This window comes from Hyperolius riggenbachi, chromosome 11 (genome assembly GCF_040937935.1).
Source record: "Hyperolius riggenbachi isolate aHypRig1 chromosome 11, aHypRig1.pri, whole genome shotgun sequence".
Classification (NCBI taxonomy): Eukaryota; Metazoa; Chordata; class Amphibia; order Anura; family Hyperoliidae; genus Hyperolius; species Hyperolius riggenbachi.
This window is the reverse complement of record NC_090656.1, coordinates 76,288,841-76,424,888: the sequence shown is the minus strand read 5'-3', so window position 1 is coordinate 76,424,888 and position 136,048 is coordinate 76,288,841. Positions and strand designations below refer to the sequence as shown.

Here is a 136,048-nt window from a genome sequence, read left to right as displayed (position 1 = left end):
CCTCTGGATTCTCTGCTGAGAAATTTGCGCAGGGCAAGGTTAAGAATGTATCAGTGGCTTCTGTTTTACTGGGAAGTAACACTGAGTTATCCATGGTACAGGGTGGAATTGCAGGAACTTCAATTTCACACAAAAAGAGCTCCGAATCACCTGCTGAATCAGCCAAAGGTGCTGAAGCAGGCGGGTCAGAACGCCAAATTTGCGAATTCGGAGTCACAAAAAAATCATCCAAAATCAGTTCCCACACATCAATCAATGGAGCCACAAAGTCATACTCACACACACCAGTTTTTATTAGGTTATAGGCAGACTTAATGCATGCATTCAATACCAATTCACTTTTTGCACTGTAAAATTGACAAAATGAACTTGAATCATTCTTCCATTCATTGACCAGAGCTTCCATCTCTCCTTTCTCAAATGGAGGATTCCAAGCATACTTAACAGGCAGATCATGGTTTGCAGATATGATTGTGGCAGGCACATGTATAGGGTTAATTAGCAGGTGATTGGCAGATTCCTTATTCTTAAGAATCTCCAATACCTGTAGCAAGTGTTGAACTGTAGTGTATGCAAACTTCCCTTGGTTCACAAATAAGTTGATTTGTTCAATACTCTGTAATATCTCATCATAATCATACTCAGATAATTCTTTTAAACAAAAATCTTTATTTTCCCTAGCCAGGGAGGAAAGTTCATTAGTAGTTTCATAAGTCCATTTAACTCCCCTGAAAGACAATTGCATTTCATTATCTGTTAATGGCAGAATCTCATTATAGGTCTCAGTCGCTAAGGATAACGATTCTGCAGATTGGACACGTTTCTTAGAACGTTTGCGTTTTGCCTTTGACCTTGCGGTTTTTGGTGATTTATTCAAAGCTGCAGGAAAATTATCAGTAACACTTTCTGCTTGCTGCTCATTCTTGCAAGCAATTGAAGGAGCAGCTGATTGGCCTGCTGCCAGGAGTTCATTTAGAGGAAAAGGCAATGGATCTATGCGCAACCAGTTATGGATCACAAACGCTAGAAATTCCAGTGGTCTCTCTTTCAAATCGGAATGATTGAGAACATCAAATGCCCACTGGAATAATTCCCCTTTAAACAAAATATAACTTAGTTGGAGTGCCCAGGTTGAAACAGGAGTCGCTTGGAGATCAGGATTGGTCAGGAACCTGGCACATTCAGAGAAAAACTCATTTTCTGTTTCAGAGCTAAGTTCTTCAAATTTCTTAAAGGAACAGGAACCATAATTAACAGTGTCATACTTTCTGGGAATCCCCCCCACAATGGGGATTGGTAATGGGGTTTTCATAATGTAAGGCTTGGTGGTGTATTCTCCACAGTCAGCATGCAACGCATGAGCTGGCGTGGAGGAGGTACACACACTAGCACCAGGAAACAGGCTATCCCTAGTATAGTGGAGGGGAGGACTGACTCCAATAGGAGATTGTGGCGCACAGAGCCGGTGCAGATCTGACAGCCACAAACAATGCTTTCGTTATAACGTCTCAGCGCAAAGTAGCGCTGAGCGCATAAACCAGAACTGAGGAGATCAGGACAGGTAGACAGAATGAACGCTTGCTAGCTAGCGGCTACTTAGCGACAGCAAGCGTCCAAAACCAGACAGACTGGAATGAGGCAGCCAATGCGATGCGGCGATGGCGTGCCTCACAAAGACAGGACAGGATAGTCAGAAAATAGCAGGATTAAGATAGATGAACGTAACACAGATAAATATACAATAAGTATGTTTTCCTAGCGCATTACAATTACAGCTATCAATGAAACTATTTGTAACGTCTGACTAACATATGTATATATCGGCAATGAACCGATATATGACATAAGCTGGAACACTGACTTAGACTGGAGCAATACAGGGAACAGGACTCAGAAGGATTCGCTATCTCTTCGCAGAGATGAACGCAATCCACAAACGGTAACAGAACAGGATTCAGAAGGATTCGTTATCTCTTCGCAGAGATGAACACAATCCACAAACAGTAACAGAACAGGATTCAGAAGGATTCGTTATCTCTTCGCAGAGATGAACGCAATCCACAAGCAGAACCAGGAGCAGGGTAACTACCTCAGCACGGGTGGTCACGGTACGCGCAACCTACCAAAACGTGCTGGAAGCTGACTAACTGCACACAGGATATAAACAGTTCGTGTACGTATACATCAGCGACACTGATGTATTAACGTAACACAAATACAAGGAAAATAATAAACGTGCTGGTATGCATATATATTGGCAATGAACCAATATATGATGCAAAGACCAGCAAAGTATCTTTATAACAAGAAACACGATCGGGGGCTAAAGCGACAGCAAGGCAGGCTTAAGCTGAAGCTATGAAAACCCAAGGAAACCCTGCAGAAAGCAGATCTTTATACTGAGGTCATCCAATGGGAGCAGACATGCAGATTCCCACACAGGTGAATGATAATCAGTCACAAGCTGACAGCAGGGAAAGACAGACAAAGCTATGCAACTTGCATGGAAATAGATCAGAACTGCCTGAGCTGCAGCACTACTACTTCCAGTAATAGCTGCTGCAGCAGCGATCATTACAGTACCCCCGCCTTTAAAAGCGGATTCCAGACGCTTTTCAAAACCGAAATTCCCAACAAAACAGTCTGACTGATAATTCATGATGACCGGGACAGCCCGGCAAGACCGAATTCCAGAATCAGTCCCCACAAGACTGGACCCATCAGAACCAGAACCTACAGAACCACGCCCATCAGTACCACAAGCCCCAGTGTGACACCCATCAGAACCATGATTTCCAGAAGAAAGCCCTCCGAAATTCCCTGAGCGATACCCACCGCCTTCCAGGAACCGTTCAGAAACGCCAAAGCCTTTGCAATGCCCACCGGTACTGTCTTTACCAACACAAAACCCACTGTTGAACCAGTCCAAGGTACCAGGACAGGTTTTCTCAGAGACCTCCCAGAACACCTTGAAGCTCCAAAGAGATCCCCATATGTCAGAACGCCCCTTAGGCTCACATGGAGAACTATCAAGAACCCCTATGGAACCTAGGGCAATTCCCGAGTCAGGGCCACAAGGACAAACATCAATATCAGGGCTTTCAGGGACCAGAACCATCTCTGGGCATGCAGGCAGACTGGCAACATCAGAACGTGTTCCCACTAAGGAAGCATCAGAGCACGCTAACACCTTAGACACACTTGGGCATTCTGGCACACAAAGAACATCTGGGCACACCGGCACAAGAGAAACCTCTGGGCATGTCAAGGAACTGTGAGCCTCAGGGTCAGCCAAGACAGGACCAAAACCAGGACTGGCCAAAAAAAAATCATCATGACTAAACTTCGCAACCACTGGACTTTTACACGAGAATGCTGGATCAGACTTAGATGTCGCTGATTCCAGCAAAGTCAGTAACAAATCAGATTCAGGGGCACCAACAAAACAGGACAAATCTTCTGATGTATGCACTGAACCAGATAGGGACTCCACAACTACCTCTGGACTGGACAGAGACTCATTTAATACACTGGATTGGAGCTCATGAGGCGCTGCAGAACAAGTCAGTATTGCAGCAGCCCCCACTGGACTAGGCAAAACTGAGGAATTCCCTGGACAGGAAGGGGACTCTGGAACCTCTGCCACAGCGGCCAGAGAACTAGAATCTTTCAGGATACAGGGCTGGGTTTCAGGAACACTCATCGGACCGGACTGAAATTCTGAGATTTCTATTATTTTGACCAGAGAATCAGAATTATCCATGTTACAGGGCAAGACTTCTGAAACATTCAGAGGACAGGGCTGGAGTTCCTCGGCTGTTACAACACTGGAGAGGGACTCAACAACATTGGTTAAATCAGACTGTGTACAGGGCAAGGTATCTGACACACTTGCTGACGAGGACAATATTTCAATGGCTTCTGCTTTGCTGGGCAGAAATTCATCAAGTTTTATTAGAGCAGACTGTAATTCCAAAACAGCTGCTAGACAAGTGAATATTACTGCAACACCAACTGAGGTAAGCAGTGCTTCAGCCTCCTCTGCTAGAGGGTTTAAAGTATCCAAAATACTGGGTGAAGCATAAGACTCTGCGACCACAGCTTCACTGGACAGGATCACTGAACAGTCCATATTGCAGGGCAAAACCATGGAAGCACCTGCTGGACAGCATAATGATTCTGTGACCTGAGTTTCATTGGAGAGATCTACTGCACAATTCATGGTACAGGGCAAATTTATTGGAAAATTTTCTGAACAAGGTAATAATTCTGCGATTTCAGGTTCACATAGCAGATGCTCTGAGCTATTCACGAAACTAGAGCGAGGTGTAGAAACAGGAAGATCAAGACACAATGTTTGCGCATCTGCTGGATCAGACAGGAGTTGAACTTTATTAACACAGGTAATTTCTGCAGAAGTGTTTGCAGAGACAGGCAAGATTTTTCTGGTGTCTGTTTCACTAAACAAAGAGTCATGAGTACTGGCTAGGCTGGACTCGGAAGTCAGCAGGACCTCTGGATTCTCTGCTGAGAAATTTGCGCAGGGCAAGGTTAAGAATGTATCAGTGGCTTCTGTTTTACTGGGAAGTAACACTGAGTTATCCATGGTACAGGGTGGAATTGCAGGAACTTCAATTTCACACAAAAAGAGCTCCGAATCACCTGCTGAATCAGCCAAAGGTGCTGAAGCAGGCGGGTCAGAACGCCAAATTTGCGAATTCGGAGTCACAAAAAAATCATCCAAAATCAGTTCCCACACATCAATCAATGGAGCCACAAAGTCATACTCACACACACCAGTTTTTATTAGGTTATAGGCAGACTTAATGCATGCATTCAATACCAATTCACTTTTTGCACTGTAAAATTGACAAAATGAACTTGAATCATTCTTCCATTCATTGACCAGAGCTTCCATCTCTCCTTTCTCAAATGGAGGATTCCAAGCATACTTAACAGGCAGATCATGGTTTGCAGATATGATTGTGGCAGGCACATGTATAGGGTTAATTAGCAGGTGATTGGCAGATTCCTTATTCTTAAGAATCTCCAATACCTGTAGCAAGTGTTGAACTGTAGTGTATGCAAACTTCCCTTGGTTCACAAATAAGTTGATTTGTTCAATACTCTGTAATATCTCATCATAATCATACTCAGATAATTCTTTTAAACAAAAATCTTTATTTTCCCTAGCCAGGGAGGAAAGTTCATTAGTAGTTTCATAAGTCCATTTAACTCCCCTGAAAGACAATTGCATTTCATTATCTGTTAATGGCAGAATCTCATTATAGGTCTCAGTCGCTAAGGATAACGATTCTGCAGATTGGACACGTTTCTTAGAACGTTTGCGTTTTGCCTTTGACCTTGCGGTTTTTGGTGATTTATTCAAAGCTGCAGGAAAATTATCAGTAACACTTTCTGCTTGCTGCTCATTCTTGCAAGCAATTGAAGGAGCAGCTGATTGGCCTGCTGCCAGGAGTTCATTTAGAGGAAAAGGCAATGGATCTATGCGCAACCAGTTATGGATCACAAACGCTAGAAATTCCAGTGGTCTCTCTTTCAAATCGGAATGATTGAGAACATCAAATGCCCACTGGAATAATTCCCCTTTAAACAAAATATAACTTAGTTGGAGTGCCCAGGTTGAAACAGGAGTCGCTTGGAGATCAGGATTGGTCAGGAACCTGGCACATTCAGAGAAAAACTCATTTTCTGTTTCAGAGCTAAGTTCTTCAAATTTCTTAAAGGAACAGGAACCATAATTAACAGTGTCATACTTTCTGGGAATCCCCCCCACAATGGGGATTGGTAATGGGGTTTTCATAATGTAAGGCTTGGTGGTGTATTCTCCACAGTCAGCATGCAACGCATGAGCTGGCGTGGAGGAGGTACACACACTAGCACCAGGAAACAGGCTATCCCTAGTATAGTGGAGGGGAGGACTGACTCCAATAGGAGATTGTGGCGCACAGAGCCGGTGCAGATCTGACAGCCACAAACAATGCTTTCGTTATAACGTCTCAGCGCAAAGTAGCGCTGAGCGCATAAACCAGAACTGAGGAGATCAGGACAGGTAGACAGAATGAACGCTTGCTAGCTAGCGGCTACTTAGCGACAGCAAGCGTCCAAAACCAGACAGACTGGAATGAGGCAGCCAATGCGATGCGGCGATGGCGTGCCTCACAAAGACAGGACAGGATAGTCAGAAAATAGCAGGATTAAGATAGATGAACGTAACACAGATAAATATACAATAAGTATGTTTTCCTAGCGCATTACAATTACAGCTATCAATGAAACTATTTGTAACGTCTGACTAACATATGTATATATCGGCAATGAACCGATATATGACATAAGCTGGAACACTGACTTAGACTGGAGCAATACAGGGAACAGGACTCAGAAGGATTCACTATCTCTTCGCAGAGATGAACGCAATCCACAAACGGTAACAGAACAGGATTCAGAAGGATTCGTTATCTCTTCGCAGAGATGAACGCAATCCACAAACAGTAACAGAACAGGATTCAGAAGGATTCGTTATCTCTTCGCAGAGATGAACGCAATCCACAAGCAGAACCAGGAGCAGGGTAACTACCTCAGCACGGGTGGTCACGGTACGCGCAACCTACCAAAACGTGCTGGAAGCTGACTAACTGCACACAGGATATAAACAGTTCGTGTACGTATACATCAGCGACACTGATGTATTAACGTAACACAAATACAAGGAAAATAATAAACGTGCTGGTATGCATATATATTGGCAATGAACCAATATATGATGCAAAGACCAGCAAAGTATCTTTATAACAAGAAACACGATCGGGGGCTAAAGCGACAGCAAGGCAGGCTTAAGCTGAAGCTATGAAAACCCAAGGAAACCCTGCAGGAAGCAGATCTTTATACTGAGGTCATCCAATGGGAGCAGACATGCAGATTCCCACACAGGTGAATGATAATCAGTCACAAGCTGACAGCAGGGAAAGACAGACAAAGCTATGCAACTTGCATGGAAATAGATCAGAACTGCCTGAGCTGCAGCACTACTACTTCCAGTAATAGCTGCTGCAGCAGCGATCATTACATTATTGCAATGAAACGTTTCTAATTTTTCCACTAAATTCTATATAAGTAAAACCAAAACTTTCAGGTCCCTCTCTTCTCACCATTATAATAGTATTTTCATGACAACAAAACAACTTCACTTGCAGTCTTCACCACTGGGAATAGGAGGCACAGATATACACAGCTCTGAGCATGTGCGTAGCCTGGGAGTTCTAATTGATGGGGATTTAAACTTCAGAACTCACATCTCTGCTGCAGTGAAGTCATCTTATTTTCACCTAGAAATCTGAAAGACAAGGTCTGGAGCAGGTTAAGAGAGCTGCAGCCCGGCTGGGCGCGCTCAGTGTCTCAGTATCACCTGAAGAACATTGCAAAAATCAAGCACCTCATCCCCCCAGAAGATCTGCCAACCTTAGTCCATGGCTTCATTACATCCAGATTGGACTACTGTAATGCTCTCTACGCCGGCATTTCAAAAAAGGACTTGTTCCGCCTACAGCTGATATAGAGTACTGCTGCCAGAATGTTAACCAACCAACCCCGTCACTGTCACATAACACCAGTCCTGCACTCCTTCATTGGCTACCTATAAAGTGGAGGATCCTATTCAAGATCGGCCTACTCACATTTAAATCACTACATTGGCCTCGATTCACTAAAGGGTGCTAAGTGTTAGCACCCCAGTGAAAAGGCACTTTGCATGCGCTAACATACTTTGCACGTGCTAACTAGGGTGCTAAGTAGTTAGCACATGCAAACTACTTAACACCGTAGTTAGCACATGCAAACTACTTAGCACCGTAGTTAGCACATGCAAACTACTTAGCACCGTAGTTAGCACATGCAAACTACTTAGCACCGTAGTTAGCACATGCAAACTACTTAGCACCGTAGTTAGCACATGCAAACTATTTAGCACCGTAGTTAGCACATGCAAACTGTTTAGCACTGTAGTTAGCACATGCAAACTATTTAGCACCGTAGTTAGCACATGCAAACTACTTAGCACCCTAGTTAGCACAGGCAAACTACTTAGCACCCTAGTTAGCACTAGAGATGACCCGAACCTCCGATTTTCGAAAGTTCGATTCGCGCAAACTTTCGCGAACCGCAATACACTTCAATGGGGAGGCGAACTTTGAAAACTAGAAACACTTATGCTGGCCACAAAAGTGATGGAAAAGATGTTTCAAGGGGTCTAACACCTCGAAGGGGGCATGGCAGAGTGGGATGGATGCCAAAAGTCCCGGGGAAAAATCTGGATTTGATGCAAAGCAGTGTTTTAAGGGCAGAAATCACATTGAATGCTAAATTGCAGGCCTAAAGTGCTTTAAAACATCTTGCATGTGTATACATGAATCAGGGAGTGTAATTAGAGTACTGCTTCACACTGACAGACCAAACTCACTGTGTAATGCACCGCAAACAGCTGTTTGTGTAGTGACGGCCGTGCAGGACTCGTGCGCACCATGGCCAGAGTGCAGGCCGTGGCGGTTTTCAAGCCCATGTGGTCGCCGGGCTGTGGTAGCTCAATGATAGAACAACAGTGACTGTCCAGCTGATCAAATTTGGTCTGTCCACAATGAAGCAACGGCCTTATTATCTTGAATGTGCCGCCCCCCCCCCCCTGGGCACTCATATAGCCGGCGGTCATTGCTTCATTGTGATACGTAAGCCCCTTCATCGCGGCAAGGTAATGATCACGAAGGGGGAATTGGCACATGTACATGCCTTTTGTTTTGTTGTTGCAGCTGCAGTGCAGCGAGAAAAATTAGGCAGGCCTGTACATGCACCAGAGAAAATTCAGGAATCCACCTGGAGTCCTGGACCCTGTTGGTGGTGGCGGAGAAGGCAATCAAGCAGCCTGCGGGCAGAGGTGCTGTGTGGGGAGCGACTTAGTCTTGGGGCAGGCAGTCACACGGCGTGCAGGCAGAGATGCTGTGTGTGGGGACTGACTTAGTCTTGGGGCGGGCAGTAGCCCTCCGGGATCCATGCCTCATTCATTTTGATAAAGGTGAGGTACTGAACACTTTTGTGACTTAGGCGACTTCTCTTCTCAGTGACAATGCCTCCAGCTGCACTGAACGTCCTTTCTGACAGGACGCTTAAAGGTAGGGCAAGACAGAATTTGGATGGCAAATTGTGACAGCTCTGGCCACAGGCCAAGCCTGCGCACCCAGTAGTCCATCGCTGCTCATACTGTCGATGGTTCTTTCTCTACCATTGTTAAAGAAAGCGTACGGCTGGGGAGTCAGGGCCTGGAGTTGGAGCCTGAGAAACGGCTACCACCACACATCCAAGGAAGGCAGCAGGCATGGCATGCACGTCCCAAGGTAGTGACCAAAAATAACAATACGACTTTCTAGGCCCTGCTGTATATGACACTGATCGACTTTACTACCTGTAAAGAGAATCTGTTATGGAGGGCAAGTCTCCCATCCATTAATGTGAAAGGAATGCACTGACTGCCAGGTATATTACAATGTGCAGTCACAGATACAGTGAAAGGTATGCAGTGACTGGTATTACAATACAATGTGCAGCTGTCACACAGGTGCAGCTAACAGGTATGCTCGGAGTGGTATATTACACAGCGTGCGGTCACACAGGTACTGTGAACAATTATACAATACAATACAATAACATTTGTAAAGCGCTTTTCTCCCATAGGACTCAAAGCGCAATGACTGGTATTACAAATGTGCACCTGTCACATACACACAGGTACCGGACAGGCACAGTGACAGTGCGTGCGCTCACGTAGGTAGGTGGGTGTACGGTGAACAACAGGTAGTAGGTATATGCAGTGATGGGTATTACAATGTGCACCGGTCAGACACAGACAGGTATCGGACAGGCACATTGACACTGTGTGCGCTCACGTAGGTAGGTGGGTGCACTGACTGAAGTGAACAACAGGTAGGTATATGTAGTGATGGGTATTACAATGTGCACCTATCAGTCACACACAGACAGGTACCGGACTGGCACCGTGACACTGCGTGCGCTCACGTAGGTAGGTGGGTTCATGGTGAACAACAGGTAGTAGGTATATGCAGTGATGGCTATTACAATTTGTACCTGGCACAGTAGTAATTATACCACCAAGGGACCAAAGGCCAGCTGCGACTGACTGACAGGGCTGTATATAATGCAAGTGGGACACACACACACACACACACACACACACACACACACACACACGAACAAGATTAGCTCTCAAAAGAGCTGTTGAGGGGTGTTTTATTTTTAGCAATAAGGATCAGCAAGGAGCAAGCTAACAAGCCTACAAGAGCCTAACTAAGCTTTTCATATGAGAGTCTGCAGCAGCTATCCCTTCCCTAATTAATGCAGGCACACGAGTGATTCCAATGCCTGACACTGCCTGCCTTTTATAAGGGAAGGGGGGGGGGGGGGTTGGGCTCCAGGAGGGAGTGTAGCCTAATTGGCTACAATGTGCCTGCTGACTGTGATGTGCAGTGGGTTGCAAAAGTATTCGGCCCCCTTAAAGATTTCCACATTTTGTCACATTACTGCCACAAACATGCATCAGTTTTATTGGAATTCCATGTGAAAGCCCAATACAAAGTGGTGTACATGTGAGAAGTGGATCGAAAATCATACATCATTCCAAACATTTTTTACAAATAAATAACTGCAAAGTGGGGTGTGCGTAATTATTCAGCCCCCTGAGTCAATACTTTGTAGAACCACCTTTTTCTGCAATTACAGCTGCCAGTCTTTTAGGGTATGTCTTTACCAGCTTTGCACATCTAGAGACTGAAATCCTTGCCCATTCTTCTTTGCAAAACAGCTCCAGCTCAGTCAGATTAGATGGACAGCGTTTGTGAACAGAAGTTTTCAGATCTTGCCACAGATTCTCGATTGGATTTAGTATGGACTTTGACTGGGCCATTCTAACACATAGATATGTTTTGTTTTAAACTATTCCATTGTTGCCCTGGCTTTATGTTTAGGGTCATTATCCTGCTGGAAGGTGAACCTCCGGCCCAGTCTCAAGTCTTTTGCAGACTCCAAGAGGTTTTCTTCCAAATTTGCCCTGTATTTGGCTCCATCTATCTTCCCATCAACTCTGACCAGCTTCCCTGTCCCTGCTGAAGAGATGCACCCCCCGAGCATGATGCTGCCACCACCATATTTGACAGTGGGGATGGTGTGTTCAGAGTGATGTGCAGTGTTAGTTTTCCGCCACACATAGTGTTTTGCATTTTGGCCAAAAAGTTCCATTTTGGTCTCATCTGACCCGAGCACCTTCTTCCACATGGTTGCTGTGTCCCCCACATGGCTTGTGGCAAACTGCAAACGGGACTTCTTATGCTTTCTGTTAACAATGCCTTTCTTCTTGCCACTCTTCTATAAAGGCCAACTTTGTACAGTGCATGACTAATAGTTGTCCTATGGACAGAGTCTCGCACCTGAGCTGTAGATCTCTGCAGCTCGTCCAGAGTCACCATGGGCCTCTTGACTGCATTTCTGATCAGCGCTCTCCTTGTTCGGCCTGTGAGTTTAGGTGGATGGCCTTGTCTTGGTAGGTTTACAGTTGTGCCATACTCCTTTCATTTCTGAATGATTGCTTGAAGAGTGCTCTGTGGGATATTCAAGGCTTTGGAAATCTTTTTGTAGCCTAAGCCTGCTTTAAATTTCTCAATATATTGATCCCTGACCTGTCTTGTGTGTTCTTTGGACTTCACTGTGTTGTTGCTCCCAATATTCTCTTAGACAACCTCTGAGGCCCTCGCAGAGCAGCTGTATTTGTACTGACATTAGATTACACACAGGTGCACTCTATTTAGTCATTAGCACTCATCAGGCAATGTCTATAGGCAACTGACTGCACTCAGATCAAAGAGGGCCGAATAATCATGCACACACCACTTTGCAGTTATTTATTTGTAAAAAATGTTTGGAATCATGTATGATTTTCGTTCCACTTCTCACATGTACACCACTTTGTGTTGGTCTTTCATGTGGAATTCCAATAAAATTGATTCATGTTTGTGGCAGTAATATAACAAAATGTGGAAAACTTCAAGGGGGCCGAATACTTTTGCAAGCCACTGTAGAGGGTCAAAGTTGACCCTCATGATGCACTATGGGGGCAAACCGAACTTCCGAAAAAAAAGTTCCTGGTTTGCCGCGATTGCGAACCACGGAAGTTTGCTGGGAACCGTTCGCCGGCGCACCGTTCGGGCCATCTCTAGTGCAAACTACTTACCACCCTAGTTAGCATGCTGTTAACTGCGGTGTTAAGTAGTTTGCATGTACTAAATATGGTGCTAACTAGTTTGCATGTACTAACTACGGTGCTAAGTAGTTTGCATGTGCTTACTATGGGGATCCATCTGAAAATGGCGCCTGTGAATAATGGTGCACGGTGTTGCCACTAATCCATTTGTCGCTTATCGCTATTTAACGTTAAAACCTTATCGATATTTAGCGTTAAAGTCTTATTGTTATTTAGCGTCAACACACAAAACCCTCTCTGTACCTATCCCTAACCCCTAAACCCCCCCTGGTGGTGCCTAACCCTAACCACCCCCCTGGTGATGCCTAACCCTAACCACCCCCCTGGTGGTGCCTAACCCTAACCACCCCCCTGGTGGTGCCTAACCCTAAGACCCCCCTGGTGGTGCCTAACCCTAACCACCCCCCTGGTGGTGCCTAACCCTAACCACCCCCTGGTGGTGTCTAACCCTAAGACCCCCCTGGTGATGCCTAACCCTAACCACCCCCCTGGTGGTGCCTAACCCTAACCACCCCCCTGGTGGTGCTAACCCTAACCACCCCCCTGGTGATGCCTAACCCTAACCACCCCCCTGGTGGTGCCTAACCCTAAGACCCCCCTGGTGGTGCCTAACCCTAACCACCCCCCTGGTGGTGCCTAACCCTAACCACCCCCTGGTGGTGCCTAACCCAAACCACCCCCTGGTGGTGCCTAACCCTAACCACCCCCCTGGTGGTGCCTAACCCTAACCACCCCCCTGGTGCCTAACCCTAACCACCCCCCTGGTGGTGCCTAACCCTAACCACCCCCTGGTGGTGTCTAACCCTAAGACCCCCCTGGTGATGCCTAACCCTAACCACCCCCCTGGTGGTGCATAACCCTAACCACCCCCCTGGTGGTGCCTAACCCTAACCACCCCCTGGTGGTGCCTAACCCTAACCACCCCCCTGGTGGTGCCTAACCCTAACCACCCTAACCCTAACCCTAATCCTAACCCCAGGTGGTGGCTAACCCTAATCACCCCCCTCGTGGTGCCTAACCCTAAGACTCCCCCTGGTGGTGCCTAACCCTAACCACCCCCCTGGTGGTGCCTAACCCTAACCACCCCCCTGGTGGTGCCTAACCCAAACCACCCCCTGGTGGTGCCTAACCCTAACCACCCCCCTGGTGGTGCCTAACCCTAACCACCCCCCTGGTGGTGCCTAACCCTAAGACCCCCCCTGGTGGTGCCTAACCCTAACCACCCCCCTGGTGGTGCCTAACCCTAACCACCCCCCTAGTGGTGCCTAACCCTAACCACCCCCTGGTGGTGTCTAACCCTAACCACCCCCTGGTGGTGTCTAACCTTAATCACCCCCCTGGTGGTGCCTAACCCTAAGACCCACCTGGTGGTGCCTAACCCTAAGACCCCACTGGTGGTGCCTATCCCTAAATCTCCCCTGGTGGTGCCTAACCCTCACCTTGACAGTGTTACATTAAATCCATCCACCTTTTTGCAGTTAAATAACATCTGCAGTTTGGCTTATGTAGGGCGCTATTGATAAATAACGTTACTGTGTGCCTTTTTTTCTACTTTTTTTCCTGTGCGCCATTATTATGCAGTACTATTGATAAATAGCGATAAGCGTATCTTTTTAATGCGGCACCACTTTTATGCATAGGCGCTGTGCGCCATTATTCACTGATACGTACTATGGTGCTAAGTTTGCATGTGCTAACTGTGGTGCCAAGTAGTTTGCATGTGCTAACTACGGTGCTAAGTTTGCATGTGCTAACTACGGACAGTGCTAAGTAGTTTGCATGTGCTAACTACTTAACACCCTAGTTAGCACGTGTAAAGCTTTTAGGCATGCTAACTTTATTAGCACCCTTTTGTGAATCAAGCCCATAATCTGGGCCCTGGATACATGAAAGAAATGTTGCAGCTGCGTAGCAATCCCTGCAATCTCAGATCCACAGGTTCTAATAATTTAGTCATTCCCAGAGTCCACCTGGAAACTTTTGGTCCCATAGCCTTCTGTCATGCTGCTCCAACATTATGAAACTCCTTACCTCAGCAGATCAGGACAGCTCCATCTCTGGACGTGTTTAAATGCAGACTGAAAAACCACCTGTACAGTTTGGCATTTGCAGAAATATATTTTTGTTGTGTTAATACTTCATCCTACTACCAATTACTGAATCTGAAAGTGCCTAAGTGCTTTGAGTCCTCTGGGAGTAAAGAGCTATAGAAATGTTATTGTTATTGTTTGTTATTGTTCACACCTACCTTTATACATGCAGTGGAGTAATTTGTCAGTGGTGGTGGGAGATTCGTATAAACTCTGCCTGCAACACCCAGTCACAAATATAATTACAGGCATATCCAACAAGATAACATCGGTTTAGCATAGGGACTTGAAAAGCAGGATACTGAAATCCACATCAACAGTCAACATGACTGAAGACTGCAAGCAAGTAGACAGGACTTCGAAGGGCACCAGTTTTGATCAACATTTCAGATTCTGCAAACAAGCTGAGAGAAATATTCTAGCAACTCCAGAGAGGCACCACTCGTCTATTGCAAAAATAAGAGACTTCAATCAATAACAAAGAAATAAAATACTACAACAATCTGTGCAGTTTATTGACTCAATTTTAACTCTTATGGCAAATGGGCAAGGAGTCTAGTAGAAGACACCAAAAACATGCAAAATAAGTCACCTAGTTTCCCGTAGCTAGCTATATCTAAGGCAGGGTTCAAACTTAGGCCCCATTCACACTTGCGGTTCGAGTCCGCCAGTGTCCGGGGGCCTGGGGGCCACAAAGAGACCGTACGGGTCTCTGCGGTGGCCACAAGGCGGCACAAGTTGCGGATCCGGAATGTATCAGTTCCGGCTACAATAAAGTAGCCGGAACTAGATACTTTGCAGTGCCAGAAAGGCACCGCAAGCATGGGGGATACCGGCGTGTAGTCCGGGCCCCCCAAGTGGCATAGGACCGGTGCTGGAAGCATCCGGTCCTATTGCCAGTGTGATGAGAAACATCCGTTTCTCATTGCACAGCATGGGCCGCATGTTCGGGTCAGGATCCGGCACGGGTCCGCAGCCGCACCGGGACGGACTGAAAAATAGCGCATGTTGGAAAAAAAGCCGGACCGTCCCGGAGCTGCGTTCCCAGATTGGATCCGAATCCAGACGGCACACGAGTGTGAATGGATACATTGATTAACAATGTATCCATTCACCATCCGCTGTGTACGGAGCATTCCGGGTCCGGGGAAGCCGGACCTGGAACGCTAATGTGAACCGGGCCTTACGAGGATTGCCAAGTTAAACCTGGATTTACATCAAAGAAGCCTTTAGGCACAGATGTCCTGGCACCCTAGACTATACCCTCGATGAACCTACTAACCCCCGCCGAACCACACTGCAAGTGTGCTGGCCGGCCCAACTGTCACTTATCCCTTACTTACCTTGCCCATCATAGGTAGCTACAGGTGTCCATTAGCATAAGGTAGCCAGAGGTACCCTCATAGTCAGTATTAAGTAGCTAGTGGTGGCCCCGACTGGAGGGAGACCTCATCTATGGAATGCTGAGAGCTGGGTGAGTAACCTCTCATTTATGCTTTCTTCAGAACTCTGCATATGTTAGGAGGGAGGGAGGCACTAGAGGAGGGGAGTGAGCCACCTTTCCACCATCAGGCACTAGAGATGTCGCGAACCTCTGATTTTCGGTTCGCGAACCCTGTTCGAGAACCTCTGCGAAATGTTCGGTTCGCGAACCGCAATAGACTTCAATGGGGAGGCGAACTTTGAAAATTTGAAAAAAGTCTACCAGCTGGAAAAATGATAGAAAACATGTTTCAAGGGCTCTAATACAAGAGAAAAAGTAGACAGTAAGCCAGCACCTATTCAGTAGGAGACCTTAGGCAAGTCTTCCTAACACTGCTACTGCCTATAGAGCATGCCCTAGCGGCTGCAGCTCTGGTGCTTTGAGTACGCCAGGAGAAAAGCGTGATATAAATGTTATTTGTCTTGTCTACTTTTTCTCTTGTATTGAGCATAAATAGTAAATGCTAGGCCAGCTTCAGTTAGTACTGTTGTGGTACAGCGGTTAGGGTGCTTGTCCACCACACAGTGAGACCTGGGTTTGATTCCCAGCCAATGTGAGTTGGCTTTTATGCTACAAATCCTTAAAGGGAACCTAAACGAAGAAGGATATGGATTTTTCCTTTTAAAATAATACCAGTTGCCTGAAACGCCTGCTGATCCTGTGTCTCTAATACTTTTAGCCACAGCCCCTGAACAAGCATGCAGATCAGGTGCTCTGACTGAAGTGAGACTGGATTAGCTGCATGCTTGTTTCAGGGTGTGATTCAGCCACTATTGCAGTCACAGAGATCAGCTGGACTGCCAGGCAACTGGTATTGTTTACAGGAAACATCCATATCACTCTCAGTTAAGGTTCCCTTTAAAGAGAACCCGAGGTGTGTTTAAAGAATGTTATCTGCATACAGAGGCTGGATCTGCCTATACAGCCCAGCCTCTTTTGCTATCCCAAACCCCACTAAGGTCCCCCTGCACTCTGCAATCTCTCATAAATCACAGCCGTGCTGTGAGGCTGTGTTTACATCTGTAGTGTCAGTCTCAGCTGCTCCCCGCCTCCTGCATAGCTCCGGTCTCTGCCCCGTCCCTTCCCTCCAATCAGCAGGGAGGGAAGGGATGCAGGCGGGGACTGGAGTTCTGCAGGAGGCGGGGAGAGCAGCAGACTGACACTATAGAGATAAACACAGCCAGCTCTGACAAGCTGTTTGTCAGCAGCGTGGCTGTGATTTATGAGGGATTGCAGAGTGCAGGGGGACCTTAGGGGGGTTTGGGATAGCAACAGAGGCTGTGCTGTATAGGCAGATCCAGCCTCTGTATGCAGATAATATTCTTCAAACCCACCTCGGGTTCTCTTTAAGCAACCTAATGTTTCTATTGCATTGAGCATAAATAGTAAATGCTAGGCCAGCTTCAGTTAGTACTGTTGTGGTACAGCGGTTAGGGTGCTTGCCCACTACACAGTGAGACCTGGGTTCGATTCCCAGCCAATGTGAGTTGGCTTTTATGCTACAAATCCTTAAAGGGAACCTAAATGGAGAAGGATATGGATTTTTCCTTTTAAAATAATACCAGTTGCCTGAATCGCCTGCTGATCCTGTGTCTCTAATACTTTTAGCCACAGCCCCTGAACAAGCATGCAGATCAGGTGCTCTGATTGAAGTCAGACTGGATTAGCTGCATGCTTGTTTCAGGGTTCGATTCAGCCACTATTGCAGTCACAGAGATCAGCTGGACTGCCAGGCAACTGGTATTGTTTACAGGAAACATCCATATCACTCTCAGTTAAGGTTCCCTTTAAGCAACCTAATGTTTCTATTGCATTGAGCATAAATAGTAAATGCTAGGCCAGCTTCAGTTAGTACTGTTGTGGTACAGTGGTAAGGGTGCTTGCCCACCACACAGTTAGACCTGGGTTCAATTCCCAGCTATGGTATGTAAACTTGAAATAGTATAATTCCCTGGCAGATGAGACCCTCCGGTAGGAGGAGGGGCGAGCCTCGAGCAGTGTGTTTGGCAATAATGTGACTGCTGACTGTGATGTAGAGGGTCATAGTTTTGCTCAATAGAGCATTTTGGGGCGAATCGAACTTCCGCAAAAGTTCGCCTGGTGCAGGCGAACGCAAAGCCCCAAAGTTCGCCTGGAACCGTTTGCCGGCGAACAGTTCGCTACATCTCTATCAGGCACCTTTAGGCACATGCCTACAGTGCCTTATGGTAAATTGTGCCCGGGGATTGCATGAAATTTAGCCACGTTACAATTATCGGCATATTTCAGTTTACCCATTTTAATCAATTAGCTCATTCGCATTTAATGCAATTCCCCTATGTAGGAAAAAAAACATAGAGCAATGCAGCATTTTCCACACACCCCATGTTTTATCTCCATCAAATACATTCGCTATTTTGTGTAACCGCATGTTTTGTAATAGAGATGAATGTGCATGCTGTGCAGGAAAACGATGTGCATATTGCCTGCCACATGTGTGAACCTGGCCTAACACTATTACTACTTCTGTTAAAAAGACACAGACATTAGCTGCATGAATCCTATTCCAGTATCCTCAAAAGCAGGATCTGTACTGCATGCCAGAATTAGCAGCAGCTGTATAATAGGTATCCACAGGGGCGCCTCTAGCCTTCTTGTCACTCCAGGCAAGAAATCCTGTGGCGCCCCCCTATAAAAAATAAAACAAAAATCATATACATTATAGAACACTTCACACATGATATAAGCCATCAGAGAGGGATAACTATGAAATGGGGCCCTAGGCAAGATAACACTTTGCCCTCCACTGATGGTCACCTGGCTTATTTAGTTAGATTTGGTGGGGGCTAGCAACCACCAGGCCCCTAAACTCTCTCTAGACCCTAGGCAGCTGCCTGAGTTTGCCTTGTGGATGGTCAGCATTGTATGCCATACAGCACATGCTGCCAGTATGCACCTCAAATAAATACAGCATCCACACTACAAGTTCCAATGGCAGTCACATTGCAAGATTGGATTATCAAGCAAGACATTCTTACTTTCAAAATAATTTTTCACAAACATTATGAGATATGCAAATATGTTACCACCTGTGAGGGTAGGACTGGAGTGGGTATATCATGACATTGAAGGGCTGATATGGTAAGGTGGTTTAAGGCCCAGTGCACACCGAGCGGATTTAGCAGCGATCCGCCAACCGCATCTGTCTGTGAAAACGCTTGGCTAATGTATTTCCATGGGATGGTGCACACCAGCGGTTTGAGGTTTTTAGCAAACCACAAACGTGCCTCCTGCTGCACATTTGCGGTTTGCAGAAGCGATTCTGCCTCAATGTAAAGTATAGGAAAAATGCAAACCGCTCTGAAAAACACTATATCAGAGCGGTTTTCCAGGCGTATTTGTTACAGAAGCTGTTCAGTAACAGCTTTTACTGTAACAATATTTGTAATCTGCTACACAAAAACACTCGGCATGTTTAGAAAATGTCTCTAAACATGCCTAGAATCGCTCTGAAATCTGCTTCAAAAACCGCTAGCGTTTTGAGGATCTGCTAGCGGTTTTGATGTGCACTGGGCCTAATGGTTTGATTCATAATCCATTCTGGAGATAAGCACAGTGTGTTTGTAGTGTAAGTGATACAAGAGAAGAGAAGTAGAATGGAGGGAGGGAGGGTAGTGGAGGGTCAGAATTGATGACATGGATGAGCAGATATCTATGAGTAGAATAGAGGCTCAGTTTGTACCACTACTGCATTTTAGTGCTGAGTCCTAGGCTTGAACATTGGCCAGGGCAAAATCTGCATGGAGTTTCTGTCTTCAGACACTTCAGACATTTCCTGCATCCTAAAAAACATACTAATAAGTCAACTGGTTTACCCCCAAACAATCCTATATTGAAAATATTAGACTATAACTGTGGTAGGGATTAGATTGTGAGCTCCTCTGGGGACAGTCCGTGACATGACTATGTACTCTGTAAAGTGCTTCAGGAGATGTCAGTGCTATATAAATAAATAATAATAATATGGTAGGACATTAGACTATGACTATGGTAGGGTTAGATTGTGAGCTCCTCTGAGGACAGTCAGTGACATCACTATGTACTCTCTACAGTGCTGCAGAAGATGTCAGTGCTATATAAATACATAATAATAATATGGTAGGACATTAGACTATGACTATGGTAGGATTAGATTGTGAGCTCCTCTGAGGACAGTCCGTGACATGACTATGTACTCTGTAAAGTGCTGCAGAAGATGTCAGTGCTATATAAATACATAATAATAATATGGTAGGACATTAGACTATGACTATGGTAGGATTAGATTGTGAGCTCCTCTGGGGACAGTCCGTGACATGACTATGTACTCTGTAAAGTGCTGCAGAAGATGTCAGTGCTATATAAATACATAATAATAATATGGTAGGACATTAGACTATGACTATAGTAGGATTAGATTGTGAGCTCCTCTGAGGACAGTCAGTGACATGACTATGTACTCTGTAAAGTACTGCAGAAGATGTCAGTGCTATATAAAGTACTGCAGAAGATGTCAGTGCTATATAAATACATGATAATAATATGGTAGGACATTACAGTTTGACTATGGTAGGGATGAAATTGTAAGCTCCAGTGAGCAGTCAATGACATGACTATGTACTCTGTAAAGTGCTGAAGATGTCAGTGCTACATAAATACACAATAATAGTTCCAAATGCTACTGGCTCCCCTGAAGAGTGCTCAGACTAGTGTACATAATTGTGCACATTGTTCTCCAAGTAGCAGTTGTTTGGTCAGAGAGACAGTGGGAGAGGGAGCATGAGCAGAGGGTGAGGGCGAGCAAAGTTAAGCTCCACACTCACCACAGTGACTGCAACAACACAGGAAGATGGATCCAGCGAGGTGTCCCTCATGACAAGCGTCCAGCGATTCATCTTCCTGCCAGCGGGTATGTGAGATGTCACGTGACATTACAGGACGGGCGCGAACGAGAAGTCAAGCGACCTCAGTACTTTACTTGATCCTCAGTGACGGTCACTTTTCACCACACAATGCTAAGCGATGTCACGACATCGTGTAAATGACTACTTGTCGCTCAAAAAAAAAATTGATGGACATCGGGAAAATCGTTGGAAAAATCGTGAGGTGGTACATAGCATTAGAGAGAGGGCAAACAGACAGCATTAATGGAAATACATTATTATGCCATCTTCAATTATAAGTAGTGATGGATGTAATTACACACATTGCTTACATGTCCATTATCATTGTTTGAGCTTTATATGCTGCCCTCCTATTCACTCTCTCACAATGAAAGACAAAACCTGCAACCCCCACTGTGTCCATTACACACTTCAAACACTGTCCTGTGGAATTCAGGGAGAAGTGCGGGCTGTGTAGGAAAGAGGATCAGATGATCCTACCTCTCCATAGCTAGTCATGGCGATCCTCCTGACATCTAGACATGCAGACATTCTAGCAGAGCACACAACTGTCTGCAGAGTTTACTGTTTGTTTGTTTGTTTGTCTCACTCGCTCTGCAGACTTAGTAACATTTGGGGGTAGGGCGCTGTCACCTCTGTGGAGGGGCAAAGAACAGCTATAAACCAGACACCTTCTTCTTAGGGAGTATCTATAATTCTGAACTCTGAATGATTCTTTATCTGTGACTTAGCAGAAGGCTATTTGTGAAAAGAGCAGAGTAACCAAGCAGCTCAGGGTGACCCAAGCTACTAGGAATGTATAGGGGGATAAAAGGAACCAAATGCCCTCCTACTAAAAAAACAACGCTTGGTGTAATTTGCCTTCTTAAAACAGAAGGAAATCTTTTTCTCTCCAGTCCCTTACAACGGTCTTTCAGGACAGGAATTTTTATTTCCCCTTGGACTGACAGTAATTTATTGCGCCTTCCCCATCAAAGCCGCTCCAAGCCGCTGCCTGGGTGGTCAGTAGGTAAAGGCGCCCCTGGGTATCCAGATAAGGTGAGAGGAAATCCAGGAGCCAAATTCTACAGTATCGTTTGGTTACACAGAGGGAAAGCATGGGTATTGGATACTCACAAAGGTAGGTGCAACCACTGTATTTGCATGCGGGTAAACAACCGTCCCCGCTCATCATCCAGATCCTCCGAGATCTGCTCGGTTGCTCTCTCCGATTTTTCCTCGTTGTAGGGGACTACAAATTTGGAATAATAAATATCGCCCACTGAGGAGGTGCCTAGTAACTAACGAAAAAGATTTTTGGGGAAGTGCCTAATGTGTATAAATGAGGACTCTATAGCTAAAGACGATTAAATTAGACTTCAAAAAAGGTGTCTTACCTCTTCAAATGATAGAAGTCAAAATATTGGAAAGGAATTTTATTATTAAAGGTAAAACTGTTGACAATGCATTTCATGGGTACTTGCCCACTTCCTCAGGTCAATAACACAGGATTAACCTGATTTGCAAAAGAGTGGGGCATGGGCGTCTGTATAGACGATACCAAGTTGTTAAACGTTGAGAGCCATTAGAGCTTTTTAATGTGTGTGTGCCACAGAGGTATTACACAGCGGCTGTAATAATTCTGGACATTGGAATACTTAAAGGGAGTCTGAAGTGAATTTTTAAATAAAAAAACAGTTACTCACCTAAGGAGAGGGAAGGCTCTGGGTCCTAAAGAGCCTTCCCGTTCTCCTTGCTTTAAAGGAGAACTGTAGTGAGAGGGATATGGAGGCTGCCATATTTATTTCCTTTTAAGCAATACCAGTTGCCTGGCAGCCCTGATGGTCTATTTGCCTAAAGAAGTGTCTGAATCACACCAGAAACAAGCATGCAGCTAATCTTGTCATATCTGTCTAATTTGTCAGAAACACCTGATCTGCTGCATGCTTGTTCAGGGCCTATGGCTGAAAGTATTAGAGGCAGAGGATTAGCTGAATAGCCAGGCAACTGGTATTGCTTAAAAGGAAATAAATATGGCAGCCTCCATATACCTCTCACTACAGTTCTCCTTTAAATGAAATCTAAATTAACAACAGGTATACTCCAGAGTATTTTACCTCTTGTGCACAGCTTAGAACCTTTTATGTCACTTTTCCACAAAATGGCCCTACAAATTTAGGATACAGCTCTGGACCATATGCAAATACCTTTTTCTCCTGAATTTTTTCCTAGCGGATATTTTCACACCTAACCAATAAAATGCCTTTTTAACAGGGCAGTTTCTAGGCTATTGCACCCAGGGCAACTGTGTAAAAATTGCAACCCCCCCCCCATGGACTCGTGAACCCATACTACGCCCCCAGGATAGGTAATCAGGCATGAGTGCTGCTAGTATAGGTTAGCTAGGTATAGGTGCCGCCAGTATAGGTTAGCTAGGTATAGGTGCCACCAGTATAGGTTAGCTAGGTATAGGTGCAGCCAGTATAGGTTAGCTAGGTATAGGTGCCTTCAGTATAGGTAGCTAGGCATAGGTGCAGTTAGTATAGGTAAAGTTAGTATAGGTAGCTAGGTATAGGTGCAGCTAGTATGGGTTAGCTAGGTATGGGTGCAGTTAGTATAAGTAGCTCAGTTAGGTGCCTTTGTAACCCTCTAAAAGACAGTATTGTAATGTGGGAGTGTAATGTACATGTGCAATGTAAAATTAGCATGTTAAGTGAACTGTTCCTTTAAAAGGGGTATTGTGAAGTAGGAATGTAATTTGCCTTTATTCTGTGAAATTGACATACCGTGTGCACTGCTCCTTTAACAACAGTATTGTGGAATCAAAACGACGCACAGAGAGAGACCGGGCGCAAGGGGTGAGCCTGGGGTGCCTGGCACCTGGGTGCAAGATTTTCTCTGGTGCCTATGGGAGTGGTTAAATTAACCGTGCCCAACCACATAACCACACCCATGTCCTGCCTAATCACACCCATGTCCCCCGTTTAGGTAGTGAGAGACAGGGACCCCCGTTCAGGCAGTGAGAGACAGGGACCCCAGTTTAGGTAGTAAGTGACAAGGACCCCCGTTTAGGCAGTGAGAGACAGGGACCCCCGTTTATGTAGTGAGTGACAGGAACCCCAGTTTAGGTAGTGAGTGACAGGGACCCCCGTTTAGGTAGTGAGTGACAGGGACCCCAGTTTAGGTAGTGAGTGACAGGGACCCCCCTTTAGGTAGTGAGTGACAGGGACCCCCTTTAGGTAGTGAGTGATACGGACCCCCTTTAGGTAGTGAGTGATACGGACCCCCTTTAGGTAGTAAGTGACAGGGACCCCGTTTAGCTAGTGAGTGACAGGGACCCCGTTTAGCTAGTGAGTGACAGGGACCCCGTTTAGGCAGTGAGTGACAGGGAGCCCCGTTTAGGCAGTGAGTGACAGGGAGCCCCGTTTAGGCAGTGAGTGACAGGGAGCCCTGTTTAGGCAGTGAGTGACAGGGACTCCCTTTAGTTAGTGAGTGACAGGGACCCCCTTTAGGTAGTGAGTGACAGGGACCCCTTTAGCTAGTGAGTGACAGGGACCCCGTTTAGGCAGTGAGTGACAGGGAGCCCCGTTTAGGCAGTGAGTGACAGGGAGCCCCGTTTAGGCAGTGAGTGACAGGGAGCCCTGTTTAGGCAGTGAGTGACAGGGACTCCCTTTAGTTAGTGAGTGACAGGGACCCCCTTTAGGTAGTGAGTGACAGGGACCCCTTTAGGTAGTGAGTGACAGGGACCCCGTTTAGGTAGTGAGTGACAGGGACCCTCCCTCTAGCCGCCACTCCCCCCTCACCTTGCAGCCACCAGCAGCAGCCCAGCGTCAGACCTCAGGATCAGCGGGCGACCCGACCAGTAAGAGCGGGCACCAGACGCACCCGCTCTATATGAGGAAGTGATGTCACTTCCGCATATCAGTGCGGTGTGCTAGGTCCTAGCGCCCGCACTATTGGTCGCCGCCTGATCGAGGTCTGACGTCCTAGAGGGAGAGGGGAGCGGCGGCTAGAGTGGGGGAGCGGCGGCCAGATAGGGGTGAGCAGCGGCCAGGCGGCGCCTCTCAGAGAGAGGCGCCTGGGCGCAATGCACCCGCAGCACCCGCCCAGGCACCTGCAGCACCCCCTGCCGGCACTCAGATACACAGGGTGGGGAACCTTCTAGAAAGGGGGAGGAGGGACAGAGAAGAGGCAGAGGCAGCGTGGCAGAGGCTGAGGGAACTGATTGATACCAGTTCACCTCACAGATTTTCAGTAAGTCAGGAGGCGGCGGTGAGGGAGGAAGGAGGCCAGTGATAGCAGCCGCACACAGCTACCCCATGAGGCAAAGAGGGGGCCCGGCGGCAGCATCCAGACCACCAGCAGGGGGGGGGGGGCAGCAGTGACAGAGCCCAGGCAGTGACCGGAGACCGTGTTAAAAATACAGCAGGCAAGATCCAGGCGAGCACAGGAGGAAAGAGACCCTGTCAGGCCAGATGAGTATAGGCCTTGCACCAGCATAAGCCACAAATGTGTTCAGTAAGAGCCAGCGTTCAGTGGAGGTTTTCTGAAGATAGAGACAGTTAACCCAAGTTACTGAAGGGCATGTTCTGATGAAAGTGGTGTGACTAAAATCTGCCCGTCTGATAAAGCCTTAAAGAGATAGTGACATTGTGATGATAATCAGTTTATTAATGCAAGATAGTGCTGCCCTGCCAGATAACAGAGACTGTAACTAAGTACATTAAAGGAATACTGTAGGGGGGTCGGGGGAAAATGAGTTGAACTTACCCGGGGCTTCTAATGGTCCCCCGCAGACATCCTGTGCCCGCACAGCCACTCACCGATGCTCCGGCCCTTCCTCCTCACTTCTTGAATTTCAGACTTTAATGTCTGAAAACCACTGTGCCTGCGTTGCTGTGTTCTCGCTCCTGCTGATGTCATCAGGAGCGTACTGCGCAGACACAGACCATACTGTGCCTGCGCAGGATCGATCATCAGGAGCGTGGATCGATTCCCGCTCGTCCCCGCAGGCAGTTCTTTATCAGCCGCTCGTTTCTTCCATTTTCCGCCCGCGAAGATCGAGCGCGGTGATCAGACAGGTTGAATAATATCAATCGAGCCATCAGCAGCTCGATTAATAACAACTATCGCGCCGTGTATGCCCAGCATAAGAGATACAGTATTTTGAGTATTGCAGTATATAGAGTAAAAGTCTGAGAGATCTTCTGAGTAAAGTGAACATTAATTTAGATACCAAATTGCCAACCAAAGAACTGTTGAAATTGCTTCAGTACCATAGTAAAGAGAGTCATGAGTCCCCTAAGGTTTTGCTGAGCAATATAGCTTGGACTTGGCAACAAGGACTGAGACTGTATAGGAACTGAATTGCTCAGTAAACCTGTCCCTACCCAAGCCCCTATACCTTTTTTTGCACCAGCAAGCAAGAATATACTATAAATAATTTTGACTGTACTTTTTCACCCAGAAAAGTTATATAAACCAGAAAATGAAAAATGATCTCCTAGGAGAAAAAAGTTACATGAATAAGGGGCAAGGGGCCATCTGCAATTAACCTTTTCTCCTGAGTTTACTCCTAGAGGAAACTTTTTCATCTTTTCTTTTAAATAATTTTTCAGCAATTTGAAATTTAAAGAGTACTAAAAAGCAGGTGAGAAAGTACATCAACACTAATTTCAATAGTTTCTTGCTTGCTGGTGGCTTAAAAGGCATTTTATTGACAAGTTATGAAAATATCACCTAAGAGAAAACAAAGGAGAAAAAGTGAATTGCAAAAGTGAGATGCAATTCACTATTTCTCCTGAGTTTTCTCCTGAAGAGGTAAGACACCTCTTTTTTAAGTCTAATTTTTATCGTCTTTAGCTATAGAGAACACAGAGTCCTCATTTATACACATTGGGCTCCTCCCCCCAAAAAAATCTATTTTAGAATTAGCAGCAGGCTGCCTGGTGCCACCAACTAACCAGGGGAGGGGGGTGGAAGTCCTGCCAGGCCAGTCAGTTACATAGGCTGATAAGCAAAGAGAAGCCTCACCATAAGCTGCTTGGGTATTCTGATGTACTGGTCCAAGTCCTAACCCATAGAACAATATCATTCCCTGCAGGGGCGTAACTAGAAACCACTGGGCCCCCCTGCGAAACTTTGGATGGGGCCCTCACCCACCTTTTAACCACACACACACGCACGCACGCACGCACGCACACACACACACCCCACACACGCACACACACTGTACACACGCTGTACACACACACACACACACACACACACACACACACAAAAAAAACAGGCAGGCATTCTCCAGTGGCGTTCCTACCATAGGGCGGCATGGGGCGCCCCGCACCGGGTGTCGGGTGCCCCAGGGGGTGTCACCAAGGCCTCCCACAGAGGCCTGGGCACTATGCAGGCAGGACAGGAGGGGGAAGCAACCCGGAAAGGAGGGGTGGCGGGGAAAGCGGCGGGGAGGGGGGCCGGACCCCCCACCTCCCTCACCTGGGTCCCCTCCTTCTGGCGCTTCCCCCTCCTAATTAGCAGCAGCTTGATGAGCGGGCAGGAGCGGGCCTTACTCACCTACTTCCTGCGTTCCAGGCGATGGCGCATAGCGTCATCGTCACCTGACGCTGGTCTCCACCTTCTCCACCGCCCACTGTGCTTCCTGATTTGCGGAAGCACAGTGAGCGACAGAGAGACCAGCGTCACGTGAGGATAACGTTATGCGCCATCGCCTGGAGCAGGTGAGTAAGTCCTCCCCGCCAGTGGCGTACCTAGGGCATTTGACACCCGGTGCTGGGTATTAAAAAGACACCCCCCCCCCCCCCCCATAAAAAAACCAAAAAACAGCAAATGTGGCATGCTAAACGTGACACGGCGGGTAATGCCAGGTGTAGGCTCGCTCCCCCCCCTAAAGTTGTCCTTAGTATAGTATAGTGGCACCAGTATAGCTAACAAAAAATGGGTGCGGCTATAACATGCGGCGCGCATTGCGCGCCGCGGCGAAAAATGGGCGTGGCCATGACCGGATGAGGGCAGAGCTAACTAATTTAAAGTGAACCCGGGATAAGAGTGATATGGAGGCTGCCATATTCATTTCCTTTTAAACAATAGGCAGCCCTGCTGATCTATTTGGCTGCAGTAGTGAACTGAATTACACCAGAAACAAGCCATGCAGCTAATCTTGTCAGTTCTGACAATATTGTCAGAAACCCCTGACCTGCTGCATGCTTATTCAGGGTCTATGGTTGAAAGAATTAGATGCAGAGGACCAGCACAGCAGCCAGGCAGCTGGTATTGCTTAAAAGGAGATAAATATTGCAGCCCAATATTATTCTCACCTCGGGTTCCCCTTAAAAGTGCAACACAAAGACAGTGGGCCTTTCCCCAGAAAATTCACATAATTGTTCAGGTTTTCTCAAGAAAATACACGTAATGTGAACAGATTTGACCAGAAAATAGTTCAATCATGTCGGCAGATTTGCCCAAAAAACACGTTCAATCATGTCGGCAGATTTGCCCAAAAAACACGTTCAATCATGTCGGCAGATTTGCCCAAAAAACACGTTCAATCATGTCGGCAGATTTGCCCAAAAAACACGTTCCATCATGTCGGCAGATTTGCCCAGAAAATACATGCAATCATGTCGGCAGATTTGCCCAGAAAATACATGCAATCATGTCGGCAGATTTGCCCAGAAAATACATGCAATCATGTCGGCAGATTTGCCCTGAAAATACATGCAATCATGTCGGCAGATTTGCCCAGAAAATACATGCAATCATGTCGGCAGATTTGCCCAGAAAATACATGCAATCATGTCGGCAGATTTGCCCAGAAAATACATGCAATCATGTCGGCAGATTTGCCCAGAAAATACATGCAATCATGTCGGCAGATTTGCCCAGAAAATACATGCAATCATGTTGGCAGATTTGCCCAGAAAATATATGCAATCATGTGGCCAACCTGGCCAGAAAACACTTCAATCATGTAGCAGACCTGGCCAGAACAGTCGATACACCTGCTAATATAAATTAAATAAAAGTTTACTCACCTGAAGCAGCAGCAGACCTCCTGTCCCGGCCTCCGTCCGGCGCGCAGCTCTCACGATCCTCTGCAGCCAGCCAGCAACTGAAACTCCCGCGCTGAGAGCAGGGCTACGGGAAAATGGCGCTCGAAGCCCTGCATTGCAGACTCCGTCTCCAGAGCAGGGCTTCGGACGCCATTTTACTGTAGCCCTGCTCTGCCGCTGTTGGAGCTGCGGGCTGCTGCTGTCAGTGAACTGACACAGCGTCTATTAGACGCCGAATAGCAGTTCACGCTGGGGGTGCTTCAGCACCCAAACCACCCCCCTGGCACCGCCACTGCCCCAGTATAGCTAGTATAGTTGCCCCAGTATAGCATAGTGGCCCCAGTATAGTTTAGTGTAGCATAGTGGCCCCAGTGTAGCATAGTGGCCCCAGTGTAGCATAGGTGCCCCCAGTGTAGCATAGGTGCCCCCAGTGTAGCATAGGTGCCCCCAGTGTAGCATAGGTGCCCCCAGTGTAGCATAGGTGCCCCCAGTGTAGCATAGGTGCCCCCAGTGTAGCATAGGTGCCCCCAGTGTAGCATAGTGGCCCCCAGTGTAGCATAGTGGCCCCCAGTGTAGCATAGTGGCCCCCAGTGTAGCATAGTGGCCCCCAGTGTAGCATAGTGGCCCCCAGTGTAGCATAGTGGCCCCCAGTGTAGCATAGTGGCCCCCAGTGTAGCATAGTGGCCCCCAGTGGAGCATAGTGGCCCCCAGTGGAGCATAGTGGCCCCCAGTGTAGCATAGTGGCCCCCAGTGTAGCATAGTGGCCCCCAGTGTAGCATAGTGGCCCCCAGTGTAGCATAGTGGCCCCCGGTGTAGCATAGTGGCCCCCGGTGTAGCATAGTGGCCCCCGGTGTAGCATAGTGGCCCCCGGTGTAGCATAGTGGCCCCCGGTGTACACATAGTGGCCCCCGGTGTAGCATAGTGGCCCCCGGTGTAGCATAGTGGCCCCCGGTGTAGCATAGGTGCCCCCGGTGTAGCATAGGTGCCCCCCGGTGTAGCATAGTGGCCCCCGGTGTAGCATAGTGGCCCCCGGTGTAGCCAAGGTGCCCCCGGTATGAGGGAAGCTTGGAAGGTGGGGTGGCGGGGTCCCCTCCTTCCGGCGCTTCCCCCTCCTAATTAGCAGCAGCCAGCAGCTTAGCGAAGCGGGCGGGGAGGACTTACTCACCTGCTCCAGGCGATGGCGCATAACGTTATCCTCACGTGACGCTGGTCTCTCTGTCGCTCACTGTGCTTCCGCAAATCAGGAAGCACAGTGGGCGGTGGAGAAGGTGGAGACCAGCGTCAGGTGACGATGACGCTATGCGCCATCGCCTGGAACGCAGGAAGTAGGTGAGTAAGGCCCGCTCCTGCCCGCTCATCAAGCTGCTGCTAATTAGGAGGGGGAAGCGCCAGAAGGAGGGGACCCAGGTGAGGGAGGTGGGGGGTCCGGCCCCCCTCCCCGCCGCTTTCCCCGCCACCCCTCCTTTCCGGGTTGCTTCCCCCTCCTGTCCTGCCTGCATAGTGCCCAGGCCTCTGTGGGAGGCCTTGGTGACACCCCCTGGGGCACCCGACACCCGGTGCGGGGCGCCCCATGCCGCCCTATGGTAGGAACGCCACTGCTCCCCGCCCGCTTCGCTAAGCTGCTGGCTGCTGCTAATTAGGAGGGGGAAGCGCCGGAAGGAGGGGACCCCGCCACCCCACCTTCCAAGCTTCCCTCATACCGGGGGCACCTTGGCTACACCGGGGGCCACTATGCTACACCGGGGGCCACTATGCTACACCGGGGGGCACCTATGCTACACCGGGGGCACCTATGCTACACCGGGGGCCACTATGCTACACCGGGGGCCACTATGCTACACCGGGGGCCACTATGTGTACACCGGGGGCCACTATGCTACACCGGGGGCCACTATGCTACACCGGGGGCCACTATGCTACACCGGGGGCCACTATGCTACACCGGGGGCCACTATGCTACACTGGGGGCCACTATGCTACACTGGGGGCCACTATGCTACACTGGGGGCCACTATGCTACACTGGGGGCCACTATGCTCCACTGGGGGCCACTATGCTCCACTGGGGGCCACTATGCTACACTGGGGGCCACTATGCTACACTGGGGGCCACTATGCTACACTGGGGGCCACTATGCTACACTGGGGGCCACTATGCTACACTGGGGGCCACTATGCTACACTGGGGGCCACTATGCTACACTGGGGGCCACTATGCTACACTGGGGGCACCTATGCTACACTGGGGGCACCTATGCTACACTGGGGGCACCTATGCTACACTGGGGGCACCTATGCTACACTGGGGGCACCTATGCTACACTGGGGGCACCTATGCTACACTGGGGCCACTATGCTACACTGGGGCCACTATGCTACACTAAACTATACTGGGGCCACTATGCTATACTGGGGCAACTATACTAGCTATACTGGGGCAGTGGCGGTGCCAGGGGGGTGGTTTGGGTGCTGAAGCACCCCCAGCGTGAACTGCTATTCGGCGTCTAATAGACGCTGTGTCAGTTCACTGACAGCAGCAGCCCGCAGCTCCAACAGCGGCAGAGCAGGGCTACAGTAAAATGGCGTCCGAAGCCCTGCTCTGGAGACGGAGTCTGCAATGCAGGGCTTCGAGCGCCATTTTCCCGTAGCCCTGCTCTCAGCGCGGGAGTTTCAGTTGCTGGCTGGCTGCAGAGGATCGTGAGAGCTGCGCGCCGGACGGAGGCCGGGACAGGAGGTCTGCTGCTGCTTCAGGTGAGTAAACTTTTATTTAATTTATATTAGCAGGTGTATCGACTGTTCTGGCCAGGTCTGCTACATGATTGAAGTGTTTTCTGGCCAGGTTGGCCACATGATTGCATATATTTTCTGGGCAAATCTGCCAACATGATTGCATGTATTTTCTGGGCAAATCTGCCGACATGATTGCATGTATTTTCTGGGCAAATCTGCCGACATGATTGCATGTATTTTCTGGGCAAATCTGCCGACATGATTGCATGTATTTTCTGGGCAAATCTGCCGACATGATTGCATGTATTTTCTGGGCAAATCTGCCGACATGATTGCATGTATTTTCAGGGCAAATCTGCCGACATGATTGCATGTATTTTCTGGGCAAATCTGCCGACATGATTGCATGTATTTTCTGGGCAAATCTGCCGACATGATTGCATGTATTTTCTGGGCAAATCTGCCGACATGATGGAACGTGTTTTTTGGGCAAATCTGCCGACATGATTGAACGTGTTTTTTGGGCAAATCTGCCGACATGATTGAACGTGTTTTTTGGGCAAATCTGCCGACATGATTGAACGTGTTTTTTGGGCAAATCTGCCGACATGATTGAACTATTTTCTGGTCAAATCTGTTCACATTACGTGTATTTTCTTGAGAAAACCTGAACAATTATGTGAATTTTCTGGGGAAAGGCCCACTGTCTTTGTGTTGCACTTTTAAGGGGAACCCGAGGTGAGAATAATATTGGGCTGCAATATTTATCTCCTTTTAAGCAATACCAGCTGCCTGGCTGCTGTGCTGGTCCTCTGCATCTAATTCTTTCAACCATAGACCCTGAATAAGCATGCAGCAGGTCAGGGGTTTCTGACAATATTGTCAGAACTGACAAGATTAGCTGCATGGCTTGTTTCTGGTGTAATTCAGTTCACTACTGCAGCCAAATAGATCAGCAGGGCTGCCTATTGTTTAAAAGGAAATGAATATGGCAGCCTCCATATCACTCTTATCCCGGGTTCACTTTAAATTAGTTAGCTCTGCCCTCATCCGGTCATGGCCACGCCCATTTTTCGCCGCGGCGCGCAATGCGCGCCGCATGTTATAGCCGCACCCATTTTTTGTTAGCTATACTGGTGCCACTATACTATACTAAGGACAACTTTAGGGGGGGGAGCGAGCCTACACCTGGCATTACCCGCCGTGTCACGTTTAGCATGCCACATTTGCTGTTTTTTGGTTTTTTTATGGGGGGGGGGGGGGGGTGTCTTTTTAATACCCAGCACCGGGTGTCAAATGCCCTAGGTACGCCACTGGCATTCTCCACTCCAAACAGAAATCCCCACAAAACAGAGATCAGGCAGCCCTTTCCAGAAATCCCCTCCACACTCACAGAAAGCAGGCAGGCATTCCCCACCCCCACCCCAAACAGAAATTCCCACAAAACAGAGATCAGGCAGCTCCCCCCCCCCCCCCAAAGTGGAAATTACACAGGCACCCCATGACCCCACCCTTCCCTGTACCAATAAAACATACCAACAACAGGCACCAGACCCCGCCTCCCCCCTCTACATCACAGTCAGCAGGCACATTGTAGCCAATCAGGCTACACTCCTTCCGGGAGCCACTCCCCCCCCCTTATAAAAGGCAGACATCGCCAGCCATTTTACTCACTCGTGTGCCTGCAGTAAATAGAGAAGGGTCAGCTGCTGCAGACTCTCTCATAGGGAAAGCTTAGTTAGGCTCTTGTAGGCTTCTTAGCTTGCTCCTTGCTGATTCTGATTGCTAAAATAGCACCCCACAACAGCTCTTTTGAGAGCTAATCTTGTTCTTGTGATCTATTTTTTTTCTGTGTGTCTCACCGACACTAGTGTTGCATAGACAGCCTTGATAATTCATACTTTGTGTTGCACTGCCAGGCCCAGCACTTCAGTGACTACTCAGGTGCACATTACCCATCACTGCATATACCTACCTATTGTTCACTGTGCACCCACCCACCTAAGTGAGCGCACGCAGTGTCACTGTGCCTGTCCGCTACCTGTCTGTGTGTGACAGGTGCACATTGTAATACCCATTACTTACTGCATATACCTACCTACCTGTTGTTCATAGTGCACCCACCTACCTACGTGAGCTGAGCGCATGCAGTGTCACTGTGCCTGTCCACTACCTGTCTGTGTGTGACAAGTGCACATTGTAAGACCCATTACTGCATATACCTAGCTACCTACCTGTTGTTCACAGTGCACCCACCTACCTACGTGAGTTGAGCGCACGCAGTGTCACTGTGCCTGTCCGCTACCTGTCTGTGTCTGACAGGTGCACATTGTAATACCCATTACTGCATTTATCTACCTGTTGTGTTCAGTGCACTCACCTACCTACGTGAGTCCACGCAGTGTGATATACCACTCTGTGCATACCTGTTAACTGCACCGGTGTGACTGCATATTGTATTAGTCAAGTCAGTGCATACCTTTCACTTCATCCCACCCAATATGGACAAAACAAAAGGCAGAGGCAGGCCACCTGGCAGGTCTGTTGGAGGTCACGCTGTCGTGATTTCGTGCGGCCCCCGACCAAAGTACAGTGCCATCAACCCCCAATATTGTCAGGACACAGTTGGAACTATGTCCTGACAACTATTTAACACAGAACACCTCATTGTCCTCAGCTTCCGCACGGAAGCGTGACATATCTTCCTCCTCCTGCTCTGATTCTGGCACCCCACTTAACACTCAGCCGGCAGCCATCACCAAAGTGCCATCATCACAGGACTCAATTTTTGTATGTGTCTGCCTCAGATGAGAACAATGCCATCTGTACTCTCTGCCACCAAAAATTGAGCCGTGGAAAGACCAAGACCCGCGTAGGGACAACTACCTTACAAAGGCACATGATTACAAAGCACAAACTGCAATGGGATGACCACCTGAGGAAAAGCAGCACACAAAAGCAAAGCCACATATGGCAGTGGAAGATACCAGACCGCAATGATTTCTCAAAAAAGGTGAGACCTAAACTGTACCGTGATGTTGAAAGGCAAGTGGTGACATCTCTGGCACACAGCGTTTGGTCAAGGGTCCATCTGACCACGGATGCCTGGTCTGCAAAGCACGCTCAGGACTGCCCGAAGACTAAGTCAGTCCCCACACACAGCATCTCTGCCTGCACGCTGTGTGACTGCCTGCCCCAAGACTAAGTCGGTCCCCACACAGCATCTCTGCCTGCAGGCTGCTTGACTGCCTTCTCCGCCACCACCAACAGGGTCCAGGACTCCAGGCAGATTCCTGCATTTTTAAGGCCACTCTCACCATGGTGCGCACCAGTCCAGCACGGCCGTCACTACGCAAACAGCTATTTGTGGTGCGTTACACAGTGAGTTTGGTGTGTCAGTGTGAAGCAGTACTCTAATTACACTCCCGGATTGATGTATACACATGCAAGACGTTTTAAAGCACTTTAGGCCTCCAGTTTAGCATTCATTGTGATTTCTGCCCTTAAAACGCTGCTTTGCATCAAATTCAGATTTTTCCCCTGGACTTTTGGCGTCTATCCCACTCCGCCATGCCCCCCTCCAGTTGTTAGACCCCTTGAAACATCTTTTCCATCACTTTTCTGGCCAGCATAAATGTTTCTAGTTTTCAAAGTTCGCATCCCTATTGAAGTCTATTGTGGTACGTGAAAGTTCGCGCAAACCAAACTTTTTTTTAGAGGATCGCATTCGAGGTTCGCAAACCGAAAATCTCTACCCCTGCGTGTATCTTGGGGTCCATGAAAACCCTGCAAATCCACACCCTCTGTTCAGTTTGTATAAGCAGATTCCCCAGACCACGGATCAGTTTTTGAAGTGGGTGAAGACGGCCGCTATTTTTAACATTTGGTCCGGGCCCCAAAATGGAGCCACGGATACGGTTATAAATCAAATGTGAACTGAGCCTAACACAGTCCCTGGGATTAACTATCTGCAAATTGAACTTCTAAATCACCCTGATACATCATCTGACTGAATACATTAGTATAGCAAGGCTAGTAAGATTACAACAGAAGCGGATCTGGGGGGGGGGGGGGGGGTGGCAGAAGGGTCTCCTGCCCCAGGCGCAGTTTGTTGAATTGTTAAAAAGGTGGCAAAATTTGGATGGGGAATGGCAGTTTAGGCGCCAAAACCTGATCTTTAGGCACCAAAACCTGACCTTTAGGCGCCAAAACTGAATGGGGAATGGCAGTTTAGGCGCCAAAACCTGACCTTTAGGCACCAAAACATGACCTTGCCCCAGGCGCAAATTGGTCTAGATCCGTCACTGAACAGAAGAGCTTGAATATGACACGTGCTGGAGTCCATCAAGTCTGCAAGTAACATGAAGAAAAAGCTGCAAGCAAGCTACTAAGGTTATTCAAACACATTTAAAGAAGACTTGCAGCAACCAGGAGAAGTGGCATATGAAGAATGAAGATGAGATTCCTGGAGATGAACATTGAAAACTCTTTGCAACTTACAGAACACATTTAAAGGACAACTGAAGAGAGAAATATATGGAGGCTGCCATATTAATTTTCTCATATACAATACCAGTTGCCTGACAGTCCTGCTGGTCTATTAGGATGCAGTAGTGTCTGAATAATGCCTGAAACAAGCATGAAGCTAATCTTTCAGATCTGGCAATAATGTCAGAAATGCCTGATCTACTGCATGCTTGTTCAGGGTCTATGGCTAAAAGTATTCGAGGCAGAGGATTAGCAGGATAGCCAGGCAACTGGTATTGCTTAAAAGGAAATAAATATGGCAGCCTCCATATTTTTCTCGCTTCAGTTGCCCTTTAAATCTACTCCAAACTGTGCATTTAGTGATTCATTTCTTGCACTTAGGGCAAATAGGTAAAGGGTCACTTCAAATATCATTGCACTCATTAGTCCCATATACACGATTGATGAGAGTGATTGGACAGCACTATAAACTCATATATGAAATAAAGGCGCTATGAAATTTGGGTGCCCAGGAATAGCCGATAGTAGAATATTGGTAACATTTGCCGATATTCAGGGGGTTTTTAGGCATAGGCAGGACAGGCCACTGCCTGGAGTGCCATTGGTCCTGGGGGGCACCATGCCCCTGATTAAGCCCCGCCCCTGGACTTAGCCCCACCCCTCAAATGAAGCCATGCCTCCCAAGCAAAGCCACACCCCCACTGGTGTTTGTACCTCTTTCTGTCCCCTTGTGCCTCCTTCTGTCTCCTTTTGTTTAACACTAACCCTTCTTCCTAATGCCTAACACTATCCCACCCCTGCTAGTGCTAACACTAACCAATAGCCGATTTCCTAAAATTTAATGTTAGAAATGCTTGGCTACTATCAGGCGCCCAACTCACTGCCTTGGCGCTGTATAGCCACAATTTACATTGTGGTATATTATGTGGCTGTCGAGATGGGCACCATAATACCTGCTTCATCCTCATGACTATGTACAGACAAAGAATGCTATACCATTGCATGCTTTCAGATCCAATTCCTCAGAGTGTAATTATTTTTTTATTTGTATACATGATTGATTTATACAGAACATTCAGAGACCATTTCAACAATACTCTCTATGATCTGCTGTGATCAGAGCGGGTTCTAGACTTTTTGCCGCCTGAGGCAAACTAGTGAAGATGCTGCTCCACCCCACCCCCTGCCCAAGGTAGTGTAATTGCCCACAGTGTAGATAGCCTGAAGGGGGTAGCAGGCAGGAAGGGGGGCAGCGGGCACAGCAGCAGCCTCCCTCACCTTGGTCCCTCCCGTCCGCTCTCCCCCTGCAGCTATTACCGCAGTCAGTGTATCAGTAGGCAGCCAGCGAGCAAGCAATGACTCACCTCCTTCTGCGATCCAGTGTGCGTTCCACCCTCGTCACTTCCTGCAGTGCCGGCCACTGTACAGTGGGCGGCATTGCAGGAAGTGACGAGAGGTGGAACGCGGAAGGTGAGTCATCGCTTCCCTGTCGGCTGTCTGCTAATGCACTGACTGCTGTGCCCAATGCCCCCCTTCCTGCCTGCTACCCCCTCCAGCTCGGCACCCTTCCCACCCACGGCCAGACGGGCACCGCCCCCACCACTTCCACCGCTTGAGGAACCCGCCTCACCCCGCCTCATGGGTGGCCCGGGGCTGGCTGTGATCCAGGCAAGGGTTGTCAGCCAACGTTTGTCATGGAAAAGTACACATCCATGGGTTCATATAAAGCCATTTTTTGTGTATCATAAATAAGCCCTGGTTAAAGAGGAGCTGTAGTGAAAATAACGTAATGATTTTTTTTCCTTTACAATATCCATTTATACATTATTTAGTCAGTATTTGCCCATTGTAAAATCTCTCCTCTCCCCTATTTACATTCTGAAATGTATCACAGGTGGTGACACCTTTAGTCAGGTACAGCTCTGCAGAATGTTTGCTTCTGAGAATTCTGAAGCTAGTGAAAATAATGCCTGTTCTCCCAGAATGCTCTGGGAGGAGAACGCCACATAGCTAAACAGCCTAGGCTAAGTAATCACTGGAAGGGTGGGGCTACACACTAATATACAGCAATATAGATATAGGAAGAATTTCTGATACTGAAACCAGGAAAATTACTATAAAAATGGATATCCTGAATAATTTACTGCATTCTACCAAATGTCACTGCAGTGCCTCTTTATAGGGGAACATCAGCCTAAACAAACATACTGTCATCAAGTTACATTAGTTATGTTAATTAGAATAGAGAGAGGTAATATAATTTTTTACCCACCCTGTTTTAAAAGAACAGGCAAATGTTTGTGATTCATGGGGGCTGCTATCTTTGTCATGGGGGCAGCCATCTTTTTGGTTGAAAGGAGGTGAAAAGGAGCATGAGACACAGTTCCAACTGTCCTGTGTCCTGATCACCTCTCCCAGCTGCACACCCTAGGCTTCAAATGTCAAATTCAAAATGTAAAAAAAAAAAAATTGAACCACAACAGCAGAATGAGAACAAAAAAAAATCAGAAATCCCATCATGCTTTGCACAGCATCAGGGGAAAAAAAGCCCGGGCAGTATTCTTCTGTGCAGCTAAAAATGAGGCTTGTATAAGAGAAGCAAAGTTCTGATGCTGTGAAACTGTTAAAGAAACACAAAGCCTTTTCAATGCTGCTGAGTCGATTTTTAGTCCGGAGGTTCACTTTAATTTTCAACCATTTCCTGTTGTCATCAGCCCAGTTTTACCTTTCAAACAAAACAAGAAATGTGCTTTACTGATCATGTGGGCAATGGCTCCGGTCTTACTCCATGCTTCATGAATGAGCTCATTGATTTATTATGTTATTCGGAAGTTGCACATTATTGTGCAATGTAAGTAATGATATATATGTAAATAGAGTGTGAAAAAAATACAATAGCAGGTGTTACTACAAGTCTTCTATCACTGCCACTGAGCGTCACACGAAGAGAATCTGTCAATCAAACTCATGGTGTAAACAAAGCCAGACAACATGACTAATGCTTTATTTTTTCTGAACAGTAGACATTGTGAGTTCTCAACACCTGGCTGGTACATGCAGCACGGGCGCTATTTGCGATGAGCTCACCGGCTACTTGTAATTCCCAGTTCATTGTAATAAGCAGTGCGGACAAAGCTAACATAGGGCCCCTGTGCAGAATAAATGGGTGCCCCATGCAAGTGACCATGGTCATTACAGATCGTGGGTGGATCCAAGTAATGTTGATACCATAAAAGTACATGAATCTAGTGGTGGTAATACCAAAAAGAACCAGAAGATCCACATACACCACAACACTCAACTGAATAATAGTATAATGATACAATCTTTATTCATACAAAAATACATACAAAAACAATTAAAAACCATATGCCAGGGAATAGCGCTCCAACAATAAATGTGACATACTGTACAGGTACAAAGTGTCAAGCTCGAGCAGGCCTTGAAGAAGCCGCACGGTAGCGGCAAATCGTGAAAGCAACTCTTAGGACACGCCTCCTCTCCTCGGCAAGCTCTGTCCTTTTCTCAGAATATTGGCATATGGGCCAATATTCCTGACAATAATGAGGTAAAATTCTATGAAAACCAATACAGCTTCAAGTAGGACTGAAGGATAGAGTATGAATACACCAGCGGGGCACTGGCAGACTGTCAGTAAACAATCTAATCTCCGTGGTTTTCTGTTTGGAAAGTAGAACAGATACATCTTCCTGAGGCTAAAACGTTCTTGACAAAAGTCCAAGGTAGTTTCTGCATTATAGGTGGGGATGAATGTTGCATAATAACATTATTGCTCTTCTATAACAGTTAATACACACTAGTCTGTGGATTACACTTTGTACTTGTTCTTTTATTGCATTACTCTTGAGCAGTGAATCTGTGAACCTGTTGGGTTTAGGGAACTGAAAGCAGTCCAAACAAAACTTTATTTGAGTGTAATGAGTCAGTTTTCTTGTCCTCAGTTCAGTGTTACAGCGGACCTGAACTCAGAACTTCCTCTCTGCTCTAAAAGATAAGCAACAGCATAATGACCTTTAAAGAAAAAAACATTTCTTTGTTACAGCTGATACAAATCCTGCAATAAATCTGCAGTATGTCTGCTTCCTGCTTTCATGGAAGCAGACTTAAGATTAAAATCCTATGTTTACAAATTAGCTGCTCTACCAAGACAACCAACTGACATAGCTGAGGTGAGGGATCAAATGACAGTTGGGAGTAGTCACAGATTGGGGGGATTAGACAGGCTAAACTCTCTAAATTCATACAGGGTGCATTTCTCTATGTTTTCCTTCTGTCCTGTGCAAGAATTCCAGTCCACTTTAAAGTCAGACTCCGGACACAGTAAAGCCTCATACTAGGACTGTTGACCTTGACCGGCAGGGATTGGGATTGGACTGCTCGGGCGACAGTGTGGGGCTGCACAAGCTAGTGATGCGCTCTGTTGCTATGCAGGGGGGGGGGGGGAGAGGGCTGAAGAAGGAGTGTCACAGTGCAGGCGGTGTGAGTGAGGGGAACAATGTCCTCAGCCAGCACTTGGCCAAGTCGATACCCCAGGTGGTTCACTCACCGATGTGCTAACTGCTAATGGGAATCTTGGTAATTATCAGCCACCACGGCTGAGTATAATCTAGCCTGTGTACAACAAGGCAACAAGAAAGAGCCACCATTCTTTGATAATCAAATTTCTGTATCAGGTTTAAAAACAAATAGATATTTTCAGTTAAGGCCTGTAAACATGCTCAACAAAACTGCCTGATTGTCATCCGAATTTAGTCCGTTTTAGACTGTTGGGCGACAATCAGACATGTGTATGCATGCAAACTACTTGACGAGCGACTGATAACAGGCGACTGCGCTCGATCCAACTGTCGGATCTGTGTTGGCCTACGGTCACCTGATATTGTGCAGATGGTCCGTGTGTACAAGTCATTTGAATGACTGTTAAACGACTTGTACTTGTTTTCAATGTGTAGTCCGTCCTTACACTATCATACGCAGTATGTAAATGGGTTAGTCGTTTATCCGTCTGGACGTGTGGACATACAAGTTGTGCGGTACGTCAGGTCGTTCTGTTCATCGTGTCTTGCTGGTGGTCGTTTGCACGTTGTGCACTTGTTGAGCATGTGTATGTAGCTTTAGGGCCAATCAGAGAGATTGGTATGTCCAAGCCAGACATCTTACACTTTATACACAAAAAAAACACACGATTGGTTCGCACGATGGCCAAGGGCCCCGGATCTCTCTCACTGGCCGGGGCCCCAAGGCCAACATGCGATACCTGGAGGGGAGTGCAGGTGGGTCTGGACCTCTCACACCCAGGCTCTGGACCTCTCACATCCAGAAAACCCACCAACACTGCCTCCATACTGAATGCTAAATCCAACACACACAAGCAATAGAACACAGCAGTACATGCATCCAGCTACATTTGAAATTGGTCAGCAGGTGCTCGTCAGCCAATCAGGATGCACTGTCATACATCCTTTACCTGCCATACCACATCTAGCAGCCATTAGCATTCAGGTGGAAGGCTTCAGTTGGACGCCATCGCAAGATTGCGTCGCTAGCAGGACCGCCCCGTGCAGGCATCCCTCCCACAGGGGTCCCTCCCTAACACTTTATACACAAGCTAGACAGTTGTCGCTCATAGGTGAAAATGTATAGTTTGTACAGGTCACAACGGGGGTAAGAGGTGCCCAATAGTGGATAATACTGAGTGAAAAACAACAAAAATAGAAAAAGGAGGTGGCTTACCTCAATAACGACACATTTAATATGGACAGGCAACGCGTTTCGTGGGTCTGCGACCGGGGGGGGGGGGTATTTGAATGGGTGGGAATCACTTGTGTGCTGAGCTGTGCAGCCCTGCAGCGAGGCCTTAAAGGTGCAGTGGCCCTTTTTGTGAAAAATGGCATGGTCTTTAGGGGGGTTTAAGCGTGTGTGGTCCTTAAGAGGTTAATCTTCCATTACATCAGCATTTGAAAATGAGCAAAACAATAATGTAGAGATTGCACATAACATTTATTAAGGTATAATCATTTTTAGTAGGCAAATAAGTTTGCTCCAAAAGAGAGACATTTGACATTTACGAGCAACGTGTTTCTGATATATATATATATATATATATATATATATATATATATATATATATATATATATATATATATATATATATATATATATACAGACACAGTGCTGCCCATAATTATTCAAACCCCCGGCAAATTTTGACTTAAAATTACCGCACTTTTATTCAACCAGCAAGCAATTTTTGGAAATTACATAGGTGTCTCCCAAAAGATAATAAGATGATGTACAGGAGGAATTATGGTGGGGGAAAAAAATCTCAGCTTTTATTTATATTTGAGCAAAAAGTGTCCAGTCCAAAATTATTCATACCCTTCTCAATAATCAATAAAAAAAATTGTTTATTGGCTATTAAAGCAATCAAACGCTTCCTATAATTGCAGACCAGCTTTTTGCAAGTCTCCACAGGTATTTTTGCCCATTCATCTTTAGCAATGAGCTCCAAATCTTTCAGGTTGGAGGGTCTTATTGCCATCACCCTCATCTTTACCTTCCTCCACAGATTCTCAATTGGATTCAAGTCAGGACTCAAGCTGGGCCACTCCAAAACATTAACGTTGTTCTCTGCTAACCATTCCTTCACCATTTTTGCTGTGTGTTTTGGGTCATTGTCATGCTGAAATGTCCACTGGTGCCCAAGGCCAAGTTTCTCTGCAGACTACCTGATGTTGCTGTTGAGAATCTTCATGTATTGCTCTTTTGTTCATGGTGCCGTTTACTGTGCTTAGGTTCCCTGGTCCATTGGCTGAAAAACACCCCAAAAGCATTAGGTTCCCACCACCATGTTTGACAGCGGGGATGGTGTTCTTTGGGTTGAAGGTGTCTCCTTTTTTATGCCAAATGAAAGAAACATCATTGTGACAAAACAATTCAATTTTTGTTTAATCTGACCATAACACAGAAGTCTTCTACTTTGTCCAGATGAGCATTTGCAAAGGCCAAGCGAGCTTTTGTGTGCCTTATCTGGAGAAGTTGCGTCCTCCTTGGTCTGCATCTGTGGAACACAGCAGTGTGCAGTGTCTGTTGGATTGTCTGCCTTGAGATATTGCCACCAGCAGTGCCCAGATTCACCAGGATGGCCTTGGTCTTTTTCACCTCTCTCACTATCCTCCTGGCCAGCACAGGTGTCGCTTTTTGCTTCCAACCACGCCCTCTGAAATTTTCAACAGTGCAGAACTTCTTGTATGTTTTAATAATACTTTGCACTGTAGCCACTGGAACTCGAAAACATTCAGAAATGGCCTTGTAGCCTTTCTTGGCTTGTGAGCAGCCACAATGCGCAGCCTCAGGTCCTAACTGAGCTCCTTTGTTAGCCATGACTGTCCACAAACCAACGGCAGAGAGCTGCTGTTTTTCGCCTGTTGAGTTGATTAAAACAGCTGTTCCCAATTAATCAGGGTAATTTGAATGTTTTAGAACAGATTGGACTATTTGGTATAGAACTTTGCATTTTCCCAAAGACTGTGACAGTTTGTGAAGGGTATGAATAATTTTGGACTGGACCCTTCTTGGTCAAATGTAAATAAAAGCTGAGAAGTGTTTTTTTCCCCACAATAATGCCTCTTGTACATCGTCTTATTATCTTTTGGGAGACACCTATGTATGTAATTTCCTGTCAAAAAATTACTTGCTGGTTGAAAAAAAGTAACTTTAAGTCAAAATTTAGCAGGGGTATGAATAATTATGGGCAGCACGGTATATCATCTAATTCTGATTAAATTGGGCGTACAGTGAGGAACAGTACTTATACCGCACTTATTACATTGACCACTAGAGGGTACTAGCAAGCTTTACATGAGCTTAACTGCTGTAAATGGGGCCATTGACAGAAATTACTGGATATTGCATTGATTAAGAACTACCAAGGAGAAATGTAATTATTTTTTCGTGAAAGTTTTTGGACTCAACTCAGAAGCCTGCCTCTACTAATTGACAGGAAACCCCTGAACAAATATCAGCTGCCTGAGCACTTAGTAGTCAGACTGTATGAGTACATATGTATGGATGGTATGCAGGGTCGGGCCGAGGCATAGGCTGGAGAGGCTCCAGCCTCAGGGCGCAGTGTAGGAGGGGACGCACAATTCATTCAGCTGTCATTCCTAATTGTTTATGAAGCAGAAAGAAATAAGAAAAGGGGATACATAGCAGTGACTGCAAGCCAGATAACTAGATATTAAGGTGTTGGGGAGGTTGTGGGCCCTGTGGCCCTCTTAGTCTAATAGCAATCAGTGTGTAACAGCTGGGCTGGGAGGGATGGAGGGGCGCACTTTGGTGTCTCAGCCTTGGGTGCTGGAGGACCGTGTCCCGCCTCTGATGGTATGTACCTTCCCTTTCCAGTGATGTTTAGCTATGCAGAATCCCCTCGTCACCCAAGCATTCTCCAAAACCAGGTAGTGTTTGTACTGGCTTCAGAACAATGGGTAAACAAACATTCCACAGTAAAGGGGCCCATACACTGGTCGTTTTCAGCCATCGTTCGATTTATTGCTCAGAAATCGTTTCTTTCAAATCTATTGATCGATGGAATTGTGGCCAGTTTTAATCGATTTCTATGGATTTGATCTATCTGATAGGATGGAAAATCTAGGTCGATCTGCTGCTGGCAGCAGATCGATGGCCCATAGAGTTGCATTGGATCTAATGGTCCAATAATGCATTTAGATACAGTGGGTTGCAAAAGTATTCGGCCCCCTTGAAGTTTTCCACATTTTGTCACATTACTGCCACAAACATGAATCAATTTTATTGGAATTCCACATGAAAGACCAACACAAAGTGGTGTACATGTGAGAAGTGGATCGAAAATCATACATGATTCCAAACATTGTTTACAAATAAAGAACTGCAAAGTGGAGTGTGCGTAATTATTCGTCCCCCTGAGTCAATACTTTGTAGAACCACCTTTTGCTGCAATTACAGCTGCCAGTCTTTTAGGGTATGTCTCTACCAGCTTTGCACATCTAGAGACCGAAATCCTTGCCCATTCTTCTATGCAAAACAGCTCCAGCTCAGTCAGATTAGATCAGGCTTTCTCAACCAGGGTTCCTTGAGAACACTGCAGGGGTTCCTTGGCATTTTTCACCATCGTGCTCGAAGGTCATTATAATAGGGGGTACTATACAAAGAAGCTCTAAATTGGGGGTCAGATTAATAATAATGAGCACATTTATAAAAATCCCTAGGATAAGGATACAGTATAATGAGTGGCAGTATAATAAGGAAGAGTGAAATAAACAGCCTCACCTACTTTTAAAGATCATGCCTCATGCAAAATAAATGCAGGGGTTCCTCGAGATCAAAAAAATGTTTACAGGGGTTCCTTGAGTTCCAAAATGTATTTGCAGGGTTCCTCCAGGGTAAAAAGGTTGAGAACGGCTGGATTAGATGGACAGCGTTTGTGAACAGCAGTTTTCAGATCTTGCCACAGATTCTTGATTGGATTTAGATCTGAACTTTGACTGGGCCATTCTAACACATAGATATGTTTTGTTTTAAACCATTCCATTGTTGCCCTGGCTTTATGTTTAAGGTCATTGTCCTGCTGGAAGGTGAACCTCCGCCCCAGTCTCAAGTCTTTTGCAGACTCCAAGAGGTTTTCTTCCAAGTTTGCCCTGTATTTGGCTCCATCCATCTTCCCATCAACTCTGACCAGCTTCCCTGTCCCTGCTGAAGAGATGCACCCTCCGAGCATGATGCTGCCACCACCATATTTGACAGTGGGGATGGTGTGTTCAGAGTGATGTGCAGTGTTAGTTTTCTGCCACACATAGCGTTTTGCATTTTGGCCAAAACGTTCCATTTTGGTCTCATCTGACCAGAGCACCTTCTTCCACATGGCTTGTGGCAAACTGCAAACAGGACTTCTTATGCTTTCTGTTAACAATGCCTTACTTCTTGCCACTCTTCCATAAAGGCCAACTTTGTACAGTGCATGACTAATAGTTGTCCTATGGACAGAGTCTCCCACCTGAGCTGTAGATCTCTGCAGCTCGTCCAGAGTCATCATGGGCCTCTTGACTGCATTTCTGATCAGCGCTCTCCTTGTTCGGCCTGTGAGTTTATGTGGATGGCCTTGTCTTGGTAGGTTTACAGTTGTGCCATACTCCTTCCATTTCTGAATAATCGCTTGAACAGTGCTCCTTGGGATGTTCAAGGCTTTGGAAATCTTTTTGTAGCCTAAGCCTGCTTTAAATGTCTCAATAACTTGATCCCTGACCTGTCTTGTGTGTTCTTTGGACTTCACGGTGTTGTTGCTCCCATTATTCTCTTAGGCAACCTCTTAGGCCCTCACAGAGCAGCTGTATTTGTACTGACATTAGATTACACACAGGTGCACTCTATTTAGTCATTAGCACTCATCAGGCAATGTCTATATGCAACTGACTGCACTCTGTCTGCTGAAAACACGCCCAGCAGGAGGTGAACTCGGACCCGTCGTTGCCTTTGATCAGGCGTGTGTAGGGACCTTTAGTTACAGCAACATAGGAGAAAAGTAATTTATGGCTCATTTTACTCTGGAAAAAATGTACTTCTTATTTGTTTACGTTTGCACTTACTTTAAATTTTACAATTTTTCGCTATAGTGTCCCTTTAACCATTTCAGCCCACAGGGATTTTTCACCTTATGCATCAGAGCAATTTTCACCTCCCATTCATTCGCTAATAACTTTATCACTACTTATCACAATTTATTGATCTATATCTTGTTTTTTCTGCTACTAATTAGGCTTTCTTTAGGTGGTACATTTTGCTAAGAATTATTTTTTTATAAATGCATTTTAACAGGAATATTAAGAAAAAAATTGAAAAAATTCATTATTTCTCAGTTTTCGGCCATTATAGCTTTAAAATAATACACGCTACCATAATAAAAACCTATGTATTTTATTTGCTCGTTTGTCTCGGTTGTTACACCATTTAAATGTTGTCCCTATCACAATGTATGGCGCCAATATTTTATTTGGAAATAAACGTGCATTTTTTCAGTTTTGCGTTCATCACTATTTACAAGCTTATCATTTAAAACTTTTTCGTAGTATACCCCCATACCCCCTTCACATGCATATTTAAAAAGTTCAGACCCTTAGGTAACTATTTGTTTTTTTTTTGTTTGGTTTTATTATTGTAATTTTTTTTCCATTAAAATTTGTATTTGGGTAATTTTTTGGTGTTGGGAAATAAACAGTTAATTTTAAATGTTATTATAATGTGTGTAAATTGCCTTGAAAAATGTATGTAGATGTAGTTTTACTATTTTACAAGATGGCCACATTGAGTTGTTTTTTTTTATGTCCTCCTTGCTTCCCGGAAGCATAAGGAGGACGGAAAACTTTTTTTTTTCCAGAAAGACTGCGGCCTCTGATAAGAGACCATCATTTGTTCTGCTGGGGACTTAGATCGGTGAATGGGAACCATGTTCCCGTTAACTGATCTCAGGGCTACCGGAGAACAGCATGGGGGCCTGGGGGAGCAAGCCACTGCAGCAGAGCAGCCGGCTGGACGTGATGATCACGTCCGGGCGGCTGAAATGGTTAAGTGTCCCTCTTTCTCATCTCCAAAAGTTGTATGGTATGCTAGCATGAGCAGCCAGTTGTGACACCCTGTATGGGTAGCCAGATGGCCCTCAGTATTAGGTAGCTAGATGCAGCCAAACTCAGCATAGGCAGGGATGTTTCTTGCCAAAGGAATTCCAGGCCATTGCCTGGAACGCATTGACTCCCACGGGCGCCACCATTGCAGTGCTTGCCGATCGCTGTCAATAGCACCAGCTTTCCCCCTTGCTCACAGCTCCACCTCCTTCACATTAGAACAGGCTGCAGGACCAATGGAAAATACATTTAAGATGCTATGCTCAAACCCCCCCATGCTTCCTGTGTGTGTCTCAGGGCCAAAAGAAAGTACATCGAGGCTGCACTGCTCCACCCACATCCCTGCACGGAACTTGCTTCTGTAACTTTTGACCTCCCAGGGGAGAGAATGCGCTGCACTGAGTTTGGTGGTCAGGGTACCTGTTGAAGACAGTACCTGCCTGGGGGAGCGTGACTCATCAGAGGTGAAATCAGCCAGGATCATGTAAGGCAAGTCAGCTGAGGGAGAGCCAGGAGCAGCACCTGAGGCAGCACAGCCAGGTACTTAAGTGAGAGCACAGTGTCTGAAGCTACACACACACACACGTATGTAAAGTTGTGAAGCGGCCCATAATGACCATCCCAGCCAATAGTCAGGCATGTCTACAGTAGTCTGACCCCCAACCACCGCCCCACAAGTGATCCGCCCTTTGGATCAACTTAGCCGAGCGACAGCCAGCTTCATTGTGCACTGCACTCCTTTTCCTGCCGTGTGACATCATGTACACACCGCTCTGTCGTCCCTCCGCCCATTGAATAGCAACAGAACGCATTGTCAACTATACAGCTGACCTTGCGCCTGTACAGCCCCGCCCAGTGATGTCGCCCAAGCCGATCGGGTGATGGGCGACATCAGTCAAAGTTGTGTATACGCACCTTGACTCACTATGCATGTGTGCTGTGCGGCTCTTCAGCTGCTGCAGTTCTTCTGAGAGTAGGAATTCTGCCTTTCTAAGTTTTATTTTTTATAAAAAGTCTGTCAAAATATATGATATATGTATTAGCCCGACAACCACTTACTGTAATGGCTGCTGTAGCGGTGCAATCATCATCCCTCAGCACGTCGTCAGGCTTGTCACTCCCTGCTTCCCTTGCACTCTGCTCAGTGTCCTCTGCAGTCTGCTTCAACCTGCGTGTGGCCGCTCAAACAGAAATACTGTAAGGGCTTGTTCACACCTAGGGCGTTTTGCGTTTTTTCTGAGCCTCTGCGATTTTTAAAAAACGCCCTGAAATCGCTAGTGCAATGATTCCTTATTGGAAAGTTAATATCTGCACGTTTCGTCGGCTTTCCGCTCAGCAAAGCACTGCATGTACCATTTTCAGGGAGATTTTGCTACAATGAAAGGTATAGGAAAAGCACAAAACGCTTGCAAATCACGTTATCCAACGATTGCCTTCGCGCTTTTATGAATATGTACATTGTATTTATTCATTTCTGGGTGAAAGAGTTCACTTCCTAACTGACAGAATCGCTCTGCAAAAGCGCTTACAAAAGTGCTTTGTACAAAATCGTAGTGCGCAGTGGTGTCAGCGAAGGCCATGGCCTTGAGTGGAAAAAAAGTAGAAAGGCGGCAAGACTCAGGAGACATTAGAGGCCACATGTCAAAGTAAATGCTGTCCGCCCTGCTTTGCTCTGCACACACAAGCTCATGTGCTAGGTGACAAGGGCGTAGCAATAGTCATAGCAGCCGCTATGGGGCCCTGAAGCAGAGGAGGCCCAGGTGGTACTTGATGTATTCACCAACTTTTTTTGTATTCCTCCACCCTGTGATTTTATCTAAGTGCCTATGGACTATATATGGACTCTTTGCAGTGTAGATTCCATGAGAATGCAAATCTCCCAGTTAGCTCATATCCATAGGGTAGAGTTAGATGGCATTTCTCAAGAATGCCTATTGCCCACATTTTATGGCATTTACATTTAATAGTTACTGCTAGGTGACATTTAAATGTGTCAATACCATTCCTTTTTAAACCACTAGGAAGCAAAAAAATACTCAAAATACTTTTGATAGTACCTTCACACCTACGTCTTGGTACTTTTTTTCAGTTGCAGAGCGGTGAAGAGTAATTTAAATAGAAGATGAAAAAATATCTCCTAGGAGAAAACTCAGGACTAAAAAAGTTAATTGCATATGGGCCACAGCCTGAATTCCCTGCATCTCCCTGACTTTTTGTTCTGCAATAAGACAGTCACAGCTTGCTCTGCTGCATCTGCTGGCCTTGGGCGGTAAAAAGTACAAATCTGGTCCTGATTAATACATAAGTACCCAATTTTCTTGTACTGAACAGTCTACAAATGTTCAGTACAAGAAAGCCACTCCTGTGCGGAGAAACAAAAAAGTGCATAAGCAGCTTTTTTCTACTGGATATGAGCTGACCATACACATACATGTAGATGTGCTCTCACACGATGGGAGCATGGCCACAAGAAGCATATTCAATAAACTGAAATATGTTTATAAGGACCCTTCACTGGAACGGTGAGCTGCAGGAGTATTGGGGAAGCCTCTGGACTATCCAGAGGATTTCTACTACTAAGGTAATTATCTATTTTTATCTCAAAAATTCACTTAAAGGGACCCTGAGCAGTGGTTAAAAAATTAAATCGGGACTTACCTGTACTGCGCAGGCGCAACTTTTGCAAAGACGCGCACCTACCAGAGCCGCCAGTGGGATCATGGAGGAGACGCAGAAGAAACTGAGGGACCTCACGGGCTCCCGGGGGAAAAGGGGGGTATGGGTAGCCAGAAAGCAACCCCCCCAGTATAGGTAGCCATACAGCCCCTACCCCCAGTATAGGTAGCCAGAGAACCCCACCCCTAGTGCAGGGAGCCAGAGAGATCCCAGTATAAATAGCCAGAGAGCCCTTACCCCCAGTGTAGATAGCCAGAGAACCCCACCCCTAGTGCAGGTAGTCAGAGAACCCCCAGTACAGGTAACCAGAGAACCTCTACCCCCAGTGTAGGGAGCTGAGTGCACTACAGAGACCTCACTCTCTAGAGTGTCGTGTTTATTGCTATGGCCAGAGAAAAGTAACACGTTGACACATGATGCAAGACAGAGTGGCTTTCAGCAGGAGGGGAACAATAGACTTGGTCGCCGATTGTAATTGAATCATGCTGGATTATTAAGTACCCTCGACAAACCTTTTGGGGGTACACCTGTACACACACTAGATTCTCAGCTGTGACAGTCCCAACTTGCCACCTCGGCTGTACAGCCTGTGTACGAGTGCACAATCGTTATGAGTGACAGTTATTGTGCAAGTGTATGCACCTTCAGGCTGCTTTATGAGGTGATCAATCACTGCTTTATAACACCATCTGTGTTTGAGATCCCCACCCCATACATCGTAGCCAGGGCACTTTGTGACAATCCTCCTGCTACAGTAGGAGCACAGAGGAATTTGTATAATTGTGTGTTTTCTTCAGTGGAATGTTCGGCAGCACGTACAATGTTTGCTGTGCTCATGTTTCTGAGCCATCAGAGTGAAGTGGCGTGAGCAGTCCAGCATAGAGCCAAGGTACTGAGTAAACAATGGAAAATTCTACTTTCCTTATACAATTGCTGTAAATGCAGATAAGTCCTTCTTATCTTTTTGCAAAATAATAAAAACACCAGTGACCTAATGCTGGGATTACACCATACAATTTTCTGTTAGATTCTTCTGTTAAGGTGGCCATACACTGGTCGATTTGCCATCAGATTCGACCAACAGATAGATCCCTCTCTGATCGTATCTGATCAGAGAGGCATCGTATGGCTGCCTTTACTGCAAACAGATTGTGAATCGATTTCAACATGAAACCGATCACAATCTGTGGAGCTGCTGCTGCCCCCGCCACCTGCCCGCCAGCTATAGATTACCTGATCTGGCCGGCGTGACCCCCGGTCTCCGCTGTCTTCTTCTCCGCGCTGGTCTCCGGTCCGGCTGGCTTGCTTCACTGAACTTCCTGTCCAGGGGAAGTTTAAACAGTAGAGGGCGCTCTACTGTTTAAACTTCCTGCCGAGACAGGAAGTTCAGTGAAGCTGAAGCCCGGAGCGGAGAAGAAGACAGTGGAGACCGGGGGAGTCACGCCGGCCGGAACAGGTAATGTATCTCCGCTGTATTGCGTCGGTCGTCGGGCATTCGAACGCCGCTATCGACAAACTCCCAACCCGCTGGTGATTGAGAAAAATCTTCCGCACGGTCGGATCGACGGGAATGATTGATTTTGGACGGAAATCAATCGTTCTGTCAGCGTTTGCGCAACGATTTCACAGCAGATTCGATCACAGTGATCGAATCTGCTGTATATTGGCAGGAAACTCGTTATGCTGGGCATCCACGGGTCGTTTTTGCGGCTCGAATACCCGCCGGATCGACTCCCGCCGCGTCCCCGCGCGCGCCTGGATCGATTCCCACTCGTCCCCGCGGGGCACTTCCTTATCTTCCACTCGTTTTCCACTATTGTCCACCTGCGGGGATCGAGCGCGGAATTGATCTGCCGGGTCATCGGACACGTCGGATATTATCAATCAAGCCATCAGCGGCTCGATTGATAACAAAAAAATGACCCGTGTATGCCCAGCATTAGGTGTAGGGGGCCCCTTTAAGGTAGCCATACACTGGTCGATTTGCCATTAGATCGACCAGCTGACAGATCCCTATCTGATCGAATGTGATCAGAGAGGGATCGTATGGCTGCCTTTACTGCAAACAGATTGTGAATCGATTTCAGCCTGAAACCGATCACAATCTGTTGAGCTGCTCCTGCCGCCTGTGCCCCCCCGTATACATTACCTGAAGCTGGCTCCCGGGCGTCTTCTCCGCGCTGCATCGCACCGCTCTGTTCTTGCTCCATCCCGGCGCTTCCTGTGTCACTCCGTGACCAGGAAGTTCAAATAGAGCGCCCTCTATTTGAACTTCCTGGTCACTGCAGTGACACAGGAAGCGCCGGGATGGAGCCGGAACAGAGCGGTGCAGCGCGGAGAAGACGCCCGGGAGCCAGCTTCAGGTAATGTATACCTGATCAGATCGGCCGCCGCCAGCGACGCGCACCCTACCCGCAGGCGATCGAGGGTAATTTCCCGCACGGCGCGATCGACGGACCGATCCGATTTCGGGAGGAAATCGGATCGGCGGGTGTGTTTAGCGCGAACAATTGGCAGCAGATTCGATCCCAGGATCGAATCTGCTGTCGAAACGGCCGCGAATCGGGCCAGTGTATGGCCACCTTTAGAGTTTTCTGTTAGATTTTCTGTTAGAATGCATAATTAGATTAGTTTTTGTAGAGAATGGTCATTATCTCTGGTGCATTGTCTTCTGTTTATCTCCTGCTGAGTAGAACAATGCCTAATTGCTGGGCAGATAGATGGTAAGATAGATACAATTCCAACATGTTGAATTTAGAGAATTACAGAAAAATCTAATGCTGGGAATACACGGTACGTTTATTCCCGCATAATCGATTCAGACGCGTCCCCACTCGTCCCTGTGGGCGCCCGGATCGATTGCCGCTCGTCCCTGTGGGCGCTTCCTTATCTTCCGCTCATTTCTTCTTTTTTCCTGGCCGCCGGTATCGAGCACGGAATCGATCCGGCAGGGTATCGGACACGTCGGAAATGATCAATCCAGCCACCGCCGGCCTGATTATGCGGGAAAAAACGTACCGTGTATTTCCAGCATAACAGAAAATTGTATGGTGTAATCCCAGCATTAAAGACCTAGCTAAATGAAGAAAAACAGATACTTATCTTGGGAGGGGGAAGCCTTTGGATCCTAATGAGGCTTCCCCTGTCCTCCGCTTCCAGCTCCTCCCAACTCAGGCTCCCCCACTTCGACAGCATCCTATATAATGAAACCCCTGTGTCTCTGCGTCCTGTCCCTGTCTGTGTGTGTGTCTCCCTGCCTCCAGACTTGACAGTTTGCTGTCTGACAACCTCATTGCATTGTGGCAAATAACAGCTTTTTCCAACTGCCAAGCAAGCAACATCTCCTGGTGTGCATATACTTCGGACAGTGGTGGGAGACGGGTGAGCAGGACGCATCTGTATGCGTGTTGCCAGGGTTTAGCGGCCGTGGCCTAGCGCCCTTTTTTTAACGGCCAGGCCTTTTTACTAGTCAATAATATTTACATTGTTGGTATGCTCATGGGCACTAGCGAGTAGCGACTTTCCGCTTCAGCTATGGCAAAATTAGCCGAACCCAATCGGGTCTGCTCTACTGCGCAGACACGAGGTGCCTCCGCAGTAGAGTGAACCTGATTGGCCTTGGCCAGTTCTGCCGGAGCCCATCAGAAAGTCACTAGTCCCAGCACTGGATCCCGGTGAGGAAAAGGGGGGGAAGCCTCATCAGGATCCCAAGGCTTATCCCCCCCCCCCCCCCCCCCCCCGAGGTAAGTATCCCCCAGGGGCACTTTTTTTCCCTTCAGGTACACTTTAATTTATCTTTCCATTGTAATCTACAGACAGATGAGAAATTAAAAGCATCAATAACCTCAAACTGCTCCTCCTGTCATCATCCCCTTTCTGTTGTAGCATATCAGGCCCTGGCTGCTGAGCTGGGGGCGGGCCACGGCAATTTATTGGGGGTGGCAATAAAGCTCTGTTCTTCTTGGAGAGGCTTCAGGCCAGTTTCACATTGCTAACCAGCGTTAGCGTTGAGATGCGAGGGTTGCTTCGCACTGCAACGCCAAAATCATCCTTCAGGGATTTCCACAGCATCAGGTCAAGCAGGCTCTCTAGCGCTCACTTCAGGCTTGTTCACACCTAGGGCGTTTTTTCGCCTTTTTTTAAGCGCCGGCGATTTTCAAAATCGCCCTAATAGCGTTTGTGCAATGATTCCCTATGAGAGTGTTTACATCTGAGCGGTTCGATTCTGATCCGCTCACCAAAACGCTGCCTGTACCACTTTTGAGGCAATTTGCCTATAATGGAAGGTATAGGGAAATCGCAAATTTCCCCACCTTTTATGAATAAATACATTGTATTTATTCATTTCTGAAAGTCAGGAAGTGAAAAAACAGAATCGCTCTGCAAAAGCGCTTAGAAAACATCGCAGCGTGCAGGTAAGTGCCAGGAGGTGCTTAAAGAATTGCACAAAAAAATCGAAAACCGCTGGCATCAGTGATTTTGATATTAGACATGAACAAAGACTAACCGTTGCCTAAAAGACCATTTACACGGAAGTGTATAGACAAAATATGATTCCGCGCATGCGCAACGCATATACTTCTGGCAAATGTTTTAAAATAAGTGTGGCGCCACAGACATACACGACTTCCAGTCCGCCGCACAACCTGGCCCCAACACACTGTTTCCCTCGCGTCACATTTTTCCCTGGTGAAAAACATCACTTTCGTCGCATCGCGTCACACCATCCCGGTATGAGCATCCCTATAGACTTTCATTGGTGTTGCCAACGTCCCAGTGTGAAAAGGGCCTCAGGCAAAAAACGCCTCAGCGAGATTAATGTCCATTTCACAGGGAGTGGGTGGGTTGTTTACACATCTAATCGCTGATTCAATGGTAAAGTACTATGAAGATAACATTAACTTGAATGGAGGTGCTCTTTTAACCACTTGCCGACCGCGCCACGCTGATGGGTGTGGACGTGGCGACAGCCTCAAGACCACCTAATGCCGATCGGCGTAAAGTCCTTGGGGCGTGGTTTGCGGGAGATCGCGCGCATGTGCGTCCCTGCTCTGATGACGGAGCTCTGCTCCCCCTTCAGTCTCCCAGCGGCTGTACAGCGTTGCAATCTACTGTTTCTATCAGAAGCTCACCATTTTCTTCTGACAAGGATTCCTTGCAGTTCAGACTAGATCTAGTCAGAACTGGAAGCCTTAGGGTCCTTCTCCACTGTATGAGTTGCTGTCAGTTATAGTTGAAAGGACAACAGATGCGTTAGGTAATGTCCATGTTACCCATGGCTCAAGTGGGCAATATTACAAGTTAAGGGAGTGCTCACCCAGAAGCTGTTACGGCGTTAGGGTTCTGACCCATGTCGGAAATTATCTATGAAACTATCTATCTGCCGAAAAAAAACGTAAGGTGTATTCCCAGCATTAAGGTGCGTACACACGCACTACCGCCGGCAACGACGGGTCCGCCAGACCCTCCCGCTGGGCGGACGTTCAGCCGACAGTAGTGCGTGTATACGCGCTGTTGGTGGACTGATAAGGCTGTTTCTGAACGATCCGCTGAGTGGATCGTTCAGAAACAGCTTTATAATTCTGCCAGACAGACTGTACACGCGCTCTACTGTCGCTGGAACGCCCGCCCAGCGGGAGGGTCTGACGGACCTGTTGTTCCTGCAAATAGAGCGTGTGTACGAACCTTTAGGGCTATCAAATGTTATCAGATGATTATTTGATGAGAACAAAGCTCTGTCTGCTAACACACAATAGGACAATAGCAACTCCCCCACCTGATGGAGGCAAAGTCAAAATCACAGCAAACAACACATAGATATAAACAATACATTTAAGGTGGCCAAACATCAGGCGATTTGGTGGCTGATTGACTAGCAAACTATGGTTTGATAATGTAATTTTTGAATCAAATGCATAATGCTGCCACGAAAAGCATGCCCGATCGCCGATGTGACCAATTTCGCCTAGAGATCAAGTGCACGATGGTAACAGCGTGTGATAATCGCGAGCAAAGAACAAGATGACATTCCCCAGCCGCTTTCTACCCTCCTGGTGCCACCGCTTTAATACTTTACCTCGCCGCCGCTGTGTCCAGACTGCTCTTCCAGGTCTGCGCCCCACATGGTTGCCAGCACAAACCCAGAAGAGGAGTCTGGACACAGTGACGGGGATGGGGAAGTCGGGTACATGTACACTAGGGGGGGGGGGGGGGGGGACAGCGGCCTCACTGAGTGGATGCCTGAGAGTCATGCTAAAATCTCTCGGGAATCGGTCTGCTGGTGTATGGGCAGGCAACAGATCAGAGAGAGATCTGCCTCTTGCTCGATCTGCCCACACATCATTTGATGCATGGGAACCTTTAGGCAAGGTTCCCATTTGCGCCTTACCTCAAACAGCTAACGGAAGCAGTGTAGTGTCCGCTCTGATGCGTTTCAACTATAGGCTATATTATTATAATCCTACCTAATAAAGTACAAGTGTCCCTGCGTCCCATGTCCCTTTGTCAGTGCTTTTGCGCTACAACGCATGTCTGGCACTGACACAGCCGTTGGGACAGGATGCAGGGTGGGCTGGCCTGCCGAGTGGCCGTCGGGTGCGCACGCGGCAGTGACAGACCTAGAGCCCGTTTTTAAACAGGCTTAGGTCACTAGTTGATTGATAAAGCGCCAATATATTGCTTGGCACTGTACAAAGTAAAAACAAACATGGGGTGCATAATAATACAGTAGAATTCCTTTACAGTAAACTCCAAGGGACCAGGAAAAGTAGATTACTATATCAAAAGTTTACTATATCGAAATTTGCAGACAAATTGTATACTCCATTATACAAAATTGGTGACAAAATACAGAATCGATACAAAATACAGAATTAATAATTAAGGCAGCCATACACTGGTCGATTGCCACCAGATCGACCAACAGATAGATCCCTCTCTGATGGAATCTGATCAGAGAGGGATCTATTGGCTGCCCATACACTGCAAACAGATTTTGAATGAATCGATTTCAGCATGAAATCGATTCACAACCTGTGGAACTGCTGCTGCTCCTGCTCCCCTGCCCAGCCGCAATACATTACCTGTCCACCGGCGCAATTCCCCGCAGTGTCATTTCTTCCAGCATACTCCATCTTCCCTTCACTTCCTGTCCTGTCAGCACCCTCTACTGTTTGAACTTAACTTTCTTACAGGATGAGACAGGAAGTGAAGAGAAGATGCCGGTAGAAGTGAGACACTGCAGAGACCCGGGGACTTGCGCTGGCCGGACAGGTGATGTATTGCTACGTTGGTCATTGCTGTATCGAACGCCGCACTCCCAACCCGCCAGCGATTAAGCAAAATTTGCTGCCTGGACAGATCGACGGAATCGATCGGTTTCAGATGGAAATGGGTCGATCGGTCCGTGTTTGCGTTATCGATTTCACAGCAGATTCGATAACGTGATCGAATCTGCTGTCTATCGACGGGAAGTCGCATTAGTGTATGGGCACCTTTACAGTGACAAGAGTAACATGATGGATAAAATGTATAATGAATTCCAAGACACAAAAGGGGGAGAGAGCCCTGTCATTGGGAGCTTACAATCTAAAGCTATATGGGAAACGCTTTCCAGGAAATATTGCAAATGGCATACAAGTGGCGCTTGGCAGCTACACTGACCAGTTCTAGTTATTGCTCCAGTTATTGCCTGATGAAGCAGGTTTGATCCTGCGAAACGCGTTGCATTGTGGAGTGTAGGCACTTTTGACATTAGGTGGGACAGCTTCGGGCCAGAAAATGCGACATCACAGCATGAAGCCGAAAGATCTCCCTAATCAGATTTGAGCAGAGAGAGATTTATCTGTTGGTCGAATCTACCCATCGTCGCTACATGTATGGCTACCTTAATAGTGTTTCGGGAGATTTTATAAAGATACATCTTCTTATCTGGTTATGCCCCTAAGAGGCAGAATGCCAAATCAAGTAATTTGAGTGCCTCCTACTCTAGTTGTTAATTTCAACTATATCGGCACCTAGGGTATAATTAGGGTAACACAGGCGCAGGATGTAGCTGAACTCTGGAAGAAGATACATTGCAGCGGAGGTATGCCAGAATATAGTAAATCGGAGCTAGAAATTGTGGGGGAGGGGGTAACTTATATGTTGTATGTCAGCACTAGCATTAGGCTAGGTGGCGGGCCTAATTTTTGGAGTAGCTAGTGGGAAGGTTAGCGTTAGGAGTAGGTGGTGGTTGGGGGAATTATTAGGAGCAGATAGCGATAGGTTGGTGTTAGGAGTATGGTAGTGAGGGTTAGAAGAAATGTAAGAAGAGGGTTAGGTAACGCAATCAATAAAATTGCCGATACTGTATTCCACTTTCGGCATTAGCCAGCACCCAATAGTAGAATATTGGTAATACAGTAAAATCCCATTATGGAAAACTCTGATATAGTAATGCTCTGACATTGTAAATCTCTGATATAGCAGAATCACTATCAGCTTTATTTGCCAAGTACGACAATTGTTGTACTCGGAATTATTTGTAGTGCGCATGGCAGATGACAAACCTCTGATTTCGTAAGGCATTGTACTGTATTACTGATATTCTACTCGAGCAGGGATTCCCAACCGGTGTACCACAACACATTTATGTGTTGTGGCAACCCCGGCTATGTGTCGTCGCTTGCTGCGTTGCCCTGCTGTCCCCTCCCCGCTTCTGAGATCCGCCTCATCCTCTGCTCCGTCTATTTAGAGCAGGGCTACAAGAAAATGGCCACCGATGTCCAGAAATGCAGATATCGGCATCCATTTTTTGTAGCTCTGTTCTAACTATACACGGACCGGAGGCAGATAAGCGGGAGGGAGACAGCGCTGGAACGCATGGAGCTGGTGAGTGACCCGCCGCCAACACATGCTACTGGGGGCAACAATAGATGGCTACCTATACTGGGGGTACCTATGCCTGGCTACTTATACAGGAGGCACATATGCTTGGCTACCTATACTAGGGGCACCTATGCCTGGCTACCTTTACTGCGGGTACCTACACCTGACTTACTATACTGGGGGCACCTATGCCTGGCTACCTATTCTGAGGGCAGCTACACCTGGCTACCTATACTTGTATGTGCTGTGCGATCATTCCAAATCAGGGGGAGGGGCTAAATGTCCCAATGATTGTTTTTATTAATATTCCTGAAAAGGTTTCTTGGCTTCATTTTTAAAGGAATACTGTAGGGGGTTGGGGGAAAATGAGTTTAACTTACCCGGGGCTTCTAATGGTCCCCTGCAGACATCGTGTGCCCGTGCAGCCACTCACCGGTGCCCCTGCCCCGCCTCCGGTTCACTTCTGGAATTTCAGACTTTAAAGTCTGAAAACCACTGCGCCTGCGTTGCCGTGTCCTCGCTCCCGCTGATGTCACCAGGAGAGTACTGCGCAGGCACAGATCATACTGTCTGCGGGGGACCGTTAGAAGCCCCGGGTAAGTTCAACTGATTTCCCCCGACCCCCCTACAGTATTCCTTTAAGTGTATTCAGGATAATGCACTCTTTCCATCTATTTCGTGGTTAATATTAGTCATTTTCTATTATACATATTTGATGTGTCACGGAGATCTGAGCGTCTAGCACAGGGGTCCCCAAACGTTTTGGGTCGAGGGCCGGGTCAACAAACTTCAGACTGCTGGGGGGCCAGAGTATACATAAAACGATGTAGAAGTCTTTGCGGGCCAGACAGTGAAGCATACCCAGGTGACAACCTGCAGTCCAATTGGACAGCAATGTCACCTGATGTGTAATTTTATTGGAAACCAGCGAATTACTGCTTTGTGGCTTCCATGTGGATGGGTGGTGCCAGCACTGCTATTCTATATGCGGACCAGCAATATTTAAAAATGTAGCTGACTGCATCTATAAGTAATACATTTTGTGTGTGGGGGGCCGGTAAAAAAAGCCACAGGGGGCCGCATTCGGCCCGCAGGCCTTAGTTTGAGGACCACTGGTTTAGCATGATGTGTCATTACTTCAAAAAGGTTGGGAAACCACTTTACTAGAGGCTTTACCAGGCATCCAAATTACCTTAACCCCCTTTTCAGCATACATGCAGCATGCTGGCTAAGGGCCCTGACACACTTATGTGCTGTGCCAACTGTTGTGCCACACCGCACATAGGGTGCTGGCTAAGGGCCCTGACACACTTATGTGCTGTGCCAACTGTTGTGCCACACCGCACATAGGGTGCGACATGCAAGGTGTATTGACTTTCATGTTACCGTTCACAGTAAAACATTGCTGCACATTGCAATGGAATGCCTCCCGGAACATCAGCGCTGCGTAATATGTTGGCACTTTAAGGTCCGCCATCCAACTTACAGCATCTGAGCCTAATATAGCGCAGAAGACCATTAGCAGAGACAACGTAACACCTTGGTCAAACTTCAAAGAAATTGATGAAGAAGTCACATCAAGCATCCTCCTCCACCTCCGCCTAACTACCTGTGACCTGGATCCTGGCTAGAGATGTTGCGAACTGTTCGCTCGGCGAACATCTCTGGGGCTTTTACTACTTACGGGTCGCTCTGACCCGGAGTAGTACGCCTGCGCTGCCCGGCGAAGCGCGTCCTAGATCGCGCTCCTGTTGCCGGGCACTCTCTGCGCATGTGCGTGACGTCATGAACGACGTCACGCACATGCGCAGAGAGTGCCCGGCAACAGGAGCGCGATCTAGGACGCGCTTCGCCGGGCAGCGCAGGCGTACTACTCCGGGTCAGAGCGACCCGGAAGTAGTAAAAGCCCCATGTATTGAGAGATGTTCGCCGGCGAACGGTTCGGGAACCGTTCGCTACATCTCTAATCCTGGCCCAACACAGTTCATGTTGAACTGCCCCGACCTGTTTGGACCGGTATTCCTCAAAATTGTTAACTGTTCCTTACAATCAGGGATATTTCCTGCTTTACTTAAGGAAGCAATCACCAGGCCTCTCCTCAAAAAACCCTCCCTGGACCCAGATGCAATGACTAGCTACAGACCTGTCTCTGACCTTCTCTTTCTGTGTAAGCTAATTGAAAAAGCTGTATACCTCCAGCTAGAAGCCAAAATCCTACAAAACAACAGTTATGACCCATTCTAGTCTGGCTTCAGGAAACACCACAGCACTGAAACTGCCCTCATCCAAATATGCAACCACCTGCTCATGGCAAGAGACAGAGGAGAGTGCTCGATCCTCATTCTGCTAGACCTTTCTGCAGCCTTTGATACAGTTGACCATGACATCTTGATAAACAGGCTACAGGAATACTGCGGCATTGATGGCATAGTTCTTCAGTGGTTCCAATCCTTCTTAAGTGGCAGAACCCAAAAAGTGTCTCTGGAGCCCTTCCTGTCCACCCCTATACCACTTAAGTATGGGGTGCCCCAGGGCTCAATCCTCTCTCCCATGCTTTTTACAATTTACATGTTACCGCTTGGAAAACAAATCCAAAAACATGGCCTGACATACGACTGCTATGCGGACGACACCCAACTATATCTTTCCTTCAAGCCTGGTGTGACAGACCCAACTCTAACTATAAACGCCTGCTTACGTGAACTACAGCAATCCATGAATGACAACTGGCTAAAACTGAATGCAGACAAAACTGAAGTCCTTCTGATCGGAGGGCAGCGCATGACAACAAAACAACTTAACTTGCAGTCTTCACCACTGGAAATAGGAGGCACGGATCTACGCAGCTCTGATCATGTGCGTAGCCTGGACTGGACTACTGCAATGCTCTCTACACTGGCCTTCCAAAAAAGGTCTTGTACCGCCTACAGCTGATACAGAATACTGCTGCCAGACTGCTAACCAACCAACCCCGTCACTGCCACATAACGCCAGTCCTGCACTCCCTTCACTGGCTACCTATAGAATGGAGGGTCCTATTCAAGATCGGCCTACTGACATTTAAATCCCTGAATAATCTGGGCCCTGGATACATGAAAGATATGTTGCAGCTGCGTAGCAATCCCCGCATTCTCAGATTCACAGGTTGTAATAATTTAGTCATACCCAGAGTCCACTTGGAAACTTTTGGTCCCAGAGCCTTCTGTCATGCTGCCCCTACGTTTTGGAACTCCTTACCTCAACAGATCAGGACAGCTCCATCCCTGGACGTGTTTAAATCCAGACTGAAAACCCACCTGTTCAGTTTGGCATTTGCAGAAATATAACTTTTGTTGATTTGAATACATCATCCTACTACCAATTACTGAATCTCAGAGAGCCTAAGCGCTTTGAGTCCTATGGGAGAAAAGCGCTATAGAAATGTTATTGTATTGTATTGTATATTGTATAAATAAACATTTTATTGCACAACACAAATAATTTCCTGTTAGTACTAACACGCTGATTTGCGCCAAACCGCTACTTCGCACAGCGCATGCAGTGCTTTGTAACGTGTGCGGTTTGTGCATCCGTTATCTAATGTGAAAGAGCTCTAACTAAATCGCTAGCTCTCTTGTCCTTCAGAGCCAGAGTTCCTGGTGTGATTCACAGCTTGGACAGTGTTCAATTAGTTTGTAATGCTTAGAAATCTAGGTCACCAGACAGTCCCAGTCTCCTGTGATCTCAGTGGATGAAGGATCTGGTGTTCTCTATTTATTCCTGCTAAAAATTTTTTAAAATAAAATAAAAATCCCATCTAGACGACACATGACTTCTCCAGAATGTGAAATGAAGCCTCGGAGAGGAGGGGGCAGTACGAGGGGAAGGGTGACTGAGTTCATGGTGACGGAGGCTTCTCCAGCTCAGGTGGGCTGAGCTGCTAGCACAATGCAGCATTTCAGTAGTGACTGAGCTGGGAGGGAGCCCCCCGCTTCCGATAGGGTGATCCCCCCGTGACGTGGCACGTCAGGCATTGCTTCCTTTGTTAGTAGCAGAGGCAGACAGACAGGAGGAAGAAGCTGTGCTGGTTGCAGCATCTGATGGTGGAGGAGGGTCCATAGTCCCGTATGCCCAGCAGATGAGAAGATGCACAGGCCGGGCATGCTGAGCTGAGAGCCGCTGTGCTGCAGGGGAGGCCACACTTCCAGCCTCTCTCCATGCCTTCCCCGGAGCTGCCTCCACTCCAGCATCCTCTGCCCGTCTGGATCCCAGGGCTGCTGTGTCTGCACATGGCCATGTCCTTATTGCAGCAGATCTGGCAGCAGAAAGATGTCGTCATTACTTTTGTCTTTCCTCTCCTGCTCCTACCCTTGCCTCTGGTGGCACAGACCAAGGTAAGGGGGCTGCCATGCCTGGCCGGGTGAGGGGGGCTGCTGGAGGTGACAGTGCTGGGCTCATCACACTATATACTGTACTGAACTTTGACAGCCATGAAAGCTGAATGCATCACAGGGCTTGTGAATGTGGCTTCTGTCTGCAGTTATCACTGACCATAGGTAGAAAATGAGAGGTATGGAATATGGAGGCTGCCATATTTGTTATGTTATAAACAATACTAGTTGCCTGGCATCCTGCTGATCAGTAATGTCAGAATCATACACCCGGAACAAGCATGCAGCTATACTTGTCATCTTATTGTCAGAAACATTTGATCTGCATGTGGGTCTAGATTGGGTTAGATTAGGCTCAGGTTAGAAAGTATTGTTTAAAACAGGCACGGGCAAACTTGGCCCTCCAGCTGTTACGAAACTACAAGTCCCACAATGCATTTGCCTTTATGAGGCCTGGTGCACACCAAAACACGCTAGCAGATCCGCAAAATGCTAGCAGATTTTGAAACGCTTTTTCTTATTTTTCTATAGCGTTTCAGCTAGCGTTTTGTGGTTTTGTGTAGCGGTTGTGGTGTAGTAGATTTCATATATTGTTACAGTAAAGCTGTTACTGAACAGCTCCTGTAACAAAAACGCCGGCAAAACCGCTCTGAACAGGCGTTTTTCAGAGCGGTTTGTGTTTTTCCTATACTTAACATTGAGGCAGAAACGCATCTGCAATCCAAAAAATGCCTCACCCCGGGAGGATTAGTTTCTGCAAAACGCCTCCCGCTCTGGTGTGAACCACCCCATTGAGATACATTGACCAAGCGTATCCGCAGCCGCAAGCGGCTGCAGAAACGCTGAAAAACCCGCTCGGTGTGCACCAGCCCTGAGTCATGACTGTGGCTGTCAGACTCCTGCAATGCATTGTGGGACTTGTAGTTCCGTAACAGCTGGAGGGCCAAGTTTGCCCATGCCTGGTTTAAAAGGAAAATGTCAGCCTCCATATTCCACTCACTTCAGGTGCCATTTAACAGGCTGCACTCTGAGGGTGGATATACACATCCAATTTTGATCGGCCAATTTTATCACCTCAATCTGATATGAGAGTTTACCTACAAAAGCTGCTTATACCATAGTATTCAAAATCTATTGGCCCTTATACTATTTTAAGGTGGTAAAATGTGTCCAATCAAAATTGATGTGTGTATGCACCTCAAGTCTGGTGTTCATAATGATACCCTAACGTAATGATTGTTATGGTTTTTATATCAATAGAGATGTTATCTTCAACTCACCAGTCTAGAGATGTGATCTTAAATTTGTCTACTGCTCTACAGGAATTAGAGGGAGCTGGAGCAGAACTTTGGATTCTGAAGTAATGAATTAATCAAGCTGTCAATAATGAATCATTTGCTCCTGAAACGGATTAGCTCTGTTCAGAGTTCAGGTTCAGCATCTTCTCAATTCTGGTTTCTGCAGATAAAAATGTATATAGTATTTGATCATGTAGGCAGGCAGTAATAATGTCTGATCAATCAGTGCAGCTTATGTGTATCAGATGAATTTGAGAAGTGGGGAACTTAGCCAGTGTTGCTTGACTCTGGAATTCAGTAGTGTAACTGAATACTGTAAAGCCGGCAGTGAGAGGAGGTAATGGATTAGGTACAGTGGTTTGAAAAAGTATTGGGCCCCCTTTAAGTTTTCCACATGTTGTCATATTACTGCCACAAACCAGACCGGGCCATGCTAACACATAGATATGTTTTGTTTTAAACCATTCCATTGTTGCCCTGGCTTTATGTTTAGGGTCGTTGTCCTGCTGGAAGGTGAACCACCGCCCCAGTCTCAAGTCTTTTGCAGACTACAAGACGTTTTCTTCCAAGATTGCTCTGTATTTGGCTCCATCCATCTTCCCATCAACTCTTACCAGCTTCTCTGTCCCTGCTGAACAGAAGTACCCCCAGAGCATGATGCTGCCACCACCATATTTGACAGTGGGGATGGTGTGTTCAGAGTGATGTGCAGTGTTAGTTTTCCGCCACACATAGCGCTTTGCATTTTGGCCAAAACGTTCCATTTTGGTCTCATCTGACCAGAGCATCTTCTTCCACGTGTTTGCCGTGTCCCCCACATGGCTTGTGGCAAACTGCAAACAGGACTTCTTATGCTTTTCTGTTAACAATGGCTTTCTTCTTGCCACTCTTCCATAAAGGCCAACTTTGTGCAGTGCACGACTAATAGTTGTCCTATGGACAGATTCCCCCACCTGAGCTGTAGATCTCTGCAGCTCGTCCAGAGTCACCATGGGCCTCTTGACTGCATCTCTGATCAGCGCTCTCTTTGTTCGGCCTGTAAATTTAGGTAGACGGCCTTGTCTTGGTAGGTTTACAGTTGTGCCATACTCCTTCCATTTCTGAATGATCGCTTGAACAGTGCTCCGTGGGATGTTCAAGGCGTTGGAAATAAAGCCTAAGCCTGCTTTAAATTTCTCAATAACTTTATCCCTGACCTGTCTGGTGTGTACATTGAACTTTATGGTGTTATTGCTCCCAATATTCTCTTAGACAACCTCTGAGGCCGTCACAGAGCAGCTGTATTTGTACTGACATTAGATTACACACAGATGCACTCTATTTAGTGATTAGCACTCATCAGGCAATGTCTATGGGCAACTTACTGCACTCAGACTAAGGGGGCTGAATAATTACGCACACCCCACTTTGCAGTTATTTATATGTAAAAAATGTTTGGAATCATGTATGATTTGCGTTCCACTTCTCACGTGTACACCACTTTGTATTGGTGTTTCATGTGGAATTCCAATAAAATTTATTCATGTTTGTGGCAGTAATATGACAAAATGTGGAAAACTTCAAGGGGGCCGAATACTTTTGCAAACTACTGTAAGCCTGCTCAGGCTGTAAGAAGTCTATATTGTTCTATACCATTAAAAAATTCCAAGACTGGATTAATAAAAGTATCTTTGTAACTGATATTAGTTTCTTTCTAAAGGCCCGTACACACACTAGATGAAGCTCGGCCGATAAGGACTTTTTCTGCTGAAAATCCAGTGTGTGTATGGCAGCCGCTGATGCCCACCTTCTGCTCGGCTAGTGATCTGTCCTGGTGGATCACTTTGGCCCGTGACCCGTCTGCACAGCCTCCACCCTGCAATGTCGGCCCAAGAGATTGGGTCAAGATTTGTCGGGTGACATTAATTGAGTGGGTGTGCGGGCACGGTGGGGATCATTGCTGGGCCAACACTGTACAGACACAAAGTCAGTTGTATAGCTGACAACATGTTCTGTTGCTATGCAGGGCGCAGAGGGACGACAAAACGGCCCATGAGTGATGTCACACGGTGGCACAAAGGAATCGCCTGTCACTTGGCCACGTTGCTTGCAGGACAGGGGAATGGGGGCTGCTGTACACACACTAGATTATCAGCTAAGGCAGACGTTATCGGCTGCCTCTGCCAACTTTAATCTAGAGTCTGTCTATAAATGTATCTTTCGCTTGCTTGTAATTTGCTCTGAATGTTTGTAAATGGGGCTTCTTATCTTGTACAAGTATTTTCTGAGGTGCAGAACACAGCTATTCTGTTATCTATAAAGATAATTCTATTGTCTTTCTCTTTGTATATTTCTCAGACTCCTCTCTAGACCACATGGCTTCAATTCACATTCTGTAAAGCCCCGTCTACACGGGGAGATATGGAGGCAATCCGGTGGCTCGATTAGCCGCCGGATCGCCTCTTTCGCACCCCCGCATTTATTTATTTATTTATTGTATTTATAAAGCGCCAACATATTACGCAGCACTGTACCTGCTCGCCGCTCGTCCCCGCTTATCTTCCGCTCTCCCTGCCATTTCCCCTCACGTGGAACGAGCAGGGAATCGGCGGTAGCAAGATCCGACCTGTCGTATCTTATCAATCGAGCCGCATTAGCGGCTCGATTGATAAGCCACATCGCCGCCTCATCTACCCATGTAGATGAGGCTTAAAACTAGAACTCTTTGCACAGCAAGTCCTCACTCGCTCAGCGCTTGTATTCTCTGCTGAGGGGGCGCGGCTGGCTGGCACTGTGTAGTAAGTCATGTGGGTGGTCATGTGGAGCCGCCCACATGACGTATAATAGAGCGCACGGAGAGAGAGCGGACACGAGCGGGGCTGTAATCCTGCGCAGCTCCGGCTATGAGAGCTGCGCAGGAGATAATTTTTAAAGCGGCGATTCTCATAAGGCGACCCTGGGGAGGGTCGGGACCTGTAATGAAGACTGGATTAGGCTCATAAAGCACCTGATAATGACAAGGAAGGTGCTGTTCGTCTGTCCTGAGGTCTGCTTTTGCAATGAGGTAATTAACTTTTTTTTTTTAATGAAATTGGCCTCGTAAGGCCAAATAGTAAAATTACATCTACATATGTAAGTTTTTTTTTTTGTTTTTTTTTAATGAAAAAACCCACACTTACATTTTAAATTAACTCCCTCCCTCCCACACTCTCCCATAGTTACATTAGGGACTGAACTTTTTTTAATATGTACGTTGTGAGGGTATATTACTGTTATCTTTTGCCTATATGGGCTTATAATTAGTAATGGATGCAAAACTGAAAAAAGCACCTTTTTTTATTTTCAAATAAAATATTGGCGCCATACATTGTACTAGGGAAATATTTTAAATGTTGCAATAACCGGGACAAATGGGCAAATGTGAGTTTTATCCACAGTAGAACATTATCTTGCACTAGAGTTTTTATTAGGCAAAAAGTAGCAGAGATAAAAATTACAAACATTGATGCCGGACAACATTGTCCAATGATAGTACTCTATGTCAGTAAAGACATATAGCAGAGCAGCGCTGAATCACGAAAGGAGGTGAGTCATTGCTTCCCCGCCCGCTGCCTGGCTGACACTTAAAGTGAACCTCCAGACTAAAAATCTACTCAGCAGAACTGAAAAGGCTTGGTGTTTCTTTAACAGTTTCACAGCATCAGAACTTTTTTTCTTACCAAAACATCATTTTTAGCTGCATTTTTAGCTAAGCTCCACCCATCAAAGAAAACTGCCCAGGCTTTTTTCCCCTGATGCTTTGCAAAGCATGATGGGATTTCCTATGTTGTTCATGTTGCCTAGCAACTGGGAGGGATGATCAGCACACAGGACCGTTGGAACTGCGTCTCATGCTCCCTGTCACCTCCTTTCAACCAAAAAGATGGCTGCCCCCATGAAATCACAAACATTTGCCTGTTCTTTTAAAACAGGGTGGGTAAGAGATTATATTGCCTATCTATTTTAATTAACATAACTAATGTAACTTAATGACGGTATGTTTGTTTAGGCTGAAGTTCCCCTTTAAACACAGCACTGATAGCTGGAGGGGAAGCGCAGTCCGGGGGAGGGGGTCCGACCCACCTCCCTACTGCTGCTACCCCCCCCCCACCCCCAGGCTGCCTATACTGGGGGCAATTATACTACCTATGGGGGGGGCGGATGGTGGGGAGCAGCATCTTCACAAGTTTGCCTCGGATGACAAAAAGTCTAGCACCGGCCCTGCAAGCAGCATGCCATTCATTCCAATAAAGATGGATTCATAGTGTAACTAATATAGCCTGTCAACATAAGACTATCAACCCTGGTAAGACCCTGATCATAGGCCAGAGCTGACTTTTTCAAATTGCGAACAATGACCCATAAGACTCTTTCAAGTGGGAATAATCTACTCTCTTCCATACCTTTGGCACAGAAAAAATTGGAGCCAATAGCAAGGCCTATGAAGGGTCCAAACCCAATTGACTTCCCACATAGGTTACTTAATTGCGTCCTCACCTGTGTCCATAAACCTGCAGCCCACAGTAGAACATTTTATTTTAAAACTATAATGGCATAAAACTGAGGAATACTGATTTTTTTTTTTTTTGTTATTATTCCCATTAAATTGCAGTTGGAATAAAATACTTCTTACCAAAAAAGTACCACTCAAAGAAAGCCTAATTGGTGCTTAAAAAACAACATATAGATCATTTTGTTGTAATAAATAATAAGTTATTGGGGAATGAATGGAGGGAGTGCTAAAAAGTGAAAATTGCTCTGGTTTTGTGACGTGGTTAAGATTAGTTGAAGCAAACCTGTAATGTTTAAGGAAAGTTACAGGTCCTTCTCAAAAAATTAGCATATTGTGATAAAGTTCATTATTTTCTGTAATGTACTGATAAATATTAGACTTTCATATATTTTTGATTCATTACACACAACTGAAGTAGTCCAAGCCTTTTGTTGTTTTAATATTAATTATTTTGGCATACAGCTCATGAAAACCCAAAATTCCTTAACCTCCTTAGCGGTAACCCCGTGCTGGACACGGGGTAAGCCGCGCAGGAGGATTTCTCAGGCCCCGCTGGGCCGATCTGCATAATTTTTTTTCTATAGACGCAGCTAGCACTTTGCTAGCTGCGTGTTACTCACGATCACCGCCGCCCCGCACCAATTCGCCGCTACCCGCCGCCCAAGGCCGCGGGAATAATACTGCCAGGGAGGTAAAGAAAAACAAAAAAACCCCCCCAACAAACCAAAAACCTCTAAAATGCTGCATGAGGTAAATTCCAGAAAATGACAAGCACTTCAGTGTTCTCCCCAGAATGTTTTTCCAGCCGGGTGACATGAAAAAGTAATCCGGTGGGGCAAAATGAGAGAATGCAGGGCTGATGCTTCTGTGAGCAACTCTGCTCAAAGCATAGGAGGAGGGGAGCTGATGACAGCCGGGTACTCATCAAAACTAGCCGGGTGGAGCACCCGGCTAAAAGAGCCTGGGGAGAACACTGCACGTGTTGCATATGTTCAGAGGGACACTGCTCGGAGATTGTGGGGCGTAAGAGGATACGCACAGCTTTATCCAGAGACTTCCTTTTACTGTAGCTGTAGCAAGAGGAATATGGATGCTGCCATATTTATTTCCTTTTTTAAAGGGGAACTGAATGAAGTAAAAGGCATACGGAGGCTGCCATATTTATTTCCTTTTAATCAATACCAGTTGCCTGGCAGCCCTGCTGGTCTATTTCGCTGCAGTAGTGTCTGAATAACACCAGAAACAAGCATGCAGCTAGTCTTGTCAGATTTTGTCAGAAACACCTGATGTGCTGTCCTCAGGTCCACCATTGCTGAGCACTGACCCTCCAAAGGAATCCGGTAACTTAGAGTTCAAGCTTGTTACAGCACTTTTGTTCAAGCATAATCGTGGCCATACTGCGTCTACACAAACGCAGCTGTGCCTACACAGTAAACTGGAAATACCAATGTACAATCAGCTCTATGGTATTGGGCAGGTGTGGCCATCCATAGGAGGGTGGAGCGTGGCCCTACTTATGCATGAAAAGTAGCGCAGTGTTGATATGCAGAAGGGTCCCAGGTACCAGCGGAGGTCTGGAGGATGGCATGAGAAGCCTCTGGAGGATCCTAGTTAAGTACTGTAACGATCGGTGTCAGCATACAGAGAGAATCTGATTATTGGTGATCTGCAGTATCACCAAGAATACAGATATATACCTGATTATTGATGATCTGCAGAATCACCAATAATCCAAGTATAACTAACCTCTGGACACCTATATAGTGTGAGTGTTTGGTGCAACAGTAATGACTTTGAGTGGGACCACCCGAGGAGCAGGTGGTCCTTGGCAGTATGGGAAATACCTCCCTCTGGGAAGTGCAAAAACCTTCCAGCAGCCTGGGGGATCCAAAGCCCCAGGCTGGATAGCAGGAAGAACCTGTGGCTGAGTGACACCTGGAAGGTGGGAGTCACAAGCAGGTCTAGAGACTAATCTCTCAATGGAGAGGGATAGCTCTCAAGGTCGGGCAAGCCAGGTCGGCAACACACGGACAGATGAGGTACAGAGACAGAAGGCTGATTCGGTAACCAAGGGCAGGGAGGGTTGGCAACAGGTAATCAGATATGCGTAGGTACCGAATCAGAAAGCAGAGGGATAGTCAGGAATGCAATAGGTCATAACAGATATCAAACAATGCCTAGTCTTGGGTGTGAGGTCCGTGGTCTCAACACCCTGGAACTAGTGTCTGAAGTATAACACAGTGATAACACAGAATCCCTAGTCTTGGGTGTGAGGTCCGTGGTCTCGACATCCTGGAACTAGTCTGAAGTATAACACAATAATAACAAAGAAGAAATCTGGCTCAGTGTGAATTCCCAGGTCCTCCTGGTTCTAACACACTGTGGGATCTGACTACGGCCTGAGTGCTTTCACGTAAGTGTTCGCAACGGCAGACAACTTGAGGCTGACCAGCAGTAACTATATATATATATATATATATATATATATATATATATATATATATATATATATATATATATATATATATATATATATATATATATATATATATATATATATATATATATATATATATATATATATATATATATATATATATATATATATATATATATATATATATACATATATATATATATATACATATACATATACATATACATATACATATACATATACATATACATATACATATACATATACATATACATATACATATACATATACATATACATATACATATACATATATATATATATATATATATATATATATATATATATATATATATATATATATATATATATATATATATATGCGCCACCCATACCCGATCAACCAATAGTCACTTGCTCTGAGGTCAGCTGATCCCTCCTCGTTTGTCATAAAGGTTCTGCCTCTCAGCGCGCGTGCGTATTCCTCAACCTGTGTGAACTAACAGACCCAGCCACACCAGACGCACGCTGCAAACCGCCGCGCTAGATGCGGAATCAGCCGCCTTGCTGACATTTATCATACACAATTGATCAAGAGCAATAAAATAATAATCGGAGGTAAGTAAGGAGCTCAGAGTTCTTTCTCTAATGAAAGCAATGGTGCACCAAAGCCAGTCAAGGACAGCTGCATTGTCAAATCTGTGGAAGGGACAGTTTAGTGATGAACATTTATGTAGTGCACACATAGAGGTCACACTAACCAGCAAAGCACCATGAAGAGCTAATACAGTTGTTGGAGGGCCCCAGTGTGGTCGCAACCTCTGCATCCCCTATTGCTACACTACTGCAGTTACCATATAGAATAACCCCATTTGTCACTGAAAAGCAGAAGCAGGCCAGGTATATCTCATGGAGATGTAGAACAGAGAAAGCTACATAAGTATCAGGTGTCCTATTTAAATGCAGGTGTGGCTACTTTCCGCTCATAGATTATTAGTAGCTCCCGTGTTAAGTTGAAGTCCATGCAAATGATGGCCTGCTGATTCCCTTTTTTTTTTTTTTTTTTTTTGCGGGTTTTGATAAGCCAGTCCCATGGTGTGGGTAATGGAAAGGTGGCAGACTTTGGCGATGCACTTGAAACAAAAAGAAAAACCGAGAGCCCAATATAGTGCAGTAAGTCTAACAATTGTTGGCGAAATAATTAACAGATGTGGATATACTCACAAACACGGGTTACCACATAGGCAACCACTTGAAATGCAGGTGGGGAGCATTAGAACCTGACCCCACTCAGGTTTAAGAAGTCGCTCTCTGTAGATAGAAAGAAGGGGACAGTCCCCTCCACCCAAGGTGGACTATATACTGTGCAAATTTGGACAGAGGCGCCAGGCAGGTTAAAATGCTCTAAAGACAACTAAAAAGGAGGAGTGCAAGCTCAAAAAGGTCCAATAGTGGCAATGCGCCTAGAGAGGCGCATTGCCACTATTGGACCTTTTTGAGCTTGCACTCCTTGCCTGATGAAGCGGGTTATACCTGCGAAACGCGTTGCAGAGTGCCAAAATAAATTATTTGTGATTTGAACAATCTCGATTGTCCATCATTTCAGGAGGTAAGTCCACCTGTACTCCTCCTTTTTAGTTGTTTTTAGATCATTTTAACCTGCCTGGCGCCTCTGTCCAAATTTGCACAGACTATGGCGAGTACATTAAGGGATTGGGGAAGGGGTATGCTAATTGTGCTTGAGGTAATACAGGACAGGATTGATACTGCTCAGTGAGTACATGCAGGAAAGAAAGAGAGTTGTGGAGAAGGGTTGGATTGGTCTTCCTCCCTGTCATAGTTCCTATGATAGACAGCAGGGTACACCAAAAGTTCAGTAACAAGAAAAATAGATGCTCAAAACGGGAAGTTAATCATAAATGCAGTAATAATATCCACAGAAATTAGTAGATGGACATAAAAAGAATCCCAAAATCCAAGAGGTTCAGTTGGTCTTGCTGAGATCCCACCTTGCATTCAGGCCGCCTGGTGCAAGTGTCCCCAATAGGAAGATCCAATAAGCCTCACAAATAAGTATCACCTCACCTGGTAGGCCTGGAGATGCGCCCTACCACCTAAAAGGAAAAAGAGGACATGTCACCACGGTGTACCTGACGGAAGTGTTTTGACACATTAGAGATCTCAGCAATTATCAACCGGCCTAGGCTTATCTGCCTTTCACTGTGCAGCATCTGCTGTGTTCCAAGTGCATCCTTATTCCATTTGTTGACCCCTTACCCCTCTTATCCCTGCACCATGCAGTAGGTTGCAGCCCATGGGCCATATGCAATTCACTTTTTCACCTGAGTTTTCTCCTAGGAGATGAGTTTTCATCTTCAATTTAAAATAACTTTCGAGCACTTTTCAACTAAAAAAGTACCAAACCATAGGTTAAAAAGTACTATCAAAATTATTTTGAGTATTTTCTTGCTTGCTGGTGGCTTAAAAGGCATTTTATTGACTAGTTTAAAAATTTCACCTAGGAGAAAACTCAGGTGAAAAAGTGAATTGCATATGCCCCCATGTGTCTTTTTTTTTAGAAATCTAGCCCTGTTGGGGTGGAGCACACGGTGTGGATAGTGAGGCGTGTGATAGCACATAGTGGAGGTATTAGAAATATTGGCAGGTTTGACTACCAAATAGTGGAGTTTAGGTAAGTGGAGGGGATGATTTGAGTGGTGAGGAACATGCAGTAAGGGCTGGTGCACACGGAGCGGCTTTTTCAGCGTTTCTGCAGCCGCTTGCGGCTGCGGATACGCTTGGTCAATGTATCTCAATCGGGTGGTTTACACCAGAGCGGGAGGCGTTTTGCTGAAACGCATACTCCCGGGGTGAGGCATTTTTTGGATTGCGGATGCGTTTCTGCCTCAATGTTAAGTATAGGAAAAACGCAAACCGCTCTGAAAAACGCCTGTTCAGAGCGGATTTGCCGGCGTTTTTGTTACAGAAGCTGTTCAGTAACAGCTTTACTGTAGCAATATATGAAATCTACTACACCAAAACCGCTACACAAAACCGCAAAACGCTAGCTGAAACGCTACAGAAAAATAAGAAAAAGCGTTTAAAAATCTGCTAGCATTTTGCGGATCTGCTAGCGGTTTTTGGTGTGCACCAGGCCTGAGAGAGTGCTACAGTTTGGGCACATGCAATGGAGGAACATAGCACAGATGAGTGGGTTAAGAAGGAGCAAACGGTGCAAAGGGTGGGGGAGGGTATGGATGGTATGGAGAAGAAACAAATAGCGAGCAATGGGAATCGTGGCAGTAGGGGGAGCAGGAGCAAGGTGATGTGGTGATAGGAAGTGCAGCACACAGTTGTAACCTGACTAGGTTGAAGAAGGGAACTTAGTGTGGATGGTTGTGCTGCAGGAAGGAGATTGTATACACAGAGAGTAATATTAGCCATACATCATACTATCTTGATTGTACTATTTTACTACTGTCATGTATTATGAGAGATCACTTCAACGGTTCTTCAAAGCCTTCCCAGTCATTTGGCAGTTATACTAAATGGCTGTAGTAAGATTGTGTGGTGTATATCGGTGTTCCCCCAACTCTATCCTCAAGGCCCACCAACAGTGCATGTTTTGTGGAAATCTACAGAGGTAGTTCATCAGCTCTGCTGAGACTCTAATTACCTCACCTGGGAATGTTTGTGGTTTCCTGCAAAACCTGTACGGTTGTTGGGCCTTGAGGACAGGGATGGGGAACTCTGGTGTATATGACCACCTTAATAAGAGAAGTGTGTGTGAAATGTAGGGAGAGGGTAAGAGATGCTGGTGATGGGGCACGTGATGGAGTGTACCATGAGTATATGGCAGGCAGTGATGATGTCCCCTTGAGCATTCGAAAAGGTACCCCCAAAGCCCCTTTCCACCGAAAATCATGATCAGAATCTCATGCGTTTCTATAGTAATTGCTTCTTTTTACGATGCGCACGTTAAGATGTGATTATGATGTGGGTCTCACGGTGTAAAAAGAGCTCTGCAATTACCATGCTAATAGCGTTGTGCTTGAGATCGGCAAATCACATGCCATTCAAAAATCTGATTGAATTGCGGCAGGTGGACTAGGGCCTTGACATTGTATTTAGTATCATGTTTTAGCCTGCCCATTGAAGTTCCTATTTTTAACTTTATCAGTGTCTTGTGAATGATCCTAGTTCTATGCAGCGTGTATCAAAATGTTTCTTCAAAAGGTCAAAACTATGTAATAACGGTTAGTGTTTTCATCTCAGTGCATGTTGTTCACAATGTAACACTTTTCGTATGAGTCATATTTCCTAACTTCCCTCAAGTACTAAAGATGCCATCTTGCTTAGTAAGCAGAATGCCCTAATGTCATGTATTTGTATCAAATGAGGTTTCTGTAAAAAGTGTACCCAAGGCAACATGTGACGCGAGATAAACATATGTATATACAATGCCAAACATATTAATAACCAGGCTGTTTAATTTGCTTTATTTTGCTGCTTGAAAGAGTTAATTTTCAAGCATGCAAGTGACAGCTTCTCTCTTTTCTGTACCTTGGGGATAATATAATTAGTAAACCTCACTGATAAGCAAGCTACAGCCATAAAGGTTTCCCTGGCAGAATTCAACATCAGAGGGCATGTATTTTAACTCCGGGACACTTAATAGACTGCCATGGTATGGAGACCCAAAAATATTCAATCTACTTTGAAAATCTTTAAATATAAAGTAAAGCAATTGGATATAACAAAAAAGTAAATTTTAGTAGTAGGAGGATAATTGCAATTGTTTATCTCTTTATTCTATTTTCAATTCAGGTTCACTAGAAACTTGATCCTATCTTTGCTTTGGTCTAAATGGCAGATTCTGATCAGAATGGGATCGACTATTTGGCCATATGGGTGGTAATCTGAGTGTATGGCCTTTTTTTTACAGAGTAAGCAATACAACAGCCCAGCGTGAAACCAGCCTTGTACCAACCTCCTAAACCGGCCCCACCCCAACATCTCCCCATCCTGTCTGTAGCACCAACCCTCCTAAATAACCATTAATTTATGGCCCTTGCTGACTCACCTTCGGTCATGTTCACCTACAGGTGCTGTGTCCAAGCATTAGGGTCTGATATGTTCCGACCCATGCTTTGCCTGTATAATAGATGAGTATCAGTGCCCTGAAAAACCTTCTGCATCAGAAACCTACCAAGTGCGAGCATCAGCTACTTCACTGTTATATTCTGGTGCCGAAAGGAACTGTTTATCTTCACTTAGAAACTCCAAAACAAACACTGTCCAAGCTCAGGGTGCGTCTACACATCCAATTTTGATTAACCAATTTTACCACCCCGATGTAGTATGAGAGCCAACAGATCTTGAATACTATGAACACATTGGGCCAGATCCAGTCACTTTTTTTTTTCTCTTAAGTTTTTTCTAGGTGATCGTTTCACATTATAAATAAGCAAGAAAATCGCGTTGAATGCTGACAGTATTTTTTCACCTACTTTTTGGTACGGTTTCGGTTTCAGTTGCAGAGTTCAAAATTTATTTTAAACGGAAAATGAGAAATTATCTCCTAGGAGAAAAGTGAATTGGATTGGGCCCAACATGTAAGTAAATATCTCATACTATATGGAAGTAGTACAATTCTGCTGTTTACACTGAGGATTGGAAAACCTGCATCTGCAGTTCTGTGTTTCGAAAAGTGGATCTTGACTGAATGCACAGCTCACTACAGCTGTTTCACCAGCAATTTGCGCTTTCTAAGACTCGCTGATGATTCCAAAAGCACTAAGTTAGTAAAAGCCTATGGTAGTGATTCCACAAGAGTGATTGCGATGCTGTCGAAATTGCCTTCAGCACTTTCAGAGCGATTACAGTCAGGGAATGCAGGGTCCAAAATCACATTCCCTTAAATTGTTCTGAAAATTGCTCTGTTTTTAGAAGAAAAATCACTCTCAAATGCTGGAGTTTTTGAGAGTGATTTGTGATCTGTAGTGGGCCCCAGACCTGGAGCCTAGGTCCGTGGTCGTGGGTCAGCTATACTGAATAGGACAAACACGCCCACGTATACGCCCGCAACCACGTGGGGCGCATGTATGCGTATGGAGCACAGAGCTAGCAGCAGACTTTTTCGAACTGCAAAATACTGTTGTGGTATCTTAAAGAAATGTACAGTCCTTGTAAAACTGCCAAGCAGCAGACACCGACAGGTAAAGTATACTGTACCTGGGGGCAGGGGGCACATTTTACATTCGGGGGGACAGCGCTGGGGGTTCGGCGAGGCAGCGGATTCGGCGTCACAAGGCCGAATCGGCCTGCATTGTATGAGCAAGCAACAGACCTGTCTCTTGGTCGATCTGCCCATACATAGTCCGGTGTATGGGCACCTTTTACTGTGGGCTGATATGACCCAAGTAAGGGCTGGTGCACACCAAGAGTGCTAGTGTGCGCTTTAAAAAATGCTAGCACTTCAAAAAGTGCTTTGGTAATGTATTTGAATGGGATGGATCACACTAGAGCAGGGGTGTCAAACTCAAATACAAGGTGTGCTGAAATTGAACATTGGGACCTAGCCGCTGGCCAACCTTGATGTCTAATGGCCACATCCATCCCTTATAAAGTTCCCTGGTGTCTACAGGCTCCCCTTCAACCCCTTTACAGTTCCCCGGTGTATAGTGGTCCCCCTCCCTCCCCTATACAGTTCCCTAATGTTTAGTGCTTTCCCCCTACCTCCCCCATATGACTTCCCTGGTGTTCTATGGCTTCACCTCCAATATAGCTTCCCTGATGTTCTAGAGTGGGCCAAACATAATGCAAAGTGGGGAAACCACTTGGGGGGGGGGGGGGGGGCAAATTTAATGGCTCTGAGGGACGGAGTTTGACATGTATGCACTAGAGCAATGTGATTTATTTATATTTATTTTTTTCCCCAAAGGCCAACTGCAGCATTTCTCAGGCGATTCAGCCTCAGCGTTGCATAATGTGTTGGCACTTTATAAATACAATAAATATCATCAAGTGTAGGAAAGAGAAAAGCGCTAGAACAGAGCAATTTTCCATGCGTTTTTTTTTTTTATTAACAAAAGCTGTACACTTCTAGCTGTACTGTAAAAAAAAAAAATAAAAAAAAATGCTACACCAAATCGCTCCAAAATTCGCAATGCATAACTAGAAAATCGCTAGGCACATGTCTGAAATTGCTTAAAAAATAACTTTTAAAAACCCTGAGCGTTTGCGATTACGCTAGCGCTTTTAGGTGTCCCAAGCTTTTGGATTTGTCATCTTCAGGGCCAGTGCGGCCCTGAAGATGACAAATCCAAAAGCTTGGGACACACATTCGGTTTTGATTGGCCAATGACTGGCCAATATTATCACTTTCATGCAGCATGAGAGTTAAAAGATTTTGAATATTATGAACAAATTGCGTAGAGACGTTCTCCTACTATATGGAAGTGGTATGCAAACCAAGTCTGGCCAGGATTGCTGTATCCCTTACGATCTTTCCAGTAAAGATGCTGCCTGACATAAAGCGGAACTGTAGATAGAAAATGAACACATTGTTTCACTTACCTGGGGCTTCCCCAAGCAGCCGTCCTCCTCCCGCGCCGCTTCTCGATGAGCCTCCGTTCTCCCGCCGCCAGCTACTTTTTGTTTCGCCGCCGGGCCACTGCGCCTGGGTGGCTCTGGCCACGCGTATCCTTTCTTTGCGTTCCCCACTATTGCAGAGGGGAACGCGAAGAACGGATACGCTTGGCAGGGCTGCGCTGGCCTCGACTTACAAGTCGAGGTACAGGACGGAGCAGCGGCGGGAGAACAGAGGCTCGGGCAGGACCGGCGCGGGACAGGACAGCTGCTTCGGGAAGCCTCAGGTAAGTGAAACAATGTGTTTATTTTCTATCTACAGTTCCGCTTTAAGCTCAATCTACATGATACAATTCTTTGTGTGATTCGATTACGATTCTGTTTGTGATCCGAACATTATGATGCAAATCAAATTGAATCAAATCCCGACCAGACTTGTCGGATTTAATCGGATCATAAATAGAATCGTAATCAAATCGCACAAAGAATCGTATTGTGTAGATCAGGCTTTATGCCCCTTTCAGACAGGCGGATGAACTGCACGTGTGCCAAGCAGTTCAGCCTCCTGTCTGCCACCCGCCAGTGCAATTCGGGTGCAATTTAAATGCAGATGAATTGCAGCGGTTGTAACACAGCGCTTGTTGACACACGTTGGTGTTACTGGGCGGCAGAGAACCGCAACATGTCAAGTCTGGGTGTGGCTGAGCTCAGATCTCGCTCTGTGTACAGTGCCAGTATCGGGCGCTTGTGCAGGACAGCAGCTACAAGTGGTGACTTCACTGCTTGTCAGCTGCCTGTGTGAAAGGGCCCTTAGTCGGGCCCTAAGTCAGACCCACAGAGTCTATCTTGTGAAGATTCTTCTACTATCGAGGACTTAAAGGGACACTTAAGTCAAACAAAAAAAATGAGTTTTACTCACCTAGGGCTTCCAATAGCCCCCTGCAGCTGTCCGGTGCTTTCGCCGTCTCCCTCCGATCCTCCTGGCCCTGCCGGCAGCCACTTCCTGTTTCGGTGACAGGAGCTGACAGGCTGGGGACGCGAGTGATTCTTCGCGTTCCCAGACACATTAACACCCTCTATGCTGCTATATGGTATATGATATATGCTATAGCAGCATAGATGGCGCTATTGTGGCCAGGAATGCGAAGAATCACTCGCGTCTCCAGCCTGTCAGCTCCTGTCACCGAAGCAGGAAGTGGCTGCCGGCGGGGCCAGGAGGATCGGAGGGAGATGGCGAGGGCACCGGACAGCTGCAGGGGGCTATTGGAAGCCCCAGGTGAGTAAAACTCATTTTTTTTGTTTGACTTAAGTGTCCCTTTAAGGGCCCATACACTGGTCAATTTCAGTGACTGATCGATCAGCAATTGATTCTATTGAATCAGCTGATCGATTTTTGCCCGATTTCTGATTAATGGAAAATCTAGGTCGATCTGCTGCTGGTAGCAGATTGACGGCCCATAGAGTTGCATTGGATCTAATGGTCCAATAATGTATTTAGATCTATTTCCAATAGATTTCATTCTGAAATCTATTGGAAATCTGTTCCTAGTGTGTGGCACACATCAGATTTCTGTCAGATTCGACTTGACAGGCATCTGACAGAAATCTGATGGTGGAATCTGCTGCAAATCTGTGTATGGCCACTTTTAGGGCTACATTAAGCGCCAGGATGTATCACACAGCGGTGCTATTGCCTGGCTGAGGTTTGGGTCATATCGGACCACAAGAGGCACGATTCTGTGGTCTGATGCAATCTCTATGAATCATTTCATGAGAGGCATATAGAGAGGGGAACATTGTATGTAAAAGAAACTGAAACTTAGTATATAAGCAGCAGAAAGCTGCCATTCCTGTACAGGACACAATGCAGGGTCTGTATTGGGTTTCCATGCTGCTCGTGTTAATTCATACTACTGATGACGTGTCGGGGCTAAGGCCAGTATAGTAGAGGCTTCTGACTGGAGCTGTTAAATTTAGCAAGCGGAAATGTTCAGACTGTGGTGTGACATCCAGGAAGTTTGCATGCTGCTGGTTACACAGTAACCGTGCTCAGCTACAGCTTAGATGATACAGAGGCCTTATGCATGTCTGAAATAAGAAACAAGACTTGTCTGTTATAGCTGTCAACGGAATAAGCTGTGAGAGGAACAAGGCACCTATCCTCCTTATTCCCTAACTTCCCTGACTGTTACACGTGGCTTCATGTCACGTACACAGCTTAGGCCCACTTGCCACGCAGCTAAATGGTAGTGTTAGAGTAAACCTTGCGTGTCAGGTTTGACACAGCGTGGCATTACCCAGCAGCCAAAACTGTATCCTGTCACGTGTGAGGACAGCAACCGCCATGCTCACGTGCAGCTATCGAAATGCAGTCTGTGCATAAAGGCCCCAATGCTGCTTGTTGACGTGCTTGCTATTATGGATGGTCCATGAAATGCAAATCTGAGTTGCAGATTTTTATGTTAACTTTATGGAAATGAATGCAGCTTGAAAATGGACCAATTAAATGCTGCTGATTTATTTGATTGGTCCATTTTCTAGCTGCATAGGTTTTCATAATTGGCATAACATTTGGCATTATTTTGGGATTATTTGCATCTCATTGACCATCCCTACTTTGTTTTTTTTAAAAAGGGGCTAGTGGAGATGCACTTACCGACAAATATTTAGTTTTCAGAAAGTCAGTAATGGTAGCAAAGGAAAAGGCATATATGCCTTTTCACTGGAACTATACCTCTCTGCTGACGGCCTTTCATGAGGGGAGGAGTGAGCAGGCAGGGGGAGGTGGCTGAGGATCTATGGCTTCCTCTAGCTTGCGGGTATTTGCCTTTTATAAAAACTGCATATTGTTCTAACCTATTGCCATGTGTAATATTAATTGCATGTTTTAAAAGGAAAACGGTTTTAAAGTTGGCAAAAAAAAGCCCCAGTCATGCTTTGCCAAGTGGTGCCGCTAGTAAAAAAAAATAAAATAAAATAAATGTACATTATTGATATTCTGCTATGCACTTACATGGCATCCATTCTTACATGACCATCCTAGTGCCTAAAACGTACCCCCTACCTAATGCATAACACTAATCAGCCCCTCCCCATATTGCTTTAAACTAACCCTTTGTGTATTGCAAATTATGATATATTCCATGCAGCACATACATAAAAGCACAAGCCAGGACTCATAACTTTTTTTGAAGTAATCTTTTTCATGATGTGGCTGGTTGGGTTTACAATGCTGGCCTTACTACCTGTCCTTATGTCAGACACTGCTTAGGTACCCATATATCAGATGATGTCTGGGCAGATGGACCAAGAGAAAGAGCTCTCTCTAATCGATTCTGATGGGAGAGAGATCTGTTGGGCACCATAAACCGCAGGCCATTTCCCAATCTATTTCAGCATGAAATCTTTTGGGAATCAGCTTAGTGTAATCGCCTCGCCACCCCTGCCGCTGTCCCTCTAGTTTAAAATGTCATATGACTGCCTTTTCCAAAGGGAATTTCTCTGGAACAGCTGCATTAAATATGAAAACTGTGAGTTTAGTTTTTACTAGCTGTGAGCTGGGACTTAAATAACATTGTATTTCTTTTCCCCCCTAGGAAGCAGCATGTGCCTATGTGCTACTGGTCACGGCCACATACTGGATATCTGAGGCCATTCCTCTGGGTGCTGCGGCACTGGTTCCTGCATTTATGTTCCCTCTGTTCGGTATCATGAAGTCCAGTGAGGTTAGTATTGTCCTTACACCTAAAAACAATCATTAAAGTGTACTAGAGATGGTTAACCTAAGAAAAAGGAGGGCTTCCTCCAACCCCCTTCAGGCTAATTGGTCCCTTGCCGCCCTCCTCTGCCGCCTGGATCGTCTGCTACGGGTCCCGGTAATTTGGCCAGTGGGTGTAGTCCTGTCTCGTTTCTGCGTCTAGGTGAATGTTGCGCAGTAGTACTGCACAGGTGCAGAACAGTCCAGGTGACGTGGTGGGCCAGGCAGGTGCACTTCGCCCCAGACTGTGTGAAGTACCGGGACCGATAGTGTACGATCCAGGTGGTGGAGGAAGACATCAGGGAACAATTATACATACTTGGGGCTTCCTCCAGCGCTTATCAGGCTAATTCTTTTTTAGTTTAACCATCGTAGGCTTCCTTTAAACCTCTGTACTCAAAACACAGTAACCGCAAACTGGAACTCAAGTAGCAATATAAATACTGGTAACTAGGTTGCAAAAATGGAGGATGCTAGCTTTCAAAATGGATTGCATGCAACAACATTATGTACTGGACCGTTTCACCAGCATTGAGGTCTGTAAAAATGGTCCTACTCTACCTATACCAGTCAGCAGGCAAACATTTCATGCTTGCTTGTGAACCTGAGATTCATACTGAGGCACTGTCAGGTTCTACCATTTTGGATCCATGCCATGATATGTTAAATATATAGCATAATTTCTCCAAAGAAAACCTATTATTTGGTCTAACCACACATTTTTCTTTTATCATAGGTAGCTTCTGAGTATTTTAAGGACATTCACTTGTTGCTGTTCGGTGTGGTCTGTCTGGCCTCCTCCATCCAGAAGTGGAATCTACACAAGCGGATTGCACTATGGATGGTCTTGTCTGTGGGGAGTCAGCCGGCCTGGTAAGCCGCTTTGCATGCTGTGACATGCTGAAGTCTACAGGACAATTAGTCCTTGCGCACAGGGACTGCCTCTCCCTTGATTGCTGGATACTATGCTTGATACTGAAATAGCATCAGTTACTCCGCTCCCTGGCCACATCAACGTAGTCATTTAGTAGTGATAATAATTGCAGCACACTTGTAAGGTGTGACTACGTGGAGCTGCTTGCTGCTTGTTCTCCAGGGTTGGAAACCTGAAAAGTAAATCTGCGTTTGTCTAAAAAATAAGCATCTCTTCAGTTCAGCTTATTGTGGCGAATAAATTATAATTGGTGCAGGTGTGGCGAATAAGTACCGTAACATTTTTTTCTGCGCTGTTAAGCCAGTTACATATGCTAAAAGAGGAAAATGGTTTGTAGAGCAGATTACAGAATCCAGGAAGTGCAATTTGTGTTTGTATTCCGTTAGACCTCTTGCTCTGCTGCATAAGTTCTTTGGCTTAGTTCTCATTGAACACACAAGCTATGCAGTGTTCTCTCTAGAGTCTAGAGAAAGAAAATCTGTCTAGGTGCGATGGGGAAAAGAGGACCTAAACTTTTCCAAAGGAGAGAAGGAAAATGCAGAGAAACCCACCCTGTCTGTATTTAGAGATAACATCCTGTCTAAAGCCCCATCTACACGATACGATTCTTTGTGCGCTTTGATGATGATTCTATTTACGATCCGATTAAATCTGAGATGTCCGATCGGGATTCGATTCAATTTGCCATTGTTTTGCAATGGCAAATCAAATTAAATCAAATTGAATCCCGATCAGACATGTCGTATTTAAGGTGGCCATACACTGGTTGATTTGCCATCAGATCGACCAACAGATAGATCCCTCTCTGATCGAATCTGATCAGAGAGGGGTCGTATGGCTGCCTTTACTGCAAACAGATTGTGAATCGATTTCAGCATGAAAACTATTCAACATCTGTGCAGCTGCTGCCGCCGCCCTCCCCCCCGCCAGCTATACATTACCTGATCCGGCCGGCATGTATATCCCGGTCTCCGCTGTTTCTTCTCCGCTCTGGGCTCCAGGGCTGCAGCTTCACTGAACTTCCTGTCCGGGGAAGTTTAAACAGTAGAGGGCGCTCTACTGTTTAAACTTCCTGCCGGGACAGGAAGTAGCCAGCCGGAACCCAGCACGGAGAAGTGACCGCGGAGACCAGGGGATACGCGCCGGCCGGATCAGGTAATGTATTGGCGCTGTATTGCGTCGGTCGTCGGGCATTCGAACGCCGCTATCGACTCACTCCCGACCCGCTGCCGATTGAGGGAAATCTTCCGCACGGACGGATTGACGGGAATCGTCGAACGATCGATTTTGGACGGAAATCGATCGTTCGGTCAGCGTTTGTGCGACGATTTCACAGTGATCGAATCGGCTGTATATCGGCGGGAAAATCTAAGTGTATGGGCCCCTTTAATTGGTTCGTAAATAGAATCGTAATCGAATCGCACAAAGAATCGTATCGTGTAGATTGGTCTTAAGTCTCCCTTATCTGCTAGTAATGAGCCACTAATCTGAGCTATGATTCAGACAGGCTATATGTAAACACAGGAGTTTAACCCTGTATGTGCTCCCAGTAAACCAGGAAGTAACTATACTGAAACCTTTCTGCTGAGGAGCTCTATAAACTGTAACAAGTAAATGCTTTTCTGTAAAGGTTGTTATGCTGTTGCTTATCTTTTAAAGCAGAGAGGAAGTCCCGGGGTTAAGTCTGCTTTAATGGTTGCTGAAATTAAATGTGCGGTATACAAGCTAACAATCCTATACAGCAAACTAATCCATCACTCCCCAACTGGAACTACGCCACTGATGAATAGGGAACTGTTCACTATTCAGTCACTTTTGGCTTCTCCCTGCTCCTAAATTACTTCGTGGTTGGAACATACAGTGGTTTGCAAAAGTATTCGGATCAGTTTTCAGATCTTGCCACAGATTCTCGATTGGATTTAGATCTGGACTTTCACTGGGCCATTCTAACACATGGATAGGTTTTGTTTTAAACCATTCCATTGTTGCCTTGGCTTTATGTTTAGGGTCGTTGTCCTGCTGGAAGGTGAACCTCCGCCCCGGTCTCATGTCTTTTGCAGACTCCAAGTGGTTTTCTTCCAAGTTTGCCCTGTATTTGGCTCCATCCATCTTCCCATTAACTCTGACCAGCTTCCCTGCCCCTGCTGAAGAGATGCACCCCCAGAGCATAATGCTACCACCACCATATCTGACAGTGGGGATGGTGTGTTCAGAGTGATGTGCAGGGTTAGTTTCCCGCCACACATAGCGTTTTGCATTTTGGCCAAAAAAAGTTCCATTTTGGTCTCATCTGACCAGAGTACCTTCTTCCACATGTTTGCTGTGTCCCCCACATCTCTTGTGGCAAACTGCAAACGGGACTTCTTATGCTTTTCTGTTAACAATGGCTTTCTTCTTGCTACTCTTCCATAAAGGCCAACTTTGTGCAGTGCATGACTAATAGTTGTCCTATGGACAGATTCCCCCATCTGAGCTGTAGATCTCTGCAGCTCGTCCAGAGTCACCATGGGCCTCTTGACTGCATTTCTGATCAGTGCTCTCCTTGTTCGGCCTGTGAGTTTAGGTGGACGGCCTTGTCTTAGTAGGTTTACAGTTGTGCCATACTCCTTCCATTTCTGAATGATTGCTTGAACAATGCTCCGTGGGATGTTCAAGACTTTGGAAATCTTTTTGTAGCCTAAGCCTGCTTTAAATTTCTCAATAACTTTATCCCTGACCTGTCTGGTGTGTTCTTTGGACTTCACGGTGTTGTTGCTCCCAATATTCTCTTAGACAACCTCTGAGGCCGTCACAGAGCAGCTGTATTTGTACTGACATTAGATTACACACAGGTGCACTCTATTTAGTCATTAGCACTTATCGGGCAATGTCTATGGGCAACTGACTGCACTCAGACCAAAGGGGGCTGAATAATTATGCACACACACCGCTCTGCAGTTATTTATTTGTAAAAAATGTTTGGAATCGTGTATGATTTTCGTTCCACTTCTCACATGTACTGTGTCAGTGATATGACAAAATTTGGAAAACTTCAAGGGGGCCGAATACCTTTGCGACCCACTGTATGTACTTCCCCAGGCTTCCTTCAGATTGCAGTATAAGGTAGGACCCCTAGGTTAGTCATATTGTATTAATGTTCCTATCTGAGGGGCCCTACCAAATACTGCTGTCTGGGGATGGTGATGGGGGATGCTACTTAATACTAATACCTAAAGGGCCCTTCTTAATATTATGGGATCGGATATTATATTAGGGGATCTTAGCAGACTTTACTAAAACCTATATATTACAAGGAACAAAAGGCGTACCGTGGTAGACGGGGACAAAAGAAACACCGGAGGGGCACAGGGGGACAAAAGATGCACTGGGAGACTTGGAGGCCACAGGGACATAAGAGACACTGGAGGACATGGGAACAAAAAAGAAGCTGGAGGACATGAAGGACACAGAGGGACCAGAAGAGGCTCAGGGGAGCAGAGGAGGACACTGGAGGGACAGAGAAGGACACAATGGGGTAATTGGGGGAGATTGAGGGGAAAAGATCCACAAGACGCCCCTGCACAATGGACACACCAGGTTTAGTTTATATTTCTTACCCTGGTTTTTGTCCTCTAAACCTGGGTGCATCTTATGGTCTGGAGCATCTTGTGGTCCGAAAAATACAGTACTTTTTATACATATGTATTTTCAATGCTACATTTTTTTGCGATTAGTGGTCCTTTATTACTCTAGTTTTCTGTTTATTACAACAAATGACAGGTTGTTTCGTGGGAGCCAGCGCTGGCTCCCCCAAAGTGTCCCAGAATCTTCCCTCGACAAGCCTGATGAGCACTGATTTATTTACCTTCCCTGGCTCCAGCGGGGGCGCTGTTGCAGCTCTCAGCATGGAGATAAACGAAAATAGCCGATCTCCGTCAGTTCTGCTCTACTACGCTGGTGCAGGAGACTTGCGCCTGCGCAGTGTAGCGGACCGACAGCGATCGGCTATTTCCGCCTATCTCCGAGCGGAGAAAAGATACTGCGTCTGCGCTGAAGCCGGGAAGTAAAATATTTACATCCCCGCTGTCTGTGAAAGGGGCACAGCGAGACCGCTGTGGGACACAGGAGGACTGGGGATGCCTCGATAGGATCCGGAGGCTTCCCCCTACCGAGGTGAGTACCCCAGGGGAACTTTTTTAAAGTTACAGGTTTTCTTTAAAGGAACCCAGAGACTGATTACTACAAAGATGTGTTCCTTACCTGGGGCTTCCTCCAGCCCCATGAGCAGCGATGCATCCTCTGCTGTCCTCCCGTGGTCCTCCTTTCAGAGGCAAACAGTCCTGGTAACTGGCTCAGCCGCACCAGTCTGGCTCTTCTGCGCATTCGCGGAGGGGCTGTGCTTGCACAGAAGAGCCAACTGGTGCGACTGCGCCAGTTTACCGGGAGTGATTGCTGCTAAACGGAGGCATGCGGGAGGACGGTGTGGAATGCATCGCTGCTCATGGGGCTGGAGGAGGCCCCAGGTAAGGAACACATCTTTGTAGTAATCAGTCTCTGGTACACTTTAATGGACAACTGAAGTGAGAAGAATGTGGAAGCTACCATATTTATTCCTTTTTAACAATGCCAGTTGCCTGGCAGCCCTGCAGATCTATGTGGCTGCAGTAGTGTTTGAATAAAACAGAAACAAGCATGCAGCTAATCTTGTCAGATCTGACAATAATGTCAAAAACGGCTGATCTGCTGCATGCTTGTTCAGCTTGTTCAGTGTCTATGGCTAAAAGTATTAGAGGCAGAGGCTCAGCAGGATAGCCAGGCAACTGGTAGCCTATCTGCACGGAGTTTGTATGTTCTCCCTGTGTCTGAGTGGGTTTCCTCCAGGTACTCAGGTTTCCTCCCACATCCCAAAAACCTATAGATAAGTTAATTGGTTTCCCCTTAAAATTGGCCCTAGACTATGATACATACACTACACGATACATATACATACATAGTCATATGACTAAGGTACAGGGCTTTGGAGTTGGAGTCGGAGTCGGGGCCATTTTGGGTACTCGGAGTTGGAGTTGGACAAGACTATATACTCTGTATAGCGTTGCAGAACATGTTGGCGCTATATAAATACATAATAATAATAATAATAATAACTGGAATTGCTTAAAAGGAAATGCATATGGCAGCCTCCATATCCTTCGCACTTCAGTTGTCCTTTAAATTCGGCATAACATGATGTATTTTAGATTTTCCTATAGCGCAAGCCGAGCATTGCAATGGGAGCAGTAAATGGCCTTGTGTTTTTGATGATCTAAAGCATTTTTCTTTAAATGCACTTAAGATGATTTCTCAAGGGAGCCAAAAATTAGGAGCTTTTAATTTGCTTGCCGTCTGGTTTGGCAATCTACATTTAATTAGAGATGTGTATGGCCAGCTCTGCAGAACCTCTATGGAGCCTCCGGCTGCTGCATGTCCATTGCTGGGAAACCAGACGTCACTTAGGCTGGTGTCGCCTTACACAATGATGTTATGATCCAGATGTGCGAATAGATCTGTGATTGCTGTGATAGCTTGCCAATGGCCTATACCTGGAAATGCAACTTCCTTTATAGAGTGCAGAGCTCCAGACAAAATTATTGTTTTACCATTCAAATGTGACTGTTATCTGTATTATAAAAATGAACAGCCTTCTCCACATGCCCGCTGTGGTTTACGTATCATAGCAGAGTGTATTGCTGGAGCTGCTTATCAGGAGGGAGATCGCTCTTTTTTGCAGGGATCCAAAACTTACATTAAAAATGTATGCAGCTTTACACTCAGCCCTTGTCCTATTTTGTCCATATATTTAAAGTGCAGTCATGCCTTTCTTTAGTGTCTTCCTCTTTCCTGTTTAGAAAGGAGTCTTAGGCAAGACTCCCTAACACTGCAGGGTGGTCTATTGAGCTTGGTTGCAGTTGGTTAACTGGATTGACCCCCAAATTAGCCCTTGACTATGGTAGAGACATTATGAATATTGCAATGGTTGGGACATTAGACTGTATTCGGTGTACTCCGTAAGGGCTGCATGTTTCCAGTACATAAATGCAGAAAGATATTAGTATCCCCTCATGTGAGGTTCCATGTAACCACAAGGGACATAGGGGTTGATTCACAAAGGTTACTTATTTTTCACCTTAACTGTAAGGAGTGCTAATGCATGAGATAAACAAATAAGGAGAGATAATTCATGAGATAAATGGATAAGGAGAGCTAACCCATGAGTTATGTCAAATAAGGAGAGCTAACCCATGAGTTATGTCAAATAAGGAGAGCTAACCCATGAGTTATGTCAAATAAGGAGAGCTAACCCATGAGTTATGTCAAATAAGGAGAGCTAAACCATGAGTTATGTCAAATAAGGAGAGCTAAACCATGAGTTATGTCAAATAAGGAGAGCTAAACCATGAGTTATGTCAAATAAGGAAAGCTAAACCATGAGTTATGTCAAATAAGGAAAGCTAAACCATGAGTTAAGTGAGATAAGAAGTACACCATGAGTTAAGTCATTTAAGGTGAGCTAATAAAAAAGGTGAGATAATTAACAGAAAAGCTTTGTGAATCAGGCCTATAGAGTTTAATTCATAGTTTTTATTTTTTAGTGTTTTTTTTTGTTGTTGTTTTTTTTTTTTGGGGGGGGGGGGTTCTGGGGTTGTTGGGTTGTTGTCTGTGGCAGTTGCCACTTCTTTTTTTCATTTTTCCCAATTCTTATTTTGTTTTAAGGCTGCTGCTAGGATTTATGAGCTGCACATCCCTGTTATCTATGTGGCTGAGCAACACTTCTACTGCTGCCATGGTGATGCCCATTGTCGATGCCGTGCTGTACCAACTAAATAGTGCTACACCAGAGGAGAGAGCCTTAACCAACACTAAACCCACCCCACCGTCTGACACTGAAGGTAGGACGGGTACACTTGGAGGGGATCCTGTCATGGGTGGGTTGGCTGAATGAATGATATTCTTGCCCATTCCGAGGGTAAAAAAAAATTGGCTCGTTTGGTAAAGGGTTAAAACCGACCTCCTCTTTTTTTTTTTTTTTTTTTTTTTTTTTTTTTTTGCTCCTCTTTGTACCCATCAGATGGTACGGAAATCTCAGACATAGCCATCAATTAATAAAAAGCTGTACGCACATCAGCAAAAAGTCCAGTCATGGATTATATATTTTTTAAATTCATGTATCATTTTTTTCTACTTCTGATGTGTAATTCATGTATTTTCCTTTTCAGACACTACAAAGATTGATCTTGCCTCTTTTCCTGAAAGGTACATGTTCAGTGTTAGATGTGTTTTAGTTTAGGTTGTATGTGATCATACCTAGGATAGGTTAAACAAAGCAAATGCGACCCAAGCAACCACAAATTAACTACAACCAATAACTTGTACATGGAACCGAATAAGAGCATTCAAACAGGCTGTTTGGCACATGTACAGCCTTTTTATAGTGTGGTTCAAATTGATCACATACGTCTGTTAAAGAGTACTCAAGGTGACATGATGTACATTGCCAAACATTAAAAACAGGCTGTTTCACTTGTTTTGTTTTGCTGCCTGAAAGAGTTAACTTCTAGGAATGGAAGTGACACATTCTGTCTTTGGTACCTTATTGGGAATATAGTAAACATCACTGATATACAGTGGTTTGCAAAAGTATTCTGCCCCCTTAAAGTTTTCCACATTTTGCCATATTACTGCCACAAACATGAATCAATTTTATTGGAATTCCACGTAAAAGACCAATACAAAGTGGTGTACAAGTGAGAAGTGGAACGAAAATCATCCGTGATTCCAAACATTTAAGATAAAACATAATGTAGTATACAGAGGCGCCAATAGAGTAAAAATAGTACCAATTAAAATCAATAAAAGGTGTGGGTGGTAAGGGTGGACCTACCCACCCAACAACAAACACAAGCACTGCTTCGTGTATGATATAGAAAACTAAATTTAATAAGTACTCCTAATAAAAACAGTTTGCAACGCGTTTCACGGGTCACAAGCCCGCTTCCTCAGGCAAAAAACTTATACAGGCAGGAGCAACAGTGTCCTTGTGCAGACGAGTGTGGCGCTCTTTGCAAAACAGCTCCAGCTCAGTCAGATTAGATGGACAGCGTTTGTGAACAGCAGTTTTCAGATCTTGCCACAGATTCTCGATTGGATTTAGATCTGGACTTTGACTGGGCCATTCTAACACATGGATATGTTTTGTTTCAAACCATTCCATTATTGCCCTGGCTTTATGTTTAGGGTCGTTGTCCTGCTGGAAGGTGAACCTCCGCCCCAGTCTCAAGTCTTTGGCAGACTCCAAGAGGTTTTCTTCCAAGATTGCCCTGTATTTCTTCCAAGATTGCAAACCACAGTAATAGCCATAAAAGTTTTCCTGGCAGAATACAACATATTCTGAGAGCAGGTAGAGATTGAATTTACATGAACTATTGACCCTGAACCCGAGGTCGGGTTCTGCCAATGAAATCCGCATACAGTGGCTGGGTCTGCCTATACAGCCCAGCCTCTGTTGCTTTCCAGATCCCCCCATAAACCCCCCCCCCTGCGCTTTGCGATCACCCATAAATCACAGCCGTGCTGCCGACACGCAGCATGTCACAGCGGCCTGTGTTTACCTCTGTACTGTCAGTCTGCTGCTCCCCCCACCTCCTGCATAGCTGCGGTCCTCGCCCACGTCCCTTCCCTCCCCGCTGATTGGAGGGAAGGGACGCGGGTGGGGACCGGAGCTATGCAGGAGGTGGGGGGAGAGCCGAGACTGACAATACAGAGGTAAACACAGCCCGCTCAGCGCGGCTGTGATTTATGGGTGATCGCAGAGCGCAGGGGGGGCTTAGGGGGGGATCTGGATAGCAACAGAGGCTTGGCTGTATAGGCAGACCCAGCCTCTGTATGCGGATTTCATTGTCAGAACCCCACCTCGGGTTCACTTTAATGGGTTACACACTGAGCAGAGACAACAAAACATTCAATCTACGTTGTAAATTTTTAAATCTAAGGGCTCGTTCCCACTGTTGCGACGCGATTTCGGCCGCATTCCGACGCTTGTAAAAACGCATGCGGATGCGTTTCCGCATGCGTTTTTACCCGCGATTTCGCATGCGATTTCGCATGGCAGGGTGCCATGCGAAATTAACCATGACACTGCCAGGGCTAAATAAAATTGAAAAAGGTGCGAAATCGCGGGTAAAAACGCATGTAACAAACGCATGCGTTTTTACTATTAAATACATTAGCGGCGATTCGTACGGATTCCTGACGCAGGCGAAATCGTTGGCTCTTTTGTGCGTTTTTTTACCGCTGAAAAAAACGCACCTCAACAACGCTACAGTGGAAACAGGCCCATCCACTTGCATTACATGTGCGGATCTGCATGCGTTGGACGCATGCAGATTCGCGATAGTGAGAACGAGCCCTAAAATAAACCTGGGATAAAAAAAAAATGTGTGTGTGTAGGACTACAAATACAGTTGTTTATCTCATCAGTTTATTTTCATATCGGGTTCAGTTTAAGCTGTCGTTACACTTCCGTTTCAAGTGACACTGTTTTGAAATGAAAATATGCCTCGTAAGGTAAAAGTATGTACAGAGTGATAACATTTTCTATATTTTGTTTTTTGTTGCCTTTAAAGGGACACTGTAGGGGATTCAGGGGAAAATGAGTTGAAGTTACCCGGGGCTTCTAATGGTCCCCCACAGACATCCTGTGCCCGGGCAGCCACTCCCTAATGCTCCGGGCCCGCCTCTTTTTCACTTCTGGAATTTCAGACTTTAAAGTCTGAAAACCACTGCACCTGCGTTGCCGTGTCATCACTCCCGCTGATGGCACTAGGAGCATACTGCGCAGGCCCAGTATGGTCTGTGCTTGCGCCGTGCGCTCCTGGTGACATCAGGGGAAGTGAGGACAGGGCAATGCTGGCGCAGTGGTTTTCAGACTTTAAAGAGAAAATCCAACCTAGAATTGAACTTTATCCCAATCAGTAGCTGATGCCCCCTTTTACGTGAGAAATATAATGCTTTTCACAAACAGACCATCAGGGGGCGCTGTATGACTGATTTTGGGCTGAAACCCCTCCCACAAGAAGCTCTGGGACCGCAGTACTTTTGGCAGTTTGTTACAATGTAACAAGGTTCACATACAGGAAATAGCTATTTACAGCTGTCTCTAACAGCCAAAACAGCTAGGAGCAGCTACATAACCGAGATGGGACGCATGATGCGTCTCAGCGGCGAGCCGGATGCATGTTCGGGCCTCTTGATTGGGTGGTGCGAATCTGCGAGCGTCCGTCTTCTGGCACATGCTCGCATACGGCTTTGCGGCCTTGGAGCGCGTCATGCGCTCCAGTGACGATGCGCCCACGCCTCCCTGTGTGTGGTGAGGCGAAACGGGGGGCGTTGCCTGTGGCTGGGGGGAGGGAGCTGGTCACATGGGGAGGTTTAAGAACGCCATTATGGTGTCAGGCCTTCCACACTTTGCTGCTTTGCCTTTGAAAAGGCCGCCAGGAGCGGCGAAACATGTCAGGTGTATAGCAGCGCTGGGCTCCTTTCCACCATCATCCCTGACCCATGACTGATCCTTCTCCAGCTGGTGTTATGGAGGACATGTTCTAGAGGGACTGGTAACTATGCTGGGTGCCACCTGGCTGTGTGATTTCTACATGCTGCACGTTATGGCTGAACACGCTTATGCCTCTGCTTCCACTGCTTGAACTATTTACTAGAGGCTTATTGTCCTGCTGTGCCTGTGCTTTATCATGCTCATGTTTGGCTACACATATGCTGGAACATCATTATATGCCTTTTCAAACCAACAAACAGACTTTGTGTCTTTGCATATGTCACATGCTGCCATGTTTGATGACATAATCTAACGGCTGGTTTGCCTTTTGCCATCAAGGAAATATTCTCTGTCTCAATTAAAGATCTTTTTGTGGCCTCTTCTGGACAACATCCTTTCAGGATTATATCGTTTACTAACGACCCCTGCGAGTGGGGGGGGGGGGTCACTGCTTCAAGGCAACTGTGTGTGCTTGTGTCCTAGTGACTACTCATCTAGTGGAATACGATATCTTTCAGTCAATTTTTACCAGCATCTCCTGTTTTTTGATCCTGGCACCCACTCCCTCTTCCCCTCCCCCCTCCCTCCCCTTTTTTTCAGGATCAGTGGGGACTGCAGCCCCATTTAAGAAGGGTCAGGGAGTCATGTGGAATGTTAGCCCTATTCCTTTGTATTGTTTTTATTGAATTTTATATATTTGTATTGAAATAGGGATAATGAGGGGTTAATGGTATTTTTCTATGAATATATCATATGTGTATTATAATTTCTGTAATAAAGTATATTTTTCTATCTTCATGCACCAAAGAGCCAATCCTCTTTTTTGCTTATCCTATTACTAGGGCCGGGCCGAGGCAGAGGCTGGACAGGCTCCAGCCTCGGGGCGGAGCAGGGGGAGGGCGCATTCCTGTGTGCTGTCCTCGCTGCATGCTACCCCGCATTGCTTTGCCCTCTTCCTGGTTGCCCGCCCGCCTGCCGACTTTCTCTGGGATCTCTCCCGCCTGCCTGGCGCTTGACGCTGTGTTCTATCTTCTCCCTGTCCCCTAGTTTCTGTGTCAGCTACCTAGAGCGCAGTGCCTGCCCATTAACAGCCGCGCTGTCATCAGAGTGATGACAGGCACGGCTATAGCATTGCGTTGCTAGGCAACAGCAGGAAGCCGTCTTCTGATGTAAAGGCTTCCTGCACAGTTGCCTGTTTACAAGAAGCCCGCTGCATGTTTGAGCTGTGGCTGATCTGGACGGGAGGGGGAGGCTTCCCCCCCTGATAGTCTTCAATTAGAGAGCAGAGCAGTAATGTGAGTAAAGGTCACGTCATGCCTTTGGATGTCTGAGGGAAGAGCGACAGAGCTGGATGCCTGGAAGCAGGTATGGAAGAGGGGGGTGGGATTTTCAAAAAGAGAGAGAGTGTGTATGTGTGTGTATACTATATGTGTGTGTGTGTGTGCAGTGTATGTATAGTGTGTGTGTGTATACTATAAATGTGTGTGTGTGTGTGCAGTGTATGTATAGTGTGTGTGTGTGTGTGTGCGTGTGTGCGTACAGTGTGTGTGTGTGTGTGTGTGTGTGTGTGTGTGTGTGTACAGAGTGTATGTGCGTACAGAGTGTGTGTGTGTGTGTGTGCGTACAGTGTGTGTGTCTACAAAGTGTGTGTGTGTGTATAAAGTGTGTGTGTGTACATATTTGTGTTAGTGTATGTGTATCTGTGTGTCTGTGTGTATGTACAGTGTGTGTGTGTGTGTGTGTGTGTGTGGGGGGGGGGGGGGGGGCACTTTGGAATCTCAGCCTCTGGTGCTGGGGAGCCTTGTCCCGGCCCTGCCTATTACATTACGTTGGCATAGTGCATGAGGATTCCTATTATCAGATAGAGTTATATGATTATATTGTTTCCTAATTGACCTCAGCCCCTTACTTTTGAGTTATTGTTTTTGCATATCATTGGTACTATATGTGCTTCAAGGCACTTTCATTGATCCCGGGTTTCCGTCATACAGAATCCGCAATGTGAGTGTCGTATATCTAATATTGTGGTTTTATACAATAAATGTTATGTGTGATTTGACTCTAAAGTCCAATCTACACGATACGATTCTTTGTGCACTTCGATTATGTTTCTATTTACGATCCGATTAAATCCGACATGTCCGATCGAGATTCGATTCAATCCGATTTGCAATTGCAAAATAATGGCAGATTGAATCGAATCGAATCCCGACCGGACATGTCGGATTTAATCGGATCGTAAATAGAATTGTAATTGAATCGCACAAAGAATCGTATCGTGTAGATGGGGCTTATCATTGGTCCAATCATCTCTTTGGTGATGGCCACCCCATTTGCTTGTCTGGGCTCTGGGTGTATAATTTTGACTTGCAGGCAGATTGTATGCAGCTTGGAATTGTGCCAGTCAAAAACAGCAGGCGGTGCATACGATTTTGCAATGCATGCTGAAATTTTTTGCATCTAGTTGCCCAGGAACTGTTGTAGCATGTGTCTGACAGGTGTGGTTGAAGGATCTGACGTGTAATTTTTTTTCTGTTTTTTGTTTCAGCAATAATATTTTGGATAATGGAACTGAAAACACGGAAGAAAATGAGGTTTGTTGCTAATCCTATTTTGAAATGTTGTCTATTAGGCAATCCAGCTGGAGTAGCTGCAACAGATCCACACTGGGCCCCATCAGGGGCACCGCCAGGGTACAAGCAAGGCAGGCCCCTGCTTGAGGCCTCACTGTCTCTGGCGGACCTCGAACTGGGCTGCCCTGTGCTTTCTGCAGCCCCTGACCCCTCCTGCCATACACTCATAAACCCAATCCAGCGCCGAATCTCAACGTTCTCCTTGTGTCCTGTCACCATGGTTACTTACGGCCGGCTTCTCTCAATACGCCAGAGGCGCCAGCCAGAAGTAACCATGGTGATCGGAGCTAAGCGACCGGCAGGAGAGCGATGAGAATCAGCGCTGGATCGGGGCCATGTGAGAACAGCAGGAGGGGCCAGGGCCACAGGCAGCACAGTCAGGGCCTCCTTGAGGGGGAAAGCTTGGACAAAAGAGGCACAGAGAAAAGGAGGTGACACAGAGGGGGACAAAAGGAGACACAAAGGTGACCAGGGCTGTGGAGTCGGCACAAAAATGATACGACTCTTCTCCTCAGTTTATGAAACCGCTGACTCCAGGTACCCAAAATGGCTCCGACTCCCACTCCACAGCCCTGGAGGTGACAGTGGATTCAGGTTAAGAATGGACCTACGTCCCTATCTTGTTCATTAACTGGGTGCTACCTGTATTTTGCTAGTCACTATATTAAATACATCTTTCTGGTATTGGGTATGACATTTTTGCCATCAGAACTGCCTTAGACCCAGTACGCACCAAAAAACGCTAGAGTATCTCCAAACGCTAGCGTTTTTTTTCAGGGCGATTCTAGGCAAAGCTATTTTCTACACACGCCTAGCGTTTTTGGAGCGTTGCAGTGTAGCATATTTTATTTTTTTGTTACAGTAGAGCTGTAACTGAACAGCTTCTGTAACAAGAGAAAAAGAGAGAACACCAAGAGCCCAATATAGTGTAGTATGTACTGGTAAGGTATAATTGATAGAGTAATAATATTAATTTAATACTCACAAACCAGGGTTACCAAGTAGGCAACCACTGTCAAAGCAGGTGGGGAGATTGTCCTGACCCCACTCAGGATTAAAAAGTCGCTCTCTGTAGTTGAAGAAGGAAGGGTACAACCCTCCATCAAGGGTGGACTTGATGTAGATAATAGGATAACAGAGGCGCCAATAGGATAAAAAACACTAAAAGAACTTAAAAACCCATCTTGGTAATAGAGGAGGCAGTGGTGGACTCACCCCCTCCAAGCAGAACACACGACTGTGGATTTTCAGTCAAAACAATTTTATTGGATACTCCAAATAAAGTGCAACGCGTTTCACAGAATACAAACCCGCTTCATCAGGCAATAACAGATAGGAGTAAACAGCATCTGCCAGTATCCTCAACACTGAGCGCCTCTGAGATACTGGCAGATGCTGTTTACTCCTATCTGTTATTGCCTGATGAAGCGGGTTTGTATTCCGTGAAACGCGTTGCACTTTATTTGGAGTATCCAATAAAATTGTTTTGACTGAAAATCCACAGTCGTGTGTTCTGCTTGGAGGGGGTGAGTCCACCACTGCCTCCTCTATTACCAAGATGGGTTTTTAAGTTCTTTTAGTGTTTTTTATCCTATTGGCGCCTCTGTTATCCTATTAGCTTCTGTAACAAAAACGCTTGGAAAATCGCTCTGATCTAGTGATTTTCCACTTTCCTATACTTGAACATTGAGGCAGAATCGCCTCAAAAATCCGCAAAAATGCTGCAGGACCCGAGTTGTGTTTAAGGAAAAAACAAATCGCTCTGGTGTGCACCATCCCATTGAAACACATTAGCCAAGCGGATTTCAAACCGCAAACGTTTTTAAAAAGTCTCCGAACCGCTCTTGGTGTGCACAAGCCCTTAAAGAGGGATTGTCACCCACAAAATTAAATTCTCCTGTTTTCTATGTAAAGATGGTAACTTAAAGGTCATGGATTGTTCAATAAGTTATTAAATTATCGATTTTGAGCAGATTTAATTATGATTAAACGTGCCCCTCTGAGGGACAATAATTTATGTGAAAAGTTTGATATTGTGTGTAAGGTGCTGTGGAAGAAAAAGAAAAATACAGCCAAGTATTTTTAGTCTACAAGACTCATAGCAGCCATTAATCTCCTTGGTGGTAACCCAGAGTCAGGCTCTGGGTGGAAAAAGAAGCCAGGAGCAGTAATCCAGAGGCTGACTTGGGGTAGCTGCTGGGAGGTATGCAGAGACAGAGCAGCAGGCGTTTCAACTCTCCTCCCCTAGGATCCAGAGGCTGGCAGCCATTCTTCCTCCAGTTCTCGGAGGATCTGGATCCCTCGGATGAGATTGCCGTTTGTTGTCCTGCTGATAGTCTTCCACAATAACATTAAGCCTTAAGGTGGGTAGACACATCAGATAAGTCTTTGGAAAATGAAAGATCACAGACCAATTTTACCCCCTTCCATGTAGTATGAGAGCCATACCTACACAGTCTATTCTATTGAGCTGAACTCCCCATCAGATAGAAATCTTTGCAAGATGCTGCACACAAAGATGCTGTACACATTCAAAAGATCAGTATCTGCAAAAGATCCATGCCTGCAAAATGCATTCATAGTCTATGATATCTGCAGATCTCATACACACCTTGCTTAACGGACATTCATCTACAGATCAGACAATTATCTGAAGATCCATCCTGGTGGATCTGATCTGCAGATAATTGTCCGTTAAACAAGGTGTGTATGAGATCTGCAGATATCATAGACTTTGAATGCATTTTGCAGGAACGGAACTTTTGCAGTAACAGATCTTTTGCAGATACTGATCTGTTGCATGTGTACCACATCTTTGTGTGCAGCATCTTGCAAAGATTTTTATCTGCTGAGGAGTTCAGCACTGTGCAGAGTATGGCCCTCATACTACATGGAAGGGGGTAAAATTGGTCTGTGATCTTTCATTTTCCAAAGACTTTTATCTGACGTGTGTACCTACCTTTTAGATCCTGAGCAAGCATGCAGATCAGGTGTTTCTGACTGGATTAGCTGCATGCTTGTTTCAGGTGTGTGATCCTGATACTACTACATTCAAACAGATCAGCAGGATCCTGGGCAACTGGTATGGTGTAAAAGGAAATCAATCTGGCAGCCTCCATATCCCTCTAAGTTCTGGTGTGCTTTAAAAGTCGTGTCCCCAAGCGGCACATAATTTGTGGCCTACTCTACTCCCCCACCCCATTCCCCTGCAGCAAGCTGAAGGAGTAAGAGAAAAAGGAGCTTCAGGGTACGTTTCCACTTGAGCAGCGCGATTTGCTCGCGGAAACTGTGTTAACGAATCCGGTTGCGGATTCGTTGACGTTTCCATGCGAATTTTCACGCGGAATCGCCCGCGGTTTTAACGACGCGATTTTAACCATGTCAATGCCGGCGAGCATTGACATGGGTTTTTAGACGAAATTGCACGCGGAAACGCTGGGAAAACCGCAAGACTAAAGAGCTTGCGGTTTTCCTATTTAGTTACATTACTGACGATTCGCGTGCGGGTGTGCGGCGTGCGAATTCTGACGGCTCTGCTGTGCAGATTTTTTCTGCATAGCGAGCCGCACAGAATTCCTGACAAGTGGAAACGGCGCCATCCACTTGTATTGGTTGAGAGAATCTGCATGCAGGAAACGCATGCAGATTCGCTCGAGTGGAAACGTACCCTTAAACGGGAGGGAGAGAGGAGGGGGGAAGAAGAGCTTTGGACAGAAGAGAAAAAGGAGAGATCATCATCATAATCAGTGGCGAAAAATGGGACATGATGTGGGTGGAACCAGCTGCATGATGCTCTCTTGTCAATATGGACAAAAAAAATCTCTGAGGAATACCATTAAGAATGATGGCAGTTGTGATGGCAAAACAGCTCATACTCAGTACTAGCAAGATGTACCTAATAAAGTGACTAGTGAAATACAGGTAGTACTCGGTTAACAAACAAGATGGGGACTGTATGTCCGTTCTTAACCTGAATCCATTCTGAAGTTGGAACAAGGTCACCTTTGTGTCTCATTTGTCCCACTTTGTGTCACCTCTGTTCCCCTGTGCCTCTTTTTTTTGTATTTTGCCATATAGCCTATGGTGGTATCCTATCTGCTACAGGCTCCAACCAGATCCCAACAGACCATCAGAGCAGACACTATACCGTCTGCTCCTATCCATTCTGGCAGCCAGGATTGGGCAACCTTTTGAGCTCCTTGAACTGCTCCTAATCCATCAGTTCCCTAGTTTTGATGAATTGACAAAACCGGTTAAGAGACTTTAGTGGCATTTTTCCTCTGGGCAAATTACCACATTTCTAGAACTCCTAGCACAGGTGAAACTTGAAAGATGAGAATACTGTGCAAAAGTTCCCTTAATTTTGAACTAGATAGAGATACCAGGCTAAGATATCATTTAGTGAAGGGGTGCCCACACTTTTTTGGCTCGCGAGCTACTGTAGAAACCGCTGAGCCCACACGATCTACCCCCCCCCCCCCTCCTACAGAAGCCTTCTCTCCTACACAGTAATGATTCCCCCCTCCCTATCCCAGCAGGCAGTCCACAATCTGTCTCCCGCCTTCAAACTTACAAACATAACAAATAGCTTCAGAATCTTCCTGAAGCTATTTGCCCACATACTAAAAAATATTGGGATACTTAACAGGGCGCTCTACAGGAGACTGCACTTAAATTTGACAAGACATTTGCATAATTTACAAGTTGTGAAATGTAGAGTTAATGTTCCACTAGTGAATAATTATTCTGATAAATGTCCCTTTCAAAAGCAATAAGCAACAAACCGTCCACATAAAACTTCTTCCAAGCTTCTAAGGGATAGATAAAGTTCCACGCTTTTCCTGTAGTATATAGTTTCAGTATACGCTCACCAGATGTGTCAGCTGCCCCTCTCAGGATCAGCCAAATCACGCTTGTGGCCCAGCCAGTATTTCCTCGATATTTGATTATGTTGTCCTTTCCCTTAATCGCTCCAAGCATAAAAGACAAAAGCACTACAATAGTGTAATACTGTATGGCCGAGGTGTGATAATACTGCACCAGTGCTCCCAGTTCTCACATCAGCACCCAGTGCACCACCACCAAGAAATCAATAAAGCCTCTGACCACACAGCCAGGCTGACCCAACACAGACCAGCAACAAACACTTTTCAGATGACATCAACCTTGCTTCCTTGTTGGCAATTCTCCTAGGGCTCAAACAGGGCCAGACATAGTGTAAAACCTTCTTTTATTAAAATTATTAAAACGTAGTGCACTCACAATTTTGCAGATTCAAATGCGCCTATCAGAAATCTTTTGAGCTCGTTCAGTGTCCCTCGCTCCTTAAGCCACGGGCATGCCAGAGGAGTGTGTCTGGGGACACCCCTTTGCAAACAAGGAGTATGGGCACATGCACAGAGTACACCATAGGTAAGAAAATGTTAGTTTTAAGCCATGTTTCGGATGCACGTTTTTGCGGCGTTAAGCGACGGCCGTGCCACTTGCCGTTTAAGCGCTGTCCATTCAAGTGAATGGACAGCCGCCGGGTACAATTGTTTACTGGTTCGCACGCAAATGCCCCAATAGATGGCAATGTTTTCTGTTGTCTTGTTTCTCCCTGGACTCTACATGAAGCATCCAGGATTGGGATCCAAACCAAACAAAGAAAGATACCAAACCAAACAAAAAAAATAATAGTAAGCCATTTTGTTGGTGAGCATATATTTATTTTTATGTAGCCCGGTAAATTGTAGGTCAGCTTTAAATGGTTTTTTTTTTTTTTTTTTTCCCAGGAAGAGCCAACATTTGAAAGTCGACGCTATTCAAAGCAGGTAAATATACATGAAAATAATTTACATCCTGCTTTGTGCAGATTTATGAACCAGACAGGAAAATTCTGGGTTACGTTTAACGTTTAAAGTCTTGTACTGTTGCAGCTCGCCAAAGGACCGGCACCACTCTATGTATTTAGAAGCTCTTTATAACTTTATTGGCATCAATATGATAGCAACGACAGACGCTGTTTCGGCCCCCATGGGCCTTTATCAAGTTGCACAGGGCTGCCACATGATCCTGTGCAACTTGATAAAGGCCCATGGGGGCCGAAACAGCGTCTGTCGTTGCTATCATATTGATGCCAATAAATACATCGAGTGGTGCCGGTCCTTTGGCGAGATTCTATGTTGTGACCCCTTGGTACTGGGGTGAGGACCTAGGCACACTTTCCTGCATTAAAGAGACTCCGTAACAAAAAATGCATCCTGTTTTTTATCATCCTACAAGTTCCAAAAGCCATTCTAATGTGTTCTGGCTTACTGCAGCACTTTCTACTATCACAGTCTCTGTAATAAATCAATGTATCTTTCCCCTGTCAGACTTGTCGGCCTGTGTCTGGAAGGCTGCCAAGTTCTTCAGTGTTGTGGTTCTGCTATGAACTCCCCCTTCCAGGCCCCTCTATGCACACTGCCTGTGTATTATTTAGATTAGAGCAGCTTCTCTCTTATCTTTTACAAGCTGGATAAATCGTCCTCTGAGCTGGCTGGGCTTTCACATACTAAAGAATTACAGACAAGGGCAAAGCTGTTTGCAGGAAGAAACGAGCAGCCTGAAACTTCAGTGCATGAGAACAGGGGGAAAGAAACACACAAATGATCTCTTGAGATTCAAAAGGAAGGCTGTATACAGCCTGCTTGTGTATGGATGTATTTTCTATGTGTGGACATACTGTACATCAACCTACTTCCTGTTTTGGTGGCCATTTTGTTTGTTTATAAACAAACTTTTTAAAACTGTTTTTAACCACTTTTAATGCGGCGAGGAGCGGCAAAATTGTGACAGAGGGTAATGGATGTCCCCTAACACACTGGTATGTTTACTTTTGTGCGATTTTTAACAATACAGATTCTCTTTAAAGCCACTGTGAGTGCTCCTGGGCACTTGGAAGAAATTTGTACTGTTGCAGCTTCAAACTAAAGTTTGAAAGATTAAAGAGACTCTGAAGTCTCTTAAAAATCCTCTTTTTATTACAAATACCTGTGTTACATCCCTGCCCTACCTAAACCGCTGCTTCCTCGCGGCTGTAATCTTACTTAATCCCCCCAAACTCTGTGAGAGGCAAAGCTATGATCCGCAGCTCTGCCTTTCAGCATGTCTATCAGCCCGGCCCAATCTTCCTTCACTGAGGGGGCAGGGGAGAGGCGGAGATCCGCCGCTGATAGACTCGAATGAAGGCAGAGCTGCAGCTCATAGCTTTGCCTCTAACAGCAGCAAAATCCACGACCAAGAAAGTCATGGATTTTGCGGGGGAGAGGGAGGGGGGATTTAGTTAAATTACAGCTGCGGGGATGCAGCGTTTTAGTTAGGACAGTAATGTTTCACAGGGTTTTGTGATAAAAAGATGATTTTTAACCTCCTTGGCGGTTTATTTTTTCTGCAAAAATTGCAGAAATCCAATTTAAAATTTTTTTTTTTTATGTTTCATGTAAAGCTACCAGAGTGGTAGCTACATGAAACTCCACTAGAGGGCGCATGTGTCCCTCTAGTTCGATCGTCACCGGCAACAATAGCAAACAGGGGAACGCGTATATAACGCACTCCCCTGTTTGGCTTCTCCTGTCGCCATGGCGACGATCGGAATGACGTCATGGATGTCAGCCGACGTCCTGACTTCAGACGTCTCCGATCCAGCCCATAGCGCTGCCCGGAACTCATTGGTCCGGGCAGCGCAGGGCTCTGGCGGGGGGGGGGGGGCCTCTTGCGCCGCTGCGTGCGCAGAGCGGCAGCGATCAAGCTGTACGCGCGGCTAGCAAAGTGCTAGCTGCACGTACAACACTTTACAGGGTGAAAATCGCCCCACCAGGGGCTAAGATCTCCTCCTGCGCGGCATAGCCCGAGCTCAGCTCGGGCTTACCGCCAGGGAGGTTAAGAGACTTCAGTGTCTCTTAAAGGCTGGATTTGCACTGTGCGTGCTGCAGAATACACACATTAAAATGTGTGTGAACTGCAGTGGTGACCGGACATAGACGTTAATTCAGAGCCTGCGTGCAGCAACCTAGAATAACGCAATCCATTACAGCGCAGAAGTCTGCATAGGCCCATAGAATTGTACGGACAGTAGGTTGACATGCAGAATGCAACTGATGCACTGTGAACTAGCCCAAAATGTAATGGCAGTCAGTTACAAAGTGACTTGTATGTTGGTATATGTTGTATGGAGTATCCCATTAAATGACTATCTCATAGGAAATCTATCTGTGAAGGTTCTTATTTACCTAGTGGTAATGCAGTAATAGTGATGTGTAACCTTACCTATGGCTCTGTTCATGTGTGTGTTTCTGATGAGGGTAACCTTGCTCAGGGCTACATGCTCATGTAGGCTTGTGCCTCCAGGTATGTGGATGTGTGCAAAAACCATGTGCTTTGGGTCATTCATTTGGACCTAAACAGATATTTTAGGCCCTTCTTGGAAGCAGTAGAGGCCATTAGTTCTAACCAAATCTTGATTTGTGCTTTGAATCCAAGTATCTGTGGATTAATCTTCTGTCCCTGAGTTGTGTTCTGTCATTGTTGCTGACCTCTGTTTGGTTTTAGCTCTATTTAATCTGCCTTGACCTCTGACTGCCACAGCCTAACTAGCTATCCTGCTCTGATAAGGATAAAAATGCGCTCGCTCTTATTCCACAAAAAACAATAAGTCTCAATTAATGACTTCAAATGTGCGACCCAGCGCACTAATGCAAAAGTCCAAGTGCTGCAACTCTGGGTTATGGCCACTAGTGTCAGTTAATAAGTTCAAGATGTTGCGCTTCTTGGTATTAGATCAAAACACCCACTGCAGGCCCCCCTTCATAGAATCATTTACCGGATGTTGGGGTCTTAACAGACCACTCTGCGCATTTGGGGTGTATGCCCCCCCCCCCCCCCCCCCCCTGTTGCCTCCCGGGCAATACGCCTCCTTCCAAGATGAAGTTGAGGGATGGGGTCGCCTCTTTTGCGTCCAGTCAAGTCCGCGGCTGGTGCATGCAGGAGAATTGGAAAAAAAACAGGAAGACCAGCTTCCAATAGTGTGATACTGTTGATTTCCATAAAAAAGTTAATCTTTAAAATTCGGCAGCAAGTGAAAAAACAGAACGGTTTGAGGAGGAGCTGTATCCCGTGTGGCCACCGTAACCTCTCCCCGTCTGTCTCACTGTAATGGGAAGTTAAAAAGTTAAAAAACCGCCAGGTACGCTAAGCCAGTACACCGGCCAGCGTCCTGCGTCTGACGTCACTCTGTGGCTCCGCCCTACGCGTTCCGTTGCCTAGCAACTCATCAGGGGCTACACAGAATGACGTGTGCGCCCAAATTTAAGTCCTCCATGCTGCGCTAGAGCCACCAGCCGGGAGATAGCTCCTCCCTTACAGTATATATCATACAAGCATGTAAAATTGATTGTAATAGGTAAAAGAATAGTGCGATCATATGTGCTCCTTCTAACTACCATTTGAAGTGCAAAATGCTCTTATTTTATACATCAATCCATAATCACAGTTTTGTTCAGAGACTTCATTAAAATCTTTAACATTTTCTTAAAGCAATAGTTCCCCTATATAATCAGAATGTACATAAGGTGATCAACCACAAGTTTAGCCGCATAGGTACAGGAGGATAAACCCCTATACTCTCTATATCGGGAACGTCAGGTGAAATTGATTAGCTAAGTTATCATCAAGGATTAATAAAATTAGTGGCCTGTGGGTGACACACCTCCAAAGTGGTTCTCTGGTCAGTCTGAAGAGCACTGCTCATGGACTGCAAAGCTGAGGCCAGACCTTCATGACCACATCTGGACTGCTAAACTTGGATAGGATGCGCCAACAGTATATAAAACGGTTTAAACGTTAAAAAAAAAGTGTAGGAGGGGTGGTTGCATACCTTCTCCAAGGATCAAAAGTACGTTATTCAAAAATGGTTTATTAGACAAACAAGACTACATGTTTCACAGGGTTATTCCACTTTATTTGTTCTAGTAAGTTGTTAAAAAAAACAAACATGCAGTAGCCAGTGTTACGGAGAGGTTGGTCTTTATGCAATAAAATGTTACATCTTTCAATGTCCTTGCCTTCTTTTATGTATTCTCAGGGTAAATCTGGCCGCTTCTACCGCACTAAGCGCGATCACATGATGTGCAAAGCTTTCTCAGTGGGCATTGCTTTTTCTTCCACCATTGGCGGGATGGCCACACTCACAGGGACATCCACTAATCTCATATTTATTGAACAGTTTGAAACGTAAGTAAGCAGCAGTAACATGTATGTTCTTGTTCTTCTGGTAAGCTAGTGGCATGCACTGAGCAGATATCTGAGGGAAACCCTGTCTGCTGCTACACTTAATCTGTTTGTGTACTTAATTGTGCTTGAAATATCTTATAATGGGCTCCTTGGTCAATAATACAATCTTCTTACTGATTGATTTTAGACTCACTCCTTCATGATGTGTACATTTCATGCCAATATTTGCTGTTAAATCTGTATCTCGCTGCATGTATTGATAGTAACCTAACAGCAGTGTGTGCAGATATTTGTTTGAATAATGCAGTTCTAAAATGTTCTTGAAGGACAACTGAAACGAGAGGGATATGGAGGCTGCCATATTTATTTCAATTCTATGCAATTCCAGTTGCCTGGCTATCCTGCTGATCCTCTGCCACTAATAATTTTAGCCATAGACCCTGAACAAGCATGCTGCAGATCAGGGGTTTCTGACATTATTGTCAGATCAACGACGGGCTATTTGTGGACCATATAGAAGTGCAAATTACTGGCTGAGAGTGAGCATTTGCTTCTCGTGTGTATTGCATTCAGCATTTATATAGAGGCAGTGTGGGTGAATCCCTTAGTGGTGGGAGCACAGGGGATCGCCTGCACACGCCCCCTCTTGGTGTCGCATAGGGATTATGGGGTCCCGGGCGGTGACAGATATCGGGGCCCCTGCCTGCCACGTGCACCCGTGCTTGTATTATTGTCAGATCTGACAAGATTAGCTGCATGCTTGTTTCTGGTTTTATTCAAACACTACTGCAGCTAAATAGATCAGCATGATGCCAAGCAACTGGTATTGTTTAAAAGGAAATAAATATGGCAGCCTCCATATTCCTCTCGCTTCAGTTGTCCTTTAATTGTTCTACAGAGAGGCTCACAATTTAGTTCCTCTCTACTATAGTCCTATGTCTATGTTTGTAGTGTAAGTATCGTAGTCTAGGGAAGGCAATTAACTTATCTGTGTGTTTTGGGGTTTTTTTTTTGGGGGGGAGGAATGTGGGTGGAAACATGGGGAGAACATTCAGACTCCATGCAGATAGTGCCCTAGCTGTGATTCAAATTGGGGACCCAGCGCAGCAAGGCGAGAGTGCTAACCACTACGCCACCGTGCTGCCCGGTGATCAACCCCATCCACCAATACTTAAATACTTAAATACTTGTTTGTCTGGAAGCTCCAGCCAAATAAGAAAAAAAATATCTTTATGTACATTAAAGTGGTATTGTCACCATAAAAATCAAATTTCAACAGCAGCTGGTCTGTGTGTATTAAGTGGTAAAGATGCTAATCCTGCATTCAGAACTTGCAAAACTTTTTCTGCTGTTATGGTTTGGAGTCATCACATACCTTAGAAGCACTGGCCCTTTAATTGCCATTGCCATCAGCTGGCAAAACAGTTGCATGCTGGGGGTCTTTTTATCTATAATCTATTCCTCCTCTTCCCTTTTATTTCCCCCTCCTATTGCCATAAGACAGTGCACATCCTAGTATAGACCTCAGTGGGAGTGTCTGAAGACTCCAGAAGGGTGGGTAACAAATACATAATTAGCAAGAGGAGAAAGAAAGAGTGAGGGAGGAAATGTCAGGATTAGCTTCATTTAAAGGTAACCAAGATGGAAACTGTCTAGAATAGGATTCTCTGCCTTTCCTTTATAAAATTCACAGGAATCGTAAACAGCAACTTGATGGCTGTCAGACTACTGCTATGTGCATCAACAATAAATTAACTGATCATTCTACATGTAGTGTTTACTGAAGCAAAGTTCATGTGTCACATGATCGCTTCCTGTTGCCCTTAGAGATTGCATCAACTTGTTCTTTCTATCTGTGCAGACGCTACCCTGGCTGCCAGTATGTGAATTTTGGATCCTGGATTGCCTTCTCTTTCCCGATCGCTTTCATCATCTTGATATTTACCTGGGTGTGGATCACCTGGCTATTTCTGGGAATCAGGTAATCTTGGAATATTTTATTTTTTTTAAAAAAAAAAACGCTCTTTTTACAGGCACGGGGCAGTATTATTTTTCGTGGGTAAACTCAAGTATTCTGGAAATTAATTCCATTATATTATATCTAAATTCTGATCCTCAGATTGATGTAGAAATGTCCCCTGTCCTCCAGCCTGACCCATTTTCTTCTTCTTTTTGATTAGATTGATAGCATTCTTAGGCCTCGATTCATCATTGTCTTTGAGATAACTTTTTCCAGTTTGTTAAATTACCGAATTTGAAGTTTATCGATTTCTAGTTGTATTCAGCAAGGTTTTTCCGCATTCGGTGTGATTTCGATAAAATATCGATAATGCGGTAACCATTCAGTGACGTTTCGATAGTTCCATTTTACAGCGGTAATTTAACACAAGGCCATAAGATTCCTGTGGAATTGTGGGTAAAAAGGCAGTCCTTTGAACACCACGTAGCCACGTTCCGAATAGGGCTTAAGGGCTGGAACCCACAGGAGCGCTTTTGGCAGCGTTTTGGCAGCGCTGCGATACGCTAGCACTTTGCCAAAAAGCTGGGCTAATGTTAATGGATGGGGAAACTTCCACAGGAGCGTTTGCGGAAGGCACCGCTCAGGCCCCGCCGGGCCGATTTGCATAATTTTTATTTTATTTTTGCTACACGCAGCTAGCACTTTGCTAGCTGCGTGTGCAATCCAATCGCCGCCGATCCGCCACTATTCGTCGCACCGCCGCAGACATTGTCTCGCTACATGAAAAAACAAACGGCTGTGCTGCCCCCTGGCGGATTTTAATAAACCGCCAGGAGGGTTAATCAATCTGATCAGATTAATGAAATTGATCCGGATTTCACTTCGTTCCCGCAATCTGATTGGATTTGTTAGGAGACGTTTGTCCATTAGAGGTCCCAAACGATCATTTCTGATCGTTCGTAATCGATCGCTAGGCAAATTGTATCATTAGTGGCCACCATGAGACGGATGGAGAGAGGAGAATAATTTTACTTTCAGCTTGGGATCCAGCAAGTTTATTTTTTTCTGCAGATCAGCTGTTTCTGACATTATAGTCAGATCTGACAAGATTAGCTGCATGCTTGCTTCTGGTGTCATTTTGACACTGCTGCAGCCAAATAGATCAGTAGGGCTGCTAGACAACTAGTATTGTTTAAAAGGAAATAACTATGGCAGCCTCCATATACTTTTCGCTTCAGGTTCTCTTTCAATAGCACCGAGTCCTATTTAGGTTTTTTTCATAGTGGAGTACCCTTTTAAATATAATTACACAAACAGTGGAAGGACTAAGCATTTCTGCTGAAGCTTGTCTGCATGTGTTTCTCTGAGGAAATTAGTGGAATCTGTTGGTCTTTTCAGTGTTAAAGAAATCCAGTGCTGTCGGAAGTCCAAATCTCCAGCTGAAGACGAATCCCGGAAGATTCTGAGACAAGAATATGAGAAGCTGGGCCCCTTGAGGTATGTGTTTAGCCAGTGAGGAGAGGTCTATTCACAGCTATGTGGCCGCATAGTGGTTTTCAGTTACAAACCTCACTCACTCAGGAGGCTGCCTCTCAGGCTATCTCAGCTGCAGCCATGATTTTTATAGAGCAGGCAGGATATTCTCTCGCCCACTCATTGGTCCACTGAGTCAAATGTTTCCAGCATCATGTGACTGGGATCAGCCAATGAGGAAGAGCACCTGGAATAAAAACACTGTTGCGCTGTGCTTTACAAAAGAACAATGGCCTTTCATAGAAGGGCTGACTGTTTCTTTTTGTGAGCAGCTGCGATGAGGGAGCAGTGGTTGTGTGATGTCTCTGAAGCATTTAGTCAAACATGGACTCTCAACATTCCATTGCCCGTCACTCAGGAATTTTAAGCAACCCTATTATCTCCCGCAGAGGTAGCCAAGACGACAAAGAATGGAAACACTTTGGGGAATTTACAGCTAAGAATTCTTGGAAGGTCTAGAATGTACAGTCATCAATTACATACATTGGACTTATTAATCCCCTACCCTGCCCCACCAATTAGAATGCAATGTATATACACCTGCGTAGAGTAAAATGACTGCTGCAGCCCTAGTCTTCCAGGGAACACCAGACTGCCAGGACCAGCACTGAAGATCCTGGCACTGCTCGTGAACCGGATTTGGCCCACGGGCCAGGTGCGCTAAATGGTGCAAAAGTCATCCAGTAAGCCTCAGTTTTTTTGGAAAGAAGCACCTTGTGGATGTGAAAGGCTAGAGGAGAATGGCCAGACAGGATGAACCTGAAAGGCTATGGTAACTGAAATAACCACTAGAACAAGTGATTAGGTTTCAGCTCAACATGTTGAACCACATTAGTCTCTATTCCTGTTAGCCAAAAATACCGGTAGATGGCTGAGGCTGCAGTGGGCCTAACTTGACAAAACTTTGTTGGTTGGAGACTGGGAACAAAGTGGCCTGGTCTGACAAATTCCATATTTGTGCCTAAGCAGAAAATGAGTGTGAAGTTTCTTCCTGTCTTGTCAGCAGTCCAGGTAGGCCCTACCCAGTGTCAAAAGGGGATCAAGATAAATTGGGGCTCACAGCAAGGTTACTAGCCTCTGCTTCTCCATAGTCTTTTTGGTAAACTGAGGTAGGAAAATGGTAAGACAATGTGGCAGCTTGGCCCGTTGTTGCTCACTAGGCACCAGGTTGCCTTAGTGGATGATCTTGTTCTGCATAATGTTTCTGATAAAACGCTCCTGTGTATATCTTGGCCTTTGCTGGATTGATCTGCCATTTTAATAATGATCACTATTATTTGCCTTGCATTTCCACTGTTCCTAAAAGTAAAAACAAAGTTAATGAATATTCGTTTTATTTTGCAGTTACCAGGAAGTTGTAACCCTCATAATCTTTCTACTGATGGCCTTGTCCTGGTTCACTCGGGATCCTGGATTTGTCCCAGGTTGGGATTCACTGTTTGGACTGTGAGTTGTGCTAGGTGGTTAAAGCGAATATTCCTGCTTCCCACCTCTGATCTTGTGTATTTCCTATATAAATGATGGACAACTTTGCTACATACAATTGATTGTTAGTGTATGAGTGAATATAATACACCTGTTTGGGTTAATATAATCGCAAACTGGCTAAAAACGAAATGCCACTTTATTCTGAATGCAGTGGGGTGTGTTTACTAACTTTTGGTAAACTTGAGGTTGCGCTGATAGTGCAGGTAAGGCAAGGGACGGACACACTTGTGTTTCAGTTTTATGTGTGCGTTTTTCTGCTTACATGTTTTGCACACCATGCATGTTTGTATGCATAAAAATGTGTGTCACGTTTTTCACAGCAGCTAATGTAATTGATGGAGAAGACAGACAAAATGTGCAGAATTCTCTTGCAGGATGTCCGATTTTATTTATTTATTTTTTTTATTTTTTTTTCCCTGCACGTGTGAAAGTGTGAACTAGCCCATTGCCGGTAATTAACATTACTGAGTTCTCAGTTTAAATCTGTAGTTCTGTGCAGAAAATGCGCACAAAAACAGTCAAGTGTGTCCCCTGCCAAAAGTTTACAGTACATCATTAAAATAGCATATGCGTTGCGCAAATAGTGTAAATGCAGCAGGCATTCAATACATATGTTATTACTAATTTTAGCATAACCTCTCTTGTTATAGGAACGTTTTGTGTGCTGCGTTCCCCGTGCATAAATGTGAATGGCAGCGGCACGGCTCATCTCATCTATGGCTCATCAGCGATCAGAGACCTCTCCTCTCCTTCACTTTTCCCCTAGTGCTGGCTTCTGCTGATGACGTGATCAGCAGAAGCTGGCACTAGGGGAGCTGTGAGAGAGAGGAGTGGTTGTAACTACAGAGGTGTTATTCCACCTTGTGGTAGCTGGGTTGTCAAACTGATAGTACTAATAAGTAAAAAATATAAAGGTCTTAAAGGACAACTGAAGTGAGAATAATATGGAGGCTGCCATATTTATTTCCTTACAATACCAGTTGCCTGGCAGCCCTGCTGATCTATTAGGCTGCAGTAGTGTCTAACACCAGAAACAAGCATGCAGGTAACCTTGTCAAATCTGACAATGTCAGAAACCTGATCTGCTGCATGCTTGTTCAGGATCTATGGCTAAAAGTATTAGAGGCAGAGGATCAGCAAGATAGCCAGGCAACTGGTATTTCTTAAAAGGAAATAAATATGGCAGCCTCCATATATCTTTCACTTCAATTGTCCTTTAAGACTCAGAAAAATATACATACAGTAAATATTTAACTTTGTTCCAACTTCTGATTTGAAATGAAGGCAAACTATTCTGGCCCTTTTAAATTATGCTATATGACAGCCTTAAAGTCCAGGCCAGAATATGCCACCCAATACCACAGGGCTGAGTAATCTGAAGAGCCAGGTCTTCCTTCTAACATCAAGCTGTACCCTACTACATTCTTGTTGCTGAGTCTACTGTACAGTCAGTAGTAGACAAACTTTCCACTGAAATGAGCAAAGATTTACCGGTTCACTACTCAATAGTGCCACCCAGCTTCTGGGGGGAGCAGGAGTTAGTTGTAAAGAAGGCTTTTCAGATCATATGCCTTCCAGTGGTTTTGTGTGTGGATGAAATGGGAGCAGGTACCTGAGGTACACAGTTCTACTTTTAACGTCTGGTACACACCGTGCAATTTCCTGTCAAGACGTCAATTTAGAAAATTTCTGACAGATCCAATCTGATTTCCGATAATTTTTCTGGTTGATTTTATATAGAAGTGATCAAAAAATCGTTCAGAAAAAGTTCAAAAATCAGATGGAACCTGTTGGAAATTATCTGTTGGACTCTCTATCTGACAGAAAATTCCATGGTGTGTACCAGGCATAGCATAGGTCTTGTGGGTGGGGCTGCTGCTTCGCTCAGCATAAGAATGCTCGGACTACAAAGAGGTGGGGCACAGACGGCTCTCTGTGGAGATCGCAGTTTGCAGTTCTGAAGTCTGTGCTACAGGAAATTACATTCAAAATGACACTGAAGCGAAAAAAAAAATTATGATATATTGAATTGTATGTGTAGTATGGATAATTAATAGAACATTAGTAGGAAAGAAAAGTCTCATTTTTTATTTTCAGTTATATAGCGGTTTTTCTATAACATTGCATCATTTTCTAATATTTGCAGTTTACCAATTACACTCTGTTTTACATGATGAAACGGAGCAGAGCTAATGACCCTTTGAACTTCCTGGCAAAAAAAAAAACGTAAATAAACAAACAGTGAGAGACAGGTTGAGATAAGTGCTTCAGAAAATAGCATTGCTCTCGGACTAAATTAGTCGGAGAGCTCAGAAAGGCTCTTTTGCATAAATAACGGAAGTTTCTTAACTCTTCTTGTATTGGTAAGATTATGAGACTCTTATCTGTGCTACTAATGCTCTATTCCTGTACTACACATACAAATCATTCTCATTTATTCATTTATTTTCACTTTAGATTCCCTTTCAAGGTGATTTTTATGGCTATTACAGAGATATTGTCCTTTGCAACGGAGTGTCCACAGAGGTCTAGGAAAAACATTGGTGCCTAGAATTAGGCTTTAGGGCCTGTACACACTGCTGTGCTTGCGCTGCGGTTTTTAAATTGCAAAGCCTTCATGAAAATAGTAAAAATCGCATTGCACCAGTGTATACGGGTCTACACGATTTTCATGATTCTTCAAAAGACCTTGCGATTAAAAAAAGCATGTGATTTCAAAAGCTCACCGCAAGCGCAGTAGTGTGTGAGGTATTGGATTTGAATAAATATTCTGCTCACAGCAGTCCTTAACTATCATAGTTCAACTTCTTGCGTTTCACAACCAATATCCTCTTGCCCTGTAATCTGATTGGGTGTTTCAGGCATTACCGCTGTTGTCAGCAAATGTAATATAAGGTGTTACCATTAGTACAGTCTGTGCAGTATGCATTAACTTTTTGTATGTGTCTCTGAACAGGAAAGGGTACAAGTCTGATGCTACCTCAGCTATTCTCTTTGGGTTTTTATTATTTATTATACCTGGAAGGAAGCCCAGCTGGCTGCGCTGCAGATCAAAAGGTAAGTTGTCACATGTAGAGGAGTTATTTTGGATATGGATACGGAGGTGTACTTATAGACATTCTTCTAATAAGACAAAATCTGTCAATAGTTTTTTTTTTTTTTTTTGTTTTTTTTTAACGCCCCTAGATCATCGGTTTTCTTGGAACAGAACAGCAGTAAACTATCACTTGCAGTGACATCTGCTGGTGAAATGTGGGATTGTTTGTTACAATAAACTGCATTAGGGCCCTTTTCCACTAGCAATCGCAATCACAAATCACAAACACCAGCGATTGCGATTTTTCATTAATTCTGTTATGCGATTGCGATTTGTGATTTTCATTTGCATTGCATTATCATTGTAAAAATCGCTCCAGCAAGCGATTGCGATTAGCGATTTCCAAATCGAATCACTATAGTGGAAAATACTTCTAGAGATTTCTATGATAAAGTAACAACTCTAGCGATTTGCGATTTTGCGATTCAGCAATCACAATCGCTTTAGTGGAAAAGGGCCCTTAGTGTAGGTCTTCTGTATTTACCAGGTGGGATAGTCTGGTATGTCACATTGTTGATCTGGGAGGAGGAGGTCCCTCGGTGTTAAAAACCATGGACCATCGACTTTAAAAGTTTACATGCTGCAATACGATTTTTTTTTTCATTCCCTGACACAAGTCAGGAAGTGAACTCTTTGACCCGGAAAAGAATAAATGTACAAAGCGATTTTGTGAGCATTTAGCGCTCTTCCTATACCTTCCATTACAGCAAAATCGCCCCAAAAATGGTACAGACCAGTGTTCTCCCCAGCGCCTATTAGCCAGGCGCGCCGCCAGGGTAAGATCAGCGGCCGCCCAGTTGGCTTAATTAGCCAGGCGTCCATCCAGAGACATTTTATTATACGCGTGCGTGCACGCCTGTTAGGTCCCGGGTAGCTGAAGGCTCTCTTTCTTTTCTTCCCTCCTACCCATTGGTGCCTCCCTCCAGCCAGTAAAAACAGAGAGGCAGCCGAGTGTTCCCCGCCCCTCACAACTCCGTCCAGCCAGTAGCAGCAGCAGCCATCACACCAGGGAGGAGAAATCATCTTTGCTCTACACGCAGAATGCACGGGCAGTGTGCATGGCAGTGTGACGTTATACAGTGATAGCTCAGTCACCGATAGGGCCAGAGCCCACTAACGCAGTTGTATCCACTTTTCAGTTAAACATCAATTTTACAGATGCTGAAAAGTGGACAGAAGCAAACACAACTGCGTTAGTGGGCTTAGGCCCATACAAGTCGCTCCAGCACGCCCGTACTGCAGAGGACCTCTAACTCTTTCAGGATCACTGTTCACCAGGCAGCCAGGTAATTAACCTTCCTGGCGGTCAATTAAAACCGCCAGGGAGGCAGCGCAGCAGTTTTTTATTTATAGCCTAGCGCTAGCTACATGATAGCTGTGTAGCAGCGGCATCCCCCCACCCCCCTCCATTAGGGCTTCCCCCGTCGCCATGGCGTCACCGCTGTCATGGACGACGTGACGTCAGAGGGAGTCCCGATCCACCCCTCAGTGCTGCCTGGCACTGATTGGCCAGGCTGCGCAGGGGTCTCGGGGTTGGAGGGGGGCGGGGAAGGGACACCCTCTAACGCGGCGATCGGTGAGTTCACGCAGCTAGAAAAGTGCTAGCTGCGTGCAACAAAAAAAATTATGTAAATTGGCCCAGCGGGGCCTGAGCAATCCTCCTGCGTGGCATAGCCCGAACTCAGCTCGGGATTACAGCCAAGGAGGTTAAATTACAAAAAAACAAACAAACATGGAGCAGAGTGTAAAGCACTTCTCCATATTTCAAAGAGAGTCAAAAATATAAAGAAGTGCCAACTTATTTATTGTTCTCTAAAACTGACAGTCTCTGGGGGGAGGGGAGGGGCTTCTTCTAGCAGTCTTATCTGGTCCCTTTCTGTGGTTACACTACCCTCCAGGCTGCTGCTGTCCCCTCCAAAAGATCTCCAACCACAGCTGGTCGCAGGCTACTGTGCATGCAAGGTCTCATCTGTGCACCTCTCTCACTCATGCTCCTGTAGCCCGGAGCATTCTGCGTTTGTGTAGTTTAATTATGCGTGAACTGCGCATGCACAGAATCATCCTGGCCACTAGAGCACGATGGAGAGAGGTGCAGACGTGCCCGCAGCCAGAGTTGGGGATCTTTCTGAGAGGACAGTGACACTCTGGAGTAGATTGGAACTACAGCGAGGAACCTGATAGATTTTTTTTCCACATTGCAATCATCGCACTATCGTGCTCAGTTCCCAGCGGCTATATGCCGCAATCATGGGTAGTGGAAATTGTAGGTTGCGTTATAGTATCGCGATTACGATCGCGCTTTCTAGTAGAAAATGGACCTTACTTCCCTTCCCGGCTACTTTTTCATGCCACCCGGCTGAAAAAAACTTCTGGGGAGAACACTGCAGTGGCACTGCTTTGCAGAGTGCAAAGTGGACAAAACCCGCTGATATGAACTTTCTCCTAGAGAATCATTGCACAAGTGTTTTGTGGGCAGTTTTGAAAAACGCCTGCGCTTCAAAAAAGGCCAAAAATGCCCTTAGTGTGAATAAGCCCTGAGAGTTGATCATGAGGTATTTTTTTCATTCTGGAATCTGGGTAATATATATTTTGATAACCTTTTTATGATGTTTCAGGAAAGTCCAGAGTCTCCCCACCAGCAGAGTCCACACCGATGATCACATGGAAGGAGTTTGAGGAGTGCATACCTTGGCATATTGTTGTGTTAGTTGGAGGTGGTTTTGCCTTGGCAAAGGGCTGTGAAGTAAGTTGTTTTCTAGCTGTACGTATTCCTCCATAGTTATTAGCAGTCCCTATGCGTGGATTTTCATGTGCTTTGTGATTGCCTTTCATTTTGTCTGTCACCATGGGTGAAGTGCCACCATCTTGCTAGTATACAAGACTACCAATACAGCATTTTAGTAAGAACACCTGTACACTTATTAACATATCTAATTGGCCAAACCTGTGGCAGCACTACTCTGCATAGAATTGTACAGAGTCAGGTCAGGAACTTAATTTAACGCCAGATTGAAGTATTTTTTTCAGTGATACTCTGCTTTGAGTATTTGTGTAAGGCCTCTGCCACACTAGAACCTGAACTGCACTCTTGTTGGCAGCGTTTAACATGCTGTGCTAACTGCATTATGTTGCATCTGTGTGCGGTCACACTCAGATCGGACTAATGCTGGATACACACCATGCATTTCCGCGTCGAATGCGTCCGTCGATGCGCGTCGATTCGATTATTTCCGAGCATTTCCGAACCACGTGTAATGGAAACTCACCCTTACTGCTGATTTACTCATTTTCTAAGTATCAACAGGTTTCTAGATACTAATGTGAGAAGGGATGTGCAAGAGAGAGGCAAACCTACTGTCCAAACTGTAGACCGCCATAGACCAAAATGTGATTTACGGCTATAGTGGTGCTCAGACAGTGATTTGGGTGCTGTCAAAAGACAGCGTAATTCAGCTGCTGGCAACAGAGTTATATCTTAACACTCAAGTCCATGGCGGCATGGAGGGGGATAAGCATTTGACACCGCCGGGACTTTTGCAGAGGCAGACAGAGCAGAGGAATGGGGCAGTGCAGGACAGTTGTTGAGGGGGTGAATAATTGTGAATTTCGCATTGGGTTGTACTGATATAGTGACCCTCATAGCTGAGCTGCTGTTTCTGCATTCACCCCGCCAGTTGAGCTGTGATTTTGGATCTGCCACGGCTGATTAAAAACACAGAGAGGCAGCGCTCTGCTGGGGTGAAGCTAGACATATACAGTGCAGTGCTTTTAATAGATTAGACGTTGGATTTCTACTAACATTGTATCTGAAATCTGGCATAAACTATGCAACTACTGGTAGATCAGGCAAACACTCGGCATCTACCTGATAATGATCATTTACCTCTTCTTATAACAAACATCTACAGATAATAGACAAAATCTTAGTAGAAATCTCTTCCAATATCATTTATGCATCTACAATAATTCACGGACATCCCTAGTGATTACACAACTAAATGCACAGAGATGCACACAGTCCTGCTACTGGACTTCTACATGGAGGAGGTGCCTTGATTATAAAATGAGTGTATTTCACACTTCAGATGTTTCCTCTGTTTCAGGTCTCTGGTCTCTCCGTGTGGGTTGGACATAAGATGGAACCTCTGAGCAGTCTGCCAGTTTGGGTGATTGTCCTGGTTGTCTGTCTGATGGTGACATCTGTGACAGAGGTGGCAAGTAATCCGGCCACCATCACCATATTTCAGCCCATACTCTCTTCTCTGGTAAGTCACAGATCCAACCATGCTGTACACTATGCTTTCTTGGAGCATCTTTTTACTCTACACAAGCAAGCTTTTAAGAGAAACCGTGACCAAGAATTAAACTTCATCCCAATCAGTAGCTGATACCCCCTTTTACATCAGAAATCTATTCCTTTTCGCAAACTGATCATCAGGGGGCTCTGTATGGCTGATAGTGGTGAAACCCCTCCCACAGGAAACTGTGAGGACCATGGTCCTGGCAGTTTCCGGTCTGTGAACCTCATTGCATTGTGGGAAATAACAGCTGTTTACAGCTGTTTCCAACTGCCAAAAAAAGCAAGCAGCAGCTACTTCCAGTGACACCACTTGCCAGCAGTAAAAAGGTCACCATGTGATAAATGTCAGATTGTAAATCGGGGAGAGGAAAGATTTTACAATGGGAAAACACTGACTAAATTTATACATAATTATTGTAAAAAATGAAGCACTTTTTTTTATTACATTATATTCACTGGAGTTCCTCATTAAAGCTCTTGTCCATGCAAATATTTTTGGTTCCCCAGTGAGTGTCCCTGTACCCTAGTTCTGGCAATAAACCTAACTGTAACCTTAAACCTAGCCTTATAAAGGCCCGGACACCTGGTTTCTGACAGTCATATAACTGACATGGTAATAGAGGGATGTTGCGCTCCTTTTCCAAGCTGTGCACATTGCCCTCTAGTTGGGGATGTGGCTGAACTGTCACTCATTCTTCACATTGTGTATACAGAGGAGATGGCTGGGATAGGCCTCCACTGTCTTTTCCTTGCATTGGGGTCTACAGAGAGAAGATAGCATGGACTGCTGCTCTCTGTTCCTTGCATTGGGGTCTACAGAGAGAGAGGATAGCATGGACTGCTGCTCTTTGTTCCTTGCATTGTGGTCTATAGAGAGAGAGATGGTATGGACTGCCGTGCTCTGTTCCTTGCATTGTGGTCTACAGAGAGAGAGGATAGCATGGACTGCTGCTCTCTGTTACTTGCATTGTGGTCTACAGAGAGAGAGATGGTATGGACTGCTGCTCTCTGTTCCTTGCATTGTGATCTATAGAGAGCGAGAGGATGGTATGGACTGCCGCTCTCTGTTCCTTGCATTGTGGTCTATAGAGAGAGAGATGGTATGGGCTGCTGCTCTCTGTTCCTTGCATTGTGGACTATAGAGAGAGATGGTATGGGCTGCTTCTCTCTGTTCCTTGCATTGTGGTCTATAGAGAGAGAGAGATGGTATGGACTGCTGCTCTCTGTTCCTTGCATTGTGGTCTATAGAGAGAGAGAGATGGTATGGACTGCTGCTCTCTGTTCCTTGCATTGTGGTCTACAGAGAGAGAGGATGTCATGGACTGCCGCGCTCTGTTCCTTGCATTGTGGTCTATAGAGAGCGAGAGATGGTATGGGCTGCTGCTCTCTGTTCTTTGCATTGTGGTCTATAGAGAGAGAGAGAGATGGTATGGACTGCTGCTCTCTGTTCCTTGCATTGTGATCTATAGAGAGAGAGAGGATGGTATGGACTGCCGCTCTCTGTTCCTTGCATTGTGGTCTATAGAGAGAGAGATGGTATGGGCTGCTGCTCTCTGTTCCTTGCATTGTGGACTATAGAGAGAGATGGTATGGGCTGCTGCTCTCTGTTCCTTGCATTGTGGTCTATAGAGAGAGAGAGATGGTATGGACTGCTGCTCTCTGTTCCTTGCATTGTGGTCTATAGAGAGAGAGAGAGATGGTATGGACTGCTGCTCTCTGTTCCTTGCATCGTGGTCTTCAGAGTGGATAGCACGGACTGCCATTCTGTGTTCCTTGCATTGTGGTCTATATAGAGAGAGATGGCATGGACTGCCGCTCTCTGTTCCACAAGTGGTATTAATGTCCCATGGTATGTACTGTATGTGTAATATGGATTTTGGTGCTGGATCGCAGATACAGATTGAATCCTGGCCTCTGTGAATACTTGAAAGGCAGATGAGCAGATAATGTTCCATCTTATACAGTATAGCAATATGTTGGGTGGCATTTTAGAAAGCAATATTTCTTACTAAACTAGTATTCATTTAGTTGTTCAAAGCCTCAACAGGGACAATGTTTCCTTGACCTTGTTATTAAAAGTAATAGGAAACGTTTTGTGACCTTGTTTATTACTACGGTTATTCGATCTTATGAATGTTATATTTACTCATTAAGTTGTATTATGCTTTTACGTTTGACATGAAGCTCTAATTTTCATGTATAGGTAGTTCCCGACTTAGGAATGTCCTACTTACGAACGACCTGCCGATACAAACTGCATGGATTCACTGTTTCCATGGGAACAAAAAAAATTTCAAATTGGACTTGTAGTTTTTGAGAAAATCGATTTTAAAAAATCCAAAGAAAAAATGGCTTTTATGCTGGGTACACACTGAGATTTTATGGTTGATTTACTGTCAGATCGGTTTCCAACATGTCCGATTTGCTTTCCGATCGATTTCCGAGCATTTTCTGATCGATTTCCTATTAAAGTGACTCCGAGCTCAGAATAAAAATAAAATTTGAACTTACCCGGGGCTTTCTCCATCCCAGCCCTGGTCGGGACGTCCCACGCCGGCCTCCTGGCTCTTCTCCCGGCGGCTGTCCGCATAGCGCGGACAGGCCGGTCCCCCGGGCGACACTGGCGAGTGTCGGGCCTTCTCCTTCCGTATACGTCACGAATGATGTCACACGCTGGCCGCCGCGCGTCATGACGGCGGCCGGCGTGACAGCACGGCGCATGTGCGATTAAACTCTGAGCTCGGAGTCCCTTAACGGAAATTGCTCGGAAAATGCTCGGAAATCGATCGGAAAGCAAATCGGACATGTTGGAAATAATTAATCTGACAGTAATCGACCATAAAATCTCATAGTGTGTACCCAGCAGTAAACTTTTATAAACGGGTACAAAGGGCAGAGGTGACACAGAGGGTTACACTAGAGGCACAGGGGGGCGGAAGCAGGAGATTTAGGTGCATGAGACAAGTGGACAAAAAGGGCGCCCCATTCACTCCCATTATAAATATTGTTTAATGGGCGCCGAACAGGGAAAAAAAGGCGCCGGAGATTATTAACGTTTTAACAAACGGCGCTCAGAGATTTTTAAGGATTTATAACTGTTTGTGATGATTTAACTCTACAAAATGAGCCCGTGACGAATAACGTTTATAAAGATACTAAATCACTATTTCTAAAACATTTCTAAAACATTATTATCCACCCAAAAAAATTAATTACATTTTTTTATTTACATTTTTTATTTATTAATGTCTGTAAAAAATTATTATCCATAGGGGGTCTTAGGTTTAGGCACCCACAGGGGGGTGTTAGGTTTAGGCACCAACTGAGGGGTGTTAGGTTTAGGCACCAACTGGGGGGGTCTTAGGTTTAGGCACCAACAGGGGGGTCTTAGGTTTAGGCACCAACAGGGGGGTCTTAGGTTTAGGCACCAACAGGGGGGGTCTTAGGTTTAGGCACCAACAGGGGGGGTCTTAGGTTTAGGCACCAACAGGGGGGGTCTTAGGTTTAGGCACCAACAGGGGGGGTCTTAGGTTTAGGCACCAATAGGGGGGGTCTTAGGTTTAGGCACCAATAGGGGGGTCTTAGATTTAGGCACCAATAGGGGGGTCTTAGGTTTAGGCACCAACAGGGGGGTCTTAGGTTTAGGCACCAACAGGGGGTCTAGGGGTTAGGGATAGGTACAGGGAGGGTTTTTAACAAACGTAAATATAAGTTTCAGTTTACAAATAGGGAAGATTAACGTTTTAAGAATTGCCGATCTCATACACATTATTTAGTGATTTATAAATTCTTAAAACACTATTTGTAAACGAAATTCTACACAATATTTCAATAAACGATAATACTGTTTATCGTTTACACCACGCGCCCTTTTTTCCCAACGCCCTTTTTTGATGTACGCCAGGGGGGCACAGAGGATACAGTGGACAGAGATGGCACAATGTTCCGACTTAAGAACAGATTCAGGTTAAGAACGATCCTACAGTCCCTATCTCGTTCGTTAACCGGGGACTACCTGTATTGTTTTCTGTTATGCTTTCAATAAAGCTGTTTGATAGCAAAAAAGAAAGCAATATTTTGATTTCAAGTGACCTAGCACTTAAAAACGTACAACAACAAAAAACCCAGGATTGCACTGTAAACCTACTGTAGGTTTTATTTTATATACCGTATATACTCGCAAGCAAGCCGACCCGCATGTAAGCCGACCCCCCCACTTTTACCCCAAAAAACAGGAAAAAATGATTGACCCTCATGTAAGCCGGGGGTAGGAAACGCTGGCCGTGTGATCCCCCCAGTATGTCCCAGTATAGCGCCCAGTATAGGTAGGTAGTGCTCAGTATAGCAAGTAAAATGCCCCAGTATAGCTAGTATAGTGCTCAGTATAGCTAGTATAGTGCTCATTATAGCTAGTATAGTGCTCAGTATAGCTAGTATAGTGCTCATTATAGCTAGTGACGTGCCCCAGTTTAGCTAGTATAGTGCTCAGTATAGGTAGGTAGTGCTCAGTATAGCTAGTAAAATGCCCCAGTATAGCTAGTATAGTGCTCAGTATAGTGCTCAGTATAGTGCTCAGTATAGCTAGTATAGTGCTCAGTATAGCTAGTATAGTGCTCAGTATAGCTAGTATAGTGCTCAGTATAGCTAGTGAAGTGCCCCAGTTTAGCTAGTATAGTGCTCAGTATAGTGCCCCATTATAGCTAGTATAGTGCCCCATTATAGCTAGTATAGTGCCCCCAGTATAGCTAGTATAGTGCCCCCAGTATAGCTAGTATAGTGCCCCCAGTATAGCTAGTATAGTGCCCCCAGTATAGCTAGTATAGTGCCCCCAGTATAGCTAGTATAGTGCCCCAGTATAGCTAGTATAGTGCCCCATTATAGCTAGTATAGTGCCCCCAGAATAGCTAGTATAGTGCCCCCAGTATAGCTAGTATAGTGCCCCATTATAGCTAGTATAGTGCCCCCAGTATAGTGCCCCATTATAGCTAGTATAGTGCCCCATTATAGCTAGTATAGTGCCCCATTATAGCTAGTGTAGTGCCCCATATAGCTAGCATAGTGCCCCATATAGCTAGCATAGTGCCCCAGTGTGGGTGGGTAGGTGCTGTCCCTCCCCGCTCCCCCCGCAGCCGCCGCTTCCTCTATCCCCGTCCTCCTCCGGGCGGTAACTCATTCACAGCAGCGCGCCTCTCGCTGCTGTGATGACGAGGAAACCATAGAGAGCGGCTTCCTGTAGCGCGATGCCGTGACTATGGGAACCGCTCTCTATGGTTTCCTGCGTCATCACAGCAGCGGGGGGCGCGCTGCTGTGAATGAGTTACCGGAGGACGGGGATAGAGGCAGCGGCGCCGCCTAAGGTAATAGCAGCGGTGGCCGCGGGGGGAGCGGGGAGGGACAGCACCTATCCACCCACCCATGACTCGCAAGCAAGCCGACCCCCCAACTTTTGGCCCACTTTTGGGGGGTCAAAAATTCGGCTTGCTTGCGAGTATATACGGTACGCTGTTCACCTATTGCCCCCTTGTGGAAATAAAGCATTATCCCATCCCTTTTTCTATCGGGCAGGCTAAATGCACAGGGAGGAAATTTTGCAACCTAAGATGATCTTTCACTATCATTTTAGGTGAGAGTGTGGCCACTATTAGAATTTTATAAACATTTTGAGCAGGGCTGTGGAGTCGGTCCAAAAATCCACCGACTCCGACTCCTCAGTTTAGGATTCCACCGACTCCGACTCCTCTAATTTGCATATTACAATTTTGTTGATTAAAAGTATGTAACATGAAATTCGTCTCTTAACTGCCAACGCTTAGGAATTTTACAAGACAACTGAAGTGAAAAGGATATGTAGACTACTATATTTATTCCCTTTAGACTAAAACTAGTCCTTGGTAAGAGTACTTGTAAAAGGTACAAACCGGAACAAAGAACATCTATCAGGCCCTAGGCAATGTAAGTGTGGGTACATGTAAGAATGATGTGCAGGTACTCTGCAGGGGAATGAGGAGATTGTAAACAGACAACACCTCTGTGTTCAATGTGCACAGCATTCTCAGTGGATTCCCTGCAGCTCTGTGGGGAGTGCATATGTAGAGTATAGTACTACTGTGTAACAAAGTAAACCTGAGACAGATGAAATTAAAGTTTTATACATACCTGGGGCTTCCTCCAGCCGCCTTCAGGATAATCAGTCCCTCGTTGTCCTCCTCCACCACCTGGATCTTCTGCTATGAGTCCAAGTACTTGAGCCAGTCAGGCGTAGTGCGCATGCACACACTCCGCCGCCAGGAGCATACTACACCTGTGCAGCACTATTGTGCAGGTGCAGAATGTTCCTGGCTGTGGGAGCGGCATGCGGCCGGACAGCGCTGACTGGCTGAATTACCAGGACTCATAGCAGAAGATCCAGGAGGTGGAGGACAGCGAGGGACTGATTAGCCTGAAGGGGGCTGGAGGAAGCCCCAGGTATGTATAAAACTTTACTTTTCATCCGTCTCAGTTACCCTTTAATTTGTAGTTACCAAACCAAATTTTAATAACATATCAAATTATTTGATTTCATCAGCAAAGGGAGTGCATACATTTGCATAAATCAGCATCAATGCAGAATTATTTCCATCTCGTTGACCATCTCTATTAGTGACACAGCTACACATCAGGCTTTATTCTTACAGCATAGATGTTATTTAGTATATATAAGAGATTCCTGTGTACACATCATATATACAGTCACAATCAGATATGTATATCTGACCTTAAAAATACGGGGACTGCTTTATTGAAGCAGCACAAGTAACTAATTTTGATTGGTTTATTTCATTTTTGTGGACTAAGCACAGCTATTACTGTATATATACTGTATATATACATTATTTTTAATGACTATTATCTTAGAAATAGAACATTTTATCATATTTTCTATTTTAATTACAGTTACAAATTCATTAGGAGTCGGTGCATTTTTTCCCGACTCCGACTCCAGGCACCCAAAATTGCCCGACTCCACGACTCCGACTCCGACTCCACAGCCCTGATTTTGAGGGCCCCAATGCCCATACAACATACACTTCAGAGCTTCTTGGACCATCTCTGCGAGTTAAAATGTAAAATAAACGCAACATCACACTGTGGTGGATATCCGCTTTGGATACAAGATTAAGCCATAAAGTACCCTGTAGTGGTTTTAAGAATACAAATGAAATGCTTACTGTAGTTGGGACTGTGGGTTCCCATATCTTACACCCCACTGTTTCAGTGAAGGGTCCTCCTAAACATATTCAATTGCATCCCGTCCTGTCTGTGAAGGAAAGCATCTCATCAAGCATGCCTGAGTTAGGTCCACGCATGCCCAGTAGAATGAGCCCGCTCATTTCTGTCTTGGGATTTGCTCATCCACGGGTGGCAGTATGGCTGGATGAAGCTTTTTTTTTTTTTTTTTTTTTTTTTTTTGACCGGCTCCAGTTGAATAACTTTAACTTGAAAAACTTTAGGAGGATCATTCACTGTAACTTCACTGGCTTAAGAAGTTGTAGGAAGTGTCTGGACTATCCAGAGGCTTCTAACTACTGAGGTCAGTATCTCATTTTTATTTTGAAATCACTTCCTCGGGTATTTTAATGCACCAGATGGGCTATTGAAACAACATAGTCTTTGTTTGACCAAGCTTTATGGTAACACTTTTTGGTGAGTCAGCATGCCTGGGGTGATTATAAAAGTGCACCGCGCATCTGCAGAAGACCCCGCCTTACCCAGTTACTGGTGCTGATTGCGACCTGAACAGAGGCGCGGGAGGACAGCAAGGGACTCACACGTGCTAATGGGGCTGGAGGAAGCCCCGGGTAAGTATGAAATCTTTTTTTTTTACCGTTTCTGGTTTCCTTTTAAGGTAAAATGATGGATTCCACCTTCGACATATAACTGTCGTGCTCCCTCTACCCACCTAAGTGTGATTTTGGGTGCCAATTTATCACAATTGTTGTACAAACATACTGATTGGCTCATCGTTTAGCAGTATGCATGGTCCTATGGAAAGTGGAAAGGAGAGGACAAGTGTTATACAATATACTGTACACACTGGGAATAAAATGCCTGTATTTTAAAGTGGGAATAAAATGGAAGAATCAAAGCAGCCATTAGCAGCCTCATTGGTCTCTTTCTATATTATTTAAAGCGCATGACGCTCCCAGTGTCAGGAGGGTGATCGAGGAGGGGCGCGGCCAGTGCTGCACAGTCGCAGTGGCCATCGACTGGCTCAGTTGCCAAAAATGAAACGGAGTCACTGCAGGGGACTGGAGGTTCATTCTGTGACGGTGCAGACACAGGGCGGCTGCAGGGGGCCAGTAGAAGCCCCAGCTAAGTTAAACTTTTTTTTTTTTATGTTTAGTTTAGGTTCCCTTTTAAGCCGGAGACCACAAGGTGCTTTCGGGTGACCGTGTTTTTTTAGTGTATGTGTTAGCGTACTTATACTTGTGCTTTAAATTGTGTAGAAAGGGACCAATGAGGCTGCTAATGTCTGCATTTTACGTTCAGTTTAGTGCTGGAAAACCCATGAGGGTTCCCCCAGACTTCGCAGCTAGGTGAGACCTCTCTTATTGGGCTAGCCCACAACTTGACTGCAATCAGTATGCACTCTCTCTTCCTTCTGTCTTTCTACTCAGCAATGTACATGCAGGAAGCAGCACCTCCGCAGCTCACTACCCCTGCAATCTATGACTGCAGAGCCCTGTGAGATGGTCAGGAGCCGATACCATTGGCTCCTGACCCTGTCATCAATGTGAGCAACTCCCATTGGCTTATATTGATCACACGGTCAGGAGCCAATGAAAGCAGCTCCTGACCGGCTCACAGAGCTCTGCCATCATAGAGACCGCAGAGTGTGTGGCCTGAGGCTCCGGGTGTGTGGTGTGGACAGTGGATGTGTGGCGATTCGACGTTATGCAGTTCTTTCTGGTACCAGTAGGCTCTGGTCCTTAAAGGACCACTACCGCTAAAAAGTAGGCAGTTAAAATCTGACAGAACCGACGGGTCTTGGGCCAGTCCATCTCCTCACGGGGGATTCTCAGGGTTTTCTTTGTTTTCAACAGCATTTGATGAACTGCAGTTTAACTGCCAAAATAGTAAGATACCTGCCAGCCTCCCTACTTACTTGCACACTATTTTGTAGGTTAGACTTTTCAACTGCTGTACAGGAAATGCTGTTGAAAGCAAAGAAAGCCCTGAGAATCCCCCACGAGGAGATGGACTGGCCAATAACCCGTTGATTCTGTCAGATTTTAACTGCCTACTTTTTTTCACAATAGTGGTCCTTTAAGGGGGCAGAGACTGCTGGTATTTAAGTTGTTTATACTGCAGCTACAACAGCCTAATACCAAAATTTATTTTTCCAAGAAAAGGGTTAGTTTTTTTTTAAGTAGATAAGAATTATGGGGGTCTGATAGTGTGAAAAACTATTCAGAGAGCAATCTGCAAATGTTTTTTCCACAGGTGCTGCTTCCTGGCAGGTATTAGAGCATCAGAACAGGGTGTAGATTTCAATCATCACCATCCAGAAGCGGTTAAATCACACACGAGGATTTGATACTTGTGTATATGTTAATGAAATCCCAGTACTAAATATAAATATTTACGTGACCTGTTTTTTGTGTTTATTTCCGTATTCTTAAAGGCGGAAGGAATCGGGGTGAATCCTCTTCTAATCATCATACCAGCTACCATAAGTGCCTCCTGCGCATTCCTTTTGCCTGTCTCAAATCCCCCGAATGCCATTGTGTTTTCATATGGCCACCTGACCGTGCCAGACATGGTGAGTATATGCCTATGTAACAGGATTGGTTAGATCGTGTGTAGTAATGTGACATTGTGTGTGTGTGTGTGTGGGGGGGGGGGGGGGGTGAGAGCCCCATGGGGGGCTGCTACTCTGGTGTTTAGTCCCTATAGGATCCGCCTTCTTCTCTGCGGATCGACCACCAGGGCTGTGAAGTCAGTACAAAATTCTTCTGACTCCTCAGTTTATGAAACCTCCGACTCCAGGTACCCAAAATTGCTCTGACTCCTTAGTCTAATTTTTACAAAAGCTATGGATTTGGTTTAAAAATCATCCGTCTCCTGACTTTATTGAAACCACCGACTCCAGGTACCCAAAATTGCTCCGCCTCCACAGCCCTGCCGACCACCGCTGCTGCATTTTCCTTGCCCCCTGTAGGTAAGTAGTGACACTTACCACCTCTCCCCCCCCCCCCCCCCCAAACCCCCAAGTAGCACACTAAAAACAAAATATTAAATGATGCCTCTTGGTGTTTCAGTGAAACATTTTTAAATTCACCTATAAAGACTCTCTTCAAGTACATTGTTCTTTTTCACTTTGTGTTTGTTCCACTATAACCCATTGCTGTATCTTAAACAGATGAAAGCTGGACTGGGGACAAACCTGATCGCCATGGTGACGCTATGTTTTGGACTTTACACTTGGGGAATACCCATGTTTGATCTGAACATGTTTCCAGACTGGGCATCCCACAACACATCAGCAGCAGCAGCTCCGTGATGGAGTTTTCTATCTATACTTCTGACCGGAAGAATGCAAATTCAGATCTATTTTTGGCATTAATTTATCAAAATGGACAACTGGAAGATTGCAAATTCAGATTTATTTTTTCGCACTAAAATACCCCACATTCCCAAATACCTTTAAAAAAAATGAGGTGATCCTCCATTTTCTGGCCCCTTTAGGCCAATTGGAAAGTTTTTTCACTACTCATCAGAAAGCTGGTGACATCTCTGAGACAGGATGCTCGATGACATCACCTGTGTTTAGCATTCTGATAAAGCGCACAGTAATTCAGCTCTTGACGTTGGTACGTCTGTTGTCCAGGATATTTTCCAGTAGCAGTGAAGCATGCAAGCACAGAAGGCTTTCCAGCAGAATTACTAATATGCCATTTGTGTGGGGTCTGATTTCATCCATAAGTGACACCATATTTCTTTTCCCTGATTAAAGGACAACTGAAGTGAGAGGAATATGAAGGCTGCCATATTTATTTCATTTTAAACAATATCAGTTGCCTGGCAACCCCGCTGATTTATTTGGCTGCAGTAGTGTCTGAATTCTACCAGAAAAAATCTTCGTTTCTTCAGTTCTGACAATAATGTCAGAGACGCCTGACCTGCTGCATACTTGTTCCGGATCTATAACTAACAGTATTAGAGAAGCAACAGGATAGCTGGGAAACTGGTATTGCTTAAAAGGAAATAAATATGTCTGCCTCCCTATCTCTCTCACTTCAGTTGTCCTTTAAGCTTATAAGGGCAGTTCCAAGAGCAGTGATGTGTAGATTACAACTGCATTTATCAGCTAATCTGTTTTCACATTTCATTGGCTTGGAGTCATGGGCGGAGTAAAACCTGAACTTCAAATATTTTACAGCTACAGTGTAGCTGCCATCTTTAAATGATGAAATAACAAGTTTTGTTGAACCCTTTTAAAGCAGTGACCGGTACTATTAAGCGGACAAGGTGCATGATGGGAGATTCACGCTACAAAGTATTGGTATTTTATCCCTGTTTTGGCTCTATTTTATAAGTAATTTTTTTTGAAGTTCAGGTTTTAACGATGATTGGTTTTGCTTTCATATTCCTTTTTCGATAGACTCCATTGTTTATGAAATACAGGAGACTAGGAATGTTGGATTTTTGCTTCTTTTGCCAAAAGAAAAAAAACGTTAATTATTTTACATTTTCTTCTGTAACTAATAGCAAGGAACCAGCCATTTAAACTTTAGTCTGTTTTATAAAACGCGCACAGATCGAGAAGCAATGATCACCATTTGCCGTTATATGCAGTGGACTGTTTTTGAATGTGTATTAATTCACTACTTTCGTGCTGCATCTAAATGTAGCCTACTTGTCTTCCGCCTTCTATGGGCAGCGCACGTGCGATCACCCCCATCCCCGACCATTACATCGCAAATTGGTGAATGGGAACGTGTTACTAAAGCCAATTAACGCGCCTGATTAAAAAAATTTTTTTTTTAACCTTTGCTTTCATTTTAGAGTAGGAAGTTGGGATTAGGGATGGTCGGAATTGCCAATTTCTGCTTCCGCGGAAAATCTGCTTTCCGTCATTGCCGATTACCGCTACCGCTTTCCACTACAGATTTCCGTATTCCTATGTGGATTTTCGCGGAAATTTCCACTGACTTTAACATCTATTTTCTCAAAAAGTACAAGGTCTTTTTGAAAGATTTTTTCCCTCTTGTTCCCACTCTTCAGCTTAACATACCCTGAAAATTTAGTGTTTCTAACACCTATGGGGGCTTTGTTATTAATCTCTAAAGTCGGCGGTATACCGCATATCGGCAATGCGGATTTTCCGCATTTTACATTACAGTTAATAGCCACCCGACTTTAGCGGTTAGTAGCAAAGCCCCTTAGGTGCTAGAAACACCACATTTTCAAGGTTTGTTAAGCAGAAGAGTGGGAACAAAAGAAAAAAAAACTTTCAAAAAGACCTTATACTTTTTGCAAAAATCAATGTTCAAGTTGACGGAAATGTTTGCAAAAATTTCTGTGAAAATCCGCCTACCGCATTTGTATTACCGATTTCCGATGCGGAAATTGTATTTCCGCAAAATCCGAATGAACATCCATAGTTGGGATTCAGCTTCCGAAGCCATCTAGTGGACAATTTTTAATTAGTGCACCATAAAATTGCATACCTAAAAATAGACTATTAACCCCTTCTATTCCCTCCCTAACCCCCATAGTTATAAAAAAAAAGGCAAAGTGATAGAATTTAAGAGAGAATACATAAATTGTTACTTTATGGACATAGCTTGTTATATATATTGTCCCCATACATTGTACTAGAGGCTAAGGCGGAACGGTTTCGCGGTTTTAAACCGAAACCGCTGTACCTGTCAAGATGATCTAAGGATCGTCATTAGCTGCGGTTTTCCCCTGCATCCTCTGTGCTGCTCAGTATGTCTCCACCCACAGTCGCGCCTGCATACGTTAAGAGGATCGTCACTGGCTTAAGCTGTGCTGCGCTATACTTAGATGGCTCCACCTACCGATGCCGCCATCATAGTAGAGCCAGCCAGCGATTGGTAGAAGCTGTGCTGCGCGCAGAGAGATAGCGAGACAGAACGGGCACAGAGGGGGCACATAGAAATGTAGAGCAAGCACAGAGACGACACGGGGCACAGAGAGATGCAGAGTAGGCACAAAGTGGGCACAAAGACTCAGAGCGGGCACAGAGAGGCAGAGGGGGCACATAGAAACGCAGACCGAGCACAGAGGAGACAGAGTGGGCACACAGGAGACACTGAGGAGGCACGGAGAGGGCACAAAGAGACGCAGAGCAGGCACGGAACAGGCACAGAGAGACAGAGGAGACACAGAGGGGGCACAAAAAGAGACATGGGGACAGAGAGGCACAGAGGGAGGAAAAAGGTTGATTTGAAAAAATCGTGAATCAAATCGAAATCTATTCAGTCTTTTCCTAAAATCGTTCAGGCCTACTAGAGGCCTAATTTAATTGTAATAACGTGGACAAATAGGCAAATAAAATGTGAGGGTCTTATCTACAGTCGGAAGTATTGTTTTAAACTATAATGGCTGAAAATTAAATAATGACTTTTTCAATTTTTATTATTCACATTAAAATGTATTTAAAATAAATACTTTTTAGCAAAAAGTACTACCCAAAGAAAGCCCAAAAAGTGCCAACCCCCCCGCCCGGTATAGATCATTTAGGGGTGATAAGTGATGATAAAGTTACTGGTTGAATAAATAGGGGGAGTGCTGAAATGTGAAAATTGCTGTGGTCCATAATGGGAGCACAGTCTGTAGTGGTTAATGTGAGTATGCATGACCCAAGTATGTGCTATGCCAATTGCGGTTTTTTAACCCTTCTATCTAAAGGAGATAATGGACTACATAGGACAGTTCATCAGTAAGTAATCCAACTGCAATAGGCTTGTAGGCGGTGTTCCCACTTACTTCTGCATCACGTGCCGGGAGCGGACCGTATAATCATCTTTTCTGATGGTCTGCAGTGATGTATCTGGAGCCCGGGCAGAATGCATCTGTCTGGCCCGGGATTATCGGGGATTGCACAGAAGTGCCGTCTGCTTCCTGCGTCTGATCCCGTGGATCCGTTGCAGCATGACAAGTGTGAACAGCTCCTATGTATAAAAGAAACTGTTCACTCCGCGCTTAACAATGAGTGGAGAACGAACAAGAAAAGTCTGTTCTTTGCTATGGTGGGAACAGAGCTTTACTCATGTTTTACCTAAAGGAGACCTGTAGTGAGAGGGATAGGGGAGTTTGCATCTTTAGTCCTTGTTAAATGTCGCTTGTCTGGCCGCCATGCTAATATTTGGCTTCAGCAGTGTTTTGGTCACACAAACCTACTTCAAGCATGCTGACCGCAGTCATGTCACCTGTTCTACCTGCAAACGCTAAGTAAACTTTTTACTTGTATGATGGCGGAAGCCATGATTCACTTTGGCTGGATAGTGTAATGGTTAAGGGCTCTGCCTCCGATACAGGCGACCTGGGTTCGAATCTCGGCTCTGCCTGTTCAGTAAGCCAGCACCTATTCAGTAGGAGACCGTGGGCAAGTCTCCCTAACACTACGACTGCCTATAGAGCGCGTCCCAGTGGCTGCAGCTCTGGCGCTTTGAGTCCCCCAGGAGAAAAGCGCGATATAAATGTTCTGTGTTTGTTTATAAGAGTCATATCAATCCATACCATGCACTAAAGAGGACCAAAAATTCTGAACCAGGCTGTATCCATGTGGGATTGATATGGCCCTGCAAAATGTATTAGCTACAGACTCGCCATACACCAGCAGTTCTGGATGTGCAGCCTTGCTTTCAGGGGCAGAAAGAGATAATTTGCAAATTCAAAAGTGATGCATTATGGTAAACCACTGATATTCGCTTAAGGAGATCCAAACAGTTGTTAGCATGCATTTTTTATATGCTATTGAGACGCCCTGGGGGCCAAAAATGCTGCTCGGTTCCCTTTAAAGTTGAATTATTACAAATGCCTTCTGTTTTTAAAAAGGCAAAATTACATTTAGCTTCACTTTATAATGGGCTCTGTACATGGGCTTGTCCTTCCTCTATATTCATAGTTTACATCTAAGATGGCCATACATAATCAATTTTTACAGTAAATCAGAACAATTGAAAGCTAAATTTGTGATTGATAGCGTGTGTAATCACAAATACCGGTAAGTGTGTTAATCCAACAATCTTCCGTTTTCTACTTGTTCCACTTGATTTATTGAAAAAAAGAAATTAAAAGATTATTCAGTGCTGGTAAAATTAAAATTCTTATTTGATTTTACAATCAATAAAACAATTGATTTGATAATGACTGAGTTGTATCACAAATGGCCTTCTTTGCTGGTTAGATTCCCTTCCACAACACGGTTGGAAGGAAATTAGTAAGTCTGCCTAGGCAAAGATCCGTGATAGAAGTTCCAACACTGCTTTTACTAATGCTGCATATTGTTTTAGTAAGAATATTTTTATTTTGTACCTAGACCTGAATGTGATATTTACATGTAGGCCTGGACTGCAAATTAAAAGTTCATTTTAAAAAGGACTGAAGATTATAACCCCATATCTCTCTCTATTGGTTTGGTTTTTTTTTACTTTAATATCTCCCAAAGTTTCTCTAGTCAGTAGACCAACCTTTCATATCGTATTGTCTAATGGAGGAAGTGTTCTTGCTGCTATGATGAGATGACCAATATGCTCCTCCTGTACTGCCCATTCTGCAATAGTAGAATGAAAGGAAACCAGTAGAGGGCATAAATTTATACTAGTTGCTGGAAAGTTTGTGGTTGGGTTTTACCGATTAATTAGTATATTAGTAATCTCTCTACAAACTGCTGAATCCTCACACTAACTTCCTCCTCTTCACGACTAACACTAACCTCCCCTCCATACCTAACACTAACCTCTGCACTCCATTCCC

The 136,048-nt window shown here is 45.5% G+C and overlaps 1 protein-coding gene across 1 annotated transcript; it reads left to right on the top strand.

Annotated features, from left to right (window-relative positions):
• The first annotated feature begins 63,194 nt into the window (after positions 1 to 63,194).
• On the top strand, positions 63,195 to 132,320 carry LOC137538657 (solute carrier family 13 member 1-like). The gene is made up of 16 exons (XM_068260936.1): positions 63,195 to 63,686; positions 83,135 to 83,263; positions 84,032 to 84,168; positions 90,962 to 91,137; positions 91,465 to 91,501; positions 97,345 to 97,390; positions 103,204 to 103,242; positions 107,532 to 107,680; positions 109,542 to 109,661; positions 111,039 to 111,137; positions 112,518 to 112,619; positions 115,618 to 115,718; positions 118,374 to 118,501; positions 119,862 to 120,023; positions 129,723 to 129,860; positions 130,461 to 132,320. The coding sequence occupies exons 1-16, from the start codon at positions 63,510 to 63,512 to the stop codon at positions 130,599 to 130,601; spliced, it is 1,881 nt and encodes a 626-aa protein (XP_068117037.1). The 5' UTR covers positions 63,195 to 63,509; the 3' UTR covers positions 130,602 to 132,320.
• The last annotated feature ends 3,728 nt before the right edge of the window (positions 132,321 to 136,048 follow it).

Bases quoted from the DNA above. Each gene is read 5' to 3' on its own strand.
- LOC137538657 (XM_068260936.1), top strand. From the start codon at position 63,510: ATGCCTTCCCCGGAGCTGCCTCCACTCCAGCATCCTCTGCCCGTCTGG. The intron at 84,169-90,961 runs GTAAGCCGCTTT...TTTTGTTTTAAG, and splicing joins GTGGGGAGTCAGCCGGCCTG to GCTGCTGCTAGGATTTATGA. The intron at 115,719-118,373 runs GTAAGTTGTCAC...ATGATGTTTCAG, and splicing joins GCTGCGCTGCAGATCAAAAG to GAAAGTCCAGAGTCTCCCCA.